Consider the following 144,179-nt stretch of genomic DNA (forward strand, 5'->3'; position numbering starts at 1 on the left):
AAGTGCCACTTCTTGTTTGGAGTAGAGGTAAAAGATGGGAAAGTCATCCAAGATTATCATTAGTAGGGCAGGGATAGCAGAATTGCAATGCCCAGAATCAGCAGCAGCACACTTCTCTTTGGTTCATGCTTCTGAGGCATTGAATGCTGTATTTCCACCAACTGATTCAGAGGAAGATTCTTGTCTGAAATTCACTGAATCAGAAGATATTAAAGAGCTTGTAGTTAAAGAGAATTTGGGAAGTTTAGTCAATAGCATCCAATTTAGTGATAGGGGATAGAGATGATATAATAAAATAAAATAAAATAAAACTGAAAATGTTGAGATCAACCCCCAACAGAGCAGGTGGTATAAGTAGAGAGAGTGAGCAATGCCCCTGACAGTTTTCATCAGGGTCTACCCTATATCTCAACTCCCAGTGCCAACATCAGCCTCCAAGGGATTGTGGAATAAATCCCTAATCTGAAGGCAGAGTGAGAGAGGACCTGCATTTTGCTCAGTGTATTTTCTGCAGGAAGGATATTAATTGAGGGAAGCAAATGGGGCATCTCACAAATGATGGCATGCAGCATCACCTGCAGAAGCAGCACACATTAACATTGCCATTATGGGAGAGTGGAAGTACAAGCCTGTGGTCCTCTTCTGGCCCTCCAAGTAAAAGCCAGAGGAAAGGGGTTAAAAAGAGGAAAACGTTTCTCCAAGATGAACCTACAGTCCCTTCCAGAAGTCTGGTGGCAAGCCACCAGTTCCCAGCCATATGTCTGAAGTGACAACCTATCATAGAGGAAATTGGGTGGTGTTCCATAACACTGTCCCAGTCAAGAGGCAGGCATCATCTAAAATAGTAACAAGGAATATTGCTGAAATGATTTCCCTTGATGACTAGCCCCTATAGGTAGTGGAGAACATGGGTTGTAAGCATCTGCTACGTATGTTATATACCTGTTAGAAAGTGCTCTCCAGAATTTTATTTTATTTAGTAGGAAAGTCATCCCCACCCTATCCAGCTGGTGCCATAGTCATATTCAGGCACAGCTGGCTAAGGATAAAGGGAGTAGCATGCATTTTACCAATGACATCTGGACCAGCATGAATGCTTTTCACTCTTATCTGTCTCTGATGGCACGCTGGTGGGACCTGACTGAAGCAGGTGCTGGCAGCAGCTCTAGTGGTGACAGGTAGGCTTTGCTGCACATCCAGTTGATGCATAGCCTCCATACCTCATGTAATATTCTATTAGCCATAAGAAAGATGCTGGACAGGAGAGGTAGGAGAGGCAGGCATATTTAGGTAGTTTTCTTTGTGACAGACTGAGATGCAAATATGGTAAAGGAAATAGCCGATAAGAACAGAGAAGTTTAGAGAGATGGATTGTCTATAGAACAGCTGTATCTCAGGTATTTATGTGGATGAGAATTCTCCCCACCTCTAGGAGACCCATGACCACCTGAAATTCTTACATTTATCTGTAGGGTGAGATATCCTTGGGACCCTATATAGCGAGGGACACTAAAGAGAAGTTTTGGAAATCTGAGTCTGAACATAGATTATAAAGGAATAAATGTATATAGTACCAAATAATTACAATGGAAGATATACAACTGCAAAGTTTTATTTTGGATCCCCTATCTAGATTGTCCAGTCTGTTTTTTTCTGGTACCTACACCTATCCAGCATTCACTTAATGATACAGCACCCACTGCAAGAACCACCCACTACACCTTGGGACCTCCAAATTTGGAGAATCGACTTCCCTGGTTGCTGGACTATGCAAGAATTTAGACCCAGTATTGAGAATGACCCCTGCATTCTCAGCATTGTGTTTGAAGAAGAACTCCATAACAAATAAATAGCTATGTTCACATTGTGATTCCTGTCATGTTTCTATGAATTAGTAAATTCTGCTGCATACCTTGTCACTGTCTGTGGTATCATAACCATGGACCCTTTTCAGGGCCAGCACTGAAGGTGCAAAATGTGATGAATAAGGCTAATTTGTTTCATTCTGGGGGAAGAGGGGGAGCCAAACTGAATCTAGCTGTCCCGAATGAAATGATCCTGACATTTTGTTTTAAACTAATGCATCGGGCATAGATCTAGGCTTGAAGCTGAAACCTCACCTAGGGCATAGGCTGAGGATCAAACAGAATCTGTGCTTGGACGCAATACTAGCACTTTGGCCTAGGGCCCAAGCTGGGGCCTCACCTGGGTCCTAGGAAGATGCCCAAAGCAGGGGCATCACGGAGGCATGGGCTGACTCCAGGGTCTCAACCAACATCCCTGAAAATTTATTTAAAAAAAACTTTACTTGATCCATCAGATATAGATGAAGACCAGGTCCCGATGCCTGGGCCTTGAACCAGACCCAAGCCAGATGTTGTGACCCATCCAAAGACTAGGTCCTGATGCCTGGGCCTCGGCCTAGACCAGAGTCTGGACCAGGCCCGATGCTGTGATCTGACCCAGAGGCTACGTTCCAGCACTGGGGCCTCAGCCTGAACCCAAGCCCAATGACGTGACTTGAACCGGAGACTTGGTCCCAATACCAGGGCCTAGGGCCTGGCTCAGGCCTGACACCAGGGCCTCCCCAGGAGGCCAGGTCCCGTTGCCTGGGCCTTAGCTCAATGTCAGGCCTAGGACTCAGAGCCCAAACCTGAGAGGCATCCACTTCTTTCTTCGCTTCTTCAGTGCCAAATGATGGTGATCACTGGGATCATGCTCGAGTTAATTGACTATGGTGCATTCACCCCAGCGGATGGTGCCATTTTGATGTATGGCATTGTACAGAATTGCTGTGCATTAAATTGGTGCCATCCGCTGGGTGAATGCGCCAGAGTTAATTAATTCTTTTGTGACCCCAGCAGATGCCATCATTTGGCATTGAAGAACCAAAGAAAGAAGAGGAACCAAAGAGGAGCTCCCAGGCTTTGGCTCCAAGGCCTGGGCCTGACCCTGGGCTGAGGCTCGAGCATTGGACCTGGTTCTGGGCCTCGGCCCTGGTGTCAAGACCCGGCCTCCGAGTCAGTCATGGTGTTGGGCCTGGGTCCGGGCCAAGGCCCCACCCTCAAGCCTGGCATGGGTCCAGGCCTAAGCCCCAGCACTGAGACCCATCCTTCAGGTTGGTTCATAGCATTGGGCCTGAGCTCAGGATCTGGCCTAGGCCAAGACCCCAGCGTTAGGACTAAGCTTCAGGCTTGGGTCATGGCATCGGGCCTTAGTCCGGGCTCCGGTCTATGCCAAGGCATCAGCCTTGCATAGGCTGAGGCCACAGTGACCTATTGTGGCCTCGGCCTATGCAAGGCCGAGGCTTTGGCCTAGTCCTTAATGGTGGATCTCCTCTAGACCAGGTAAGTGGAGGCCAGGGGGGAATCCTGGCCCTGGCATTTTTCTGGGATAGTGGGTGGGAGGTTTCACTTTCATTTTTTTGGCCATTTTGGAGGATTTTTTTATTGCTTGGATTTTTTTTTTTTCACACGAATGAATCAAATCAAGCAATCGATGAACCAAAATTGTGGGGAAAAACCTCCCGAAAATGAACCAAATTAAAAAAATATTTTTTTTCACCTGCACATGCCTAGAGTATTTTGAACACTGTTGATGACTATTCAGCTGATCACTTCATATACAACACAGCTCTCATTTAACATTATTCCAGTGAGTTGTAATACATTTAATTATTTGTGGAAAAGTTAAAGGTGTATTGTATTATATTGTATTGCTGCTTTCATGTTGCCTTTCTTCTCAAACTCCATTACAGATACTAGAGATGTGAATCGTGTCCTCGATCGTCTTAACGATCGATTTCGGCTGGGAGGGGGAGGGAATCGTATCGTTGCCGTTTGGGTGTTTAGAGTATCGTGAAAATCGTTAAAATCGTGAACCGGCACACTAAAACCCCCTAAAACCCACCCCGACCCTTTAAATTAAATCCCCCACCCTCCCGAACCCCCCCCCCCAAATGCCTTAAATTACCTGGGGGTCCAGCGGCGGTCCATAGCTAAATCGGGGGAAGGGGGAGGGCAGGAAAACCGGCACACTAAAACACCCTAAAACCCACCCCCGACCCTTTAAATTAAATCCCCCACCCAAATGCCTTAAATTACCTGGGGGTCCAGCGGCGGTCCGTAGCTAAATCGGGGGAAGGGGGAGGGCAGGAAAACCGGCACACTAAAACACCCTAAAACCCACCCCGACCCTTTAAATTAAATCCCCCACCCTCCCAAATGCCTTAAATTACCTGGGGGTCGAGCGGCGGTCCGGAACGGCCTCCTGCAATTGAATCGTGTTGTCTTCAGCCGGCGCCATTCTGCGCTGCCATTTTGCAAAATGGCGGCGCAAAATGGCGGCGGCCATAGACCAACACGATTCGACTGCAGGAGGTCGTTCTGGACCCCCGCTGGACTTTTGGCAAGTCTTGTGGGGGTCAGGAGGCCCCCCCAAACTGGCCAAAAGTCCCTGGGGGTCCAGCGGGGGTCCGGGAGCGATCTCCTGCCGTGAATCGTTTTCCGTACGGAAAATGGCGCCGGCAGGAGATCGACTGCAGGAGGTTGTTCAGCGGAGGTTCCGGACCTCTCAGGCTTTTGTCCCTCTCAGTGTCTGAGGAGGCAGAGTTCACAGTCCACAGGTAAGAAAAGCCTTTGACAATGCCTCTGAGCTGAAACCAGAGCCCAGGGTAATACATTCTTATTTATATTTATTTATTTATAATTTTTATATACCGACATTCTTACATTAAAATGCAAATCATACCGGTTTACATAAAACAGAAAAAGCAGGAAAAAATATTTCCATAGTCAAATACAGAGAACATTTATAATAAAATTGTTAACAAAGGCATAAGGTAGGAACTTGAAAAAAGGTTACTTAACAGAAAACATTCATTCTTGAGTGAGTCGTGGTGCATAATCACTAGCGAAGGGCTATCTCTGTACTGCCTGAGGTAATTTTAATGGCCAAATTCATGGAATCTTGAATATGAAGTTTCGTAGTGCTGCAACCCTAACACAGAGGCTGATTCTGATTGAAATTCAGGTCCCATGAATCCAGAGGAAATTGTCATGAGAAATAAATACGTAAGAAGTAAATATATATTTGCAATTTTAAAAAAGTTCAGTTAAAGCCACGTCAGCTAATAAAGAAAATATTCAAATATTTGTAATTCTGTTGTTAGCAATATGGATACAAATATAGGTTGTGTGGATAGCTAGTTTACAATGCATTCCATATTAGAGTATCCTTTTGCGTGCAATTTGCATATCTCTCTTGTTTCTACTTTTCTGTCAGCATTAATACTTTGTAGTGTCATATATTACTGGATGTGGGATGTTTATGATATTCTACTTGTCATGATATTCTTTCAGTCAATGGATTTTGTGCCATTTTGGCAGCAAATCTTATTACCTTGGCCAGTAACATAAGCTGCAGCTGTAAATAGTTTCAGTAAGCCACACCCAAATGGGAACATCTGCAGTTTGGATTTGTAATTCACTTCTTGATAACATTAAAAAGCTTCCAAAACACTCTAAGAGACATTATAGAACATTTAAACATTATAATGAAAGCAACACAACCCAAAACAATTTGGGGTGCCAAAAGTTTAGTGAATATTTTATATATCTTTTTTGTCAATCAATAGTGCATGGAGCACTTACTATAAAATGGAAGTAGTGCAAAACTAATTTATCTCTACTGTATTTTAATCACATCAACTTCTCATATTTCTCTTTCACAATTTTTAAAGGGCCTGATAAATCCAGTTAAATATTAAGAAAATCTATCCAATACTGTATTACAATTTTAAATAATTTGGACCTATTTATTAAAGGGTGGTAATGCAGGTTAAATAGTTGCATTGATGGTAACACGTATGCTTGTGTTTCCATTAATGCAAATAAAAGAATAGAATCTGAATATTGCAAAATATTTTTAAGTTGCTGTATCACAAGAGTTGGTCTGGGCTTGAATAATTGCCAGTTGTTTGCTTGGTGTTAGTTGACATGGGGATGTTGTTTTCATGATTTTTTCAGTGTGATTTTTGCATGCATTGATTGTAAAGTGATTTATACGGCTCTTTTTAGAGTTGGGAAAGCAGTAAATAAGAAATTGTACATATTTAAAAAAGAAATAAATATTAAACTGGTTTACAGCAAATTGCGTTAAGCCAGATGATTTGCAGTAACCCAAAAATGAAAGCACATCCGTACTATTCTCTTAAGGCATAATTTTAAATCCCCTGCACACGGGGAAAACGGGGGGTTACGCGCGTGGCCAGGCCTTGCACACACTGTGTGCATTTTAGAAGAAGCCCGGTTGTGCGCGTAACCCCTGTTATGCACACAGGAACTAGGCCTCTTCCAAGGGGCGGTCCTAACGGCGGGGAGGGGCGGTCCAGGGGGCAGGGCAGGGCGGAGCTGGAGGCCACCAGTACAGTGGCCATTTGCCGCTGAGCCAGCGTGCGCAACTTACACCAGCTCAGGAGCTGACGAAAGTTCTGAAATAAAGAAAAGAACCAAAGGTAGGGCCTTCAAAGGGGTCAAGGAAGAGAGGGGAAGAGGGAGGGAGGGTAGGTAGGGGGGTTGGAAAGTTCCCTCCCAGTCCGCTCCTTAACTGGAATGGACTGGGTGGGAACTGGGGGAGGCCCGATCTCATCGCTGCACGTAAACAAGGCAAATCTCCCCCCATGTGCGTGCCGGGAAGCACACACACATGGAAGCGCGCGCATATTTTTTAAAAATCTACCCTTTAGTTTATGTTTGGGCTGGTGAAACATGGGCGAATGTGGGTTTTGGACTTTTAATGATGACATTAGAGAATCCATTATCAATAGGAAGGGGAATTTTCAGGGATTACAGGTATGGTGTAAAATGTATGTTTTCCAGCAGCTAAGAAGCTGACTTAGGAAGAAGGACTAAAATGCATAATATATGATAAATCATTCACCATCACTGATTCCACCATGACTCCTGTCCTCTTCCTATGTAAATTTCTAAAACTTGGCTAATTCTGGTAAGGTTTATAGATTATTTTAGGAAAAGTACATTTCAGAAAACTCTCACAGCAGTGACTGCCATCACCAAAAAAGGGGATACATTTCCTATAATATATAAGGGTCATATTTAATACATTGGTATCATCAAGGTCCAGTGGGCATCCAACTACAGGTCTGTTTTCCATGATTTCTACAATGAATATTTGCATAACTCAGTTTTAGACTCAGTTCATACAAATATATCTCATGTATATTCATTGTAGATATCCCAAAATCTAGATCTGATGGGGAGGCCTGTAGACTCTTAAAGCTAGATGTCTAATAGGGGGATTCATCATTCTGCATGTTTACAACGGAAAGATGAACCACAAAGGAAAAAGGGGTAGGGGGTGATAGTGTGCAGCTGGCCACATCATGGTGCTACGTTTTGTGATGCGGTGCACATTATTGTCCCATAGCGCCACCGTAAAAAGTGGTGTTATTTCCGTTGCTACTGCTGGCGCTACTGCCGGCGATCCCGGAAAAAACATTACCCTAACCCCTCCCCTTTCCCTCATTTAAATTTTACCGCCATGATGCGATAGTTATCACGTGCAGTAGGGCTTATCACGTGCGATAATGCTCTAATGCACACAATAATCCCACATTGCATTTTGATAAATGACCCTATAAGATACTTAGATGCACAACTGAAGCTGTTTGAAAGTGTGTTAGTTGTTTTACTTAAGCAAATAACTGTTTGAATCAGGGGCAGATTGGTCTATCAGGGGATCGAGCATCCCCCGTTGGGCTGATACAGTTGGTCACGTGATATTTGGCGCCAGCCAGTGTTGCCAACCTCGCTTATTTCCCACGAGTTTGGGCTTTTTTTCTAGCGATTCGCTTTTTTTTATTTTTCAGTTCGCGGGTTGCTTATTATTGGGCGTTTTTTGCTGTCAATCGTGTTTTTTTGGGCTTGGTGGGTGGGACTTGAGCCCAGCTGACCCTGTGATTGCTGCTCCCGATGAGGTCTGTCCATGAGGAGCATGTGGGTAGACAGGTACTGACTGCAAGCAACAGTGTCTGGTGATCCTGGAAAGTTTTATGCAGCACGGCAGGCTTGAATACTGAGGGGAGTGAAGCACTTAACTGGCAACAATCAAAAAGAAGAGGTACATGAGTATGTGGGGGCCAGACATGTGCTGGGGGAGGGAGAGAATGAGTGTGTGGGGACCAGACATGCTGGGGGGGGGGGAGAGAATGAGTGTGTGGGGGTGTTGCCTGCGCGTGCAAGTTATAAAATTGGGCGTATATATATGCCCGCACGCTGTTTTGAAAATCTACCCCTCAGTGAATACTACGATCTCAAAATAAAGGACTATTGACAGTTCCGACAATACAGAGTACACATCTGATGCAAATAAGAGGTCGTGTGTTTTCCATAGCGGGCCCAAAGTTTTGGAATTCTCTCCCTGAGATGTTATGTTTGATACCAAATAGAAAGAGAATTAAATGTGAGCTAAAAACATGGCTATTCAAAAATGCATATAACTTAACTTAAAAACATCAGAATGCAGAGAACTACAATAACAAGAAGGACAAGAGATATTAATTGAAGCTTGTGGAATAAATTATAGAGAAAATGTAAGACTCTTAAGACAACATACTGACTATTCTATGAAAATTGTTATATTATAATTCATGTACAACTCATCTGATGTCTTAGATCTTTAGTTAATATGTATTAGGGATGTGAATCGTTTTTCAACGATTAAAATTATCGTCCGATAATGTTTATATCGTCTTAAATCGTTATAGAACACGATACAATAGAAATTCTAACGATTTATCGTTAAAAATCGTTAAATCGTGTTAGTGCGCACTAACTCGAGTTAGTGCGCACTAACGGGGAGTTAGTGCGCACTAACTCGATTTAGTGCGCACTAACTGAAAATGATACAAATAAACACTTTCCAGGTCACTGAAGGTCAGTTAGGAATGAATATGTGTTCCTATTGGCTGGCTGCCCTCTTATCTATTGATATTACCAAGGTTACCACTGAGGTGATGGTTGGGGGGATGGGAAATGGAACTGGAAACTAACGAACACCAACAGAAAATGAAACAAAGTGTTCACACTTCCCAGGTCAGTAAAGGTCACTTAGGAATGAATATGTATGTATGTATTCCTATTGGCTGGCTGTGCTCTTATCTATTGATGTTACCAATATGGTTGGGGGGATGTGAAATGGAAACAGTTGGAAGCTTGACAAAAAAAGTAATGTAATGATCAGCACTCACGTGACTAGAACTTGTTTGTTTATTATTTTTGTTAGCAGGCACCTGAAATGCTAGTGCATGTTGAATTTGCCAATCACTCTGCATTTTAGAAAGGTGGTCCTGGCTGGAACTGTACACAGTTCAAATATATGTAATTGATTGTTGGTAAGTGTATTTTTTAAGTAGCCACACTGGCACCAGTATGTTTACTTTTCCTCCTACTTAACTCACTAGCTCAGCTTTGTAAGAAGGGCTTCTCTGCTTGTGTGTTGTTTTTGTTTGGTGTGAGGAGAGCAGAAACATCAGATCTTTATTCAATCTACTACAGTCATCTCTTACAGTGCCCTATCCCTATTAATACCAGGAGTGTTGTGATCTTCCTGCACACAGTGCCCTAACCCTGATACCAGTCTGAGACAGCTCCCTCCCTGCATTACTAGTGAGAGGCTGGCTTCACAGACAGGGGGGAGCTGCCTGACCCTCACTCCTGACTTCCCCCATGTCCCAGCTAGTGAGTGGTGTGTGGGTGAGGGGGGGGGGGGGAGGATGGTGAAGTCTGAGACAGCTCCCTCCCTGCATTACTAGTGAGAGGCTGGCTTCACAGACAGGGGGGAGCTGCCTGACCCTCACTCCTGACTTCCCCCATGTCCCAGCTAGTGAATGGTGTGTGGGTGAGGGGGGGGGGGGGGAGGATGGTGAAGTCTGAGACAGCTCCCTCCCTGCATTACTAGTGAGAGGCTGGCTTCGCAGACAGGGGGGAGCTGCCTGACCCTCACTCCTGACTTCCCCCATGTCCCAGCTAGTGAATGGTGTGTGGGTGAGGGGGGGGGGGGAGGATGGTGAAGTCTGAGACAGCTCCCTCCCTGCATTACTAGTGAGAGGCTGGCTTCACAGACAGGGGGGAGCTGCCTGACCCTCACTCCTGACTTCCCCCATGTCCCAGCTAGTGAATGGTGTGTGGGTGAGGGGGGGGGGGGGAGGATGGTGAAGTCTGAGACAGCTCCCTCCCTGCATTACTAGTGAGAGGCTGGCTTCACAGACAGGGGGGAGCTGCCTGACCCTCACTCCTGACTTCCCCCATGTCCCAGCTAGTGAATGGTGTGTGGGTGAGGGGGGGGGGGGGGAGGATGGTGAAGTCTGAGACAGCTCCCTCCCTGCATTACTAGTGAGAGGCTGGCTTCACAGACAGGGGGGAGCTGCCTGACCCTCACTCCTGACTTCCCCCATGTCCCAGCTAGTGAATGGTGTGTGGGTGAGGGGGGGGGGGGAGGATGGTGAAGTCTGAGACAGCTCCCTCCCTGCATTACTAGTGAGAGGCTGGCTTCACAGACAGGGGGGAGCTGCCTGTCCCTCACTCCTGACTTCCCCCATGTCCCAGCTAGTGAATGGTGTGGGGGTGAGGGGGGGGGGGGTGGATGGTGAAGTCTGAGACAGCTCCCTCCCTGCATTACTAGTGAGAGGCTGGCTTCACAGACAGGGGGGAGCTGCCTGACCCTCACTCCTGACTTCCCCCATGTCCCAGCTAGTGAATGGTGTGTGGGTAAGGGGGGGGGGAGGATGGTGAAGTCTGAGACAGCTCCCTCCCTGCATTACTAGTGAGAGGCTGGCTTCACAGACAGGGGGGAGCTGCCTGACCCTCACTCCTCCGGGGTATTGTGATCTTCCTGCACACAGTGCCCTATCCCTGATACCAGGGGTGTTGTGATCTTCCTGCATGCAGTGCCCTATCCCTATTAATACCAGGAGTGTTGTGATCTTCCTGCATGCAGTGCCCTATCCCTATTAATACCAGGAGTGTTGTGATCTTCCTGCACGCAGTGCCCTATCCCTGATATCGGGATGTGTGCAAGAAGATCACAACACCCCCGGTATCAGGAATAGGGCACTGTGTGCAGGAAGATCACAACACCCCCAGTATCAGGAATAGGGCACTGTGTGCAGGAAGATCACAACACCCCTGGTATTAGGGATAGGGCACTGTGTGCAGGAAGATCACAACACTCCTGGTATTAATAGGGATAGGGCACTGTGTGCAGGAAGATCACAATACCCCTGGTATCAGGGTTAGGGCACAAGTTCTAGTCACATTGACTGATCACATTACTTGTTTTGTCAAGCTACCAACTGTTTCCATTTCCCATCCCCCATATACTGTCAGTAGGAAACTTGGTAACATGAATAAATAAGAGGGCAGCCAATAGGAATACATATTCATTCCTAAACTGACCTTAACTGACCTGAAAAGTGTCAAATTGTATCATTTTCAGTTAGTGCGCACTAACTCCCAGTTAGTGCGCACTAACTCCCGTTAGTGCGCACTAACTCGAGTTAGTGCGCACTAATCGGAAAAAACGATTTTTAACGATTTTTTAACTAAAAAATCGTGCCTAAGACGATTTTCTTGTCCTGCCACACGATTTCTATCTTTAAGACGATATGGAAAACGATTCACATCCCTAATATGTATTAGAACATCTCATTAGATTTATATTAATTCCTGTTTATGAATACTACATCCGTAAACTATCATTATTTGTTGATTTACAGAATGAATGTTACTTTTGTAAACCGTTGTGGTCTTTATATGAACTACAGTATATAAAATGTCTAAATAAATAAAATAAATAAGGAGGATTGCAGCTCAATTTGTTCACCCTTGGTCTAAGGTGTGCTGTAGTTAGTTGTTTAGGAAAATATGAAATCTGTTGGAGATTTTTTTGTCTCAATTCTGCCAGGCTCCAGGTCACATGATATACCTCTTAAGGATCAACGGTGTGGTTTTAGGAGCTGTTGAAGCATGTGCTGAACAGAAAGTACACGAGTGAGTCACAGATATCCTGTGGGCCAGTTTTGAAAAATATCCCCATGGCTGCTATTTTCCTGTAATCTGCCCCTGGTTTGAATGCATATTTTAGATATGTAATTTCTATATAGGCTTTAAAAAATGTAGCCCCTTTATGGTAGAGAAACAGAAAATGCTATGGGGGAAAACCGAAATGATACAAGTATTGGAGAAGCAACGGATCAGCACAGCTAGATGGGTATACTTAAGAAAAAATTAGATTAAGACTGGACCTAGCTGAATTATATAACATTTTGAAGGAATGGTGTATCATGTTTATCCATTTGTGAGATTTAGTGAACTATAATACAGTAGGTGACAACTGCAATGACTGAAAGTTGGTTAATTTTATTCCATTCTGCTTTTATGAACTCTATCCTATTTTGCAATTTTCATCTGTTACTTTCTGTCCTGGTTTCATACAGTATGACAACTACTTGTGGGCACCACTACTTGATGCACTTATAGATTGGTTCTCAGTTTTTCATCAGTGTTTCATTCCAGATATTTATACAGATTTTTAGTAGACATATTCATCCTGGAGAAAGCTTGAATCTTTGTGGATTCTGATAACTATTAAAGGACCAACTAAAAAGGTAATACAATATTTGAACTTAGACACCTCACAGCTTTTTCTTCAGTTGTGATAGGAGGCCTGTGAGGTCTTACAAACCCCCTCATATATTTAGATTTCTATTAGATTCTGCCTGCCAAAGTGAATTTAATATCATTATAGTATGGACTCAGAGGCTTATTAATGAAAACTGCAATATGATTGACTGATTTTTGACTGTGATCACATACTTGTGTTGGAGTGACATGATGTAACATCACAAAATCATATAAAATGAAAAATAGAAAATAAAAGAAAACATCACTAGTAGAAGAATAATATTTTGACATTCTGGCTTATGCATTGCTTGGACATTGAACATTTCTTGAATGAATGAATTAATTATACGATCTTCAGCCTGGTGCTTCCAAATGCATTCAATATAACAGGTAGAAGAATTTCTTTAATGTATGAATGCCATCTTATTCATACTAAGTGTTAGGAACCCTGGCCGCGGCGCCCCGCAACTGGGCATCATGGCCGCCGGCTGCGGCGGGCTGCGGTCAGAGTCAGGTTGGCGGTCATGACACACCAGATACTCACCGGGAGCGCTGGAGGCTCCCGTGGCGCAGGAAGGTCCGGTTCGGGTGTTCGCGGGGGCTGCTGCAGTCCCGCATGGCCGCCTGGTGCTCGACGGTCTAACTCCTCCCCCTCAGCTCTCTAGGAGCCGTGCGAGCGGCTGAAGCTAGATTTAAAGGAGCCATGACCGGATATGGTCATGGCTCACCCTGGGACTCCACCTCCTGGCTCCTGCATTTAAGGCAAGGTCTGAGAGCCAGACCTTGCCTTGGTATTGAGGTCTTTGCTTGGTTCCTGTGTTCCTGGTATCCTGGTTCTTCGTCCCGCTTCTGCTCTGCCCTCCTTGCTGGATTGATTCTTCTGGACCCCGACCTTTGGACTGGCTTTGGACCGCTCTTTGGACTCCGACCTCTGGTTTGGCTTTGGACCGCTCTTTGGACTCCGACCTCTGGTTTGGCTTTGGACCGCTCTCTGGACACCGACCCCTGGACTGGCTTTGGACCACTCTCTGGTTACCGACCCCTGGACTGGCTTTTGGATTTTCTTCAACTTCTCTATAGAGACTACCTACGACCTGCTGGAGGCGCCAGCCATCTGGAACCCACGACCTGCAGGAGGCGCCTGCTTCCAGACCATCTTCAGCCTTCAGGGAGTCGCCTAAGTCCCAGCGGCCGTGTCCCTACGGGCTCCTCCTGGGGGGATCATGTGCTTCCAGGGTGAAGTCAGCTCTACGTCTTCAACAGGCTTCGTCATCTGACGATAGAGACCAACGAGGGTTTTCCTCCTTCGCAGCAGCACAGACTCTACTTCAGAACAAGGGTCCACGCTCCAGGTCCTAACAGAATACCAAGGCCATGGACCTGGCAGAGGCCTCAGCCCGGCAGGCTATTCCCGGATTAGCCCAGAAGGTTATGGAGCAACATTGTATTTTAGAATCCATGGCAGCATCCTTAGAAAGACTTAACGCCCGTATGGATTCTATGGCTGCAGCTCAGGCTGTTCCGCCACCTGTACCTCCGGTGGTACAGAGGACTGTGATTCCTCTACCAACTCCTCCACGCTATGCTGGAGATTCTCAATCGTGTCAAGGATTTCTCGACCAGTGCAGTATGCACTTCCATCTTCAAGCTTCCCTGTTCCCAGATGATCTCACCAAAACGACATATATCCTGAAATTATTGGAGGGTAAGGCTCTTGCCTGGGCTTCTCCATTCTGGCGACGGTCAGATCCAGTCTTACAAGATTTACCTAAATTCTTAGAACTATTTCAAACCATGTTCGACGATCCAGGGAGACAAGTAGTTGCTGGCTCCAAACATCTACAACTTCGGCAGGGAGGGAGACCGCTGGTAGATTATACCATCAAATTCAGGACCCTGGCATCCGAACTCCATTGGGAGGAGAACTGTCTCCGGTCCATATTTTTAGAGGGCCTGTCACCCAGAATAAAAGACGAAATGGCAGCCCGAGAGTTACCTCAATCTTTGGACTCTATCGTAGATTTAGTAACTCGAATCGATCGACGGCTACAGGAGAGAGCACGGGAAGGATCAAGTACGAGGAGGCACATAACAGGTGCCGCTTCCTCTCATCTGGTTCCGGTATTCCAAACCGCCCCTAAGCCTGAAGGAGTTACTGAATAACCCATGCAGTTGGGTCGGGGCCCACTTTCTCCAGAAGAAAGACTAACACGCCACAAAGCAGGTCTTTGCCTCTACTGTGGAGAGGCGGGTCATCTTATTGCCCTTTGTCCAACACGTCCGGAAAACTCCAAAGCCTAGGCTCCATTGGGGGAGTAACCCTAGGCATCACCTTTCCGGCTCCCCCACTAACTCTGCATGTTACCCTGGGGTTTGAAGAACATCGATTCTCCACACTAGCTTTAGTAGATTCTGGAGCTGGTGGAAACTTTATTCTACAGGATGTGGTAAAGCAATTACACATTCCCACGTGCTTATGTCCGAAGCCGTTGATTATCTCTTCTATTCATGGAGATCCCCTGCTGGGGAGGATAACTCATCACACCGTTCCGATGGAATGTCACATTTCTCTGAACCACTCTGAAAGCATCTCTTTCTATGTCATTCAGAGAGCTATCCACCCTATAGTCCTTGGCATTCCATGGTTACAGCAACACAACCCACAGTTTGACTGGACATCTTTGAAACTAATCAGCTAGGGATCAAATTGTCAAGGGACTTGTATCTCCGGATCCAACCCATCTTGTAGCTTCATCTGTACTTCACGGCTGGAGGATCTGCCTTCACAGTACCAGCAATTTTCAGACGTCTTCTCCAAAAAAGCCGCGGACATTTTGCCTCCATATCATGAGTACGATTGTAGCATCAATCTGATTCCTGGCACCACCCCGCCTCAGGGAAGGGTTTATCCATTGTCCGCCCTGGAGACCCGTGCTATGTCGGAATATATTCGGGACAACCTACAGAAAGGTTTCATCAGGTGCTCTAAGTCTCCAGCTGGGGCTGGTTTCTTTTTTGTTGGGAAAAAAGATGGGACTCTGCGTCCATGCATTGACTTCCGTGGGCTTAATGCCATTACTATCAAGGACCGGTATCCGATCCTTGATAGTAGTCAAAGGATAGTAGTCAAACGGTCAAAGAGTTCCACTGTTGGAAACAGGATGCTGGGCTTGATGGACCCTTGGTCTGACCCAGTATGGCATGTTCTTATGTTCTTATGTTCTAATGAATTGAACATTTAATTTTATAATGCATTTCATATAACCATTGCTATTAAGAAAATGCTTAAAGAATAGATCATTTAATACTATTGCAATGATATAACTGTGTTGAAATGATAAAAACTAGCACAAGAAATTCAAATGACAGATATTATTAAACATTCATCTTTAATTTTTAACCTGTAAGCTTGTACTTTTACTTACCACCATATTCTCCCTGTTTCTCTCCATTAATTCAGGGTTTAGTTTTTTGCCTTGCCTTGCCTAGCAACACCAATTTGTAGTTACAAGGCTACTGAAAGTTTTCCATTGGTGCTTAGCTTTGATCTAATGCAGTAGTTGCCAAACCTCTCTTATTGACCTCACAGCTGGTCTGGTTTTCATGCTATTTACAATGAATATGTACGAGGCATATTTGCATACATTTGAGACTACATATATACAAATTTATCATATGCATATTTATTGTGAATATCCTGAAAACCTATCTTACTGTGAGGTCAATAGGACAGGTTTGAGAACCACTGAGCTAATCTCCATTGGCAGCTCAGTAGTTGAAATCCACTACCTCTTTATTACTAATACTATGGTTTTTCCAAGTAAAGAATCTAGAAAAAGCACCTACAATACCCTAGTCCTACAGAAATCAAAATGCAAAGCAATATTTTTAATTAGAAACAAAATGTCCATGCATCCTCTCAAGGGCTATGATCAGCAAACATTTCCGGGGTTTTTTTTTTCCCTTTTGTACCTGCTGTAGATGTGGACAGCCAGTACAAAACTAAAACAATTAATTAGTTGCCCTGTTTTGTTATAGCAGCCTTACATTGCTTTAACTGACTGTATACCATGTGGAGGATTTTTTTTCCAAAGAAACATTTATAAAAGTGAAATCAGACTTGAACATATGAAAATATCAACACTAAATAGGGTCAGCACATATCTCCAACATAAAGGGGATTCACTTGCCCAGAAAGGCCAAATTGATTGATCATATTAAACAACCCTGTCCTTTCCAAAACCTAAATTTTCCCTATACAGGAGTTACTTGCTGCCTAGAATGGTTGAATTAGAGCCCAAGTCTTTATTCTTTTTTTTGGGTGGGGGAGAGAGGGGGGTGGCTTGAATATATTTGTCATAGACATAAAAGCCTCAATTGTACAAACTTCCTGAGCTGAGTAAATGTTCAAACATCTGGAGATAGTCAGCCTGCAGCCTTTTTCCCCCTGTTGAAGAAAAGATGTTTGGCTGTTCTAGGAATAGTTTGCTCTGTTCCATGGAGATTTACTCCTTAGCATGATTTTTTTTGCACACCTTGGAATTTCACCGAATTGAGGCCAAAATGTGAAAGCCCTTCATTTGGCTCTAGGTTTGCTGCAATTTGAATTAGTGGAATCTGATCACTTTAAGAAGTGTTTCTGGCTTCAGTCATTTTCATCCACTATATTCCACTTTCCTTTTTTTCTTCTATAATTTAGTTTATTACATTTGTTTTTCTGACATGGCCCCAACTGCTTAACATTCTAATCCAGTTGTTGCACTGTCTCCAATGCCAGATCACCAATTTTGTGAGTACAATTGCAAACCATGATGCATGTGAGGACTAGAGGATGGACGTGACATGCAAATCAACTTATGATTAGGTATTTCATATGTTCCTAGATTTTTCCTCCTATATTTATTTTTATTAAACCAGTGAAGCCAATACCAACATTTTTCTACATTTTTTTTTAAAGTTTGTGCACATACTTGAACTGGAGAAATAGGTGTGACTGCCTTTGGGTGGGCTGCTGGAGCATTCCCACTCAGCCACTTTAATATGGTCTTCTCAAATGAAAGCAGCTTACATTAAATTGCTTTTTGTTTATACAAGTCCAGAAGTAGTTGAAACTATGGCATTACAAAATAAAATAGGTTTGGGTGACCGAGTTAATAATCTGGATGAAATCCATCTTTATACCTCAGAGGGTTTATGAAAGTCCGCCAAAAGCTGATTAGCAGTACAGAGCAGAATAAATTCAGATTGAGCCAGTTTTGGCCCCTACAGTGACACAGATAAAGGGACTTATTTGATAAATACTTTTTTCCATAGGCACAGCATGAGGAAAAGTTATTTTTGCAGAATGGCCCAAACCCATTATTAAGCTTGAAAAGGCACAAGAGGACCAACGTTAAAGTCTATATTGCATTATAGTTGATTCAACTATCATGAGACTTTTCTAGAAACAGAAATTAAATCTGTCCCTTTTTTTCGATGTGAAGAAATCTGAAAGTCAATATAGAGAAAATAATGACACCATTGCAAGCAAGACCTTTGCAATATATGATATAATATTATTCAGAACATTATATATGATTCTATAATTACAGGTTTGGTTCATCATCATCATCATTATCATCATCATTATCATCATTGTTTATTTATTTCATGCTCTTCCAATGAATGAGTTCAAAGTGTGTTACATAAAAGAGGCCAAAGAGTCCAATAAGTAAAACCAAGGTCAGGGAAATTAGAAAGCACACAGCACAGGAACATCATGCTTTCCTGCTCTGCGGCCATCAGTGCCCCCCTATGGCCCTGTGCCTGGGGGCATTGCCTCCCCTTGGTATGTCATTGCACCTACCTGCACTCTGTTCCAGTTTTTCCAGTTCACTTTTACCTCCACACTGCTCCAGTCTGTTCTTCTGTTCCAGTTCACTTTTACTTCCATGCAGCTCCAGTCTGTTCCTGAATTCCAGTTCATTCTTATCTCCACACAGCTTCAGTCTGTACCTGTGTTCCATTTCCCTCTTACCTACACACAGCTCCAGTCTGTTCCTGAGGTCCAGCCTGCCTGTTTCAGTGCTCCAGCTGTCATGCCATCCTCTACCATTCTCCGCCAGCACCGGAGCCTCAACATGAGGAAGAGTTCTCTAGGTAAGTTTTTTATTTGAGAGCTAGAATTAGAGGATTGTTAAATTAATTACTTAATTAACTAAGCTGAACCATTTATAGACCACTTAGACTGTGTTCAAAATGGTTTACATAGATACAAGCATAAAACAAAACACTAAAACATAAAACCAAATATATCTGATCACCACATTTCAATAAAGATTCAGATTGCATTAAGCTCCCAGATGTTCAAAAGCCAATTGGAACAAATGTGTTTTTGTTTCTTAAACAACTTAGGCCTGGATTCACCATTCTATCGCAGAATGGTGAATCCAGTGAAAATGGGGGGGGGGGGGGGGGGGGGGCGGGCCTGCGAAAGCCGGCAGCCATCACACCACCGCAGTGTTATCGCTGCCAGCTTTTGCACCCAATAGCGCCACCATGAAAGGTGGCGCTATTAGGCGCGCTACTGGCAAAGATAACATGGCTTAACTTATCGCCGCCAGCGAAGACATCACGGAGTCCGCCCCGACTCCTCCCCTCGCAGCCCCGACTCCGCCCCTAGCAAGCTATCACACGCGAAAAGGGACTATTTGCTTCTTGCATCAGTAAGAATCCAATGTAATTCATGAAGAACTGGAGTAATAGGCTGTCAAATACTTATTACACCTGTTAGAATGTGGGCGGCTGAGTTTGGTGTGATTTGCAATACCTGCAAGGTGAACATTGGTAGTCCAAGATAAAGAGAATTACATTAGTCCATCCCTGTAAACATAAGTGGATGAAGAACTATCCAAATATCCAAAGCTGGAAGTAATGATCTGAGGTTGCCAAGCAACTTACATTTAGAAAGGTGGCTTTTGCAATTGCATTAACTTGCAGTGACATACTTAGCCTGTAGTCTAAAATGAAACCAAGTTAACTAGGGATAGGATTGGAATTCCACAATCCTCAAACTTTAATTTGAGGGGTTTATCACTGAAGATAAATCTTTCCAGCATCATGATCTCAGTCTAAGCAATGTTCTTTAAAAAAAAAATCTGTTATGAGACAACCATGCCTTAACAGTAAAAAGACAAAATTAAATAAATTCACAAGTATCAGTCCAGGTAGACATTACAGAGAAAACAAACTGAGTATCGTCTGCATAAAGTCGTTAATGTACACCAAAAGAAGAAAATAAATGGCAGAGAGGGTGGCAGAAAGGGCCGACTTGCTGAACCCCAGTTGTGATTGTATACCAAGCGGATGTATTGGTTGGATGCAATACGGACTTGCTGTTGTCATGAGAGATAAGATGTAAACCAATCTAATACCTGGCCAGTATCATTTTGCTTTTGAGATTACTTTGTGGCAGGGTGTCTAATGTCTTTTGTAGTTATTTCGATCCACTTGGGATTTTCATTTTTCCAAGCTGTGCTCCAGTCTTCTTCCAATTTTCTTTACATCCTTCAGTTCTGAAGGTGAAGCAGGGTGTGGGATTGGGGATCTTTATAGCTGTGACCTTCATGGAGGCAAGCCCATCCAGGGATTTCTTGAGGTCAGAGTTCAACAGGTCCACTAAGGCAGAGGTAGCGCTTACTAATCAGTAGTAGTTTTAATAGTATTATCTGCTGCACCAGTATGTATGAGTATTTGGAGTTTATTAAATAAATCAACAACCAGGTCAATCCTTTCTACTGTGTATTGAGTATTGCTGAAACATTTAACAGAGATTAAAGATATAAAAATTCACCAGATGGGTAAAAAAAATGTTAAAACAAAGCCAAGGAATGCAATATTTTGAACAGCAGCCTATAAATCCAATGTTTTGTACAACAAATCAGTATAACAAAGATAGTGACTTTCATCTAAGAGATTTGAATTATCATTACTATTATTTGTAATCGATTTTGCTTTTTCTTGTGTGTGTATATATATATATATATATATATATATATATCTGTGATTGTAACACATTTTGGGATACTTATGTATGAAAGGTAATCTATAAAATTTTATTGTATGCTATTCTTCTGCCCTTGGATTTGACAGCCAGCTGCTGAGGAATATTTATGAAGATGATGTTACATAAGGAGAAAGTTTTTTCACAGACAGAATCATAAATATTATAAGAAGCACTAGGCTTTGATAGTCAGTTCTTGACTCAGAGGGAGAATTGTTTTAATGGGACAAAATCCAAGGAACTGATTTCTAAGCTATAAGTTCATAGCAGATGCAATGATAGTTTAGAGAGATGCAGTCCATACCCTGTATTACAGAAACTTTTCTCAGCAAGTGTGAAAGTATTATAGTTTAAAAAAAAATGGAAAATGTATACAGTGTTGCATGCTCATAAGCAATAGATAACTACAATTAAACAAACAATACACATTGAAACAGAATATGTTACTAAATAAGTACTGTTAGGTCCAGCTACTCTAACCAATTTTAGGGATGTGTATTTGTTTTATAACAACATAAATTGGGTATCTTGGACCATCCATCTCACTCTGCAACTATCTTCCCACATATAGTTGTTGCAACAGGAGGTAGACCCTTGGCCTAGTGCAGGATTGGTAGGCTCCCTGGTCAGACAAAGAGAGCGCCTGCCACCAGGAGGCAGAGCACAAGAGGAGACAGAGGCTAGCTGGAGCTTCACCACTAGCAACCCGAAGTACCCCCAGGTTGAGCCCTTGGGTACCCATTCCGCCTGGTCTTAGGTGGGCCTTGCAGGGTCTCCTTGATATGAAGTTCAGGGTTGTGACCACCATGATGAAGGGTGTGTGGTCGATATTCAGGTCAGAAGTCCAGGATGCCTGAGAAGGCCAAAAGAGAGTCTCTGAATGTATGGCAAGAATCAAGGCCAGATTCAAGGAAACGAGGTCAGCCAATGAGAAGGTCAGGGCTAGTAATCAGTCCATGGATAGTCAGCCAAAGCAGAGATCAGGTTCCAGGAAGCAGTCAGACGTGGTCGAGTTCAGGCGGAAGGTCAGAGTAGTCAGAGTTCCAGGCAAAGGGTCAGGTCAGGCAGCGATCAGAGTAGTTGGAGTTCCAGGCAAAGGTCGAAAACCAAGCACAAGTTCGTAGAGAGCAGCAGACAGACGAGCCAGGGAAGCAACATAGCCCAAGGAAGGGAGAAGTTGCTAAGGCGACTCCTGAGTGCCAGGAGTCACCTTATATACTGATCTGGGGCTGACGTCATGTAGGAGAGCTGGCAGTCCTTTTGCACCATGGGCCCTTTAAGAGGAGGGCAGGAGCACGTTCCTAAGGCCCTGCCCCGGGAGAATTGATGGCGGCATCTCTGCTGCAGAGGAAAGGCCTGCAGAGGAAGAGCCAGCCGGAGGCGCCTGGAGGCCCTCCGAAACACTTCCCCCGTCCTGCCCCGGAGCAGGGCTAGCTCCGGGACGGCACGGGGGAAGAGGTAAGATGGGCTGGTCGCGGGTCCTGTGACTGGCCGTTGCAACAATAGTTAACCAATATTACCAAAAATACTGACAAGTTTTTGTAAGTCAATGAGTGTAGCTTTATTAACATGATGTTACCAAGGAAATGCAATACAACGGTATTGCATACTCCCGCCAGACTGTTCCAATAGGCTATCTGCCATGAAACAAGAAGATATCCCAACCCCGGGTCTCCCTAGCTGTAGGCAAAAATGGCTCCTCGTCATACTCAGGGTACATGGGGACAACGTGCCCTTGCCTGGAATGTCTGCACTCATTCGATCCTCGATTATAACATTGTTACCACCCAGACAGTTCTTATTGATTCAGCAAAGATCTACTGCTTGGGTACACCTGTCTTAGTTGTACCAAAAATGACAAAGCATAACAAAAGGAGAAAAAACAAACAATGTAATATCAACTTGTGTGCCTAAATGCCATGGAATATCTAGGGAAAGATCAATACGTAACTTTCCCCAGATATTTTTGCCACTCATCGGCACTCTGAATATTGACTTCTATTGTATTTAACTGGACATTTCCTGCAAAATATCAGATAAATATTGTTGGAACATTTTGCTGTGTTCAGTAGTACTGTCCCTTGAAAGCAACTGGTGTAACAGATTCCTTACTCAGAGGCTTCAGAGAATTGTGGTTTGTGGTGCAAGATGGATTCTTCTGATCTTTTCCACAATACGTTTTTGGATACAAAGATTTCATTTACAATACAGTTCCAGAGGCCAAACCTCACTGTATTATGCACCCACAGTTTCCTTCTTCAAATTATCTTTTCTCCTAGAAACAACAATCACGCCTATCACAGTCCCACTTTGTCTAATTACAAAAATGGTACATTTCAATGCAGGCACAGAAATAAACTATAGACTGAGCCTTTACTAAAGAAACCCTCTCATCTTCATTTACACTAGGAAACACCTGTTGAAAAGCACCTTGCCTTATAAACACTGCTGCCCTTCATTTGTGAATGGTTCTAACTTGTACGGCTACGACATTTTAGGAAGATTTTTTTTTTATTAATGGAAAAAGATTCTAGCCATTTTCTCTTCAAAGGCCACACATACTGTCAGACCAAAGACTGCCTAACCTCTACTTGTCATGATTTTTCCCAACCCATTGTTTCCTGCTTCCTTTCACATACAGTAATTATGACTTCCACAACCTCTCTGTCTCATCTTGCCAATGAGGATTTTAGAATCCCTGCCACAAAAGAACAGAAGAAACCAAGAAAGGTTTAATAGTGTTGGTTCCCAGCACTTCAAAGTAAATAATAATAATGATAGCATTTCTTGTACTATATTTTCATTTAAATTTCATTTGCATTCAGTGTTTAGTTCTTTTTTAACCTCCTATAGTATTATTTTTTCATTATAGTACTTAGCACATTAGATTCCTATTCTGATCCATTGCTCCATGAATAATGTTCTTCTCTTACTTCTGTACTAGTCTATTGATAACAGAGTTGTACAACTTGCTTTTACGCCTCTCTTTTCCATGAGTGTGTATAAAAGTCAATTACCAAACCTTCACAGGCTATTCCAAAATCTCTGTAGCTAAAGTAACTATCTTCTAGTCTCCATTTTTCTCTCTCTTTGTATTGCTTAGATAAACTTTTATACACTAAAGGAGTCAATATTCAAAACTGGGCGGTTAAATAACTTAGGGGGTTATTTTCCAAATCACATTATGGACTTTTCGCATGCGAAAAATGCCTTAAAGCATGCAAAAAGCACCATAACGCATGGTGCGATGGTAATTTTTAAAAGAGGAGGAGTTGAGGGCGGGATTTTGGGAAAAGTGGGCTGGCTTTGCAAAGCCATTGAAGGAGAGCTGAGAGAGAGAGAGAGAGAGAGAGAGAGAGAGAGAGAAGGAGACTATCTATAAGGCCGTTCTAGTAGTTAACTATATTAGAGATGAGCTTCATTTTTCTGGGTCGGGTTTTAGTTCAGGCGCTTCATGGGAAAACTTGATTTCCCACGGATCACTTTTCGGCAAAAACAAAGCTGGAACCCGAACCCGAAACCAGAAAAACGAATAAAAACAAAATCCAAATCGGAAAAAAAACCACCCCAACCCTTCAAATTTACTGTATTACAAACCCCCCCCCCCCCCCCCTCCCCACACCTTTCTGATCCCTCCCCAAGGCTTACTAAATGTCCTGGTGGTCCAGCGGGGTCCCGCGAGTGATCTCTCCCTCCGGACCGTTGGGCTGTTGGGCCAGCTACGAATCAAAATGGCGCCGATGGCCCTTTCCCCTTAGAATGTCACAGGGGCTACCGGTGCCATTGGTCAGCCCCTGTCACATGGTAGGAGCAATGGATGGCCGGCGCCATCTTGTGCTCCTACCATGTGACAGGGGCTGACCAATGGTACCGGTAGCCCCTGTGACATACAGGCCGATTCAGTAAAGTTTGTGGGAGAGCGGACAAATGCCCGCTCTCCCGGCGCACGCACCGGCCACTCGCCGGTGCGAGCAATTCAGTATTTAAGTTAGGTGGTGCGGTTGAAACAGGCAACTAGCGCATCCCTAGCGGTTTGACAGCCGACGCTCATTTTTGCCGGCGTCGGTTCTTGAGCCCGCTGACAGCCACGGGCTCGGAAACCGGACACTGGCAAAATTGAGCATCTGGTTTTCAGCCGACAGCTGCCGGCCCATTTTAAATTTTTTTTTTTTTAACTTTTTTTACTCTTCGGGACCTCCAACTTAATATTGCCATGATATTAAGTCGGAGGGTGCACAGAAAAGCAATTTTTACTGCTTTTCTGTGTACTTTCCCAGTACCGGCAGAAACTAGCGCCTACCTTTGAGTGGGCACTAATTTCTTAAAGTAAAATGTGCGGCTTGGCTGCACATTTTACTTACTGTATCGCGCGGGCATACCTAATAGGGCCATCAACATGCATTTGCATGTTGAGGGCGCTATTAGGTAGAGATGTGAATCGTGTGAATCGTGTGATCGATCGTCTTAACGATCGATTTCGGCTGGGAGGGGGAGGGAATCAGATCGTCGCAGTTTGGGTATTTTAAATATCGTGTAAATCGTGTAAATCGTGTAAATCGAAAACCGGCACACTAAAACATCCCTAAAACCCACCCCGACCCTTTAAAATAAATCCCCCACCCTCCCGAACCCCCCCAAAATGCCTTAAATTACCTGGGGTCCAGAGGAAGGGTCCCGCTGTGATCTTTTACTCTTGGACCTCCGGTGCATTGTAGAAATGGTGCCGGCGCTACCTTTGCCTTGTCATATGACAGGTCAAAGGTAGCGCCGGTGCCATTTTGTTTTTTGTCCCCCGACGTCAGGAGCATAGGAGATCGCTCCCGGACCCCCGCTGGACCCCCAGGGACTTTTGGCCAGCTTGGGGGGGCCTCCTGACCCCCACAAGACTTGCCAAAAGTCCAGCAGGGGTCCGGGAACGACTTCCTGCACGCGAATCGTTTTTCCGGCGCCATTTTCCGTACGGAAAAACGATTCGCGGTAGGAGATCGCTCCCGGACCCCCGCTGGACCCCCAGGGACTTTTGGCCAGCTTGGGGAGGCCTCCTGACCCCCACAAGACTTGCCAAAAGTCCAGCGGGGGTCCGGAACGACCTCCTGCAGTCGAATCGTGTTGCCGTACGGCCGGCGCCATTTTGGGAATGTGGCCAAATATTTTTAAAAATTGCTGTTTAACCAGATAATTTGTGAATTATCCAGCTAAATGGCTTTGAATATTGACCCCCTAGGTTTTCAGCTGAAAATTCTCCTAATTTGAAGGTCCTATAATCTAATACCCTAAATTTAGACCTGTGTATATTTAATACCATAAATTCAGGACCCTAAATTAGGAGCCAATTGCTGAAAATCAACATGAGCCCCTAAGTCCTTCCTAACTCCATTCTGTAGCTGCCCACTTTTTAGGGATCTACATTTAGGTGCCTTGTGAAAATAGACTTCTAAATTTTGGAACTCACCATAAACTAATTTTGAAAGGAGCTTATTTAGGTGCCCAGCTTCCTGAAAGGCCTATTTATATAAACATATTAATATGTGCTGTTAAAAAGACAGCTGGCTGATGACATTTTAATTTGAGCAACATCTGATCCATAGACTAGGGGACACTCTGGCCCCACTAGGCATCAGGGACGATTTAACCCAGAAGGTGTCAGAGTCGAGTGGGAGAGGTAGTTGCTATGGAGGGGTCAAGATGCTGTTGGAATGATGAAGGCCAGGCTAGGTCTTTGATGTTAAAAGGGGCAGGGTGGGAATGGGGAAGTGACAGTCGCTATGCAACTTATATGTAACCACGTCTTGGGATAGTAGCTAGCTTTGTAATTCTTGGAGCTGGATCCACTCTTATTAGCTCTTTCCCCAGTGCTTAGGTTCTTTACTGGTGGGGGGATGGATACCTCCTTCAAGACCCTGAATGGCAGTGTTGATATCACATTGCAGCTCTTTTCCCTAGGAGAGGGATAAATCCTTTACCCAACATGAGTACACTGTCAATAACATAACAGAAGACGTGGATTTTTGAGTGTCCAAAAAGTAAACTTCACTGAAGGTGAATCAGATAAGTAAATGACACAGTTCAAATAGTTCTTAACACCACAGATTGATCTTTGCTGTTCACAGTCCTTCTTCTAACTGTACAAGGATCTCTTACTACCAGGGCAGGGGAAACCACTCAACCTCCTGTGCATGAACAAATGAGGTACCCAAGTGAACAACATATCCCTGTGTGGGCAGGAAAACCCCCTCCAATGCTAGTAAAAATGGTAAAACAGTCTATGCACAGAGAATCCCAATTTCCTTTTCCCCCAGGGATGAAGACTGCAAGTGGGGGGGGGGGGGGTCCTCAGGACTAGTTTAATATTGTTCTTGCAGTTCTCCAAATGTCTTTCTCGAATCCTTAGATGGGAAGCCAGGGCAGGAAGGGGGAGGGGGGGGGGGCAGCAAAACTCTTCCTCCCAGTTTGTTCAACCAAAATTATTTTCCCAAAAACTAAGTCCAAAACACCAGACGTTCTCTGTATCAAGCCATCACAATACTTCTGTCCTCCAGGAGGTTGCAGAGGGGCAGATCTTCCCTATCCTGGGCCCCCCCCCCCCCCCCAGGGAAAGGTCTCTCCATGACCTCTCTCCAGGCAACACCCAGGGGTCTCACAGGCTTTTAACAAAGGAAAAACTTGAAAATTCCCAAAACAACCCAGAAGCCCATCCAGCAGCCAAGGTGTGGACAGCAGAGGTAGCTCTGGTGAGCTTCTATCCTTGAACTGCAGACTGGATGTCACAGACCCAGGAACAGGCCCAAAACTTAACTGAGATAAAACTACTGACTCCGCCTAACTCCAAAAACCAAAGCTGTACCTCTCTGTCCCTAGCTAAAAAAGTTAAATAACAGCACTACTGGTAATGAACCCCCAGGGGTTATTACATGAATAACTATTTTTCTACTTTAACCACTGCAGACCAACTCCAGAGGCAGCAGGAGGGGAGGGGATGGGATCTTGAAACACACCTGGAGGTCAAGATGGGGGGATGCTTATGGCCATAATAGCCCTTTAAATTTCAGCCTGGGAGCATCGGTACGTGTGTTAGCATTCCGCTCCTCCTGCTGAAAGTTAGTTATAACCCCTGAGTTGTAGCTAACTTTCAGAAAAATAATGCGGCTTGCCTTTTTTCAGGAAAGCCATGTTATTTTATTTACTTTGAATTAGCTATTAATTTGCTGCTTAGTGCTTAGTATATATTTGCAAAACGTATGCATGCAAAGCAGCTCTTTACCATATCCATGTTATTAAAAATAAAAATAAGATAGGAAAACTACCGCATTATATAGCTATGATAGATGTTTATCATAAAATAAGCAGCCTTTAACATGCAATCAACAATGTTTTGCATGAAATAAATGTCTATCACAGTTTAATAATTATATCCCTAAGTTAAGTGCCTTAACCCTTTGAATATCTGACCCTTATTAATCTTAAAGCATAGGGTTTTTTAAACGTTAGTCTTAAATTTGGTGCAAAACGTTTTCAATGCGTATGTAAAATATTGATAGGATTTTTTTTTCGGTGGGGCGGATATCCCCAAATGCTTACCAAATACTTAAATCTAATCAATATACTCTTCTATATTTCAAGATTTATATTCTAGTATCCCTGTCTCAAACACATGGAAACATTCCTCATGATGTACCTTACATAATATTTGAATGGTTCCCTAATTACCTGTATCTAGAAAATGTTATATATCCCAGTGAAGATGTATTTCCTGGAAAATGATATGTTACTATTTTAAGTTCTAATAACTGTTATGGTTAACATCAGATAAGCAACAAAGGGAAGCAGAAACATTTTTAATATTATGTTTTTGCTTTAAGCAGATGGGGGCGGGGGATGGTACAGCAAACAAGAGATATATGAGACATTGGGTATATAAGATTACCGTGGTTAGACAAACTGGGCCCAAAGGACTCTCAAGTCAGTTGGAAGGATCAGCAGAAAAAAAAAACTACAAGAAAGAAACAAGGACGCAAATTTTTATGGACCTTGAAAGCAGGTCACTGGAGAATTTCTATTGAATAAGACCCCCCAGGCAACATATCAAACTTGGCTTCCTTAAACCTCATCCTGAGCAAACAATACCCAGAAGATATGTGGGGATCACAATACATGTAATTTGTTGACTATAGAAGAGCATTCAAATTATTCAAAGCATATGATGCTAGTCTACAGATTATACAATGCAAACTGACATTGTAGATAAAAAGTGTTGACGCTGTAAGTGCAGTAGAGGTATGCTATGGCTAATTTACCCATCACTTTACTCATCTTGACCAGGAAAAGCTAATGCTCCAGGGTACATGCAGGATCCTGAGGAACCATACATGGTTTAAAGACTAAACAACCCTGCAAACACTTATGTTCTCTTTCTCTTTCTCTGTTTGAGCCTTAGTGTGTGTTCCAGCTTTAGAAAGATGTCTGTTGGCACTAGTAAACTATTTCATACTATATTCATAAATCCAAGTGCATAGTTGACCATTGAAAAAGTAATTAAATTAAAAAGGATTTCATTTTGCTTAGAGTGTTTCTCATGCTGCATGATTTCCAGGACTACTCCTACTGCATCTTTCCAAAGAATGCAAACTTTGTGAAAAATGAAACCATAGAACATGCACAGGGACTGCTGGTTTTCTATCATGTGCAATACTGACCCATATGAAATGTTGTGCAAACTAGCCAAAAAAAGGAGTCCAAAAAAGAAGTGAAAAAATATTTAAAAATGTTACAATTTTAATGTTCACAATATATGTGATAACTTGGAAAATTATCAATCACACACCGTGATCCACAATTGGACATTTAATAAGACTCCTTCATAGAAATGGGCTAATCGTATTTCTACAAGCTTTGAATGTGACAAGGGGCGGCTCAAGGCTGCTGCCTGAGGCAGGAAATGAAATGCTGCCCCTCCCCCAACACCCAAAAGGCATACACTCAACAACAGTGCGCAGCTGCAGCTACCCCACACGCACACACACGCACACACACCCTTCAGTCAGAATAAGCACAGTGTTTTGCCTTCAAGCAGGGCAACTCAGGATGAATCTTGGGGGTGGTGGTCAAGGAAATTTCACTCAAAGGATAGGTCTAGGGCAAATGGTACTCTAGGCAAAAGCAGGTGATGGCACCGGCACCTTCCCCTCCCCCAACTGATCCCTGCAACTCAGGATCAAAGGGTAAGGAAGTCAGATTGGGGGGGGGGGGAAGGTAATGAAGTCAAATGTGGGGGGAGAGAGAAGGATGAACAGCCCCTACCTCAAACTGACATGGATTAGCAGCGGTGGACACACTTTCTCTCAACCCACATTCCTCAGCAGTCTCCCAATTCCCTGAACCCCACCACTCCAGTGCTGGCCTCAGAAATATAGAAATGTACATTTTCTAGATATACAAATTCTGCATTACAGATTAAAGACATTTTTTTCATATTCTATCATTCATGTATTCCTGGATCACACATCACCAGTGGAACTGAGCGAAAAAAATCTCCAACACAAATTTTACATTTTGTGTAAATAACCAAGAAATAGAGCACACCCATTGACTATGTATACCTTGGCCTGACATTAAGGGGTAGATTTTCAAAGGGTTATGCGCGTAACTTATGCGTAGCCCTGAAAACCTGCTCCTGTGCACGGAGCCTATTTTGCATAGGCTCGGTGACGCACACAAGCCCCGGGATGTGCGTATGTCTCAGGGCTTTGAAAAAGGGGTGGAAAGGGGACCGGGGGCAGGGCGCCGGTCCGGGGGCGGTCCAAGGGCGGTCCTGAGTCCTCCGGCACAGTGGCTGTGCTGTGGCATGGCACGCTGGCAGCCGGCTGGCGCACGCAAGTTATGCCTGCCAGAGGAGTAACTCCTGAAATAAAGGTGGTGGTGGTGGGGGGGGGTTTAGGTAGGGCTGGGGGGTGGGTTAGATAGGGGAAGGGAGGGGAAGGTGGAGGGTGTGGAAGGAAAGTTCCCTCTGAGGCTGCTCCGATTTCGGAGCGCCCTTGGAGGGAACGGGGAAAGCCATCGGGGCTCCCCAGGGCTCGGCGTGCGCTAGGTGCACAAGTGTGCACCCCCTTGCGCGCGCCGACCCCGGATTTTATAACATGTGCAAGGCAGCGCACATGTTATAAAATCGGGTGTACATTTGTGCGCGCCGGGTAGCATGCACAAATGTACCCCGCACGCGCTCGTTTAAAAATCTGCCCCTAATTGTATCTGGCAATTTGGCTATAAAACATTACAAAAATAATCCTAAGGACCCTATATGCAATAAATAAAGTCCTGACCAGTTCTAGATACCTAGCAAATCTATTTTTTATATTGTTTGAAAGTACTGCATCAACAATTTTAGAAAATGGATACAAGACCTTATTCAGATGATATTTACACAAAATATACAACAGATATGGAGACAAATACAGAATAAAGAGACCATACAGCATAAGTAGAAATGTGCAGACAAAAAGTGAACTGGAAAGTGGAAACCACTACAAGCCAGACAATGATGCAGTGCAGCATTACCATTCTTCATAAAACATCAAGCAATAAAATCAAGAAATAAGTCATGACTCATAATAGCAAAACCATACTAATAAAAAGAATAAATATGTCAAAACATCTGATAAGAATATCCAATAATTTAAAAATATTATAAATTTCCCAAAACACAAATAAAATATTTCTAAACGGCAGAAACATGAAAACACATGGAATAATTACCGTATTTTCTAGTGTATAAGTCATACTGGTGTATAGGTCGCACCCTAGCCTAAACAGGACTTTTGCCAGCAAAATCGCACTGGTGGATCAGATGCACCTCTCCATCCCCTGTTTGACTGACACAGTGATAGCAACTGATGGCGCGCTGGTGGATCATGCATACGAGCTGTGTGGTTGCAGGGCATATGTGCACATGTGCACAGTCTGTGGCGGACGAACTGGAGAGAGAGAGAGAGGGAGGCACGTGGAGGTGGGGCATACGTGCAGATGCGCACAGTGGGGTAGATTTTAAAAATTTGCGCGATCGCGTACTTTTGTTCGCGTACCAGGCGCGAACAAAAGTACGCTGGATTTTATAAGATACGCGCGTAGCCGCGCGTATCTTATAAAATCCGGGGTCGGCGCGCGCTGCCTGTTCCCTCCGAGGCCGCTCCGAAATCGGAGCGGCCTCGGAGGGAACTTTCCTTCGCCCTCCCCCGCACCTTCCCTTCCCTTCCCCTACCTAACCCCCCCCCCCCCCCCGGCCCTATCTAACCCCCCCTACCTTTGTCGGCAAAGTTACGCCTGCTGAAAGCAGGCGTAACTTTGCACGCGCCGGCCGGCCGGCAGCCCCGCTCCATGTTCCGGTCCCGGGGGCTGGTCCTGAGGTCGCAGCCACGCCCCCGAAACACCCAAGGGCCGAAACCACGCCTGCGTCGCCTCCCCCGAAACGCTGCATCACGCACGACACGCCCCCAAAATGCTGCGTGGCTCCGGGCACGCCCCTGACACGCCCCTTTTACAAAGCCCCGGGACTTACGCGCGTCCCGGGGCTCTGTGCGCGCCGGCGGCCTATGCAAAATAGGCGTGCCGGCGCGCGAGGGCCCTGTGCGCGTAAATCCGGCCAGATTTACGCGCGCAGGGCATTTAAAATCTGCCCCAGTGTGTGGTGGATAAATTGGGGAGAGAGAAAAAGAGAGAGAGAAAAATGTAGCAGATATAGCGCACCAGTATATAAGTCGTACCTATGTATGTGTGCGTGGAAGCCTGTGGGGGTAGGTGTGCATGTGTGTGACACATAGGCTCTCACACACACACATGCACAGGCTAGGACCGTGATGGTGAACGCCAGTCCTCAAGTACCATAAACAGGCCAGGTTTTCCGGTTATTCACAATGGATATGCATGAGATAGATGTGCATACAATGGAGATAATACATGCAGATCTTTCTCATGCATATTCATTGTAGATATCCTGAAAACCTGTATCATTTATGGCACTCGAGGACTGGAGTTCGCCATCACTAGCACTAGTACATATATACACACTTATATGTTCATTCTCATATATATACTTAATGGCTCTCACTCTCTCGCACACACACTCATAAGCACTTTCATATACTCATTCTAACACACACAGTTTCTCGCTTTCTTGTGCACACACACACACACACACACACACACACACTCTCACTCTCATTCTCATTCTCAGGGCCTGCCCTTCTCTTTGGGCAGAGACGGGATAGGTCTACTGCGGTCCCTCTGGGGCTTTCTTCAGGCCACAAATGGAGTGGTGAGGCTGGTGGCGCCCAGAGTGACTGCTCAATGCATCCTACCAACATTGCTCAGTTACCAGTCACTATCATTCTTTACCCCCAGACCATTCTCTCTCTCTCACACACACATCACTGTCAACCCCTCACTCTATACCAGTCTCTCTTTCACCAGTCCTTGTCACCCCTTCCCCAGACCAGTCTCTCTGTCTCTACTTCACCAGTCATTGTCACACCCCCATATTAGTCTCTCTCTCTCTCACCAGACCCTATCACCTCTTCCCCAGACCAGTCTCTCTTTCTCTCTTTAGTCACTGTCACCCTCTGTCCCCAGACTAGTTTCTCTTTTTCTCTGTCTCTTTAGTCTCTGTTACCCTCTCTTCCCAGACCAGTCTCTTTCTCTGTCTTTTTAGTTTGTCACCCTCCCTCCCCAGACCAGTCTCTCTCTGTATCTTGTCACTGTCACCCCTTCCCCCAGACCAGACTCTCTCTTCAGTCACTCTCTCCCATCCAGACCAGTCTCTCTCTCTCTCTCTCTCTCTCTCTCTACAGGAGGGGTAGAAGCCATTGCAGTTAGCCAGCAGGAGTTTATCAACTCAATGCTGCTACTAAAGAATAAGCCTTCCCCCCACCCCCACCCCTGCCAGACCACTGTCTCTCTCTCTCTCACACTCTCTTTCTCGCTCTCTCCAGGTGCTGGGAAAAGACTTCATATTCAGGAGATTCTAACAGGAGTATCACTGCAGGCAGCTCTGCTACTGAAGAGCAGGACCCGCAGAATGCCTTCCACAGGTCTCCTGCTCTGCTCCCCACCTCAGACTCTGTAGTATGTGTGTGCATGCTGCCTCAAAATCAGCTCTGCTGAAGGCAGCTGTATTGTTCCACCACGGTCCCTGCCTGATGCCTCCCTGTCTCACTGCAATCCTGGACCTCGGCACATTCCTTCTTTTTTTTTATTACAGTAGAGTGAATTCCTGTTTGGCTGCCTCTCCTCCTGTGGGCCGCCAAGAGACAAAGCAGCAGAGGTGGGCAAGGAATCCAACCAAGGATCAGCCTTGCTTGCTGGAGGCTGCTTTTTTATTTAACTTAATTTTTATTTTCGATGATCCTGATCTGCAGAGGCAGACAGAAGGCAGCGTCACAGTGGGAACCAAACAGGCCACAAAACAAAAAGCAGCTCCGCACAAGCCGTGCTGCAGCCAATGTGGACCTTGCTCATCCAGGCACCAAAGCACAAGGGACAGAGGTGGCAGAAAATTGTTAGCCTGCATGACGCTGGCGTCGTGGTGATAATGTAGGATGCTGCATTTTTTTTCCCCAAGTGTTCTGCAGTTTGCAGAATGTGAGGCAGTGAGGCAGATACCGCAGGGGCATTTAGAGTGGGGCATTTATGCTGCCTCAAAATTCTGCTGCCTGAGGCGGCTGCCTGACCCTGCCTCATTATAGAACCACTCCTAAATGTAACCAACAGTTAATAGCCCTCAAATGTAATCATTGGTCCCATAATGTAAGACATTCCTTAACTGTCCTATTTTAAAATTTTTATTTTTTTTTTTGCAATTTAAAGTTTTATTGAAAGATGAAACAGAAACAATAAGCAATAGTACAAACAACATCATCCTTTAATGAATATAGGAGCAATGAGCCCCTTTTCCTCCCTCCCAGACCACCCTCCCCCCACCCCTAACTACAATAATCAATAACCATGGAGCAGGCTTGATTATAATATTAATAAGTAATGACATTCAGTGTCCAACAAGGCGAAAAGCCTGAAAGTGACCAAAAGCAAAATATAGCACAGTGTTAAGCCCCATACCCAAAATGAAAACATAACAAAGGGAAATAACAGTCCCCAACCACTTTACTCTACATTAACTAAAACAAAGGCAATCCCCAATGACCATATCGAGGGACCTCAGAGGCTTTCCAGCAGGTATAGAAGGACCAAATCACATAAAAAACTTAGTAACAGTGTGTGATTTATAAGCAGCAATTTTACTAAGTAAATATGCTCTCTCCAATTGATTAAGCACCTCTGACAAAGGAGGCACAGAGGAAAACCGTCAATGGGAAGCCACCGCTCCTCTTGCAGCAAGGAAAATTTGATGTATCAACAGCTGCATATAGGTATTCTCTTTCACAGGAAGGAGGTTCAGTAAAATGGATTTCACACATGGCTCCAAATGTAACCCCGTCAAAGATGCCACAAAGGCATAGTGTTGCGTTCGTGGACCCTTGGCTCGAGGTGGTGCTGGCGCCACCCGTGGGGGAAACCTCCACAGATCCCCACCATCGGGTGGCGAGGCTGAAAGGGAAGCAGAGGCAAGCTGGAGCTTCGCCACTCCCAGCCCACGTTCCCCACAGGTTGAGCCCTTGGGTACCGGGGCCGGATGGTCTTAGGTGGGCCTCTACATGGGTGATCCCAGGGAGTTGACGAAGGAGTACGGTGGCAACCAGGAGAGAGAGGCCCGAGGCCGAAGCCAAGAGCGGTATCAGATCCAGTCCAGTGGGCCAGGCGAGAGGCTGAGAGCGAGGCCAGGCCCGGTCCAAGAGGTCAGGGAGACGAGGCGTAGTCAGATCCAGTCCAGAGGTCAGAGACAGGCAGCAGAATGCATGGTCAAGTCTGATCCAGAGGTCAGAGGCCGGCAGCAGAATGCGTGGTCAAGTCCAGTCCAAAGGTCAGAGGCAGATAGCAGAAATAGGAGCACAGGAACTGGAGCAGCAACTCAGGAACTCGAGCAAACGAGAGCGAGGAGACCCGTTGCCAAGGCAAGCTCTGATTGTCAGAGCTTGTCTTATATACCCAGGGCTGGCAACATCATCACTAGGGGCCGCGGGAACCTTTCCCGCCACGGCCCCTTTAAATTCAGACCAGCGATGCACGCGTGCCTAGGAGCAGGGGCCAAGCAAGGCAGCTGCGACAGCAAGGGCAGCATAGCGTTGTTCCTTCACTGTGGCTGGGAGGCGGCCCATGGGGAGGTCGAGGTAGCAGCACCCCTCCGCCATGGAGGGAGAGGCAAGGAGCAGTCCAGAGCCAAGCTGGGGAGCCAGGAAGTAACAGGACTGCAGCGGTGGCCGGCAGGTGCAGCTGGAACAAAAAGGGCTGCGGCCCGGGCCCGGTGATAGGAGGTAGGAACAGGCTTCTTGAGACAGGGAATTGTAACACATGGACATTGTGTGAGAATTTTACAATAAGAGAACATTCCCACCAAATGTGGTAAAAAGCTCCCACCTCCCACACTTTCTCCAACAAGCAGGATCAGCCTATGGATACATCAAGCATATACGCTCAAGTATCAAATACCATTTGAACAGAAGTTTATATGAGTTTTCCAAAATGCTAAAAGAGATGGAACTTTTAGCTGCTCTGTGAAAGATTATATCCCAGTCTCCCTCTGATACCAGGCCTACATCCTTCTCCCAAGCCTGGATATGAGACGGCTTACCTACCAAATCAGTGTTAAAGATTTTGCCCTTCATCTTGTACGCCTGCGAGCAATACACCTCAAAAAGAGTTCTACCAAGGGAATGATTGTTAGCTATAGCGGGAGTATTCAGAAAGTGATGTAATTGTGCATATTGTAGGAACAGCTTGTTATCCAGAAAGTATTTATCTTTAAAAGCTTCCCAGTGATCACCCTCCCAGACCTAGCCACAAATTAAGATCCCTCTGTCCATCCAGCACTGAGAGAACATCAAGCCCAGGGTAAAGTCATGGTTGTTGTATAGTAAAGTACTGTAGAAATAATTCCTACGGTCAATATGAGGGATCTTGCACTATGACCACACCTTCAACCTTGTCAATATGCTAAGCGGATGTTCCCAGAAAGGATGTCATTTATGAGAAGGTTGCCAAATTAAGGCATGCAAAGGCATCCCACCCACTGGACTTTGCTCAATGGTTAATCATGACTTCTGTGCACCCTGACAATGCCAATCCAGAATAGCCTGGAGATTAGCAGCAGCATTGTACCACACTAAGGCCTGGATTTATCAAAACGCAGTAAGTATCGCATGCGATAGCAAAAGGGGCATGGTTTATGCAAATATTCATTTTTATCACAATTTGTGCTAATTACCTATGTGAAGAGCTAAGTTAGTGCAAATTGTGATAGGAGCCAGCCCTGTTGTATTTCTGAGAGAGAGAGAGAGAGAGAGAGAGAGAGAGAGAGAGAGAGAGAGAGAGAGTGCACCTGGCCATGATGTCACCTCCCTAGATAGGTATTTATATCTCTATGGGAGGCACACCTAGTAACTCGAGGTTAGGCTTAGGTATTAGTGTAGGGGGTTAGGGGCCCCTTTGACATTCAGTGTTAGATGTACGAACAGGTCTCTTGTGAACATTTGATGACCCTCGGAGTAAGGAAACTCACTCCAAGATGAGATTTGTACAATGTTCTCTCCACCTAGCTTGATGGACTCTCTACCTGGATAACATCAAGCTAGGTGAAGAGAACATTGTACAAATCTCATCTTGGAGTGAGTTTCCTTACTCCGAGGGTCATCAAATATTCACAAGAGACCACTGTTCTGTTCGTAAGTCTAACATTGAATGTCAAAGGGGCCCCTAACCCCCTACACTGATACCTAAACCTCACCTCAAGTTACTAGGTGGGCCTACTATAGGGATACAAATACCTATCTAGGGAGGTGACATCATGGCCAGATGCGTGCTCTCTCTCTCTCTCTCTCTCTCCCCCCCCCCCCTCCCCCCCCCTAGTTGGTTGCTTTGGGAGCTTCAAATGCATCTAAATAGGCCTTGCAGGACACATCACACAAGGCAATAAAACCTTACCACCCACAATTCAAAAAGGTGTTGTTAAAATCAGCATTAAGTCTGTGCAATAGCTCTTCACAGACAGGCAAATCCAGCCCACTTCCCACCCCTAACATTTGCATCACACCATACAATATGGTGCTATTGCATGCATTAACAGGGCTTTTCACATGCACTAAGCCCTTAAAGCATGCAAAAAAGCCTTAGCACATTTTGATAAATGACCCCCTAAGTTAGGTACCTTCTGCCACTGTTTCAACATCAAAGTAGAGATGTTTTTGAGGTGTATTGCTCGCAGGCGTACAAAGTAGAGATGTTTCAACATCAACTGGTGGGGAATGGTTTCAACATCAACTGGTGGGGAATGCGATCAACATCAAAGTAGAGATGAAAATTGGGAACAATAAATAAATATAGGCAAAATATTCATTGTTAAAGATGCTATTCACAGAAGCCTCGATAAACTAAGCCTATCCCAATCTTCAAGATCTTTAGATATTGCTCGTATCAGGGGAACATAGTTATATTAGAATAAATCATGTAAATGCTGTCCCAAATATATTCCTAAGTACTTGAACAGATGATTGGCCCATTTAAAGGGGAAGGCCTTAGACAGGACTGAAATATCTGAGCTAGGTACCAAGACATTAAGGACTTTCAACTTCTCAAGATTAATTTTAAACCCAGAAACCTGGCTAAATTTATGCAATTCAGCCATAATTTCTTGAAGAGATTCCTGTGGTCTAGGTACAGTAAACATAAAATCATCAGCAAACAACAAAAGTTTATACATTTGCCCCCCAATCCCAACGCCATGAATGGTGGCATTCCCACAAATCTTAATTGCTAGAGGTTCTAAAGGGATAGAGGGCAACCCTGACGCATACCTCTGTTGACAAAAAAAGGTTTGGAATTACCACAGTTCACTTTAACGCAGGCTCGGGGACAATCACAGAGCTTGCGTAACCAACCTATAAAACATTGGCCAAAGTGCATTCTGTCCAAAACCTTAAACAAAAACTCCCAGTGAACCAGATCGAATGCTTTCTCAGCATCGATCAATAGTAAGATTGTCAACACTGCTTCCTTAGAAGCATACCATAAAATATTTATAATTTTGCGGACATTGTCCGAAGCCGTACATTGAGGTATAAAACCAGCTTGGTCCTGGTGAATCAAAGTATGAATAAAGACATTCAACTGGTTCATCAGAACGTTTGCCAATATTTTAAGATCCACATTTATTAGAGAAATTGGTCTATATGACCCACAATGCGAGGGATCTCTCCCCGGCTTTGCCAGAACTTTAATTCTCACCATATTGATGCCAACTGAGAGGAAATACCCCTATCTTAAACAATTAAATATATTCGTCAGAGTACTACTTTATAGGGAGCTAGAAATTTGTAAAATTTGGGAGTAAAGCCATCTAGGCCCCGGGGATTTGTTAACTTTCAAATCCCAGATAACCTGTAAGATTTCCACCATTTGAATTTCTCCATTCAACAGAGTGTTGCTCATTAGTAAGGCAAAGTAAATTCAAATCCCATAAGTTATCATCAATATCTGCCCCCGTGATACTAGAATCACCTACATACAAATCACTATAAAATTGAGAAAATTGACCCCTTATACCAGTGGCCGATGTCAATAATTGGCCCCCTGAATCTCTCACCTTGGCAAACCCTATTTTTCAATTTATGGGCCAGAAATTTCCCAGCTTTGTCACCCCATTCAAAATATGTCTGGTTGGTCATATTTAACTGGTGGGGAATGCGATCAGCATCTAAAGCCTGCAATTCACCCTAAGGGCTTGAAGCTGAAGATAGTGGGAACATTTTAAGATACGCTGGTGCAATTGGGCAAGTTCAGGAATTTTAGTCAGCAGAAAGTTGCGTTGTTGAGCCCTCTCCTTTTTCAAAAAAGACACCTGAAACTAAATGTCCCCATAAGACCACCTTGAGACACTCCCATACAACAATGGGAGATGTATCTCCCACATCATTGTGCATTAAATAATCCTTAATCACACCCTGTAAAGTAGAGCAATAAGAATCATTTGCCAAAATGGAATCATTTAATCTCCAAAAATGACGCTCCTTGTCAAAATCTGTAAGAGATAATTTCAACCACACTGGAGCATGATCGGACCTCAAAATAACCCCTATATCTGTGTGGAAAACCTGATTTAACAAAAGCTTATCCACCCAAAAGTGATCAATCCATGAGTAGACATTGTGTGCAGCAGAGAAAAAGGTATAGTGTCTAGATTTAGGGTATCTATGTCTCCACAGATCAACCAAATCTCAACTGAGCGTAAATTGTTTAAATTTATTCCTGGACTGTTGCATCCGTCAGTCTCAGACAACTTCGACCCTTGTGCCTCACCTTTTTCTCTGCTCTCCCCGCTAGCCTTGGGAAGATGGCTGCTGCCACATCTGCAAGCCATGTCGTCCGGCGTCCCCGGAACGGCTATGGCAAAGTCTCACGCCATGTTTCTCCTAAGGTCCTCCTAGGGTGCACGCGCATGTGCCACCTACGTCTTTATCCGCATCATGGCGGGAATCTCGGTGGCGTCCCCCTCGAGTGACGTCACGCCATCCGGGTATTTAACCTACGCTTGTTTGCTAGCTCATTGAGTTAGCAAGGATCGTGATACGGATCAGTTGGATTGGACTTGTCCGGTCCAAGCTACTCTGCCGCTTCCTTGCTGCCACTGGAAGCCCTCTTTGCCCTTTGGGGTATACTCTAACCTGGGTACCTGCTCCTTGGGCGCCCTCTGCTTTCTTTCAGGTGCCTCATCGTGATCAGGTACTCGCTCGAGGGCCTGCTCTCCCTGCCTGGGTGCCTGTTATTATCTACTTCTGCCTGGTGGAATCATCAACCTTACAGCTATCATCTAGTGAGTAATCTAATTCTCAGTTTGTCTCATCTACAGCTCTGTCGTGCTGGGAAACCTATACCTGGATATTCCTATATCATCTTGGTGAGACAGGTTCCCTCTGCCGAGAGTCCCTGGACTGCTACTTCTGGATCAACTCACTACTGCCACCTCTGGTAGTATACATCAGCTGTACAATAAAAGACAAAACTCTGTGTTTGTGCATCCTGAGTCTAGCCTAGTACTGTGGCTCCCCACGGGGCTCCTCCTCGAGGGCGTGGTCATCTCCCACAGTACCCAAGAATTCACTCAAACACCTCGAAACCATAACATGGACAATTTAGAGATTTGACCACCTCCTGAAGAGGTATCCAACTGTAGGACTGGGGCCAGATTGAAATCCCCTCCTAAAATTAGTGGCCATGATCCGTGTTGGGAGCATATATATTCAGTAATTTAATGGTTTCACCCCCAACTTCTATACTTGCCTTGAGGATTGTTTAATATGCCATAGGAATTGACATGAAAAAAGTATACCCCTATTCTCAAAAACCTTCACTGGCTCCCCATCTCTTCCCGCATCTTGTTCAAAGCCTTCACCATTACTCACAAAGCTATATGCAACCACAACTCCTCCTGGCTTAATGAACCCCTCCAACCCACACAATCGTCACGCCCGACCAGAACAATTCATAAATGTACTCTCCTAGTTCCCTCTCTCAAGAAAGCCCGCCTCTCGACCACCAGGAATCGTGCCTTCTCCATTGCCGGCCCTAAGCTCTGGAATGACCTACCGCCCAACCTTCGTATGGAACCCTGCCCCTTCAAATTTAGAAAACAGTTAAAAACATGGCTCTTTCATCAAGCCTTCCCAGATTAACATTCTGACCCCCTTCACCTCCACAGACCCCCGGTAACCCCCTTTTCCCCCCTGTATAATTGCATATGTGTATAACAGTATAATCACTTAATTGTATAATTGCCTCCTCCTCCTACCGATTCCTGGCTCCATTTGTATATTATGTATATTATATATAGTATATTATGTGTTCCTACACATTTAATTAACCTTGTTACTGTTCCTCTCGCCTTCTCTCCTTTTCTATCTTAGTTTGGGGTCCCCCCTCCGACCCCTCTTTCTTAGTTCTCCCTCACCCCCCCCCTGTTATTTGTATTTTCTACCTTTTTGTTATTATGTAAACCGATATGATGTGTATTTTAATGTCGGTATAGAAAAGCTGTTAAATAAATCAATATACCAATCCCAGTATATTTGTGATCCTGAGAAGCTACCACAAAAAATCTTCAGGGAAAGGAGGAGGAGGCCATTAAATACTCATACCTCTTTTTTAAGTGAGTCTCCTTGATAAAAGCAATAGAGACCCTCTGGGCAAGCAATTCTTAATATAATAACTTCCTCTGCATAAATCCCACAAAAAGCCAGGAATAACTTGAACTACAATTCCAATATAGTAAGCCTTCCATATCATAATTGCCAGCACTCAATCTATGAAAAAGCCACACTGCAAATATTACATCAGGCCCTAAAAACCAATACACCTTCTATTAGGGAAAACAGATTAAAGCCAGGTTATTGTAAATCCGTACACTACATATTAACAGAATACCTGAAGTCTCAGTCACACAAGCAGAACACAGATAGACTCTCATCAAATACAGAATAAAGAGATCATAAAATATAAAATGAAACATGCAGACAAAAACAACTGGAAATCACAAGAAGCCAAATTCTTTCAGCAATGGAAACACAATCAAGAAATATAAAACATTAAACGTATCAATAAAAAGAATGTCAAATCTGCTGATAAATTCAGCCAATTAAAAACACGTATAAAAATGTTTAAAATATTACCAAATACTAATAAAATATTTCAAAACAGCAGATACATCACATCCAATAATTACAACTAACAAAGATAAAAAAAAATCTCCCATTTTCCATAGCTGGGAACTTTAGATTTCCAGTCCTCCTGAGATTGTCATAGATTGGAGGAGGGTGCACAAATTTTAACTGTCTTACACACATATATACAGGTACTCTATCTCTCTCACACACACACACACACACACACACACACGGGCAGGCACTCTCTCTCATAGACACATACATACACATATACACACACAAAAACCCTCTCATAGATACACATACACACCCACCTACCCTCTCATATATACACATACACACACACACACACAACCCCTCTCAGATATATACACACACATACACCCACCACCCTCTCACACACACACACATACACACATCCCAACCACCTCTCATACATACATACTACCCCATCACCCTTTCATACACATACACACACACCACCCACTCATATACACCCCCACACCCACCCACCCATACCTACACATACCCTTACCCACCTACCCTTTCATATACACATATAGGCTCTCACCCCCTCCAGCACACATACAAGCAGTCACTCATCTACCCAGGCAGGCAGTCACCCACTCACGGACACACAGGCAGTCACCCACACCACACTCATAGGGTCTAGGCCTTTTTCAACCGCCAATAGGATGGGGTCCACTGTCAGCCACTGTGTCCTCCTCCTCCTCTCTTAGGTAACCAGTTGTGGGGAGGGAGGCAGCAGGAGTCGCGTTTATCCCGACATCATCTCCTGCTGCTACGGAGCCAGTCTAGCTGCGAGACTGGCCCCATGGCAGCCAGGAGATGACATCTGGATAAATGCGACTCCTGCTGCCTGGGGTTAGGGACATGTGTTGCCACTGAGTGGATCAGGCAGGGGTTTAATTTATCCCTGCCTGATCCGATGTTTGACTGGAGGCAGGGTGAGGTGGCGGTTGTGATAGAGGTGTTTTGGAGGGCACTTTTTGCCGCTTCAAAATTCTGCCACATGAGGCTGCACCTCACCCTGCCTCACAATAGAACTGCCCCTGCTCTCCTTTGCCTTACCCCTGCCTTGGCCCTCGGTGATTTCACCTGCACCGGGCCATGGGGGTGGGGGGGGGGGCACCATTTCATCCATCTCAGGCAGCAGATTGCCTTGAGCCACTCTTGGCTGCAGGTGTAGCTTCGACTGGAATCTTGGACGTTGTGAAGATGGCTGGCATGGCCTCAGGAGTTGTCTGTTGCAGAGGGTAAAGAGCCCATTCTGTGAACTCAGCCACCAACATGTATTTGCATGACCATAGCTATGTATTTTTCATCCCTCAGAGGTGACTATCATAGCCTAATGATCTAGATGAGCAGCTAATTACTTGCTGAATTCAAAATGAATTTTAGTTTTGCATGGAGCTACGGACACAAGAAAAGAATCCACAATAACTATTTTGTAAAGGATCCATACTTTCTAAGCCTCTGGTTTGGGTTGGTCAAAACTGTCAGAGAGTATCTGGGCTTGGTAATCAGGGCCACCCTAGAGGAAAGGTGTTTGCTTGGAGAGACAAGGCCGGTGGAGTCCAGAGGCTGGAGAGGAACCAGGAGAGAAGCATGAGGAAGGAACTCTGGAACCGGATACTAGGGGTGTGAATCGTGTGATCGATCGTCTTAACGATCGAGTTTGGCTGGGGGGGAGGGAAATCTGATCGTCGTGTTTTTTTTTTTGTTTTTTTTTTTAAATCGTTAAAAATTGTAAATCGGGGGAAGGCGGGAAAACCGGCACACCAAAAAAACCCTAAAACCCACCCTGAACCTTTAAAACAAATCCCCCACCCTCCCGAACCCCCCCAAAATGTTTTAAATTACCTGGGGTCCTGTGCGTCGGAGACACACATTATTCTTTTTGCACTGGGAGTGAATGCCTAATAGCCTCATTCACATGCATTTACATGTGAAGAGCGCTATTGCATTCACTCCATGTTAGACGCACATTAAATAGGCGCTAATCCCCTTATTGCATTAGGGGATTGATTAGCTCCCATTTTACCCGCGTCCAACTGCACGTTAACAGTGCGCTGGGCTCAGCACACCATATTGCATTGGCCCCTAAGAAAGGAAGGTTAATCAAGCAGGAAAACGATTACAAGGCAAGAATTCAGGCAAGGAAGTCAGGAGTAACATGAATAGCACTTCCGCAGGGCAGACACTGAGAGGGGTGTTAGAGCAGCAAATGTGTGTCAGGCTAGAGCCTTCAACAGAATAAAAATGCTAAAACTTCCTGGAGAGTCAGCAGCCTCCAGAGCTCTGTGGTAGGTCTATGGGTTGGAATCCCCAAGAACCCAGGTCCAAACCCTGTCAACCCTAACAAATTAATATTTTGATGTACTATTCTCGATTTCTTATAAACCAATCAATTACTAAGCTTAGATAAGTTTCCCATTATGGTCATTTTTTATCCTGGCTACAAATCATCCCACTGACCATCCCACATGCTACTATTCTTACGGGGTCATTCACCAAGCTGAAATAATGTGATAGCATTCAGTAAACAGCACATTAAAATGCATTAGTGTATCGATAATGTGCTGAATGTGAATTTCCTCATGTCATTTTCAAGGCTGCAAACCTGACACAATATGGATATTGCAATGAGCTGCTTTGCATTCAAATACATTATTCGATTAAAGTTAACTATACCTCAGAAGGTATAGTAAACTTCCTCTGGGAGCATGGGAGGGGGGGGGGCAATATTCATATTGTATAGACCCCTTGGAGTGTCCACTAGATGCCCCTAGTCCTAGACCTTGGGTAGTCAGTTGCAGAGGGACAAACCATTCATTACAGCATCTCTCCTAGAGTTTGTCTGTAATTGGACAACCCATAGGCACAAGAGAGGATAGTTCAGGAGAGAGTAGGGCAGATGTAGTTTGCTTTCAGAAGGGAAGGTTGTGATTTATGTGTGCTCTCAGAGTTAGGCCCCCAGTTTGACACAGGAAAAGAGAGGCACATACCTTGCCAGTACCTGTAACAGGACTGAAAGGAAGACAGGAGGGACTATACACCTTTTTGACCAACAAAAGAGGAGTTTGCAGCATCCAGTGTGAGAAGAGACCCCGATTCAAGTTTTGCAAGTTTGTATTTTTTCATCTTGGGGAAAAGTAGATTTTTTCTGACCCCATCCTTTTCCCATGAGCTGGAAACTTTAGTATCTGTTTCAATATAGGCCTTTCCCCTGGGAGGCCTGCTTTTGTCTTTTGAAGGGAGAAACATTAGGAGACCCCCAACTAGACCTTCCACCCCAGTACACAGGACACTGCCAGGTGAAGTTTGGGATTCAACATGGACCTCAGGTACTGTGGAAAGGGATCTGGTCACTATTAGGTTTCCGCAGCCACCTTGGGATAATTATCTTTTCCTACCATGGAGGATAAACAGGTTCCAAGCTCTGCCTGGAGGGACATATCCACAGAGGTAGAGAGCAGTCTAATTCTGGCTCATGTAAATCTGGGAACACTAGAAGTATATGGACACTGTATGTTTTGCATCTATTGATTCTTTTGAGAAGAGTTACAGTAAATTTGAAGTTGAACACCTATCCAGTGAGTCCTGCCTGGTTTGTCATTGTACCTGTCCCAAAGAGCTATGGTAACCCACATACATGCAAGAATACTACTGCCTTGGAAAAGAAGATTAACCTTGATATCTCAGAAAGGACCCACACCTTGGGGGCACAAGAAAGAGGAATGAGAAGTGTGTCTGACACTGGCTGGCAGTGTAGTTGTCACATTACTTGGCAACTCATTCAAGAGCCTGATTGGCTGACAAGATACTTTAATACCAGACCAAGACTCCAAGATATAATTATGAGAGATTTATCCAGAATTGGAGGTGGATAGCAACCGATTGTATTGATGGAAGAAAGAACACAGTAGCATGGGATCTTCTTAGTGTTTGGGTACTTGCCAGGTTCTTATGGCCTGGATTGGCCACTGTAGGAAACAGGATGCTGGGCTTGATGGACCCTTGGTCTGACCCAGCATGGCAATTTCTTATGAAGACAGCCCCATATATAAATTATTTTATGGCCCTTCAAGATATGTTCCATCAGAAAGAAAGTGTTACAGTATGTTTTAGTAAAAGTGTATACTTCTAATAGCACAAAACACTTTCTTTACCTATTTTATAATTGTTCACACATACATTTCAGATGCATAAAGATATATATATATAAATATAGCATGTACATCTAATAACACTGATTTATATGCAGAAGCAGGTATTTTATAAAGTATGCTCATATACCATTCTGAAAATACTTACTTGCCTCATACTTGGTCTCATCAGTTAGCAGATACCTTCATCAGTACATCCAATTCTTCTCAAGTTCACCGAGACACTGTAGAACGTCACCTTGAACCCTTCTACTTCATCCAGACCTCCCACCTAAAAACTGTACACATAAGTCCAATTTCAATTGTAGAAATCTTTTAGCAGGTGTAAAAATGTTCAGAAAAGTTGGGTAATCTATGTGTGTATACCTCTTACAAAAGAGCAACTTGAATGCAAATTTCTGAACCCAACTCCAGAATGCCCCTAGACTGCCCCTTTTCCCTGGGTAAAATGTATACACTGTATTGAAAGTACATGCATGCTTTCAAGATTTATAAAATAGCATATATACTCATATATGCTACTGATGTGCATATATGCTATTTTTACATGTGAAATCTCTTTGAAATGTTTTCCTTAATGGCAACTTTAAGCCAATGGAATGGATTTTGCAATGCATTTCCAACTCCGATAAAGGGAAGAGATGAGATTATGTTGAGATGCAAAAATTCCCCTATCACCATTAGCATTTTAAAATATGCACAAATGAGAACAGTGATGTTTCTGAATACCAATGCCCTGGGCTGACCATTGGCTCTGAGATAGTTCTCTATGCTGCAATGTGGAAAGGTCCAAGTTTGATTCCCTGCTTAGGTCTTTTGATTCCAGGGTTGGCCAAGGCTGAGAATGCTGTAGAGGTGGAATTCACAGTCCCAGAGGAGACGGAGTGGGAGTCATTCTCATCACTCAGAAATGACATTCAATGGCCGGAGATAGGGCTCATGATTTCAGTGTTCTGGAAGGAGCCCTGTTGCATGGCCCTTGGTTGAGACTGCTACTGACGTTCTGGACTAAAGTAAGTTGAGAGATGATGTAAAATAGAATAAAAATGTCAACAGGTAGTTGGAAATGAAAGCTCACGGCATTTGTTAGGATCCTTATTTATTTATATGCTGCCTATTCACAGCTCTAGGAGGCTCACAAAGGTTTATATTCATAAAAAAAACAAAACAGTACATCATAAAAGCGCAGTCATATAACATAGTTAATCTTTCATGTCATGGAGTCATAAAGGTCTGCCCCTATCCTTTCTGCATACTGTTTTCTGAAGACATTCTTATATATCAAGATGGAAGAGATTTGTCCTGAGCATCTTTTTAAATGTCATAGTACATTCAGCCATATGCAACTCAGTCAGCAACAAGTTCCATAAAATGGGCCTGGCAACAAAGAATAGTCTCTCTCTGATGTAGCCTCACAGGTACTCATAGGTAGGAGCTTGATGTTGAGGCAGTGATAGGAGCCCCAGTTTGCTGAAACTGGAAGCTGGAATTGCAACTAGAACTCAGAACAGGAGCTGGAGTCTGAAACTTGAGCATGAAGCTGAAGCTGGACTGGAGCTGTGACTTGCAGCTGGAACTTGGAATAGGGGGTCGCCCGTATGACATAGTGAGGGCAAAGGTAGCGCCGGCGCCATTTTGAAGATTGGCAATACGGCCCGCGTGCAGGAGGTCGCTCCCGGACCCCCGCTGGACTTTTGGCAAGTCTTGTGGGGGTCAGGAGGCCCCCCCAAGTTGGCCAAAAGTCCCTGGGGGTCCAGCGGGGGTCCGGGGGCGATCTCCCGCACGCGTGACGTCGGGAGCCAGGAAACAAAATGGCGCTGGCGCTACCTTTGCCCTGTCACATGATAAGGGCAAAGGGCCACCGGCGCCATTTCTCAACGCAGCGGTGGCCAGAGAGCGGGAGGAGATCGCGTCGGGACCCCCCCCCCACTGGACCCCAGGTAATTTAAAACATTTTGGGGGGGGGGGGGTTCAGGAGGGTGGGGGATTTGTTTTAAAGGTTCGGGTGGGTTTTAGGGTTTTTTTGGTGTGCCGGTTTTCCCGCGCCCTATTTAACGATACAATACAAATGCCCCTGACGATAAATCGGGGGCATTTGTATTGTATCGCGTATCTAACGATTTTGGACGATTTTAAAATTATCTGACAATAATTTTAATTGTTCAAAAACGATTCACATCCCTACTATCTGGTTGAATTTGTTGAAGTTTGAAACTTGTGAGAAATAGTGCCATCCATCAAGACCTCAGCCCCAGCTGCTATATACATTTGTGCAGCTTTCGGAAACTTTTATAATTCAATTATCTTAAAATGTTTAATAAACTATGAAAAATAAAAATAAAGTTTTGTTTCATTTCATTTAAGTTTCGCTACTCAAAGAATTCCCATAGTGAAATCTTACTGTCACTCGCCTCATACTTGGATTAAAAGAGCAGAATGTACTAGTTTGGAGCTCCTAAAGATTACCATTAGAGAATTTAATCTCAATCGGGAATGGAAGCCTTTGGAGAAAGTGTCAATCTAGGAAGGGAAAGGGAAAGCAATTTATACAAATATTGCTGACTTGGGAAATGTCACTACAATCACATAAATGTAAGAATCATATATTGACAAAGTTCTTGCCATGATCCCCAGCTTCTTCCTATACAGATATACATATACGTGTTACGCTCCTGCCCGCAAGAGCGTGGGCAGGCTCTTACCTTGTTACAGCCACAGCCAGTCGGGCTGCTTCTTTCTCCCTGAATCAGCTGGGGCCGTTCCCACAGCTGTTGCCATGCGGTCTGCTCCTCGGCTGCTGTCTCTGCCTTTCCCCGACGTGCTGCTGCGATCCCGGGACCTTCAGCGAGCAGGCCGTCTCTCCCAGTGCCTGTTTCAGTCCGGGTCCTTGCCTGGCTGGGAAGCTGTCCCTGCCAGTGCCTGCAGCCTGCTTCAGCTCTCTGCTCTGCCTGCTGTCTTCACGGCATGGAGCCGTTCCTGCAGTCAGCCCTTCCCCCGCTTCCTCTGCAGCCAGCCTTACCTCTCTCTGCTTCCTCCTGCTTCTGTCCTTGCAGCTGGGAGCTGCTCCAGTGACCTGCCTTCACCCAGCTCCAGTCCAGGGCTGCTCCGCGGCTTCCTTGGGCCCTCCACGTGGCTGAGGACGCCACCAGCTTCCAGCTCTTCTCTCCAGCTTCCTAGGGCGCGGGCGCGCGCCTCTCTGCTCCTCTGCTGACCCCTTCCTGGGCGTTGTCCACCTCAGCCCTACTAAAGGGCTGGTCACTCCTGAGATCCTTCGCTCCAGGAAGTCGTCCGTGTTCCAGCACTTCTGCAAGGTCCGGTGTTTCGTGTTACCTGTCGGAGCTCCTCGTCCAGTCCTGATGTCTGCCTGCCGTTCCAGTCCCAAGGTCTGTCTCTTGATCCATTCCTGATGTTCCTGCTGTTCCTGATGTCCATGTTCCAGCCCTGAGGTGTGTCTCCTGTTCCAGTATCTGTGTTCCAGTCCTGATGTTCCTGCTGTTCCAGATATCCTTGTTCCTGATCCTGATGCTTTAACCTGCCTTGTGCTGCCAGGAGAGCAGCGTATCCTTGCCTTGTGCTGCCAGGAGAGCAGCGTATCCTTGCCTAGTGCTGCCAGGAGTGCAGCGAACCTGCTTCCTCTTTCCTGTGCTCTCCCGCTCTCTGCGTGGTCCGCGACCAGCCTTCCAGGGCTGAGTAGGGCGCGCATGAGGCAGGGTGGTCCGCGACTCAGTCCCGCGGATGGTCTGAGTAGGGCGCCCTGAGGGACGGTGCCCATGTCTTCCTTCAGCCCTCGTTCCTGATTCCTCCTCTGTGCATCCAGTCCTGAGTCCATGCCTGTGCCTGTCCACGTCTATGCATCCTACACCTCATTCCTGAGTCCACGTCTTTGCCTGAGTCCATGTCTAAGGATCCTGCATCTATGCCTGAGTCCACATCTATGGATCCTGCACCTCGTTCCTGAGTCCACGTCTATGCCTGAGTCTACGTCGTTCCTGAGTCTCGTCTGAATCCATGTTCCAGTCTTCGCTGCCCTGGCCTCCATCTGGCCTGCCGCTTCGTGCCGTACCCTGCAGCAGGTCCGAAAGGGCTGGGAACGGTCGGAGGACTGTTCACAAGACCAACATTGTGTTGTTAGGTCTTCCGAAGCGTGCAGGTCCGGAGGAGGGCCTGTCTTCCATGTCACTCCAGCCCTGCTCCCGTCCAGCCCATGCTTGGGCATGCCACGCCTCCTGCGGCACCTCTTCAGAGCCCTCTGGGGTCGAGCCGTGGCCCAAGGACACACATCACCCAGGAGTGGGATCGCTCTCCTAGCGCTCCACAACAATACGTTTCTAAAATTGTCTTATTATACTGAAGTTTTTTAGACTGCCCAATTTAGTTAAAAGTTAATTTCCTAGCGCTCTTGCACCAAATGATAGTCCTAGTCTTTTAGGGATCCCATTTCCTTGGCGCTATAAGAAGAACATTCGCAATACATTTGCAAAATAAAATATACCTGCCTGTAAGTACACAATGAAATACATGCACATATATTGGACATGTGGAACAGAAATACAAAAAGGCAGAATTAACACAAGTTTAAAAACTGGGGGAGGCCTAGGCACTGTGCTTCCTTCAAGTAACCATAAGCTGTGGGATCTTGAAATTTAAAGGAGACTGATTTTTTTGTGGTCAGATCTCATCAATTACAGTATTTCTAAGCCAAGCAAACTCCTGAATGCTGAAAGTAACCTTTGTGCCTTTTTGCACGTTTCTTCCCTTTCTCTTCAAACATAATGTTTCGGGTCTAGTTCAATCAGATTACTTCATTCTTTGACAATCTGGAGGAAACATATTTGTGTGTACACCCTGGAGAACATTATTTACTGAAGTCTAGGCTCCACAACAAGGAAGGTTCTTAATAAGGTGCCCAAATTCCTATAATAAAAAAAATGAAACAATAAACACATAGAAATATGAGGAAGAAATTACACCCATTAAATACATCTAGACTGATGAATGATATGATGGCTGCCTATTCAAGCTGGAAATTTTACACATGATTGAAGCTTTATTTAGTCTAATGAAATGTGCTTCCTGAATATTGCATCTGAGTAACAGCATGACCCTAAGCACAAAAGAAAGTATTATGTGATCAGACTGAGATCATTCCCATTTAGTAATTGTGATACAATTTTAAGATTTTTTTTTTAAATTATCAGTGTATACATGCAATAGTGTCTCTTGCCTTTTGATTGCATATAACCTTTACCGGTCCTGACATTCCACCTACAGTATTTTAATTGAAGGTTAACAGCTAAAGGTTTGTCTTTATTGCTATGCTTTCTTTTTTTTTAATGAACCAGGACTGGGTGAAGGGGGTCGACTAGGGAACAGAGCATACATACCAAAATGGAGCATTCTGTACAAGCTTTATTGGATGGAAGTAAGAGGAGATAAGCCTCTATTCTGCAACTATCCTGAGACTAGCCTAAATGCCTGTCATTTGACAAATAAACTTCAGTCATTATCCACCTATTTTTAATTATAATTGTTTGCGGGACTGGGCTGACAAGGGCACAGAGGGATAGAAGACTGCCCAAGGGGCTTTAATTGTCATGGGCATGGAAGAATAGAGGCTGGGCAGCTGACAGACAAGGCCAAGGCATGGTCCAGAATAGCGAGGCAGAGATGTGTCAGGCAGGCAAGGTCGAGGCAGGCAGAGTCCATACAAAAACAGGAGACAAATAAAGATCAGGGCAAGCAGCAGTCAGGTCAGGAACCAGGCCAGGTCTCAATCTAAAGTTAGAATCAGGAAAAGCAATACACAGAGGAATGAAGAAACAGAACCTGTTGTTCAGGCACTTGCCCAGAGCAGTGGGCTTCCTTTTATGTTAGAGCAGTGCTGATGTCATCAGTCTACATCACAGGAAATCCTGGGCACTGGTCCTATAAAGCTAGTGAGTTGCTATGGGCCCTTACATGGAGCAGCAGGATGAAGTAGAGGAGTGGGATGCCATACAAGTTCCAGCAGGCCACAGGACACTACACCGGACCCAGAACCATGAGATACAGGACACCGACCACAGTGCAGCGTCCTGTGCTTGGCAGCATGTAACATTTATAACAGCCTTGCTCCCTTTAGGTGGAGGCTGGCAAAGGGCTATTATAACCACTCCTCAGGCAGCTTCTGCTTGAGTTTGGAGTGGCACTGGAGAGTAGTCACCAGCCTCTTTGCACCCAGGCAAGCACCATTTTCTAAATAAAACAAACTTGATTAATAAAAAATATAAATTTTACAAAGTATTCATTACATTGTAATTAAGATAAAGGACAGTTCAACTACACTCTAATCATTAAGGGAGCAATAATCAAATGTTTATATGTTGGTTAACTCATATTTATCCAGTTACAAATAAAGTTTTATTGTTGATTCCCCCCCCCCCCCCCAAATACAGGGAAAAGTAGATAAACTGTTTCATAGCATGCACACTTTTAACCAAACAAAAGAGTCAGAGTTCAGTCAATGGAGTGAAAATATGCATACATATTTCATTTTCAAATCTTCACATGTACTTTCAAGCATATACTTTGTGTCTGCTTCTATATATAGGTGCAAAGTACCTGGGTACAAATATATCCACACTGTACCTTTTGGCTGCATTTTTAAATTTGGAAGATCCCCATGAGAATTCATCATTGCCTTATAACAGATCAATTTTAAAAGTGCTGCTTGTGCAAAAACGGCCACATATGTGTATATGTTGGCTGCACAGGATGAGCGTGTATTTTAAAAGCCGCAAATTATGAGAGTATATACATGTGCTCGTGCAACAGTATGCATGTACGTAAGGGGTGTATTAGGGACACTGAAGGGGTGTGGTCTGGGCATGACTATACATACGCACATAATGACATATTTTCAAGCAGACCTACATGTTGACATGCGCACACTTACACATGCTAAATTGCTACTGGGGGTTTATGTGCACGGTGCCCGAGAGACTTTTGATTAACCTCTTGTTGTTTGCCAGGCCATCTTCTCGCGACAAGTGACAGCAGGAACTGCCAGTGTGTGTGTGTGTGTGTGTGTGTTGGGGGGGGGGGGGGGGTAGGACCTCCAATGCTGACTGTGATCCATTGGGAGTGGGTTAGAGGGGAGTAGCAGTCACATATTGAGGTATTTGAGACATAAGAACATGCCATACTGGGTCAGACCAAGGATCCATCAAGCCCAGCATCCTGTTTCCAACAATGGCCAATCTAGGCCATAAGAACCTGGCAAGTACCCAAAAACTATCAGGGATAGGGCACTGCGTGCAGGAAGATCACAACACTCCCGGTATCAGGGATAGGGCACTGCGTGCAGGAAGATCACAACACTCCCGGTATCAGGGATAGGGCACTGCGTGCAGGAAGATCACAACACTCCCGGTATCAGGGATAGGGCACTGCGTGCAGGAAGATCACAACCCTCCCGGTATCAGGGATAGAGCACTGCGTGCAGGAAGATCACAACACCCCCGGTATCAGGGATAGGGCACTGCGTGCAGGAAGATCACAACACTCCCGGTATCAGGGATAGGGCACTGCGTGCAGGAAGATCACAACACCCCCGGTAACCAGGATAGGGCACTGTGTGCAGGAAGATCACAACACTCCCGGTATCAGGGATAGGGCACTGCGTGCCGGAAGATCACAACACCCCCGGTATCAGGGATAGGGCACTGCGTGTGCACTAACCGAAAAACCGATTTTTTTACAAAAAAAAACCACGCCGATAAGATTTCCCCCCCCCCCCTCCCAACTGAAATCGATCGTTAAAATGATTGGGCACACGATTCACATCCCTACTTGGAACCCACATTCTCCACTATCTGCAAGGGCTGGTCATCAAGGGCAATCATTTCCCCTATGCTCCTGGTTACTATATTTGAGGCTGCATGCCTCCTACCCCGGGATAGCGTTACCGCACTCCACCCCATTTCCTCCATGGTGGGTTGTTGCTTCTGATGCATGGCAGGGGGCTGCTGGCCTGCCACCTGACTGCTGGAAGGGGCTGAGGGTGTGGTATGACTCTGCTCCTTTTCAACCACTTTATGCTGCCTGGAAAAAGGGGTCCCCTGACTGGTACTGCCAGTCCCCAAATGTCAGAACTGTTGGGTGTTGTTTCTGCATATGATGCATCCTTCCAGAATTTATTTATTTATTTATTTATTTAACACTTTTTCTATACCGACCTTCATGGTAGGGACCATATCAGGTCGGTTTACATCAAAAGGGGGAACTGTAACAAAAACCGTAGGTAACAGGAAGAACAAAGTTACATTCAACAAGGGAGGTAAACTTGGAAGCAAAGACTGCTGGAAAGAAAAGTCTAAGGAACGTAGTGCTTAGGATAATAATAACAGCTGTTAGAGAGTCAGGGTAGTCTCTTATTCCGAGATTGGAGATAGTAAGGGGATCCATTGTTCATGATGAATTTTCAGTCGTCTAATGAGTGTCTGGAGGATCTGAGAAGGCCTGGCGGAAAAACCAGGTCTTGAGTTTTTTTCTAAATGTTAAGAGGCAGGGTTCCAGTCTGAGGTCGGATGGGATGTTGAATTGGTTAGATGGCCCACTTGCTTGCCTCTGCTAATATCCCTGGCACAGTAATTACACTGAGAAAAACGTGGGTCCTCCCTCACTTTAAAGTGGCTCCACATCACAGATTTCTTTCGTGATCCCTTCTCTATAGCCTTTGGTGTGGATACTGGCACTGGAGTTGAAGTAGTGGGTGGACCCTGAGAAGCAATGCCAGGGACATCAGTCACACTCTCTTCTGTGCTGACTGCTCTTCCTCCTCATCATCACCAGTTTCCTCTCTCTCCTCCAGCACTGAAGTGGAGGCTAAGACGGAACTAACTCCTACTAAACCTTCTTCAGCTATTTCTTCCATTTCTGATGAAGGGAATCCCATACAAGATGATTCTTCATCAGACTCATAAGCAAACAGTGACTGCACTACATCATCAGCGCTAACTAGAGAAGTATGCTGTCACACTGCTGCTTTTTAGTTTTGCTCTTTTGCTTTCTCCACTACCCCAACTGCCTTGAATGGCTCAGACTCCCCTTCCCTCACCTCCAAAACAACAGGGTCAGAAACAGGTGGTGGAAAACTACACACACACAGACACACAGTGCAGTGTCTTTCTGTAAACTACAACTGAGACTGTTCTATGTGCATAAAAACTGAAACTCCAGTTAAAACACTGGAAACCTCAACCTGACTACTCCTGCTGTGAGTCTGCAAGCCAAATTTCTACAGTACTCCTCTCTGTGCACTCACTGTGATGCTGCTTGTAGTTGTACAATGCCCAGACAGCCACTGCAACTCTCCTACTATCTTCCACTCACACCACCCAAACCCTGCCTGCAACCTACCCCAGGGTTGGTTGCAAAATGCCACTGCTGGCAGCTTGTCACTCCTTTTCTCTCACTGGGTGAGACAGAGAGACAGTTTGAATGCACTGAAAAAAAAGTCTGGCTGCCTGGCACAGCAGCAAAAAAGGACAAAACATTTTTTCAGCAATTGAATAGCTCAGATTTGAGACACTCTGAGAGAGCTCAATCCAGCAAACAACCTTCTCAGATAGAACCTAAGAAGAAAGTGCACTGTGGTACACTTTCTCAAGGTAGAAAAAACACCAGGATCAGTATCACAAAGTCCATAGAGCAGCGATTGCTGAATTAGAAAAATGCTTCGCTCTGATATGTTGGCATTCTTGTCTCCTTGCCAACCTGTCCGACCCACTCTATGACAGGGCTGTGAGGTCAATTATGACTCACAGGAAATGGCTGGTTGCTAGGGATACTCCCACATGACTTTCTCCTATTGCAAAAGGCTGATAAGAAAGCACTGTGAACCAAACGAATGAAACTAATATGATATGTTTCATTCGTGCGGGGTTGTCATTCGTTTTGCGGTCCCACAAATGAAATGAATAGGGACCTATTTGTTGTGGACGTCACATTTGTTGTAAACAAATACAAAACCTTAATTAATACATATAGAAGTGGTGTGATGGCACCTGCACCTAAAGTATAACTGAAAAGGTAGCCTCCATGAAGGGCCATGATACCCCAGGTCACTAGTAGCATAACTGTGCAGTGCAACCAGTGGGAATGGCCTTGTAGAGTACCAAGAACCCTGCAACTATAATAAGCTACTATTGCTTATTAATTACCGTCATAGCAGTTTATGGATTTATCCTCTAGGAACTTATCCAAACCTTTTTTAAACCCAGTTACACTAACTGCTGTAACCACATCCTCTGGCAATGAATTCCAGAGCTTAACTATGTGCTGAGTGAAAAAGAAATTTCCTCTATTTGTTTTAAATGAGCTACTTGCTAACTTCATGGAGTGCCCCCTAGGCCTTCTATTATCTGAGAGAATAAATAACCAATTTACATTAACAGATTCAATTCCTTTCACGATTTTGTAAACTTCTATCATACCCCCCCCCCCCCCCCCCTCAGTTGTCTCTTCTCCAAACTGAACAGCCCTAAATTCTTTAGCCCTTCCTCATAGGGCAGCTTTTCTTGCCCCTTATCATTTTGGGTGACCAGAGTTGCTCACAGCATTCAAGATTCAGTCTCACATGGAGCAATATAGAGGCACTGATATCCTCCTTTTTATTTTCCATTCCCTTCTTAATAATTCCTAAAATTCTGTTTGCTTTTTTGATCGCCACAGCACACTGGTCCGACGATTTCAATGTATTATCCACTATGATGCCTAAATCTCTTTCCTGGGTGGTAACTCCTAACCTTGTGTAACTACAGCAAGGGTTATTTTTACCTATATGCATTCCTTTGCACTTGTCCATGTTAAACTTCATCTGCCATTTGGAAGACCAATCTTACAGTCTCGCAAGGTCCTCCCTGCAATTCATCACAATCCGCTTGAGTGTTAACTACTCTGTTTAATTTTGTGTCATCCGCAAATTTGCTCACTTCACTCATAGTACCCCTTTCTAGATCATTTATAAATATATTAAAAAGCACTGGTCCAAGTATAGATCCCTGATGCACTCCACTGTTTAACTTTTTCCACTGTGAAAACTGACCATTTAATCCTACTCTCTGTTTCCTGTCTTTTAACCAACTTGCAATCCAGAAAAGGACATCTCCTTCTATCCCATGGCTTTTTAGTTTTCTTAGAAGCCTCTCATGCAGGACTCTGTCGAATGCCTTCTGAAAATGCAAATACACCACATCTACCAGTTCACCTATGTCTACATGTTTATTCACCCCTTCAGGAGATTTGTGAGGCAAGACTTCTCTTGATTAAATTCATGATGGCTGTGTCTCATCAAACCATGTCTATCAAAATGTTTTGTGATTTTATTCTTTATAACAGTTTCCACGATTTTTCCCTATACTGAAGTCAGGCTCACCAGTCTAGTTTCTTGGATCACCCCTGGATCCCTTTTTAAATATAGAGGTTACATTGGCCATCTTCCAATCTTCAGGTACTTTGGATGATTTTAATGATAGGTTACAAATTTTTACTAATAGGTCTGAAATTTCATTTTTTAGTTCTTTCAGAACTCTGGGGTGTATACCATCTGGTCCAGGTGATTTACTACTCTTCAGTTTGTCAATCAGGCCTACCATATCTTCCAGGTTCACCGTTATTTTGTCCAATTGATCTGAATCATCACCCATGAAAACCTTCTCCGGAACAGGTATCTCTCCAATATCCTCTTCAGTAAACACTGAAGCAAAGAAATTGTTTAATCTTTCTATGATGGCCTTAACTTCTCTAAGTGCCCCTTTAACCCCTTGATCATCCGATGGTTCAATAAACTCCCTTGCAGGCTTTCTACTTCGGACATATTTTTAAAAGATTTATTGCAAGTTTTTTCCTCTTTGGCTAACTTCTTTTCAAATTTTCTCTTAGCTTGTCTTATCAATGTCTTACATGTAACATCTATCAAATGTTTAGGTAATTGCCAGGTACTTGTGACTTGGATTGGCCACTCTTGGAAACAGGATACTGATGGACCCTTGGTCTGACCCAGTATAGAATATCTTATGTTCTTAATCTATGCCTTCTAAATGCCATCTAAATGATTTCCTATCCTACAAGTCAGTGCTTCTCAAGCCAGTCATTGGGGCACATCAAGACAGGCAGGTTTTCAGGATATCCTCCAGGAACATGCATGATATAGATTTACAGAGAATGGCAGCAGTGCATGCCAGACTGTCTCATGCATATTCATAGTGGGTATCATGAATACATGACTGCCTATATGTCCCCTGAAGACTGGCTTGAGAGGTATTGCTATAGATATCAGCATGAAAAAAATTGTCTTATTCCTGAGAAAGTAAGTAGCATCTCTTCCTTACAGTATTAATATGCTTATGCCTATAAGACTTCAGTCATTTCATGTAAATCAGGCCTACTATGTTTGTTACCTTGTATGACTTAGTCAATAAATGAACATCCATGCTAGTAATGTCAGGTTCATCAATTATAGTATCCATAGTGCCTATTTAATATCGCATTATATGGTGGCCACCTGGCACCCCCAAGCATAACCATACCTAGACACCTCCCCAGTGCCCCCCATATGCAGTAGCTTACCTAATCATATTACCCACATTTTACTTATCCCTCGTTGGTAGGATGCCCACTGATTGAAGTCCTGCTGCAACTTCCTCCAAGCCTTATACATCAGGCACAGGTTCCTCCTTCGGCCTGGCACTGGGAAGAGCTTTTTCTCCTTTGCCACCACCAGGGACATCAAATGGATGAAGTCCCTGCAGGTGAAATTTGGTTGCTGGGCTCATGCTGACATGTTCATGCTACACACCCATGATCAGGAAGTCCCAACCTTGCATTTGTGTGTGCATGTGTGCAGATCTACACCTATCTGTGTAGTATGCGCCTGGATCTGCGCGCATATATGCACATATATTTTGATGAAAATTTAAACATATTTCCCATCGGGTGTGCGTACTTGTGTGCACGATACAAAATACTTTTGGTTTGGTGCACGTGCCCACATACACTCGTTTATTGGCGCACACATGCTCCTTTTAAAATTAACTGGTTAGTTAACAAAATTAAGAGACAGAAGACAGAGAGATGCTTCAAGAAATCTAACAACTCCCACATCTTAAGATGGTGCCTAGTGGTCAAAAAGGCTAAGGCTACACTATCTCAGTCTCTCATATGGCATGGGGGTACAAAATCCAACCCACTATTTACTAAAACTCTTTGAACCTCCTCAGCTAGTTGGACTGCACCAAAAAGGAGTGTACTATCTGGCCAGGTCAGAGATGGCTTCTTTTGAGCAACGGATAAGGATAAGTTGGCATTGGGGTGTCTGGAGGTGGAGATCAGGAGGTTCATGAGCTGTGGAGGCTTCTCATCCTTCTTGCTTCTGGAGCCAGTGGCCTCTCTGGGACTATGCAGCCCTCCATTGAGGCAGTGCTGGGGGCCAGGGCTGATCCAACTGTGATGGTGCATAGGAGGGAGTCACAGCATGTGATTTCCTGATGAGCATTTATTCTTTAGTGGGGATGAGAGGGGCCCTTCCTATTGCCTGCGCTGGCATGTCTCCCACTGGTGAGAGCTTGACCTTGTGGTATCTTAGGGCAGCTCATAGCTGGCAGCATTCCTTTACAACTTTAGGCGATGCTGCGATTTTTAGGCTTGCTTTAGGGTGAGAAGGAAGGGATCCCCCTGCTGTGGGAAACCTCTAGTACACCTGTTCAAAAAATAAAAAAGCAGCTCATTACCTGAAAAGATCTGTCAAGGGCACACAGGAAGGACTGGTGCAATAGTGGGAGACCTACTAGAGCAAGTGGCCATGCAGGTGCCTGATTGCATAGTGATGAACTAAATCTTCATGGGTGCATATGCAACATTTTACGTTTGCAGGCATAAGTTTGGATGCCTGGCCAGTAACTGTTTTGTTAAAAAAAAAAGCAAAAAAAAAAGCAGAACCACCAGGCCTTCAGGCACTGGTGGATGGAACAGAACCAATGGAACATTGAAGTCATCAGGCCCAGGTTCTTGTTGTAAGGCATACAACTGTGCCGCATTGGAACAGGTAATATTTTTTAAAAAAACAACATTGGAGATGCTGTCAGTCATGCTATGGTTTTTTTCTGGGGTGCCGGCAAATTTTCAATGGGTCGGGCCCATGAGGGCCTAGCTGTAGCCAGCTATTGCAGCACTGCTTTCTATGGGTGCCGAATAGGGCTGCCTGGTGGACAGCCAAGGCATTTCGGTTTCCTATGATGACCTGGTTCAGAGGTGGCCCTTCAACTTTTCACCATTTCCCCAGGAAACCTGAATACGTTCAACCTCAGGGCAGCGCAGGAGAGAAAAGCTCTAGTGCAAGGATGCAAATTGGTAGATGGAAGGAGTAGGCCCTACAGCTACAGGATATCAGGAAAGTGTTGCTGGCTCCTATTGGCCACTTGCCCCATGATGTAGCAGAGCTTTATCTATGGGGAAGAAATGGCGGGTATTTTGCGTGCAGGCTCCTTCTTTTCTCATGATTTTCTGCAGGCATGTGGGAGCCAGGTGCCAGTAGCATGGTTCATTGATGCTGGATGAAGTAATCATTGGTCAGTCTTCCTTTCCCCCCCCCCCCCCCCTTTCTTTCACTGTCCTGGGGCATTTGGAGCCTTGGATTGTGGACAGTCCTGGAAGGGCAATGCCTGTGCTCGTGGCCATAGATGTTCAGGAAAGATGAGGGGGAGGTGGACTTGCTAATAGTTGCAGCAGCATATGCTGGGTTTCATGGCTACCTCCCTGGTGCAGGCACATGGAGCACATAAGAATGGAAGAGAAGTTATGGATCTATATTGGGATTTCACCGAACTCCTGATTGTTTTCTTTGGCTTCTACATATCTCATCTAGTGCTGTAGCTCTCTCTTTTCTCAGGACAATGGACGAAGCTGAGTCATGGTGCACTAGAGTCAATAGACACATGGGAGGATAGACACAGGGGAGGGATAGCCAGCATCCATGGCAGTGGAATACAGCAATCCACAAGTTGTGTCTCTGATAACAGCTGTATATATCATAATGCTTCTCTGTTCTCCCTATATTTCTACTTGTTTCTTAATTCTATGTTTCTGTACAGGTGACTGGGTTTTTCAGAGAGGTTCAGGTGTTTGGTCTTTTCCAGGAAGTAGGAGACCGTATTCCCTGCCTTAAACACTGTATGCCCTCTGGGCCCATCTGGCTATATCACAATGCTCAGAAAGGCATGCAGGTAGACAGGAAGCCAAAGGCCTCAAGTGACTCATCTGAGGTTTTTTTCTTCTATATTGCCCTATTGGGTTTTGATAGTCATATTTGGTAGTCACAGTAAGTTGGCATCTCTAGCAGCATTCTCCATGCTATATCCATAAGCACACAGCTGCTCCTCTCAGTTACACCTGTGAGATCGAGGGCAAAGAGCGACATGGCCTGATGCTTATTGCTATGGCACATGTAACTGCAGCTGTTCCATTCACATCCCTTCCTCTTCCATGTTCCATGTGTACTCTCAAACATTTCTGCTGATTAATGACTCATAGGCTGGGAGTTTCTCCAGCATTCTCAATGCTGTATCTCAAGGGATATGTCATTGTGTACTCTTTAATGGTGGTCCGGAGTATCTCATTCCAGAAATAGTTGCTAATTTTAGTCCATATCAGTCATTGTGGATTAGCATAGGTACCTGACTTGTGTTGCTATGGCTGGTCAAAGGGGGATTTGCATGTCACTCTGCTATTCTGAAAACACACTACACATTTATGCAGGTCAGTGGTGAATATGTTCTCTGCCCCTCTGACAACACATGCACCACCAGTGTATGGGCGCAGGGCCATCTTGTTGCTAGTAGTTACCAGCGACTTTATTCCACATATCACTTTTGCATCCAGGGACCTGCTTTCTACAGTGATGTTCATGTTGCTTTGCCATTACAATAGCATATGCATTTCTATCCCACTGGGTCATAACAGTAATCTTAGATCTGCTGTCATCCATTTTGTTCGGTAAATTATTTTGCATTGTGGTATCAGTTCCTATATGCACAAGTTTTCTTATGTGTTTGAAGTCTGGAGGACTGGCAGCTGCCCCTTGCCCTCCTCTTAGAGATATCCTATGATATGGTATCATATACGTATCTTTCCTTTTAGATATATGAAACTGTTTCCAGCTTTTCTTGGGAACATCTGCCACTCTCACAGACTACTAAATTTTTCAATGATTCAATTTTCATTTGGTGTCTCTAAAAAACATTATTGGAATATGCCCAAAGAAGTCTAGAAGTATTGAATTTCAGAAGATTTTGCTATCTTATTTATATACCGTACATGGATTTGGTGGCTCTAATTATAGTGCAGGTTTTGTGTTGCTTGTCACTTGGCATGTACATGGCATTGTCTTGGCATTTGGTGGATATCTTATACTGCATGACGGTTTATTGTATATATGCATCTGTACTCTGGAATACCAGTGCAATTTGGGCATGTAGTGGCTGGATATAGGCAAAAGATAATTCTTTATAGGTTGTCATTATGCACTATTGGGCTTTCAGACTTTCATGTTGGAAGAGGACATTGAACCCCTTTGCTTTGCAGGCAGTTTTTCTCACTGATGGCTGGCAGCATTTGAGCATGACACATTCTCTCACCCATCACGGAAATGCATTACAATTTTGACATTCTTCGGAACTTTTCTTTACCAGTCTTTCTTTATTGATTTCCTTTCTGTATAGCACAAGGTAATCAATGTTATTCAGCATTCTGATCAGTCCAATGTTACCATGTATCCTATTCTGCACACGTACATCAGCATTTCATGCATGTCGTTTTCTTTCTTTTCCTCAATATGTCATTTATGGAATCGGCTTCTGTACATGCTGTGACTTGTCTCTGGCCATAATGCTTATGTCAACAGATCTACCGTCAGCAGGTGCATACTTGGGGGCATGATACAATTCACTGTTGACTGCTGATTAGTAAGTTATTTATTACATTTGGGTCTCCAGGCACCCATTCTATGGCTGTTCACAGTTCAGCTTCACTCATCTTGTGATAAGATTGCTGCATACCTTGAGCCTTCATGCTTGCCCCATTTGAAGATGTCAAATTTTTTTCAGATGTGGCTAGCAGAAAACTCTAGCTTGTCTGTTGATTCATAGACAACATGATATATATTCTTGCTTTGAGCACATAACACACCTTTTATTGAATATTCTGTGGGGGCTTCCAGTAGTAGTAGGCCTTACAAGGAGTATTATCTGACGCAATATTGTAACGCTTGTTGGATGAGTGGACAGAGATGTGGTTGGCGCTGCCTAGTAGGGATGTGAATCGTTTTTGAACGATTAAAATTATCGTCAGATAATTTTAAAATCGTTCTAAATCATTAGAATGCACGATACAATACAAATGCCCCCGATTTATCATCAGGGGCATTTGTATTGTATCGTTAAATAGGGCACGGGAATTATTTGGGGGAGGGCGGGAAAACCGGCACACCAAAACAACCCCTAAACCCACCCCGACCCTTTAAAACCAATTTCTTACCCTCCCCCACCCTCCCGAACCCCCCCAAAATGTTAAGTTACCTGGTGGTCCAGTGGGGGGGGGGGGGCCGGCGCGATCTCCCGCTCTCGGGCCATCGGCGCCATTTTGGCTGCCACTAATTAAAATGGCGCCGATGGCCCGATAAAAAAAACAACCCACCCAACCCTTTAAATCGACCCCCCTTAGCCTCCCCCATCCTCCCGACCCTTTTTTTTTAGGGAGGCCCGCGCCGCTAAAAAAACAAACCCACCCGACCCTTTAAATCGACCCCCCCAAAACCTTTTAAAATTACCTGGTGGTCCAGGGGGGCCTTGGGGGGCCTCAGGGAGAGATCCACAGGGGCCTCAGGGTGAGAGGAGAGATCCAGGGGGGCCTCGGGGAAAGATTTCCCGTTCCCAGGCATCAGCTGTTCTAAAAAAAAAATGGCGCCGATGCCCCTTTGCCCTTACCATGTGACAGGGTATCCGTGCCATTGGCCGGCCCCTGTCACATGGTAGGAGCACTGGATAGCCTGCGCCAGATGGCCAGATGGCGCCGGCCATCCAGTGGCCAGATGACCAGATGGCGCCGGCCATCCAGTGCTCCATTCAGTGCGCCATCTGGCCAGATGGCCAGATGGTGCCGGCCATCCAGTGCTCCTACCATGTGACAGGGGCCGGCCAATGGCACGGATACCCTGTCACATGGTAAGGGCAAAGGGGCATCGGCGCCATTTTTGTTTTGTTCAAATAATTATTGCTCATTGGATGAAACTAAGATTGCTGAGTTTTCAAGCCCCTGAGGCAGCGGCTGTTAAGCCGCGAAACTCAGCCTGAGTCGGGTACTATACGAACACGTCTTTGTTTGAATATGTACATCAGTAAAATGATGTGAGCTCTCGGACATGTGTTTTGGAACATTTATCTGTTTCCAGTTCACAAGGGAGGTTCTGGCCTGGCTGGTACCTTTTTATAAAGTATTAGAATTTTATGCCTGCTTAACCAGTTTTATTATCTTATGCCTCCCATCAGAATGTTACAGCTTTCATGCAGTATATGAGCTGGGCATGCAGTTATCAAGTGCAAAGAAAGGAACCAGTTTGAATGGAATCATGTGGAAAAGCACTGCAAACTCATAAACAAGAAGGCCAAAAGCTTGCTAGATTGCATCTCCTGTCCAATGAAACTGCTGTCCTGGAGAGGTGAAATGCTTGATCCTGGTGAGGAAGGAAAGGAGGCCTATACTACAACAGCAGTTCTTACTGGCAGGAGGTGCACTGAGTGATTGTCTCAGAGGATCTCCTCCTCTTGGCTTTCTGTTTAGCTAAGAGGCTTCGGTTGTATGGAGCATGCCACTGTCTGTAGTGAGGTGTTTACAAAAAGGAGAAACAGGTGGATCAAAAATAAATAAATAAAGAAATCTTGGTTGATGAGGCAAATGATCAAAATCATGGCAATCTATGGAAAAGATATTAATAAAGCTTCAAAAGTTTAGGAATACAGATTGAAGCATTGTTACATTTTTACTTTACAAATTGACATTTTTCCAAGATGAAGTTCAAGTTTTGAATGTTTACAAATACAATACAGGAACGAGAATCCCATGTTGGGACAAGTAATATACATTATTATCCCCATTATTCAGCTTGTTAATAGCGTGCTCTATATTACTTTTGTGAATTAATATTGTTAAATACATTGTTTAATAAGTCTTCCATTATAGTTTCCCCGAATACTGATTTGTAAACATGATGCAGAAAGAGTAAGATTGAACTATGGTTGCAAGTAACTCCAATTGTTCAGGACTGGTTCATCCAATCCTGGTTTACCTTGGTGGATGCATGGACTTATAGTTCTAAGAAAAGGACTACAAGTCCATGTAGCGAGGGGGTAAAATCATGAGTGGATCAGTCCATCCTGAAAAAAAAAATGGAGTCTGATGGTAAATCCTTGGCTGAAGGAGTCTACCATTACACTGTGTAGATCAGCTCAGTCAAAGTAGCATTAAATGAACCTCCAGGCTGTGATGAATAAAAACAGAGTAATCTTACTATATTCTGTTCCAGCTGCCAACTTTACAAGCTTGACCACTTGTAGGATATTACTCATGTCATTTATGTGTTTTTACTCGACCCCTCAGTAACACTTTCTCCTTTGTCAGTACCAGATCCAGTGTAGCCTCCTTTAGAGTGGGCTCGGCCACAAGTTGCTTGAGAGATGCCTCTTGGTGGGCATCCAGAAATTTCTCACTCCTCATTAATAGGGAGACTCTGATACACATTGAGGGTAATTTTCAAGCATCCTGCTTAACTTATGCAGTAAATACAGGCAAAAGTTACACCAAATCTATCCCATACAAGTTACACCTGCTATTGAGTTCACACAAAGTTTTATTGAAAATTTAGGGACATCAAGTTGAATTTTACAACCGCACAAGTCCAAACCCTGCCTCAATTCCACCCCTAGCAATGCCTCTGCTCAGACCTGGTAAACTTATAGACAGACATGACATATGGGTAACTCATAACTACTAGCTGAGATGGTTCATTCCTGCACTCCCTTGTAGGGGTTGCTGATGATTTGATTCTTTTGTTCTGTTCTGAGCATGCTTCAGTTTTTGGAGAATCATTCTGAAGAGAACTCATGGTCTGAAAGGATGTTCAGTATATAGCTCTAGTGGACTAAGCTCCCTGTGGAGCATTTGTAAGCTCCAGTGAACATTATGCCTACAATCTTATCTGAATTTTTTCACATTATTGCTGCTTGCAATGAACCTTTCTTCAGTGAGTAACTTTATAGTGAATAGCTCCATATTACATTTTATCACACTGTTATGCACTGATTGTTCAGGATTTGGAAACAACTACCTCTTGCTGGCAAGATATTTCATGTGTGATCATATGAAAATAAACAAGGTGGTTGAATTCAAAAGAAGTATACCTGTGAACTACATAAGAACATAAGAAGTTGCCATACTGAATCAGACCAAGAGTCCATCAAGCCCAGCCTCCTGTCTCCATGGCCAATTCAGGATACAAGTACCTGGCTGGTAAGTACCCAAATATTAAATAGATCCCATGCTACTAATGCTGGTAATAAGCAGTGGGTATTCATCAAGTCAACTTGATTAATAGCAGTTTATAGACTTCTCCTTCAGGAACTTGTTCAAACCAGCTATGCTAAGTGACTTAATCATATCCTCTGGTAATGAATGCCAGAGCTTAATTGTGCATTGAGTGAAGAACAGTGGAACTGGTGAGAGGGAGTACAGCTGGGGCCTACCTCCTCAGAGACTGCAAACTGTATGGAAGCTAGGGTGATGCAAGTTATATATGTGTATACGTTTACCTATATATTAGATGGCTAATTTTGTAAAAGGCCACTTCTTCATGTAAAACACTGTCTTACTTGATTAATTCCCTTTGAAAATTACCTCTATTAGGTAGATTGAGGTAACTTGCAAAGAGGTCCTACTTTTTGCATGCCATCCTGGTGTTGTCTCTTATTGTGTCTGAATAGTTGTTGTGGATGGGCAGATTAGACTGGTCGCATGGTCTTGTTCTGCTGTCAAGTTTCTCTATTTCTAATTTTCTAATTCATCTCCTTTCCCTGAGCTGGAGGTCATATAAGTTGAAAAACTATTTCCACCAACATGTAAGTTTCTGCCATCAACCTGCAGGAGGCTGAGTTTCCAAGAAGACCACAGTATAGTGCAAACATCTGTTATCACACCAGCAGCTATCAGTACGTTTGCCTCAACTGGTTTGGTTGATTCTCCTACTCTGTGGTTCCTACTTCTTTTTGGAGGCCATCTTGCTTGAGGGCAATTCCTGTTCTGTTATACATACATACTGAGACTTTACCTGCTTTATTTGCCAGAGCTTAATCCTATATTTTGCTAGCATGTGCCTGTACATTACTAGTTTCCCTGTGGTGATCTGCTACTCTGCTGGATTCGTGGACCCTTGAGCCGACTAAGACAGATGATGACGCACTGTGGGATGGCCCCCAGTGGAGGTTGAAGCTGGGAGGAGGCACAGGCAGGAGACCAGGAGGATCTTCACCACTGGAGACCTGAGGTCCCCCCAGGAGGAGACCGTGAGGACCCGGGCCTCTTGGAATTACGAGCGGTCTCCTGTGGGCAGGTGTCGGAGGAGGAGAGGATAGCTGGGGCCAGGAGGCCAATCGGATCTTCACCACTGGAAGCCTGTGGTCCCCCCGAGAGGAGCTTGTGAGGACCCGAGCCGCTTGGACTTAGGCGAGACCTCCTGGACGAAAGCTGAAGTCAGGAACCAGAGGACGAAAGCTGAAGTCAGAAGCCAGTGGACGAATGCCGAAGTCAGAAGTCAGAAACCAGGAACAGCAACTCTCAATTCTAAGAAGAGTGAAACTCGTTGCAAGGCAAGGAGTGGAGCCAGTGCAGGGTTTAAATACCCTGGGAACGTCTGACGTCACCTCAGGGCAGTGCTTCACTCTTCCATGCTGGCCCCTTTAAATGTAGAGCCCCTGCACACGCGCGTGCCCAGGAGGCGGGGCCAGCCACAGAGCATCGGCAGCATCTCCCTCGAGGAGGGAGCACCATGGGCAGGAGCCAGGTAGGTCCATAGAGGCCGAAAAAGATGCCGCAGTGGCCCGGACCATCCCCGAGGTAGGTATAGGGACCGGGGCATGGCCCAGGACCGCAACAACTCTCTAGATCTCAACTTGTTATGGTGTCTACTTTCAGCCCTGTCTCTCAAGAGTACTATACTTGTGAGTGTGATTGGGTGGATTTGTCTTTATAGCTACATACTTTGTGTATGTGCCCTGTGAAACCAAACTCCTGATGGCCTCCAGCATATGAGGGTAAATCAATCTGGAAGGTGAATGTTACAAGCAGAAGACCATGCCCTTCTCATTCTTGTACCATGCCCTTCTCATTCTGATCTGTGGCTTTCTTTGTTCCAGTCTTGGACTCCAGCCCACTCACCATCTTGTAGTACCCTCAATCGAGAAGAATCTTTTTATCAAGCTCTGGCCACTATGAATATACCAGGTTGCTATTTGGTCTCTGCAATACCCTGGCTATCTTCCAAGCTTTTGTTAATGATATTTTCCATGACCACCTTTCTCAATATGTAGTGAGTGGTATGTCTCAATTATATTCTGCTTTTCTCTCCTCCTACAGTCAGCATGTTCAGGAGGTCTTTCCAGATTTCATTAGCACCATATCTTTACTAAGATTAAGAAACATGTTTTTGAGAAAAACCTAATCTGTTCTCTGGGTTAAATAATCTCTGACAAAGGCACTGAGATGGATCCTGGCAAGGTAGTAGCTGTATTTGATTGGTAGATTCTTCTGGAACTTAAGACTCTTCAGCATTTCTTAAGTTTCACTAATGTTCATATGTGATTTAGTCAGAACTTTTCCAGACTGGTGGTGTCACTAATGGCAATGATATGAAAGGGGACTCCTAGGAATACCTAGAATTTTAAGGCATGGGAAGCCTTTGAGACATTGAAACAACTTTACTTTTGCTTCTAAGTCATATGAACCTGATTTGTTCTAGCCATTTATTTTGGAGGTGGATGCACTGAAATTTAGAGCCAGGGCAATTTTGTCGCAAAGATTGGATCCCAATTCTAGTTCCACCTGTGTGGTTACTTCTTCTTGAAATTCTTAATCTCCAAGTGCAATTATGATGTAGGGACCCAGAAACTTTTCTTGCCATAAAATGGGCTTTGGAAGAGTGGAGACATTTGTTAGAGGGTGCTGTTTTTTCAGTTATGATCCTCACTGATCAAAAGAATCTACTTTACATTGATGCTCCCAGACGGTTTGAACCCCTTTCTGTGCGACGTCTGTGCGCACCTCCTAATCTTCTGTATGACAACCCAACCATTGAGCTGGAACTCCAGCATGAAAGTATAAGTAACCTCCATGTTATATTATCTAGATATACATAGACTGATCTGAGCTAAAATCTACTTCCAAAAGTGATCTCCTCTAATACTATTCTCTCCCTTATCACCCTGACAAACTTCTACTAACCAGCATCAGTCAATTGGGGAGGAGGAATAGCCTAGTGGTTAGAGCAGTAGACTATAAACCAGGAGACTAGGGTTCAAGTCCTGCTGTCACTCCTTGTGACCTTGGGCAAGTCACTTTACCCTCCATTGCCTCAGGTACAAAAACTTAGATTGTAAGCCCTCTGGGATAGAGACATACCTACAGTACCTGAATGTAAACCAGTGTGATATTTCAATTGAGATCAAATGTCAGTATATAAAAATAATAAATAAAATAAACTCTCCCTCCCACAGAAAAATTGTAGAAAGAAGAGAAGGTAAAACAAACCCTTCTCTAAGCAAACACAGATACCTAGCTCCTTTGGAAGTGAGGTAGTATAGCCCACTATATATTTCAAAAAATATTTTGGGGTTGGAGAAACCCTTACCCACTCAGATAGTCTTGTATGCATAATCAGTTAAAACAGGTTGTCCCATAGGGTGAAGATAGCTGGCTATATTTAGTGGTGTAGTTGTGCCACTCAATATATGGACTAAGTTAGCTGGATAAGTTTATCCAGCTACATAGCCAAGCCCCACTGCGGCTGAATAAGGACCTCTCTATAGCCTTCTAAGTACCTTGTTATGTAAATAAGATTGTGGACAATGTCCCAGAGGAAGAGTATTCCTGTATCAGAAAAATGGTATTTGCTTGTCAAGCATCTGTCTTGAAAATACCAGAATGGAAAAAATATTTCAGTCTATGTATAATTACACATCATATTTTACCATGTTTCATACATCTTTTAAATATAATTATAGAGACCATTAATATAACTGTCATTAACAGGGCAAATTATTTATGATACTTATCCCTAATCCATTTTGCCAAGTTCTCATGGGAGTTTGCAAATGTATTTTCTAGAGTACTTCAGCTAGGTCTACATTAAATCTTGTGAGTGAATGGTTTAGTGGACCCTTGGTCCGACCTGTGAGAGACTGAGGAGAGGTGTACTATAGTCTCTGGAGAGTGGCAGGTCAGGAGGCAGATACCAGGCAGGAGCTGGAGGTGAGGTTCATCCTGGAAGCCGGTACTCCCCCGGGAGAAGCCCGTAGAAGCCCGGCCGCTGGGACTTAGGTGATTCACCCTGGAAGCTGGTACTCCCCCGGGAGAAGCCCGTAGGAGCCCGGCCGCTGGGACTTAGGTGATTCACCCTGGAAGCCGGTACTCCCCCGGGAGGAGCCCGTAGGAGCCCGGCCGCTGGGACTTAGGAGATCACGGAAGCTGGAGCTGGAGCAGGCAGGCAGAGATCAGGAGACAGGCAGGAACTGAATCAGGCTAGGACTGAAGCAAGCAGGAACTGAAGCAGAACTGGCTACTGGAACCATACAGGAACTGAAGCAGAACTGACTACTGGAACCAGACAGGAACTGAAGCTGGACTGGCTACTGGAGCTGAAGCAGGACTGGCTACTGGAACCAGACAGGAGCTGAAGCAGGACTGGCTACTGGAACCAGACAGGAACTGAAGCAGGACTGGCTCTGGAACCAAGCTGGAATTGAAGCAGAACAGGTTACTGCAAGCAAGTCAGACAGAAGCAAGACTTGGGCACGGAGCGAAGCAAGTCTCAGGCAGGAACGGAGTTGCTAACGCAATAGCACACTCCGGGGCACGGAGCAACACAGGTCCGCAAGGAACCCCGTTGCAAGGCAAAGTCCTGGGCTCCGCGGCGGCCTTACATAGGCCGCGGCGTCTGACGTCATAGATAGGGCGGAGCTTCCAGTGGCGGGAAACGCCTTCATAAGCGCGGATTGTGCGTGAGCGCGCCTAGGGAGAAGACAACCAGGCAGGGCTTCTCGGCGGCGTCCCCTCCCTGGGGATGCTGCGAAACAGGGCGCAGACCCTCGGAGACGGGCCAGGGCCAAGAAGGTAAGGGCCTAGTCGCGGCTGCCGCGACTGGGACCACAACATTAAATGCTCTAATTCCCATCTAGAGATAGGGATTCATTTCATTTTTCATTTCATTTTAATATAAATTGTTGATTGCCTATCACAAAATAGGTCTAGGCGATTCACAGTAAAAACATACACAATATACTTTGATAACATATATTACAAATAATAGACAAACCATTAAACTTCATCAAGACAATGATAATAAAGACATTTGCCAAAGAACAATGATATTATTCATATTCATTAACCAAATGAATCCATCATTAAATATTTAGAGCAAATCATAAACATATTGAAGGAAAGAGACTATCTTCTGTACGCATCTCATTGATTATTTAAAACACACTATAAGCATGTTGGAGCAGGAAATCTTTTAGTAAGCATCTGAATTTTTTCAAGTTATCTTGTATTCGCAGCTGGAATGGAAGGAGATTCCACAAAGCTGGACTCCCTCATATTAATGCACATTATGCTAGTTGCTGTCATTGTGCTGCAGATCAGTTAGATAATGATGAAAAGCACATAAGAAGCATGGTGTAAGAGGTCTAGAACATAGAACATGACCACACAGATAGTACTGCACCGGATTTTAAGTCTTTTTACCAGATCCCATGGCAGATATGTGGTACTGCTTAGAAAGGAGTCAGGGTAAAGTAAATTGCAATGTGCATGTGATCTTTTTTAGGATTCTGAGGACAAAACATCAAACCCTTGTAATGAACTGATTGTGTCCATCTGTAGCTTGACAGTATATGTCACGTCATTACACAGCATATGTGTAATGCCTCCACATGCAGCCCATGATGGCAGTGTTCCCCAGCTCTGCTTTGTTTCCAAAATAGGCCTTTAAAGACAGGTGGGAGCAGAGTAAGGGAACCTGCACAGGTTGTTGCCTATGCCTTCATCCCATCTTGTGCTGCTCTTCATCACCTCCATTTTATGCCATTCTTCCTCACACCCCCACAGTATTTTGCTTTTCAGAACAGGGCAAAACTAATGACCCTTTCCCCCCAGTACACACACATATATAACCACCACTGCTCAATAAAGGGTGCTGCTCCTTTTCATCACACCACATTGCCTCCTTCTTACCCTTGGTCATTAAGGATCATCTATCATGCTATTCCTCCTTGTCTTATCACAATGCCTCCTAACCCCTGTGCCATTTCTCCTCATCTCAGCATATCTATTCATCACCACCCATACTGCCCTTCTAAACCACCTATGCTGCTCCTCCTCCTCATACCACCACAGCATCTCCTCCTCAGTCTCATGCTGCATCCTCATACCTGACCTTCTCATCACTACCATATTGCTCTTTCTCACCCTTGGCTGTTTCTATTCACGCTATCAAAGTGCTTCCTCTTGTCCACTTCCCACCACTCCTTCTACACCAAAGCATGGTGTAGAAGGAAGGTTGGGAATGGAGGAAAGACCTGTGCTTCTTGCCAATCATCTTCTTAAACCACACTTCCTCTTCCCCACTTCTTACCTTCTATTCCATCTGCCTTCAGTTTGCTCCATGAAATGGGGCAGGGAAGGTAGGAGACAGTAGAGAAAGTACCCTTTTAGGTCATTGCCATCTCCTCCAGATCTTTCCTGTGGTGCTTTTCTTTACCACCTTCCTCTACCACTTTGCCTCTTCCAAAGGCCTCTCCTGCAGGATACCTGTTTTGCCCGTCAGTCATAGATGGCTGCAACCTCTCATGCTCACCTCTTTTTTCCCTGCACCATCAATCATTGGGAGAATGGCGGCCTCCGCCAACCAAAGCCGACCTCCCCGGCGTCCCCGGGATGGCGTGGGCACTGCCGACTGCCATCTTACTTCTGGTATCACCTAGGCGCATGCGCAGGGCCTCCTTATGTATTCGTCATGGCGGGAACCTCGGGGGTATCCCTTCCCAATAACATCAGCCCGCTAGTGTACTTAAACTGACTGGACCATTACTAAGACAAGTTAGCAAGGAGTTGTCTCTTGTTAAATCCGCTCTAACTTGGATCTTCTGTTCCAGATTCTCCTCATGGTACCCGCTTCACGGGAGCTCTTCCGCGTCTTGGCTAACCGCTCCTCGGAGGGCCTTTCTGCCTTGGACTTTCCTGACCCGCTCCTCGGGTATCTCTGCTGGAACTTCCTTGTGTGAGTACCTTCTTCATCTCTTTCAACATTGCTGAAGTCTCCATGTGTACCCTGTGCCTCGGGCCAATACCATTCTTCAGCATCTCGATTCTACTCATCCTGTACCTCAGGGTATTGCTCCATCTAAGCAAGAGCTACGGTTTGGTTCCTGCATCATAGACCTCTGCCTCCTTGGCACCTACAGTACAGTTTCCTCGGCATATCCCACACTGTGGGCCACTACCGGATCTACACTCAGGGGTATCTCCATCAGCGTGCAGGAATCTCCTGGTGAACCCCACGCTGCAGTCCACTACTGGATCTTCTTATCTACAATACCATCTTGACTACTTTATCTGCTCAAGAACTGTGTTTGTTGCACTACCCGCTCCTCAGGTTATGCTTTATCTTTTCTCCCTAATAAAGTCTCACAGCTGTGTCCTACATCGCTGAGACCTCGCCTACTGATGATGAGGCCCACGGGGCTCCGGAGGACACATCTCTCATCTTGGTCCGGGGTTCACAACTTCCATCAAAACCATAACACCATTCATTTTTCTACACCTCCTCCTATCTTATAGTCCTCCATCTTTCTCACTGGCACCATTCACTATGCCCTTCCTCACTTCAGGCCACTGTTTCTTCTTTTTTGAAACTTCAACATACATGTAATTACAGTTTCCTAACTCCTGAATAACATTCTTGATTACCTCCTTATAAATTTATAAAGCTTTTTTTCTTATAGCAAGAATGATAATTTCTAATTTTTTAAACCTTTTCTTTATTGAAGAATATCAATATAATTCACAGTTAAAAAAAAAGTTACAACACAAAATGAAATGAGCTCATAAGTACAAGACAAAGAATAGACATTTAGGACATGCTTTACAAAGCAATTTATGCATATAAAACAAAAGGCCAGTGTGTATAAATATACATGCATAACCTAGTTTTGTGTGTGCACTGGGAAGAGGCATTCCGAGGGATGGAACTGGGACAGAGTTGTGACTTACATACATTATGATTTTAAAAAGTAAGAGGTCGATTTTAAAATGAGTGCTTGTGTAACCATACATGCACATATCTGCATGCAAGTGAGGATACACAGTAATTTTTAATTGTGCATGCAGTTGTGCACATGTTTTAAAATGCATAAGTATGCGCTTAATTTGAAAAGGTTAATCGTGCACAGCTAGCACACGTGTCTTCCACAGGACATTGTCGGCTTTTATATGTATATGCCAGTGAATTTTAAAAACATTCTCTTGCAAGGCACATTACCAGTTTTGCAATTAGTCTTCCAGTTTGTCCAGTTACAGCTGTGCTCATAAGTTTACATACCCCTGGCAGAACTTATAAGAGATGTAGCATTTTAAGAAAACATGAATGATCAGACAAAACATGTCTGTTAGTTTAATCTGAAACATTAATAATATCTAATGCATCACAGAATAGCACATTCATTAAACAAACCATAGCAATAAAGGAAATAAAATGATCCAGTTCAAAAGCTTACCTTGAATGTATGAGCTGATAATATGGGAGGCTAAGCAGGTCTTGTGCCTGCTTGGCCAATGTAATATGGTGCCAGGCTCTCGAGGCAGCTGGTCCTGGGTTTAAGGGAAGTGGAAAGGGGGGAGGGGAAAGAATGACAAGAGGGAATTAGGAAAGGGAGGGAGCAGTGCCCCCTATGAATGTTAGGATAGGTGAGGGGGGGAGGGGAAGTGAGGGGAGGAGTCTGTGAGCAGGGGACAGTTCATTCGTCCCCTGCTGTGGCTTGAATTTAAAAGTAGTGTGCTCATTGGCTGGGGGAGGGGGGGATGTTTGTAAACAGATGAAGGCCTGAAGGTGGTGGGGGGGGGGGGGTATTGAGCAGCAATGGTACGAATGCTCATTCGTGCCTTTTCTGCTGCTGTGGCCGCTTTCCTCCCGCCCACCCTTCTGTTCATTGCTTGTAAACTGGTTGTTCTAGTCACAGCGGGGGCGAAGGCGGGTTGCCCGAGTCTTTAGGGTGAAATATTATTTCTACAAGTTGACTTCGGCAAGTTATAATTTATGCAGACAGCTGGGTGCAGTTGTCAAGTATGGGACTCCTTGTTGGGAGGTGGCGGGGGGTCATTCTGGCTTGGGCTCCTTGCTGGGAGGTGGAGGGGCCCGGGATAATGAGTTCAACGGATGGAGGAACTTGATGGCCGGTTGGCTAGTAGTGATCATCTTGCTGGGAGGTGGCGGATGGTCAGTTGAGTGCCTAGATCGGACACGGGGGGTTTAGGCACCTATGTTGTACAATAAAGCTGCGGCCTGTTGGATTTCAATACTGTGTTTGTGTATTTTCTGAGGGAATGGGGTGGGGGGCAGATTGGGGACGGGATTGTTGTTATTGTAAAAGGTCGAGGCAGAAGGAGTGTAAGTCTTGGCTGCCCATATTATATACTCAAGTAGACACACAGGTTGAGATGGCAATGAAGGGTAGATATCCACACCTGTGCCTTGTTAGATTGTAATTAGTTGCAGGTGGGTTCTGCAATTCATTGACGGATAGTCTTTATTGCAGTGTGTGATTTGGTAGTGTTTTAGATTGTAATAAGTGTCTGTGTATAATAGTCAATGAGTTTCTTAGCCCTTGTGCATTTTATCCAGGGCTGCACTGACTTTGGTGGTTACTGAAACATGGGGAATGCAAAAGAACTGTCAAAGGATCTGTGAGCAAAAGTAGTTCAACTTTAGAAATCAGGAAAAGGATATAAAAAGATATCCAAAGATTTGAAAATGCCAATCAGTACTATTCAAACTCTGATTAAGAAGTGGAAAATTATGGGTTTGAGTAATACCAATACAATCCAACAAGTATGCAGGAGGTAAGTCAGCACTCCAAAAATTATCCACACAACAAGAGGGAGATGCAGAGCAAATACACAGTCCAAAAAATTAATGATTATTAGAATTGTTCTTCTTTTATTGTTTCAATATTTTAAAAGCGGCTCATCCAAAGCTCATCACAGTATAAACAGTAATAATAATCATTAATTTTTTGGACTGTGTATTTTCTCTGCATCTCCCTCTTGTTGTGTGTTTGATTAATACCAAGCCATACTAAGAAAGATTTCAGACACAACTGCCAGGAAAATATGTTGGGATGTAAAGAAAAACCCACAAGCAACTTCTACTGAAATACAGGCTTCTTTGAAACAGTGGTATGGATGGTTCAGCATGCACAATAAGGAGATACTTGAACAAAAATGGGCTGCATGGTAGAGCTGCCAGAAAAAAAGCCATTGCTGCACCAATGCCACAAAACCGCCTGCTGAGAATATGTCAAACAGCACCTAGATAAGCCTTAAAATGTCTGGAACAAAATAATTTAGAGTGATGAGACCAAAATTGAACTTTATGGTCACAACTATAAACGCTATGTTTGGAGAGGAGTTAACACCATTCCTATCATGAAGCATGGAGGTGGATCGCTGCTATTGTGGAGGGGTGTAAGCATTAGCAGCCAGAGAATTTAGTCAAAATTGATGACAGGATGAAAGTAGCATCTTATCAGAAAATATTAGAGGAAACTTTGCAATCATCAGCTAGGAAGCTGCACATTGGGTGCATTTGGACTTTCTAACATGACATTGATGGTTTATGGTTTATTAGGGGTTTTTTGACCGTCACATAAGTAAAAACATCAAAACGGTGTACAAAATTCAAACAGAGGAAATACAATGGATAGCAATAAAAGAACATAACAGCTAAAATTACAAAGCAGAATAATTAAAATACAGCTGTTAAAATAGTCAAAAGCATAAGAATCATAACAAATAAAACAGTAAAATGGTAATAAACAATCAGCTAAAAGAAAATGGAAGCACAAGATACATAAATAAGATAAAAACAAAATAAAGTCTGCTACTGGTTACCCATTTTCAGTGTAAACGCATGTAAAAAGCCATGTTTTTAAATCAGCTTTAAATTTCTTAGTGATCCGAAATATAAGGCCAAGTCGATCCTTCAGCAGCTGCAGCTGAAGAACGTGAAGGTTCTGCAGTGCCACCACGGTCTCCTGACCTCAACATCGAGCCACTTTGGGAAGAACTCAAACATGCAGTTCATGCTAATCAACAGCTTTTTGCCAAGAGGATCTGGAGGCTTTTTTCCAAGAGGAATAAGCAGCTTAACCACATAAGAAAATAAGGGCCTCATTCACAACTGTCAAAAAACACTGCAAGCCGTCATTGATGCAAAAGGGTGCAATACATGATATTAAGAACTAAGGGTAAGTAAACTTTTGAACAGGACTTTTTATTATTTCCTTTATTGCTATGGTTTGTTTAAGGATTGTGCTATTTTATTATGTTATCTGCAAGTCAATGGCAACAACTTTCTATAGGGAAGGTCCAAAGAAACAAACCAGAAACCTATCCAATATTGCAAGTAGCGACCACACAAAGAAAAAGATTGGTAAACACCAAGGAATTTATTAATATTTCGTAAAAAGCCCGACTCAGGCCGAGTTTCACTCATTTGAGCTGCTTCAGGGGCTACATAGACACAAATGAAACAAAATATGCAAATGTATAAACATATAAACACATATATAACCATGCATAACATTATAAAAGATTAAAAAATCAAAACTTTTACAAACAGTACTGGATAAGACTAAACAATAAAGGAAAACACATAAATGTTACCCATCAAATTAATAGTTATGGTCAGATGAAAGGTACAGAATTAATTCAAACTTAGCCTATGATTGAACTATGGTCATATATTACAAAAGAACACTTGTATACCAAAACAGGGGTTGGTAAGAGTATAGAATCGATTAATAGGAGAGTCAGCTGAATCACATCTCTGAAGCAGCGGACCGCGAAAAGCACGCCTCGGACCACTGACTCCGACATCAATTTAAGGGAAGTTATATGTTCTACATTTTAAGTAAAAAATTTAAAAAACAAAAAAGTATAAACACTGGACTTCCTGGACCGATGATTAAAGAAGACCCATCAAAGTGCATAAACACAAGTATTAACTTGAAAGCACAGTGGGTGGTATGATTGTTCCTAATTCAATATAGATATCTTTACATTAAGTTACTTGGCAAAGATATTGTTATATTGAGCAAAAAATATTACAGCATTTTCACTGTAAATAAATTGCACTTAAGGAAACAGCCAAAGTCTGCCTCCTTATTTCTTCTGGCTGTTTCCCAAGCTGCTATTGCCCAAGTTACCACATATGGTGGTAGAAGTGGGATCCTCTTACCTAAGCAGGAAACAGAGGCAGAGACCCACAGCCACAGCAGAAAAAAAAACAACCCTACAGATTGTTTTTTCTCTTTTTTCCTAGGGCCTCCCAGATGAAATTACAACAAGCCAAGGGGGCTAGCCTCACTTGAACATGCAGGGTTCAAGTAGTGAGTAAGGACTGGACAGGCCAGCAGGGTTTTTTAGATTTTTGTTCTCTCTCCTTTCCTCAGAGAGGTACACCATTTGGAGGCATTTAGCCTAAAGACAGAGAAATGGCGCCGGGTCCAAAACCATGAGGGACCTTTAATCTGTTTAGTCACCTCTAGCAGTATTTGGCGATGCGTAGAGCACCGGATTAAAAAAGTCGACTAAAAGTCTCGTTCCTCATGCAGGGAGCACTGGACTAGGAGAGTCAGCTGAATCACTCTGTGAAGCAGCGGACTGTGAAACGCGCGCATCGGACCACTGACTCCGACATCAATTTAAGGAACGTTATATCTTCTACATTTTAAGTAAAAAATTTGAAAAACAAAAAAGTGTAAACACTGGACTTCCTGGACCAATGATTAAAGAAGACCCATCAAAGTGCATAAACACAAGTATTAACTTGAAAGCACAGTGGGTGGTATGATGGTCCCTAATTCAATAGAGATATCTTTACATTAAGTTACTTGGCAAAGATATTGTTATATTGAGCAAAAAATATTACCTTATTTATAACTAAAAGTGCACGACACCACGTCACTAATTTATGTTTATACAAATCATGGGTTTACATACAAAGAGATATTCTATATATTTGGTAATTGAAATCTCCCATTATTATTGCACTGCCAAATTGGTTAGCTTCCCTGATTTCTCTAAGCATTTCATCATCTGGCTGACCATTTTGTCCAGGTGTTATTCTCTGAACAAGTCCTGATAAGTTTAGATTTCACTGAGTCTTTCACAGTGCAGACCGATGCCTTAGAATTAAGCTTGGGAACAGTCTTAGTCCAAGTCAAGGATGGCCAAGAACATCCTGTGGCATACATTAGTTGGAAGCTGGCGTTACTCAACAGTGAAGAAGGAAGCCTTGGCAATCAAGTGGGCCTTAGAAGCCATGTGCAGTTCACATTTGTAACAGATCACCAATCACTTCTATGGATAAATAGAAATAAGGAGTCCAATGTGAGGGTGATGAAATGGCTCCAGGCCCTACAGCTCTTCAACTATAAAATATGACATAGGGCAGGCAGGGAAAACACCAGGGCAGATTTCCTGTCCAGAGAGGTTCCCTAGTACAGAGTCAGACTGAGCTGATGGGGAGGGTATGTGAGTGAGTCTATAGGAAACTCAGACTATCTTAAGGGACCAGGAACAGATATCTTGCCCCTGTCATCCAGAATATATGAACTTAGGTCCTAGAAGTCTTAGAGAGACCCCGGTGAGCAGGCAGGAACCCAGCCTAGGCAAAGATCTGCTATGTCTGATGTCTGTGTGCTACCTGAACTTTAAGATACCCTGCATCATTTGTTTGATTTTGCTTTTCACTGTAAATAAATTGCACCCAAGGAAACAGCCAGAGTCTGTCTTCACATTCCTTCTGGCTGTTTCCCAAGCCGCTATCGCCCAAGTTACCACTAGGAGGAAATTCATTTCTGTTTCTGTTTCTCAAGTGTTGCATTGCATGTGGAATCTGACTTCTCAAGGTTTTCATTTCAGTTTTTGTTTATGCATTTTTAATTTCTGGTTCCTTATTCTGCATTTGGAAAGGATTTGTCCAGATTCTGCTCATATGTTCGAGGTGAGGACATTTTTTGATTTAGTAGTGTTTATTTTCTGTGTAGGGATCTGTAGCAGTCCAGCTTGTTCTATTTTTCCAATATTCTAGGAATCTAGGACTTGGTGGGTTTTTTTGCAGTGCTGCCTTTTCATAGGAAGAGTTGTTCTTTATGTGTAAGTTTAACTGGCTAACTTTTCAGTCTGGACACTGACTGAATATGTACCCTGGAATGTCTATTTGGCAGAATTTTGTATTGCATCATGATATGCCTGGCAGTGGAGGACGATTGTGATGCTGTTAATAAGATGAAACCAGGATTTGATTTTTTTTTTTTTTGTTTTGTATGGAGAGTTTAAGTGAAAAAGTCCTAATTCTGTGCTGCATCCACTATATGGGAAATTTCTGTGAATGCAGGATATGTTTACAGAACATGAGCTGCAGGGTTAATATTGGGGTTCTGTCCCAAGCTATTAAATACTGCACAGAAGATCCTTGGGTTTTTTTTTTTATAGTGCCTTTTATAGCCAATTTAAAGACAGGGGCCATGCTATGGAAATGTCACTTTGGCTTTTCTCCATCCATACCAGTTTTACCTCCGATGCACCCCACATACTTCTATTTAGAGATGCCACTGCTCAATGGAAGTGGGAGACAAAGAGATTGTTACTTGATCTCAGCAGCCTGTTGGATGGTGATGCAGAAATCATTGGCAACTGTTGTCACATTGTCCATATACCACTGCTATCAATCAGACTATTCATTCACTGCCTATGTCATGTTGTCTATGACCTCAATAACAATTTTATCTGATTGTTTTGTGTCTGATTATTTTGCAAATACATATCCTTTTTGCAAAGATTTCAAGATTTTGATAAACTGTGTTCCATGTGTTGTTGTCCCAGTGCTACTAGAAGGCCAGTAAGTCAAAGTGACGATGTGACTTTAATAGTCATTGCAGGAAGATCCTTCTTAAGTATCAGTTGAGTTAATTCTAGGGAGTTAGGGTGATGCCTACTCCTTAGAACTAACTCAAATATTTCTACTCAGTCCAGAGCTGGCAGTGCAATTGTGGGCCTTGGTGGTATTGTTTCAGGACCCTAAAACTCTTCCTCTGATTCCTAGGGTAGCTGTATGCAACCTCCTCTGCAAGTGTGGTTCTGCTTCTGTCTGGTGTTGTGCACCTGCTCTGGACTTGAATAGCACCTGTTAAAGCAAGATGAATCAGGTAAGATTAAGTGTTGCAGCATATGCATCCTGCTTATTTGACTGACACATGCCACACACCTCCTTTTAAAGTTGCCTCCTTCCTTAGGAAAATATTCTAAGGTCCCAGCAAGCACAATGATCATCCAAAGCTAACCATCTCATTTAGAGATGAATGCAGGTGAAGAATTTGAAACTTGTGTAGGGATTGTAAGTTACTGGCCTATAAGCTACCCACAATTCATCTACAATTATTGCATGCTAGCTACATCACTCACATTGCTTACCAAGAGGGGCTCGGCCATGAAGAACCGGCCTGAAGCAGCCATTTAGACATTCACTCAACTTAAGGTAGCCTTCCTTGAAGCCACGTGGCTACAGCATCCTAATCCATTGAAGCTCTTCATTGTCAAGGTAGATACCTCTGCCACTGGGATAGGGGTCATCTTCTCAACACAACGATAAGGGAACGCTTATTCCATGTTTCTTTTTTTCAAAGTTTATTCCAATAGAAAGAAATTACACAATCAGCGATAGCTTCTGGCCATTAAGCTTGCCCTGGAGGAATGGAATCATTTGTTAAAGGGAGACGCTTATCCAGTCACCATTTACATTAACCACAAAAACCTGCAATATTTGCAACAGGCACAATGCAACCTTTACCTTGACCCTTGGATGCATTGTTCCAAAGTGTCTTCGGGGAAAAACTTCTACTCTGGGCACATGACTCTCATCTTGTTGGTCACCCGGGTACTAAGAAAATTCTGGACTTGCTCTCTTGCAATTATTGGTAGCTCTAGGTGAGACATGACTTGCAATGCTACATAGAATCTTGCCTCAACTTTGTGGCCAATAAGCCTTTTCATGCCCATCAATGGGAGCAATTGCAACTCTTACCAATTCTTGAGAAACCATGGCCACATCTCACCATGGACTGCACTGTTATTTGGATGATAGTGGACCAATTTTCAATGATGCCTCATTTTATCCCTCTCTCTCAACTCCCTTTGGCCCATGAGTTATAACACCTCTACTTTCGGAATGTATTCTGCCTTCACGGCCTGCCTGAACATGTCCTTTCGAATCATGAAACACAGTTCACTGCCAAATTCATGAGAAACCTCTGCTGGAAGTTAAAGTTTTCTCTGGACTTCTTATCAGCTTACCACCCATAAACCAATGACAAACCAAAAGGACCAATCATATTCTCAAGAGTTTTTTTTAGAATCTATATAAATGAACAACAGGACAATTGAGTGTCTCTCTTACCCTGGGCAGAATTCTGCCAAAAGAACCACACTGGAGAAGTTGCTGACTCTTTTCCTTTTTAAAATCGTGTTTGGAAGACATCCTCACACTCTTTTGCCTGTTCCTTTGGCTGTGCCTTGTTGACATGGACCAGATGTTTGGAGAGCTCTGGCAGCGGACTTGACAGCTCCTTGTCTTGGCGGCCAAAAAGTATAAAAAACAGGCTGACAAAAAACTCCGCCCTGCACCACATTTTGAAAGAGGTGGCAAGATATGGCTGAGCACCTGCAACCTACTTTTCAAGATCCTGTCTGCGAAATTCTTACCTAGATTTATTGGACACTTTCCAATCATTTGGCAAGTGGGCCCTGTCAGCTATAACTCAAATTGCCTTCTGCGGTCAAAGTCCATAACATATTCCATGTATATTTTCGCAAATGCATGCTCTTGTCTTGGCCATCCTGCTCCATTCTGAACCTACCCATATTGCCACTGAAGAAGACCCTGAATATGTAGTGGAATCCATCCTCAACTCCAAGCTTATTAAAGGCAAGTTGCATTATCTTATTTCGTGGATGGGATTTGTCCCAGAAGAAAATTGCATCCAAAGTCCAGACCTTGTCTCACCCGAGAGTTCCATCGCCCCTTTCCCCACAAGCCTAAACCCAGTAACACCCCTTACCTCCACTCTCCTGGCATAGCTTCCTGCAGCATGCTGTATCCTTGGGCCTGGTTGAAACTACCTGCACTTCCTGTAGCCCTTTATAGACCATGCAGCTAGCATTTCATGTTGGCGCTGATTATGATGTCATCCCAGTTCTGGTATATAAGGAAGCTCAGTTCCACTACATAGTACCTCAGAAACAGGTCCTCCTGCTTTGTCTGCAGTGCTTGTTGCTTCTCTTCATTGTGCTTGCCTATTTCCTGTCTGTTCTTCTTCCTCCTGCTGTGGTTCATGTCCAGCTCCTTATCATCCTGCCTCATCCAGTTCCTAGTCTCCTTGCCTTGGCTCTTGCGCTGCCTCTTGTCCTTTTTGTTCTGTCCCCTGCCTTGCTCTTCTTCTTGTTGGTCTAATCCTGCCCGCTGTCTGTCTATTTCAGTCCATGTCCTGTGTGCCCTGGTCCTTGTCTCTGACTGATTCTTCATACTGGCTCCAGTCTGGTTCTGACTACACTTGATCTCCACCTGTCCTGACTACTGCCTGAATTTCGACATTGCCTGTCTGCCACCTGCTCTGACCTCAGCCTGCTCCTTGGCCTTGTCTGTTCTCTGTGGGACCAAGACAGGGAACAGGCCTTGTCTGTTCACCTAAGTTCCTGCTGGCCCTTAAATCCAAAAGGCTCAACCAGCAGAGGAAAGGGCTGGTAAAGGTGAAATTCAGACCTTGTTCCAGTTCCTTTGAGTCTGCCTGCTGTCAGTGGGGGCCCCCCTGGGTCACCAGTTAGGCAATGTCGACTAACAAGGGCATTGCTGGTTGGTACTATTGGGACTGCTTGCTTTTCTGCCATCTTTTCCCATATATCTCTTCTGACCCTTCTCAAGTATAACAAAAAAAAAAGGTAGGGATTAGGGGGTGGGGAGGAGAGGCGAGGAGAGGGGAAGAGGGAGGAAGTTTAGATAGGGAAGGAGGGAACTGGGGAAGGCCCGAATGCGTCACCGCGTGGAAATTGTGAAAGTCCTCCCCTTGCGCGCGCCTCCTACACATACACACGCGGATTATAAAATCCAGCACGCATGTGCGCACGGCCCACAGATTTTGTAATATGCTGGCACTGGCACGTGCATATTATAAAATCAGAGCGTCCATGTGTGCATGCCGGGAAGCACGTGCACATTATAAAATCTACCCCTAATGCGATTGAGCCAATGCGATTTGATAATGAACTGTTTTTGTGAATTAAAAACCTCTTTATATGGACAATGGCAGTAGGAAGGAGAGAGGGAGGGAGGGAGGGAGAAGAATATGGATCAGGACTTCTCAAACCTGGGAACCTTAATAATAGCCATTCAGGTTTTCAGGATATCCACAATGAATACGCATGAGATAAATTTCATGGATTGGACCCAGTGTATGCAAGTTGGTCTTATGCATATTCATTGTGGATATCTTGAAAATCCAACTGGCTGCAGGGTCCTCAGGACAAATCTGGGAAACCCAAAGTGAGACCCGTGAAAGCCCAGTGGGCAGGCACAAATGTGCAGACAGGATGGATCAAGTGGTGCTGAATAGATAGGTAGGTGGCTAAGTGGATACATAAAGAGAAAGACAGAAAGAAAATACTCTGGATTTATAGTGTTAGGAAACATATGAGAAAGTTCCTTCTGGTTTGTTTTTTCTCACCACCTTAATAATTGAGCCTCACCACAGACATATATGTCTGGGAAGCAAGGCTTGCTGGCCTATGTTGTGCCTTAGAGCAGCAACTGAATCACAGCTGGAGAACTCAGAAAACATCAGAAAGTAGCTGCACATAACATTTTGCAAACCACTTGACAGACTCAGATGCTGTTGAGTCCTGGCTATGTGTTAACAGCTCAATAGAAGGGAACCAGCAGTGGCCTCTCATAAAATGGAATGCTTCCATTTAGACATTGAGATCCCGACATTTATTATAGATGGAATTCATTTCACTGGCTGTGTATGACATAAAGAATATTAGACATGATCAATCTAAATCTGCCATTATTAGTACAAATAACATTTTCATTAATAAATCTAACAGATTGTTAAATTATTTTTTATTTTGTGTATACTAGCCCCTCCTTCAGACACACTCCCCACCAAAGAAAGAATTGAGGTTTTCCTCTTCTGATTATTTACAGTTGTTTTCTGAAAAACATAACATAGAAATGTAAAACATTCTGGATTTCTTAAAACATTCATCTGCTGAGTCATGCACTACTGATAATGCTGTTGTGTGTTCTACTTTCAATTACTTTTCTGAATATGCTTATGAAATTTTTCACTACTAATCTCAGTTCAAACATGGATGAGGTATGATGTAACATAATAATATGCCATACTGGGTCAGATCAAGGGTCCATCAAGCCCAGCATTCTGTCTCCAACAGTGGCCAATCCAGGCCATAAGAACCTGGCAAGTACCCAAAAACTAAGTCTATTCCATGTTACTGTTGCTAGTAATAGCAGTGGCTGTCAACTTAATTAATAGCAGATAATGAACTTCTCCTCCAAGAACTTATCCAATCCTTTTTTAAACACAGCTATACTAACTGCACTAATCACATCCTCTGGCAACAAATTCCAGAGTTTAATTGTGCGTTGAGTGAAAAAGAACTTCTTCCGATTAGTTTTAAATGTGCCACATGCTAACTTCATGGAGTGCCCCCTAGTCTTTCTATTATCTGAAAGAGTAAATAACTGATTCACATCTACCCATTCTAGACCTCTCATGATTTTAAACACCTCTATCATATCCCCCCTCAGCCGTCTCTTCTCCAAGCTGAAAAGTCCTAAGCTCTTTAGTCTTTCCTCATAGGGGAGCTGTTCCATTCCCCTTATCATTTTGGTTGCCCTTCTCTGTACCTTCTCCATCGCAATTATATCTTTTTTGAGATGCAGTGACCAGAATTGTACACAGTATTCAAGCTGCGGTCTCACCATGGAGCGATACAGAGGCATTATGACATTTTCCGTTTAATTCACCATTCCCTTTCTAAGAATTCCCAACATTCTGTTTGCTTTTTTGACTGCCGCAGCACACTGAACCGACGATTTCAATGTGTTATCCACTATGACGCTTAGATCTCTTTCTTGGGTTGTAGCACCTAATATGGAACCTAACATTATGTAACTACAGCATGGGTTATTTTTCCCTATATGCATCACCTTGCACTTATCCATATTAAATTTCATCTGCCAAATGACTTTTTATTATTAACTTTAAAATGGTTCCATTTGAAAAATTTAAGCTGTGTCTTTATGGTTCTTATTAAACATTTATAGCATGCCTGTTACTGCACATGGAGTCTGTTAGGTGCTTTTGGACCAGAAGGTTGGAAATGACATCGCATACAGCAAAACTCTATTGGATACCAGTTCGTGTGATGAAATTGGTCTTTTGTTTCTGAATATGACTGCTCCCATGGATCCACTGGGGTTTTGCAGAAGAGCTGTTGAAAGAATTTCAGTGATATCAACTTTAAAGTAGAAAAAAATTAATAAAATGTGAATATTACTACATACCAATTGGGGTGTTTGAATGTTAAACTGGTCTCATTATGCAATGTCTATTTATTTTATTGATTTTGCATTTATTTTTTAAATGTTTTTTTTAAATATTTTGTTCATATATTTTCACTGATAGCTCAAGGTGAGTTACATTCAGGTACAGTAAGTATTTCCCTGTCCCTGTTCCCTGCATCTGAAGCCAAAATTGAAGCGGTTCTGGAAATTGTCACTGCAATTGTTGGGGAATAATCAGTCCTCTGGAGTGACAACAGGAATTTGTCTTTGCCCTGTGCTTTGCAGCAGCCCTGGGCTATGATGTTTTGCTGATAATCATAATCCTTGTCATGCTCTAGGGGGCTTAAATAATTGATAAGCTGTTTTCAAAATAATTGGAAAACTTACAGGAACACTATTTACACTGACAGCTCATTATCTCATTCTCTTCCTGTCTTTCTCTGCAGCCTGCCTAGTTATCAGATTTGAGGGGGATCAGAGGACTTTATTTAGTTTTTGTTTTGTGACCCAGTTGCCTTCCTGTGTATAAAAATACACACAAATATCTTTCATGATTAGCCAGAAAAGTTGATATCTTTTAAAGCACATAACTGGAAGCCACTGAGGCAAGTAACAGACTACTGAAATGACTGAGGCTGGAGGTTTAATACTTGTTGTTTGATAACTCCCTGAAAAACTAGGTGTATATAATATTACCAGCATTGCCACATGGATGTTTGACAGTGGCTTCCTGCTTGCTGGTTTTGTTTAAGAATAACTTTCTATCACTTGTCATAATTGTAACTAATTACCACCCCCATTGCTTTTCCAGTTCAGTACAAGGAGGTTACTGTACGTGTGGGGAGCCAAACTTTTCATGCGGGCTAGGTGAGCTGTGCCTCCGGGTCTCTTAGCACTGGCTGAACATCACTGACCCGATGGAGTTCAAGATAAAAGCCTGTAATTAGATTTTTTTTTAACTCACTATTTATACTTCCATAAATATGCAAGCAACATGCTAGAAACTGATGTAAGGGCTAAGTCACAAAAACAACAATAATAAGCAAAGGTCTTACAAACAGCATCTATAAATTAACTCTAAAAAATAATCCACTAATTATGGAGCCAAATAAGGACTGCTGAGGGCCATCAACATTAAGGAAAAAACCAAGAACAACAAAGCTTACAACTGGGAAATGCCAATTCAAAATTAACATTATATTATAATTCTGGAGTAAATGTAGGCAAACCAATAGTTTTACTATCCACCTGGATCAAAAAATACATATCTGTTATTATTCAGAGTAATTGCACATTTTGTAGGATATCGTAATGCGAACTTCCTCCCAGACTAAAAACAGCTTCACAGAAGGATAAAAAATCCTTCCTTCTCAGTTGTGTTTACCTATATGCGTCAGGAAAACTCCTGGCCTATTGTCTTAAGAACAGAGCCTTCTTATTATAAAAATAAAGACGAAGAATACATTTTTTTAACAACCTGAGACCCACAAGTGATTATCAAGGTGGCCCGTTCTGATAGTGTTTCTCTTGATTGTTCCCAAAGACTAGTTAAGTTAAAACTAGAAGGAGAAGCAGGTACAAGACCAGGAACAGGATTTTATTTCTATACAAGAGAAATATGATATATATTAGATAAAGTAGGGAGAGAGTTCTCTGAAATGCCCAGAATCTCTTTAATACACCTCTAATTAATGAAGAGTAAGAATAATTTAACAAACTGGGCTTGATTCACTAAAGGTTTGTCCCATAGACACAAAATGGGAGAAAAGCCTTAATGAATCTGGCCCAAAGATTCAAGGAACGAGACTCGTTCTCAAGAATTTCAGTTTTCCCATCAATAACCCTACTATCTTTCATTATTTCAACTTGAGAATTTTGAAACGATAAATCATGAGCATCTAAGGCTTTAATACTAACCTCTTATCTGCAAAAGTCATTTGATTTTGTAATATTTGAGTCTGCATAATCTATATATTAGAGGAAATAGTCCCAATTTGATAACAAAGAACATAAAATATGCCATGCTGGGTCAGACCAAGGGTCCATCAAGCCCAGTATCCTGTTTCCAACAGTGCATAATCCAGGATACAAATACCTGGCAAGTACCTAAACATTAAATAGATCCTATTCTACTAATGTCGACAACAAGCACTGCCGATTCCCAATTGATTATTAGCAGTTAATAGACTTCTTCTCCAGGAACTTATCCAAACCTTTTTTAAACCCAGCCACACTAACTGTCTTAACCACATTCTCTGACAATAAACTCCAGAACTTAATTGTGCGTAGAGTAAAAAATAATTTTCTCTGATGTGTTTAAATGTGTTACTTGCTAAATTTATGGAGTGCGCCATGGTCCTTGTATTATCTAAAAGAGTAAATAACCATTTCACATTTTTCCATTCAAGTCCTTTCATGATTTTATAGACCTCTATCATATCCCTCCTCTGCCGTCTCTTCTCCAAGCTGAAGATCCCTAACCTCTTTAGCCTTTTCTTATAGGGAAGCCATTCCATGCCCTTTATCATTTTAGTCGCCCTTCGCTGTACTTTCTCCAGTGTAACTATATCTTTTCTGAGATGCGGCAACTAGAATTGAACACAGTATACTAAGTGCAGTCTAACTGTGGAGCGATACAGAGGCATTTTGACATCCTCCGTTTTATTTTCCATTCCTAATAATTCCTAACATTCTGTTTGCTTTTTTGTCTGCCACAGCACACTGAGCCATTGATTTTAATGTAATAACAACTATGATGCCCAGATCTTTTTCCTGGGTGGTGACTTCTAATATGGAACCTGACAAAAAAACCATGAAAGGAAGCTTATATTCTCTCTGGATCCAACAGCAGCTTATAGTGTTACAACCTTCTCCATAACATCTTTAATTTTTTGTTTGCGAGCAAATTACAACTTTTTCAAATGTTCTCAAGTAAGGTGAAGTGGATAAACAATAATAGAGTCCTCTGGGTCAGATCTGGCCAAAGTTTTTTCTCATAGACAAAGAATAGGAGGAACTCCCTTGATCAATCCAGGCATTCGGGCACACAGCAGGCCAGTGTATTGCAAAAGAGCTAAAAAAAATTATGGTCTGTGTGTGTGAAATTGCAATTCGCTGCGGGTAAGAGCAAATGAAGGAGAAATGACTTATTGATGAATAATTTTCTATTTCACAACATTAAGCAAGGTAATAGATGATGTATAATTACGCAATGAGACAATGCATGACTCATAAAAGTTAAGAAGTGCCACAAGTATTGTGAAAACAACTCATTAGTTAAAAAAGTCTGAAAAAGTAGCGAAACATGAAAGACAGGACCAAAGAAAACATCAACTTGATTCCTTTGTTCATTGAAAGGGAAAATGCTCTATCTATAGGAACCATGATTATAGGCACCTCAACTAGCAAATGGCTCTTCCTGCATCTCCTCCCTCAACCCTCAGCCACCCCTTAGTCTTTAAAAGGCAAAGAACTCAGATCCACTATTGTAGCCTGTTTCCAATGTCAATTTGTCCATGTTTGTTTTCAATCTTTGTTGACTGGATTATAAGGGCCATGGAGTAGGCACTGTCTCTTCTTTGTGTCTGTACAGTGCTGCATCTATTTGTAGCACTATATTAATGTTTAAAAGTAGCAGTAGATATGGTAGTGGGATCCAGAGTTCATTGGATTAGATCCTAAGGAAAAAATCCTGCTTATTTTAGCATAATTTATATTATTATTTGTCATTTTTACTTGTCTATCTAGCTATTCAGGCTTGCAAAACCTCTTCTGTGATTATTCTGAGATTTTAACCATAACGGACTACTGGAGAAAAAGGAGAGGGACGCTTAAAGGATTAGGATTATTTTATTCAAAGTACTTGTTTCCTCTTACCTATTTGTTCATAAACTGAAAGCACTGTTTCAGCATGCAGAGAGGAAGCCTGGGTACATGGAACTCAAGTTGTAGTGATCGGTGTTTTTGTTTTATAATTATATCAATATTTTATTTCATAATCTATAATACAGTGTAATGGAGCAATATTATACATATATGCCAGTGAGCATGTTTAAACTGCTAAGGGTTCATTCTTAAGTAAAATCAGGTAGATTTTTATTCGGCCATGCACATAAATTCTGGCCTTTATGGACATGGCCAAGCCTTGCGTGCTGAGCCAATTTTCAACAAGGCCCGGCCATGCACGTAAAGGCCGGTATGCGCACAAGTGCCGGCCTTCCTGCAAGGGGTGAGCCTGGGGGCATGTTCTGGGCGGGGAGGGGGCAGGGCAGGCTGGGACAGCACCATTGTTTGCTGTCCTGGAGCCTCGCGCACCGGCCAGCTGGCAGCGCGTGCAACTTACTTCAGGTCAGGCCCTGAAGTAAGTACTGAAACAAAAAAAATAAAAGGAGTAGGTAGGGTTTAGGGGGTGGAGAGGAGAGGAGAGGGGAAGAAAGGGGTAGGTAGTGGGGTAGGCAAGTTCCTTCTCAGTCCGCTCCTTAATTGGAGCAGACTGGGAGAGAACTGGGAAAGGCCGGGATGCGTTGCCATGCATAAATTACATAAGTCCCCTTTCCTTTGCGCGTGCCACACGCACATGGAATATAAAATCTGGCGTGTATGTGCGCGCAGCCCCCCAGATGGTCGCTGCATGAGCAGGCAGGATGAGAGGCTCCTTTCCTATGATACTTGAAAATTATCTTTCCTTAAAACAACATGACGCATACAAAATGCAAGGCTAAGGTGAGGGAAGCTACTACTTCCTCACCTGTTCCTGAATGTTTTCAGCCGAAGATAGAGTCCTTTTTTGCTGCCCCAGCAGAGAAAACGTCAGTGGAGGGGGCTGCTACAGCTTTCGGCACAGAGCGGGAGTCAGCGCTGTTAGCCGAAGAAATCACATTGAGTCCCGGCGCACCGAGTACCCCCTCTCCCCCTTTATCTCCCAATGCAGAGGATAATGTGGCGAGTCCACAAGGAGAGACTTTGCCATTCTTGGTGGATACTAAATCTGTGAGTGTTGCAGCGACGCTGGTGGGGACTGGGCCTATGGCTGGGCCTGCTCTCGGAGTTTCATCTCGAGAAAGTGCTGCAACGGAAGAAATGATCATCAAAGGGATTTCGATGGGGAGTGCAACAGGAGAGGGAGATGCAGCCTATAAAACCCAGTTGGAAGTACTGACCCTAATGGTGAAACCGAAGGTAATTACAATGGATTCTTTATGGTACGCTTTAAAGGGCCTTGAATCTGCTATTTTCAACTTAACAAAAATTACTGTTGAATCTAATCAAAGATTCTTGAATATTGAAAACATGATTAATCTTCAAAATACAAAATTGGAACACCTGGAATCTTGTGTTGAAAAGGTTTTATTCAGTGCGGAAAGAGATGCTGCGAGTGGAAGCTTTGAATATTAAAAAGCTTGAGAACATTGAAAATCAGGGGAAATATGTGAATTTACGGGCTCTTAATTTCCCATATATGAAAGGAATCTCTGTGTACGATATGTTTACGACTTACCTCTTGCACGTGTTGAAAATACCATCTGAAGCTCTACCAGTTTTATCCAGAGTATACTATTTATATTTACCAACGAAAGAAGATTTAAATAAAGATCAAGCTCCAGAGGTGACTTTAAATTTGACAGAAGTTTTGGAACTTTCCTTAGAATCTGAAATATCTAAATGAATGACGCTATTTGTTTCTTTTACCCTTTCTGTAGATAGGGATTTGGTTTTCAGGATGTTTATGCGAAATCGTTCGAAAATATTTCATGGAGATAACATTTGGATTTACCCAGATATATCAAAGATTACTCAGGAAAGGAGAAAGAAATTTCTAAATATGAGACCCGAAGTAGTAGCCAGAGGGGCCAGATTTAACTTAATATATCCTTGTAAATGCTTGGTTAATTATCAGAATTATAAATATGTATTTTTTTAACTATCTCAGTTACATAGGTTTCTAGATATGCATACCCGAGACTCTTGATTTGTGATCGGTGATTAAGGAATATCTGCTAGGCCTCACTTAGCGTTCTAATTTAAATGATAATTCTTTCTTTCCTGTAAGACCGCTCTATATTACCTCCCCTAATATTTCTTGGAATTTTCAGATAAAAAAGTATTGTATGTATTATTATTCATCTCCTATGTTATGATACTATTTCGATTTATCTGTACTTTACAATCAGTGTTTGCTGTTGTAAATTTGAATAAGATAAATAAAGAATTAAAAAAATAAAATAAAATCCGGTGTGCATGTGTGCGCGGCCCCCAGATTTTATAATGGCACGCGCATGTTATAAAATCGGCGCATCCATGTGTGCGCACCAGAAAGCACGCACACATGGATGCACGCGTGCTTCTTTTAAAATCTACCCCAATGAATATAGCTCTTTAATATTTTATTCTTAAAAGCTCTTGACTCTGGAAAGACTAAGGGTATGTTATCGTCAGTAAGCTTGCTTGGATAAAATATAAAAAAAATATGCTAATGGGATGCACGATAAAGTAAATGACAATACATGTATCTTCAAGAAGGAACCAAAAGTGAAGGAATAATCTTGTAAATCATGCAGTTAGAATGTACTACTGTGATTAAAAGATCTCTGTCCCTTGCAGACAGAGGTATTATACTACAGCAGGCAGATTGGACAAGAGTATAAGGAAATTAGCATGTATGGAAATTCTGGGTAATTCAATTGCACTACATTGTGTTTTTCCTGCTCTAGTCTAATAGTACAAGCTGGATAGCACTTGCCAACTCTTGTTAGCAGATGATTCCTAATGGCTGCAGCAATTACAATGCCTACAAAAACATAGAAAACCATTGTACATCCTATGAGTAAGGCATTGTTTCACTAATCACCCTTTTGGGTGGCGTAGACAATGTTTGGATTGTGAAGCAAAACAACTATCATTTTAATGAGCGAGCCTAGTTCATTTGAGTTTTCTAACAAAGTTTTTCTGAACTATCTTTTTGCCTTTTTCTCTTCATACTCTGCCAGTTTCATGATTAAACAGGAAAAAAATATTTTTCTTGTGTTTTTGCTCTAAATAACTTAAAAAGTCCAGGTTTTAGAAAATGTGAAGCAATGCTTTGAAAAGAAAGCTATCAATAAATGGCAGGAAAATGCAACCCTAGGTCATACCTTGACAAATAAGTGTGTGGTTGCATATTTTGCTTATGCATCAGGCAGAAATTGAATATTATGCAACCAAGCTTCCCTTGACTGATATCCATTCTTCATGCAGTGAATACATTGAGAAAAATATGAGTCTTTCCTCACGTTGAAGTGCCTCCAGAACAGGGATATCTATCTTCTATGTTCCCTTCTCTACACCCTTGGGGGGGCTGATGCTGGCATTGGAGATGAGTTAGAGAGTAGGCCCTAAAGAACAATGCCAGGGGCATCGCTCACACTCTCTATCTGTGCTGCCTGCTCTTCCTCAGCATCCTCAGTATCATTTATCTCCCCCATCATGAAATGGATATTGAGGCTACTGTTTATTCCTCTCAAATTTTCTTCAGCTGGTAGCTCTTCAATTTCTTATTCAGGGGATCTCGTATAAGATTCTTCCTCAGAATCAGCTGATGCATATGTTGCCTTCATTGTCTCAGCAGCAATAACTAAAGAAGAGCATGTTGCTGGCCAGCTATCATGCAGATTATTCTGCTATTCCTGCTGCCCTGCTACAGTGTGCCTTGGATGGTGGTGGCACATCCTCTCCAAATTTCAGTTTCTTCTGCCTGAGCTGCTTTCCTCTCCATTTTGGACATGAAAAAGTCCCTCTTCAATTTAGGTGTGTGATTGCCTTTTTTATTGTGCCCCTACAAAGACTGCCAACCCTGCCAATATTCTCTCGCCTTCTTTTGCTCCTGACAGGATGGAATTTGTTCAAGTTGGGGCACTACCTACTGGGGATTTGGATTTTACAAAGAATTTTTTTTAATTACTGTACTGTAGCTATACCCCCACTCACAGTACCAATCTGCAAGTGAGTAGAGAACAGTCTTTCATGCACACACGCACACACATACTCAGTACAGTGTATGTGTGCTGTGCTGTGTGCAGTGCTGATGTTGCGCTGTGGATGGGAGAGAGCACCAGGGGGCGCTCTCCAGCGTGGGACGAGATGTGTGCCCTTGCGGTGAAACATCCTTACCGTGAGCCTCGACCGGACCTGCATGCTTCCTTGAGACCACCGACGATGCAATGGTGGTCTCTGAATGGTCCTCCGACTGTTCCAAGCCCTCTCGGACTGCCGCTAGGGAGCGAAGGGAAGCAGCAGGCCAGACAGAGGACAAGGCAGATGAAGACATCAGGCGTGGCAAGGCAGACAAAGACTCAAGGCATGGCAAGGTACGGACAGGCAAGGCAGGGCATGGCAAGGCATGACAAGACAGGCATGGCAAGACAAGGTATGACAAGGCAAGACTAAAACCAATGGTTAAAAGTCCAGAACCTCCAGGCAGACAATGTCCATTATGGCACCCTACTCAGCCCAGCCGGGCAGAGTCACAGACCACACGAGAAGGTATCAGAACTACGGAAATCCAAGGACAGGAATGGGCAGGCAACCTGGTCCCTCAGGTGCCCTACACAGTCCAGCCGGACTGGTCATGGACCACACTGCAGGACAGGACCTGTCCAGAGAAGGACACATCAGGCAAGAACATCAAGGCAAGGCAGACATCAAGGCAGACTGATGAGGGAAGAGATGACTCCTCAGCGCCATCTGATGGAAAAGCTCACCAGCGCCCTACACACCCCAGCCAGGGTGGTCATGGACCACTGGGTCACAATGTGCCATACCAGCCCAGCCGGGCTGGTCACGGACCATGAGGGACGGGTCAGGCGGAGCTGAAGACATCTGGAACAGATGGACATCTAGACATCAGGAACGGATGGACAACCGGACATCAGAAACATCAAGGAAATGCGGAGAGCGGAAAATGGAACAACGATGAAGACATGGGATCCCACACAGAACAGAGTGCCTAGGAGGAGAAGCAGACATGGAGTCCTCAGGAGGACTTACTCCTTCCGAAGGAAAAGCTGGAATGAAGATTGAAGCTTTTTATACTGGAGAAGAGGCGGATCCAATGATGACATCAGTAAAGCACCACTCCCTCGCTATACCTTTAAATACTGAAGAGAAAGCTGGCCTCGCCCCCTAGGAGGAAGCAGGAAGCAGTACAGGACCCTGGACAGCGGCCTTGCTGCACGGGAGACTGCAGAGCTGAAAATGTAGGCTCAACCCAGGCCTAGGGCTGTCAGCTGCTCCCAAGCCGCAGGGAGAGCACCGGAGGCAGTTTCAGGATGCAGGCAAGATGGGGGATGATGGCCCTCTTCCACGGAGAACCCGCTGTAAGGATAGCGGCCTCCGGGGCACATGAGGGCATTGTTGGCAGCCTCCTGGCTGCTTGAGCTATACCCGGATGGCTCCTTGCCGCCGGGTAGTGCAGGGAGGTGGTCAGCGATCCCCTGAGCACAGGGGATGCTCAGCTGCGGCTCCTGCTGCATGAGAAACCTGCCGTGCCAGCAAGATAACATCGGGGGTCGGGCCGGGCTGGCCGAAGAAAGGTGAGAGCCTGCTCGTGGCCCTGCCGCGAGTAGGATCACAACAGTACCCCCCCTTTAAAGGGGGTCCTCTCCCATCCTCGGGAGATCAGAGAGCCAGGAACATCGATGATGCAGGCACCTCCTGCAGGTTGTGAAAGAAAGGAAATCCTAGAGAGAAGAAATCCCCCCCCAAACTTTCTTCATGAGACCAAAAGGAAAGTCCAAGATGAGACCCAGGACAAGGAAATCCCACTGGGCCCATGGCTTTCACAATCTGTTGTGCTGTGGATGGGAGAGAGCACCAGGGGGTGCTCTCCTGCGTGGGATGAGTTGTGTGCCCTTGCGTTGAAACGTCCTTACCATGAGCCTCGACCGGAGCTGCATGCTTCCTTGAGATCACCAAAGCAATGATGGTCTCTGAATGGTCCTCCGACCGTTCCAAGCCCTTTAGGACTGCCACTAGGGAGCGGCGGGAAGCAGCAGGCCAGTCAGAGGACAAGGCAGATGAAGACATCAAGCGTGACAAGGCAGTCAAAGACATCAGACGTAACAAGGCAGTCGAAGACATCGGATATTGTAGGGCAGACGAAGACATCGGACATTGCAGGGCAGACAATTACTCAAGGCATGGTAAGGTACAGACAGGCAAGGCAGGGCAGGGCAAGGCATGGCAAGACAAGGCATGAAAAGGCAAGACTAAAACCAATGGTTAAAAGTCCAGAACCTCCAGGCAGACAATGTCCATTCTGGCGCCCTACTCAGCCCAGCCAGGCAGAGTCATGGACCACACGAGAGGGCATCAGAGCCATGGAAATCCAAGGACAGGAACGGGCAGGCAACCCGGTCCCTCAGGCACCCTACACAGTCCAGCTAGACTGGTCGCGGAGCACACTGCAGGAAAGGACCTGTCCAGGGAAGGACACATCAGGCAAGAACATCAAGGCAAGGCAGACATCAGGGTTACGGACATCAAAGCAGACTGATGAAGGAAGAGATAACTCCTTGGCGCCGTCTGATGGAAAAGCCCACCAGCGCCCTAAACACCCCAGCCGGGGTGGTCGCGGACCACTGGGCCACAACACGCCCTACCAGCCCAGCTGGGCTGGTCACGGACCACGAGGGACGGGTCAGGCGGAGCTGAAGACATCTGGAACAGACAGACATCTAGACATCAGGAACGGATGGACAACTGAACATCAGGAACAGGTGGACAATTGGACATCAGGAACATCAAGGAAATGCAGAGACCGGAACATGGCACAACGACGAAGACATGAGATCCCACACAGAACACAGTGCCTAGGAGGCAAAGCAGCCGAGGAGTCCTCAGGAGGACTTACTCCTTGCGAAGGTAAAGCTGGAATGAAGATTGAAACTTTTTATACTGGAGAAGAGGCGGATCCAATGATGACATCAGTGAAGCACCACTCCCTCGCTATACCTTTAAATACTGAAGAGAGAGCCGGCCTCGCCCCCTAGGAGGAAGCAGGAGGCAGTACAGGACCCTGGACAGCTGCTCTGCTGCACGGGAGACTGCAGAGCTGAAAAGGTAGGCTTCAACCCAGGCCTAGGGCTGTCAGCTGCTCCCAAGCCGCAGGGAGAGCACTGGAGGTGGTTTCAAGATGCAGGCAAGACCGGGGATGTTGGCCCTCTTCCCTGGAGGGCCCACTGTAAGGATAGCGGCCTCTGGGTAGCTTGAGCTACACAAGGACGGCTCCTTGCCGCCGGGTAGAGCAGGGAGGTGGTCAGCGATCCCCTGAGCACAGGGGATGCTCAGCTACGGCTCCTGCCACATGAGAAACTTGTCGGTGGCTTCCAGCCACGGGTGTGGCTCCTGCCGCACCGGCACTATGGCGGCCTCCTGCTGCTGCAGGAAAGCCTGGCACGGCTCCTGCCGTGCCAGCAATAAAACATCGGTGGTCGGGCCGGGCTGCGAGCAGGATCGCAACAGCCGAACACTAATGCTGACAGATTCCACAAACAAAATAGCTTTTAAACACCAACCAAAAAGGCTGGCAGCCTGGTAACACTCTTCTCTTGAGTTTCTGCGTGCATAGTGCTCATCTCACTGGTATGTTGTAGGGATATGCAAAACACATTTTTTTGTGTTGTTTTTTCTGTCATTTTGATTGGGAAATTTTATGTTTTCCTTAGTTTTGTTTCCTCTTTTTTTTCTTGGGTTTCTTTTCTTGGCTTTGGAAAATAGTGTGTGCTATTTCCTGATGCCAAAAATAAATTAGGGACAAAAGGGAGAAGGGAAAGGAGGAGGTATAGGGAGGTGAGGGGTAATATTTGTGAGACAAAAGGCCAGGATTTGGCTCTGGGGGGAGGAGGAGGAACTGGGCCACCACTGAAAAGGTTGGGTTTTTTTTTTTCTGTTTTTACATTTCTGCTCCTTCTGGGTGCAGTAGGTAGTGAGTGAAACAGGGAATCCCACGACCGCAGTATTTTCTTCTCAATGGACATAGGGAGTCTGGGGATGCTCAGAGTCTTTAAAAGATGGAGGCCCTGGATGTAAGGATGCTATCACACAGTGCTGTCATGCCACAATATTTTACACGCTGGTATACTGCAGGATTTACAAATCTGTGAGACAGCACTGCAGTTTAGTGAATCCAGGGGAAAATTCCAGAGCTTAGCAAATGACCCTCTTTATCTGTTCTAGCATTTTATATATGCCGCAGAATGCACAAAGCACCCATGTAACATTTTATGTATGTAGCCTGGGATGTACTGAAGGTTTGGTTAATAGTTTTCAAGTTTTGATTACATAACTTTTTTTTTTCTGTGGTTGTTTTTTCCCTTCTTGAAGTTGCATAAAATGTAGGCCTTGGCAGAAAATGTTGAGGCCCATTTTAAAAATGTTTGTCTAGCTGTTTGGGACTTAGCAGGACAAATTATGGGATTTAAAAATCCCACCGTGCTGACTACATCTGATTTATTTCAGAAAATGTTTAGACAGATAAAACTTATTCAGATAAATTAGAAGCATTCTGGGTGTGTTCCAGGGCTGTGCTAAGTTAACCGGATAACTTAGCTGGATAATGCTGATAATCAGCATTATTTGTTTAAATTTAGTCATGCCGAAAGGCTTCCCTAAAGTTAGTAAGATAAAGTTACTTGGTCAGCTGAGTATATTCAGTGGCGTAGCTTTGCTGCCGAATATCTGGTTTAAGGTAACAGGATTAAATTCATCTGGTTAACTTATCTGAATAGCCCACAGCTGAATATGGGCCTTGTTCTGTTTTAACCTCCATGTTGATGACCCCTTTGACTCTTTTGCCTTAAAAGGTTCTTGTCTTAATCTCTTCATTCAACAACAGTGCCTTGACCTAGTCCTTTCATCCAACTGCCCTCTTGCAGCCTTCTTAATTTCTGTCCTTCCCCTCTCTGACCATCATCTGATAACTTTCAAAATTAACCATTCTCCCTTGTATTCTCATCCAATCACCACCAACACATTTAGGAATATTTAGGCTATTGACCCCTGTGTCCTCTTTTCTACACCCTTGTCGGAGACTGAGATAATTTCTTCTCATAACATTATATTCTCTTCTGCTTTGGGCACTCTTGATCCGCCGCTCCCCCTTCCTGTAACACATGCCAAACACCAGCCTTGGCTTACCTACAGAGTTTGTTTCCTATTTCCACAATTAGAGGTGATAGTTTTGGAAGGGAGGGCTTTGGATTGGATACATTCTTTTCTTACCAACACATTGGAGGTTGGTTTGAATTTTTGTGATCCTTGGCCTCTCCCCCAGGGCTATTGGAAAGCTCAACTTGCTGATTTCAGAAATTGTTAACTGGATGGTGTCTTAATCATTTCAAGCTTAATAAAAATAAGAACAATTCTGTGAGTGAATGCTCTCCCCTTTCTTAAGCAATTTGGTAAAATTCATATGGGAATGCTATGATTACTCTTTCTAAGGATTTAAAGAGCCTGGGTGTCTTCATTTATTCTAAGGGATACAAAAAAGAGAGATGCCAAGGGTCCTCATAAAGGTTTATTAATAAAACAATACTCCGAAAATGCCCGAATCCAGGCCTGAGTTTCGCCCAGTGGGGGGCTACTTCAGAGGCTGTTAAAAGCAAATTATATCAATTCACAAGATGCACTGGGCGAAACTCAGGCCTAGAGTTGGGAATTTACGGAGTATTGTTTTATTAATAAACCTTTTTGAGGACCCTCAGCATCTCTCTTTTTTGCATACCTCACGGCTTTGTTAGACTGACTTCCTTCTTGTTTTTTGGGCCCTTTCATTTATTCTAAATCAGGGATGGCCAACTACGATCATGGAGAGCCACAAACAGGCCTGGTTTTCATGATATCTACAATAATTATGCATGAGATATAACTGCATACAATGGAGGCAATGCATGCAATGCATGCAAATCTATCTTTCTTTTTCACTCAATGCACAATAAAGCTCTGGAATTTGTTGCCAGAGGATGTGGTTAGTGCAGTTAGTGTAGCTGGGTTCAAAAAATGTTTGGATAAGTTCTTGGAGGAGAAGTCCATTAACGGCTATTAATCAAGTTTACTTAGGGAATAGCCACTGCTTTAATTGCATCAGTAGCATGGGATCATCTTAGTGTTTGGGTAATTGCCAGGTTCTTGTGGCCCAGTTTGGCCTCTGTTGGAAACAGGATGCTGGGCTTGATGGACCCTTGGTCTGACCCAGCATGGCAGTTTCTTATGTTCTTATGCATATTCATTGTGGATATCCTGAAAACGTGGCCTGTTTGTGAATCTTAAGAACCAGACTTGGTCATCTCTGTTCTAAACTTTCATTTGAAAGGCAGGTAGGAGGAATATCCAAAAAACCTTTTTTTAGATTACACCTAGTGAAGTCACTTCAACCACTGCAATGTTCACAATAATTTAAAACTGTATTACTGTATCACACTTAGATTACTGAAATCAATTTATTTGGGTTTCCTAAAACATGTTGTTACATTTACCAGTCATGGCTGTGCATTACTCCACCCAACACCTCTGGCTCCATTGCGTGGCCCACGCACTGCTTGACGTTGACATCTGCAATGAGCCCCAGGGAATGCCACCACACTGCTTTCAGGCTTGCTTCCCATAGGCACACTTGCGCTCAATAAATGGCCTCCTAAAGGGCCCGTGGCAGGAAAAGCCCCAGTGGTGCCCTCTGATGTCATCACTGGATCTCCCTAATTAAGCGGGCCAAGAATGGCTCTGCAATGCCTCAGCAATGGGTCTCCTACTGCATGTAGGGCATGTTGCTCCTGCAAAACTGATTGCCCTACATTTCTGTGCCTTGTCTTCTCTAGGGATGTGAATCGTGTCCTCGATCGTCTTAACGATCGATTTCGGCTGGGAGGGGGAGGGAATCGTATTGTTGCCGTTTGGGGGGGTAAAATATCGTGAAAAATCGTGAAAAATCGTGAAAAATCAAAAAATCTAAAAATCGCAAAACCGGCACATTAAAACCCCCTAAAACCCACCCCGACCCTTTAAATTAAATCCCCCACCCTCCCGAACCCCCCCCAAATGAGTTAAATAACCTGCGGGTCCAGCGGCGGTCCGGAACGGCAGCGGTCCGGAACGGGCTCCTGCTCCTGAATCTTGTTGTCTTCAGCCGGCGCCATTTTCAAAAATGGCGCCGAAAAATGGCGGCGGCCATAGACGAACACGATTGGACGGCAGGAGGTCCTTCCGGACCCCCGCTGGACTTTTGGCAAGTCTCGTGGGGGTCAGGAGGCCCCCCACAAGCTGGCCAAAAGTTCCTGGAGGTCCAGCGGGGGTCAGGGAGCGATTTCCCGCCGCGAATCGTTTTCGTACGGAAAATGGCGCCGGCCATACATGTATGGCCGGCGCCATTTTCCGTACGGAAAATGGCGCCGGCAGGAGATCGACTGCAGGAGGTCGTTCAGCGAGGGTTCCGGCGCCTCGCTGAACAACCTCCTGCAGTCGATCTCCTGCCGGCGCCATTTTCCGTACGAAAACGATTCGCGGCGGGAAATCGCTCCCTGACCCCCGCTGGACCTCCAGGAACTTTTGGCCAGCTTGTGGGGGGCCTCCTGACCCCCACGAGACTTGCCAAAAGTCCAGCGGGGGTCCGGAAGGACCTCCTGCCGTCCAATCGTGTTCGTCTATGGCCGCCGCCATTTTTCGGCGCCATTTTGGAAAATGGCGCCGGCTGAAGACAACAAGATTCAGGAGCAGGAGCCCGTTCCGGACCGCTGCCGTTCCGGACCGCCGCTGGACCCGCAGGTTATTTAACTCATTTGGGGGGGGTTCGGGAGGGTGGGGGATTTAATTTAAAGGGTCGGGGGTGGGTTTTAGGGGGTTTTAGTGTGCCGGCTCATGATTCTAACGATTTATAACGATAAATCGTTAGAATCTCTATTGTATTGTGTTCCATAACGGTTTAAGACGATATTAAAATTATCGGACGATAATTTTAATCGTCCTAAAACGATTCACATCCCTAGTCTTCTCCAGCCTTCCCTAGTCCATCCTTGCCTCATCCAGCCTTATCCTTTTCTCCTTGGTTCATCAGTACCTTTGTATGTCTTCATCCACTCTGGCCTGATATCCTAGTATTGACCTCTTGCTTGGATCTGACCATGTTTTCCTGCCACCTGAATCTAATCTCTTGCTTGGATTTTACCACTTTTGCCTCCTGCCTGCCCCAACTCTTGGCCTGTTTCCATATCTTTAGTTTCTGCCTGTCCTGACCCTGGCATATCCTTGGACTCTCACTCTCTCCTCTGCCCTAGAGACACACCTAAGTCCTGCTGGCTGCCAGAACCCAAGGACTCAATCTGCGGGAGAGGTGGCTGGTATAAGTGAAGTTCCAGACAGTCCTGCTACAGGGCACATTCACCAGCTGCTGGTGTAGGCCTCTTAGGTTTACCTATGAGGCTGCTCCAACTACACTGAAACTCAAAAGGCTCGTGTCCATGCCAATCATTACAGTTTACTGAGGCTATGAGCTCAGCAGCCTTGTCCCAGGCCTCCACCATTGCCGGGTTAGCCAGCCAGTTAAAACAGCAGCAAGACCAATTGAATCCTATGGCTGGTTATCTTCAGGGCATGGATGTCCGTCCAGCTCCTCCTGTTCCTGTTCCTGTTCTGGCACCTCTGGTATGGCCTGTTACCCCCATGCCTCAACTGCCTCCACCTCCAAGGTATGATGGAGATCCAGGTAAATATAGAAGTTTCTTGAATGAATGCTGGATACAATTTGAACTTTAGGCACTCTTGTTTCCATCAGATCAGGTCAAAGTGACTTACATTTTGTCTTTGTTGGGTGGTTCTGCTATGGCTTGGGATTCACCCCTTTGGGAGAGAGACAACTTATTCCTGCAAGATTTGAATCACTTCCTGTGTGAATTTCATCTGATTTTCAATATGCCTGGGTGCACAACTTCCATTGCGTTCAAACTTCTACAAATCAGACAGGGATCCTGGTCCATGGAGGGGTATTCAGTATACTTCTGTACCCTAGCCTCCAATTCCAGTGGGGCAATGATAGTCTAATCACAATCTTCAGACAAGGGCTCTCCAAATGCATTAAGGACAACCTGGCTACTTGGGATCTGCCTGATACGTTGAAGAGCTTAATCAGCGTATCTATACATTTGGACCTGAGGTTCCAAGAAATAGTGCAGGAGAGGGGTTTGGTTCATCACTTTATCCACCTCGCACCGAATTTCCAGTGACCACTGGCTTCCCACTCACCTCCAGAGTAGGGACCGACACCGGTGGAGGCTATGCAAGTCAATCGCCTCAAGCTGTCTGCAGAGAAGAAACAGAGATGCCATAATCTCATCCTGTGCCTACTGCCTATATTGTGCTATACCCAGGCACTTCATTAACCATTCAGGAGGGAATCAGTGGTGGAGAGACTAGCCTACCAGGGTAATTTTTGGAGATTTGGGGGAATCTACCTAGGTTTTGCTTTAATGGAAAGGGAGAACAGCTCTTGGGGATGGGAAGTTTTAATTAAAGGGGGGGTCTTATATTGGACCAAGAGGTTTGGAGAGGGTGCAAGGTATTGCTGTGTGATTTTGTAAAACATTTTCTGCAGGAACACCTCAAATGGCAGCCCCAGGATGCATGGAGGTTGGGTTTAGTAAGACCCAAGGTGGATTTTTTTACACTTTTGGGGAGGTTCGTGTCAGGCCGCATGGCCCTTTATTTGTAGCACAGAAGCATTAGGACCTGCATTAGAATCCCAGTGCTCCTGTGCTACAATAATGACTTCTGAAAAAGTGCAGCTAAAATAACATATTACAGCTAGGCTGGTTGACCCCTTGCCCGAGGTGGAGTTGATGCTACCTGTGGAGAAAACCCCCACAGGTCCCCACTGTCAGAAGGCGAGGCCGGGCTGGAGCAGAGAACCCGCTGGAGCTTCACCACTACCGGCCCTCGTTCCTCACAGGTTGAGCCCTTGGGTAGGGGCCTGCTGGACTTTCGTGGGGTTTCTGAGTCGTGATTCCAGGTGACAGTCAGGGCAGGTGTCAGAACTTGTGGTCATGATTCCAGGCGAAAGTCAGGGCAGCTGGCAGAACTCGTAGTCGTGAGGCGAAGCGAGAGCTGGAATCCGGAAGGTAGACAAACAGCATTTAAGAGAAGGAGCAATCCTCTGTGGAGGAACCAGAAACAGGAACCAGAGCAGAAGCCAAGGCAAGGTCTGAGAGCCAGACCTTGCCTTAAGTAGGAAAAGGTTGGGCAGGGCAAGGAGGAGGAGCCGCGGCAATATCTTGTCGTGGTCCCTTTAAATCTAGAGCAGGAACATGCGCGCGGGCCTAGGGAGACCCAGAGGAGACGGGGCCCGCGTAGCGGATGGCAGCACATTGTAGAGGCCTGGGCGAACGGCCTTATCAGTGCAGTTGGGGAGAAGAGCGCGAGGATGTGCCCCAAGAGCTCTGGCCGCCGCTGCAGGCAACCCGGAGCAGGAGAAGGTCATGCCGCCCTGGTAGGAGGGAGCAACCAGGCACGGGGGACTGTGGCCGGTGGCCCTAACAGTACCCGCCTTTAGGCCTCCCCCTAGAAGGTCTGGACTTACTGGGATGGTCAGTATGGAACCATTTAATAAGATCCTTGTCGAGAATATTAGTGGAGTGTTCCCAAGAGTTTTCCTCAGGGCTGAAACCCTTCCATGCTAGGAGGTATTCCCATTTGCGACCCCGTTTCCTAACGTCCAAGACCTCTCAGGCTTGATATGTGGTCTCATCTTTGGTGGATAACTATGGGATTTCAGGAATATTTTGAGAAGGCCAGGAGAGGACCAGGGGTTTTAGCAGGGAGACATGAAAGGAATTATGTATCTTCAAGGAGGTAGGCAAGCGGAGTTGATAAGTCACAGGGCCAAGCTGCCGGAGTACATTGAAGGGGCCAATATAATGTGGCGCCAGGCACATGGATGGTACTCTTAGATGGATGTGCTGAGTGCTAAGCCATACCCTCTCTCCCTGTCAAAACTGGGAAGCCGGTCTTCGATGAAGGTCCGCAAATGTTTTGGCTAACTGAGCCGCCTCCCGAAGCATCTGCTGAGGGTGAATCCATAGTCCCTTGAGTTTTGCTGCTGTCAATTGCACTGCAGGAGATGGGACAGACAGTGGCAAAGGCAGGGGAGGGATGGGTTGTTCCCCATGAAAAATTTGAAAGGAGGAAGCCCCAGTGGCCGTACAGAAATGATAGTTGTGTGAAAATTCAGCCCAGGGAAGGAGACAGGCCCAGTCATTCTAGCGAGTGCTGACATACGATCTTAGAAATTGCTTCAAGGTGCAATTAGTTCTTTCAGCCTGGCTTGCAGATGGTAGGCAGTAGTGAAGTCTAAGGAGATACGGAATTTTTTGCAGAGATTCTTCCAGTATTTGGCAGTAAATTGGGAGCCTTGATCAGAGGTGATATGCTGTGGCAAGCCATGGAGATGGAAAATGTGTTGTAAAAATAACTAGACCAGTTGAGGAGCAGATGGAAGACAGGGTCGTGAAGTGCACCATTTTAGAAAAGCAGTCGACCACCACCCAGATACCCGTGTTGCCCTCAGAGGCAGGAAGGTCCACTATAAAATCCATGGAGATGTGGGTCCAGGGTTCCGTGGGAGCAAGTAATGGTTGCAGTAGGCCCCAGGGTTTCCCCACTGGTGTTTTTTGTTGGGCACAGGTGGGGCAAGAGTCAACTTAAGCACAGATATCTTTGCTCATCTCTGGCCACCAGTAAAATTGTTGGAGGAGGTTCTGAGTCCTTGCCCATCAGGATGACCGGTGACAAGGAAGTCATGTGCCCAGGCTAGTACCTTGCTGCAGAGTCTCTTAGGGACTACTGTCTTGTCTGGAGGGATGGTCTGGGTGACTGAAAGGATGACGCAGGCTGGGTCTAGAATAGTTTGAATATATTCTTCATGATCCTCAGAGGAGAAGTAACGGGATAGAGCATCTAATCGTATGTTCTTACTGGCGGATCGGTAGCGGAGTTCAAAATTGAACTGTGTGAAAAAGAGAGCCCACCAGGCTTGGCGGGGGTTCAATCCTTGAGCTCGTTGCAGGTGTACAAGATTCTTATGGTCCGTGTACATAGAAATACAGTGTTGGGCCCCCTCCAGCCACTGGCACCATTCTTCAAATGCAAGTTTGATGGCTAGCAGCTCCTTGTCTCCAATGGGATAGTTTCGCTCTGCCAAGGAGAATTTCTTTGAAAAGAATGAACAGGGCTGTAGTGTCCATCCCGAATCGTGTTGGCTAAGAACAGCTCCTACCCCCTTTGTGGAGACATTCACTTCCACAGAGAACGGAAGTCAAGGGTACGGATGCCTGAGGCATGGTTTCTGCAGGAAGGATCTTTTGAGAGATTGGAAGGCCTCATCCGCCTCGGCTGGCCATGTCTTAACATTAGACCCTTTGCAGGTTAGAGATGTGAGGGGAGCGGACAGTTTGGAGAAGTCTCGGATGAAGCTGCGATAATAATTTGCAAAACCGAGGAAGCATTGAAGAGCAGCCCAGTGGATTGGGCCCAGTGGGTTGGGGCCATTTTTTAATACACCTTAACTTAGCCGGATCCATCTGGAAGCCTCGACTGGAAATAATGTACCCAAGGAAGGGTAGGGACTCCTTTTCAAAAATGCATTTCTCCAGCTTTGCATACAGATGATTCTCCCTCAGGCATTGGAGGACCAGAGAGACATGTTGGCGATAGGCATGCACGTTGCTGGAATAAACTAGAATATCATCGAGAAAGATGACCACACACTCATAAAGGAGGTCCCGGAACACATCATTCATTAGATTCTGAAAGACTGCGGGTGCACTGGTAAGGCCAAACAGCATAACTAGATAAGATATTCATAATGGCCATCTCGTGTGTTAAAGGCCGTCTTCCATTCATCGCTGTGTTGTATCCGAATCAGGTTATAGGCCCCTCGGAGATCCAGTTTAGAAAAAACCCTAGCCCCTTGAAGGCGGTTGAAGAGTTCGGATATCAGCGGAAGAGGATACCGATCCTTGATGGTGATGGCATTCAGTCCACGGAAGTCGATACAAGGGCGTAGGGCCCCATCCTTTTTGCCGTCAAAAAAAAACCCAGCCCCTTCTGGAGAGGTGGACCGTCTGATAAATCCCTTCTGGAGGTTCTCTTGGATATAATCCGACATGGTGTGGGTCTCCGGGATAGATAGCGGGTAGACCCTCCAGCGAGGAGGTGTAGAGCCGGGAATCAAATTGATGGTACAGTTGAAGTCTCAGTGCGGTGGCAAGGTGTCAGCTGCTCTCTTCGAAAAACATCGGCAAATTGGCTGTACTACGGAGGCAGTCCCTCCAAAAGCGAGGTGTTGAAGCAGTAAGGTGAGCGGGAATTCCTTTTCAGACAAGTTTTTTGGCAAGTGGATCCCCATCGGGTTAGCCGGAGAGAAGCCCAGTCGAATTGAGGGTTATGCTGCTGGAGCCAAGGTATACCAAGGACAACTGAGTTGATGGCCTTCAGGATTACATAAAGGGCAAGATGTTACGAGTGGCTGGGATCAATGCAGCACTCCAGCAGGACCGTAATATGCATGATTCTACCCAGAAGGGGATCTCCGTGGATGGAAGAGAGAGACAAGGGTCTGGAGCACGGACGAGTAGGGATGAGCAGTTGTTCCACTGTGTTCTGCATGATAAAGTTCCCTCCAGACCCAGACTCCACCAAAGCTAGTGTGGAGAATTTTCGTTCTCCCAGAGAGAGGGTCACGGGCAGTGTGTGCGGGGGAACTGGAGAGGTCAAGCCTAGGATCATTCCTCCAGTGGAGCCTAGACCCTGGAGCTTTACCGGTCGAATGGGACAAAGGGCGATGGGGTGACCTGATCTCCCACAGTAGAAACAGAGACCTGCTCTGCGGCGCCTCTGCCGTTCCTCAAGGGATAAGGATCCCCATCTAAGTTGCATGGACTATTCAATCACCCCCTCTGGGGTGGGTGTAATCCGTGATACGGGAGAAGACTGTCGTCGTAGGCTAGAAGCTGTAGTACGTCTTCTTTGGCCTTGCAGTTCAAGAGCCCTTTCTTGCACACAGTGGTCCACTCTGCTCGCTAACTTGATGAGGGAATCCAGAGAAGGAGGAAGTTCCTGTGCCACCAACTCATCTTTGATCTTCGTGGATAACCCATCTAAAAAAACTGACCAGAGGCAGTTCTCCTCCCAGTGGAATTCTGTAGCCAGAATCCTGAATTCAATGGTGTAGTCCAAAAGGGAGCATTCTCCCTGGCGGATGTGCAGGAGTCTGGTACCTGCAGCCGTCAGCCTCCCAGGATCTTCAAACACTGACAGAAACAGCTCCAAGAAATGGGAAAGATCCTGCAATACCAGGTCGGCAAGTTCCCATATGGGAGACGCTCAGGCCAGGGCTTTGCCCTCCAGCAGGGATAAGATGTATGTAATCTTGTTTACGCTGTCCGGAAATAGTGAGGACTGGAGATGGAAGTGTTATGTTGGGGACCGCTAGGAGAACGATCCCAACTTGAGGGGAATGTGTGCCTTTGGGCCTCAGCATGACCCCAGATGAATCCAAGACAGCACTGAGGGTTGGCGAGGCATGTCCCAGCATGGGCGAAGACAAAGTCTGACCCTCTGCCGGACCTGCATGCTTCTGGAAGCCAACAACACTATGTTGGTAAGTGAACAGTCCTCCGACCGTTCCCAGCCCTTTCGGACCTGCCGCTAAGTATCGGCAAGAAGCAGCAGGCCAGACTAAGGATGAGGGCAGATGGAGGCCTTGTGACACAGAAGACTAAAGATGAGACAAAAGACTCTGGAAGTGTATGAGGATCTTGGAAGACTCTCGACGAGACGAGGAACTTGGAAGACTCTTGGACAAGATGAGGAGCTGGGAAGGTTCAGACATTGGCACTGTCTCTCAGGGCACCCTACACAGTCCACCCTGCTGGAGCGCAGGAAGACGAGACTTCCAGGAGCAAGTAACTCCAATGCAAGGCAAGGCTGAAGTGCGGGAGAAGCCCTTATATAGGGCTGAGACAGAAAACAGTCCTTAGGTGGGGCCCAGGGCATATCCGGCCTTGGGTCCTTTAAATCTGGTAAGGTGGCGCTGCCGCACGCCTAGAACAGGAAACAGGAAGCTGGCAGGACCATGGTCAGCGGCTCTGTACAGATGTCATTGACAGAGAAGCAGGGCTGGGCTGAGGAGCAGGCCCCGACGTCGGCAGCGGCTCCTGCCGCTGCAGGAGGGAATGAAGGCAGCTCCAGCTGCCAGGAAAGCCCGGGGACTGTGGCCTCTGGCCACGACGATGAAGCTGACGTCGGCAGCGGCCCCAGCCGCATGGAGACACAGTGGCAGGCCCGCCATGCTGGGGAAGTACTCCAAAGTCTGTGGCTCCTGCCGTGGTGAAGAGGACAAGCTGACTGCGGCTCCTGCTGTGAAGAACTTTGGCGGCTCCATGCCGCATTGGAGAAGGCAGCACAGGCGGTGAGAGCCCTGCTCGCGGGGAGTAGCTCCACGGGCAGGATTCATATCAGTACCCCCTCCTCAAAGACCCCCTCCTCAGGCCTCATATCAACAGCTAGAGGGAACAAGGTATCAGTCCATACCAAACAGAGGGAGATCAAGGGTCCAAAAAATGGAAGCTGGTAATTCCAGGGACTGAAATGAAACAAGAACAAGAAACTGCAGAAACACAAGAAGGACAAGAAAGGCAAAAAAGCCACACAAGAAGGCACAAGGCAAAAAAGCCACACAAGAAGTCAAAAAGGTAAAAAATAGCACAAACGAGCAAAAGGCAAAAAAGAGCACAAACGAGCAAAAAGGCAAAAAACAGCGCCGAAGAGCCAAAAAGGCAAAAAAGTGCCAAAGAACCAAAAAGGCAAAAAACAGCACAAACAAGGGGAAAAACAGCACAAAGAAGCAAAACAGCACCAAGGAACATAAACGAGAAACAAAACAGCACAGACAAGGGAAAACAGCCCAGACAAGCGAAAAACAGCACAGACAAGCGAAAAACAGCACAAAACGAGACAGGTAAACAGCACAAAAACACACAAGAACTACAAGAAACCACAAGAAACTTCAGGAAAGACCTGGGAGGGACCCAGGGTGGGACCAACCAGAACCAACAAACCAGGTGGGGTGCAGGCGCCTCCTGCAGGTCATGGAATCCAGACAGCTGGCACCTCCAGCAGGTCATGAGAAAAATCCCAAACCAAAAAAAATTTGTTCTTGGACAAGATGAGTTGCTGGGTAGGTTCGGACATTGGCACTGTCTCTCAGGGTGCCCTACACAGTCCACCCGCAGGACTGGTCATGGACCACCCTGTCCCACTGCGTGTCCTACACAACCTGGAGAGGCTGGTCACGGACCACACGGAGAGTGGGACAAGCGCAGGAAGGGAATCTAGCTGAGACGAAACTTCAATGAGAACAGGAACTGATGGGACGGATTTACCCCAACAAGATGTCATCTGGAGAACCAAAGAAGCTGGAGCGATCTCCTGCACTCGGGCTACTTAGTAAAGCTTGTGGACAAAGCTTGTGGATATCCTTCCCTTCCTCTGAATTGTGTACCCCATTGCCACTAGAAAGTGGGCTTCTGGGCTTGGAGCTGGTGCTCCAGACACACAACCAACTTCTGCAGCTAATTGCTTCAGGCCAGAATCAGGAGGAAGCTGTCTCCCTCTACCAGCAATGGTTGGGCACCCTCATGACCTACATCTGGAGGTTCCAGGACTAAAAGGGAAGGAAGTCTCACAGGGGAAGGGATAAGAAGGTGAGCCTGTCGTTGCTGAGGCCTGAAGCCACCAGTTGGGAGGGTAGTCTAGCAGCTGTGCTGCTGCATGGTATGGTGGTGTTGGCTGCTGGCTACATGCAGCTAGCACTGCTGTTGCTCCAGCAGGAAGGGCTGGGTACTCAGATTCCTCCTTCTCTTCAGAGCTGGTGATGTCTGAGAACAGAGACAAAAGTATGTGGCAATTCATCAGCTGATGTGCCCTGGGGTGTGAGGTGCTGCATCATACAAACTGTTAGAGTGCATTCCATTTATGGAAGAGATGGAAGCAATGGGATGTGATCCTCTCTGTGAGATACCCATTGGCTATAGGGATCGCAAGCACATTTGAAGTTTCCCTGAGAAATGTTGGCTTCTGTACAGTAATTCTTTATGGCATGATGCCTACCCAGTGATAAGGGCTCTGAGCTAGCCCCAGTGACTGGGTGGTATGTGTTAGAGTATGCCTTGGATTTCAGCCCTTCAATGGCCATGAGGAAAATTCCATGAACTGCCAGGTACTTGTGACTTGGATTGGCCACTGTTGGAAACAGGATACTGGGCTTGATGGACCCTTGGTGTGACCCAGTATGGCAACTTCTTATGTTCTTATGATGCTGCCACAAGGTAATAATGCTGCTAGAAGGCAAAGGGTTCTTTTTGGAAGGGAGGCATAGACATTTCTTGGTAAGAAGTAGGTTCTAATACACTGCTTACTTCTATAGGTAGGTTCTAGAAGTAGGTTCTAATACACTGCTTACTTCTACAGTTGGGCTGTGTGTGCATTAAAAGTAGTGTTTCTTGACACAATAGACCATGAGTCAGGGGTTGTGGTCATCATTCCGCTGTACGGGTGAGTAGACAGAAGAAGCTTTATGTATATGAGAAATTCTTCCAACTATTAGCTGAGACAGGGTATTATTGAGTGGCAGGGCAACAGTGGAGCCTGTGAAGGAAGCAGGAAATAAACAGACTATGTTGCCATATCCCTGATAGGCATTTAGGGAACTTACTGCTGGCGTCCTCCTAACTGGCAAACACATGGTCCAAACAATCCCCCTTCTTGTGGTACAGTTCTCAGGCCTTCTTCTTGAGTTTCTCAATCATAGAGGAGAAATAGAAATAAAATGCTCTTTGTTACATGTTGCTGGTTCTGTGATCTCCTCAATGATATTTTTACATTCATTCCAGTAATCATTTGACCCACTGTGATTACCCCTCTCATGATGGTTTGGGGTGTTTGTGCCATGATTCATACTGCATTGCCCCTCTCATGATGCCTTGGGGTGAAATGCCACAGTTCATACTGTTTTGCACTTTTTGTGATGCTGTTACCCCTTCTGCTGATGCCTGTTTCATAAAACTTGGATGGAAAATCCCAATGTGAGAATCAAAAATAGGATGTATTGCATCCTCCATAGCCTTTAATGGAAAGACAATAAAAAATGACATAACATGAAAAGACAAAAAATAACAAATGAAAAAAATAACACTAAAGATTTTTCTATGTACACCCTTGTGTATATTGTGCCTTTTGCCTTGAATCTGTTGTTAGATTGAAAAAAAACTGATGATAGGGCTTTTTTGGGGGTTGTCCCAAGGATATGGAGTGCCTTACCCAGGGATATTTAATGCCTTAAAAATTACCTCCAGTTCACAGAAATGGCAAAGTCTCCTCTATATCATGCCACCTTTAATCTTTGAGTTCTACTTTGGTTTTTAATTTCTAATTTGTTAGATTTATTTTCTTGCTGCCTGTAAGTATTAGCTTTAATTTTAAGTTATTTCTAGTACTTTTATGGTTGGTATGCCAGTAATATTATTGAATATTATTGAAACACTTACATTGGATTTATCATAAGAACATAAGAACATAACATATGCCATACTGGGTCAGACCAAGGGTCCATCAAGCCCAGCATCCTGTTTCCAACAGTGGCCAATCCAGGTTACAAGTACCTGGCAAGTACCCAAACATTAAATAGATCTCATGCTACTAATGCCGGTAATAAGCAGTGGCTATTTCCTAAGTCAAATTGACTAATAGCAGTTTGTGGACTTCTCATCCAAGAACTTGTTCAAACCTTTTTTAAACCTAGATAAGCTAATTGCCTTAATCACATCCTCTGAAAATGAAATCCAGAGCTTAATTATGCATTCAGTGAAAAAAAATGTTCTTTGATCTGTTTTAAATGTGTTCCTTGCTAACTTTATGGCTTCCTCCCTAGTCCTTCTATTTTATGAAAGAGTAAATAACCGATTCACAATTATCTGGTCTAGACATCTCATGATTTTGTAGACCTTTTATCATATCTCCCCACAGCTGTCTCTTCTTCAAACTGTAGAGTCCTAACCTCTTTAGCCTTTCCTCATAGGGGAGCCATTCCATCCTCTTTATCATTTTAGTCTAGTTTAGTTCTAAACTCTATATAACATGAGATTGAAGCTTATTTGGCTCCCAGTTTGGGATGATTGTGTTTTATTTCATGATGCTTTTTACTTTGTTTTGTCTATTGTGATTTAATTATGTAGCATTGTATATTATAATTGCATGTATTTTTTATTTTTTTTTGCTGTTAGCTGCTGTGGATTTTGGAATAGAATATAAAAAATAAATGAATAAGTTCTCCTAATTCATAATTATGTGTCCTAATCATTGGATTACCCTACATCTTATCCTAAATATTCTGACAGAATTCTGAACCTCACAGAGCAAATTCTTAAGACTCGATGGTCTTAGCTACCTCAAGTTTTTACTTAATACTTTCTGATTTTGTGAAAGATGTGGGATCTGATCAATAATTGCTCACTGCAACAGCCTGAGTTTGACTGCTTTTCTGGTAAAATGTTATCATATTAAAGTTATAAAAGTCCAAGAAACTTTTTATTACATCATCAACTGACTCAGAGACTGTTCGTATATTCCTATCATAAGCAAATATATTTTATTTGACAAAAAGTTCAACGTTCATTATTGCAGTTGTTAGGCTACATCTTAAGCCTAATTATGGCCTTAGCAGTGCCTCTGACATAAATAGCATTTATATTAAACATCTCTAATAAAAACATGAGTGATATATTGAGCTTTATAGTTAGCTCTACTTGTTAGCAAGAATGAATTCACTACTGCATGAAAAGAGATATAGCAGCTCCCCAAATGATTCTTGAATTTTCATCTCGTTTGCATGCAGTATACATTCAGTGTGACACAAAGAGGAATGACACACCCAGAAAATATCACTTTGAAAGTTTAGCTCACAGCTCAGTCAGCCATTCACCTGGGTGGAGATTTCTGACTAATAAGTTAAAGATTTCCGAGTCGTATAGTTAAAACATTACCTATTACTTTTCATTAAAGTCCAGGGCTTTAATAAAGAATTATATTTTTCCAAATATTTCGTAATGGAGTTGAGCTTAGAGTTCAAGGATATTATAATAGAAACTTCACCAGCGGTATAGTACAAATATATAATGTCTCTATGATAAATTATCAAAACAGACTGTGCAGAGAGGAAGGAGAGGGGCAGAGCTAGAAATTTCAGTTTTGGGAAGGGGTTGGGGACTAAGTGCCCAAGCAATTTTGGGTAAGCAAATGGAAAAGGGGGTTTCAAGGTAAAGTCTTGCATGCCTCTCATTCTATCTTGTGTCTCTCTCCTCATCCTTCTATTTATCTTTTTTATGTTCTCTCTCCTCTCCCTCCATACTCCTTTTTCTCATAAATTTTTTCAGCTCTCCCTTCCATTGCTCTCACTTTTCCAACTTCTCTCTTTCACTCACTTACTCTTCTAAATCTTTTCCCCTCTCTTATTTCTCCTTGTTTCTCTTCCTCCCATGTCTTTTCAACTCTTGTTTTTCAGTTTAGGCCTTATCTAGCTCACTTTCCCTGCAGTTCCCTCCCTTATCCCTGCTCCCTATGAACTCTTTCAACCTCTGGCACTTTCCTATCAGAAGCTGGCTCTATTTGCTCTTTTTTTTGCTGCCAGAGTGACACAGAGGAAGGAGAGGCAAAGATAGACTCTTTATAGGAGATTCCTGGACCCCCTCCAAATTTTCAGGACACCTTTCCTACTCTAAGCTGTTGCAACATAGGGAGAGAGAGAAAGTGTGTTTAAGCTTCTGGATCCCCTGCTCCACCTCCTTTTATCCCCTCTGGTACACTGTTCTTTTAAATTAGGAGATGTGCCAAGAAGGAGGAGGAGAGATATAATTGAAGAGTTTGGCAATGTGCGTACATGCCCATGCATTATTTCCACTGTGCCTGTTACACAGACAAGGTGTGCTACTCTTCCTGCTGCTTCAGACTTGGGGGTCTGCTTATATTTGTTACTACCAAACAAAGGCTGCTTCTCTTACTACCACTACCACTGCCTCAGATCCATCTCCAGCTCCTACCAGGGCCGGCCCATTGCTGGGACCAAGTGGAGAGTTGAGAGAGATAAAACTGGGGAAAGAGAATATTTAAGGGACTGGAAAAGACTGAGGTGGGATGAAGGATTTGAAACAGTTAGGGTGAAGGATTTGGAAGAATATAGGGACGGAGGATGAAGGAGTCTGGAGCAAAGGGTAACTGGACAAAGGACAAATTTAAAAGGGGCAGTTGGGTGTGGAGCTAAAGTGAGGTACAGTCAGACGCATGAGAATCCGGGGAGGATACAGAACTGGATGGAACTTGGATAGATACAGTTGGAGAAGACATTAAGGAGAGATGACAGGGAAGCTGAAGGTAAAAATAGGGAAAAAATAATAGAAATGAAGGGAAGTGGAAGGGGAGCTATGAGTAAAGTGGAAGGGAGAGGGAAGCTGAGAGAGACAGGTGGATGGGGAAGTTTGGGGAAAAATAGAATTAGGGGGATGTGGCAGGTGAGAGATTGAGAGTGATGGAGAGGGTGATATGGAGGGTGAAAAACTGGGAAGGGGGAGATGAAGGGATGAGTGGTGGAAATGGGGAAAATGGTATATGCGCGATATAGGGCTGAAATGAGATGGGTAAAATGGAAGGAGGTATAAAAGGAAAGCTAAAATGAAGAGTCAGGAAACCAAACCATAAGATTAGCAACATAAAATAGGAGATATTAAAGACAATATGATAAAAAGGAAACAAAGGTGGAAAAGTTATTTAAATTTTGATAGATTATCTGACTTTAGAAAGTTTTAAGTCATACATTGTATGTATCCCTTTTTAAAACTGTGCTTAAACTGTGTGTATTGTAACCTGCCCTCCTCTAATGTTGTTAGTATATCTAAAAATCCTTAAATGTTATTTTTGTACATTTTTTTCAGGGGGGAGGGGAGTTTCTCCCTGATTTTGTTCACCCTTGCCCAAATGTGGGTGGTCTAGGAATAAGAGGAGGTTCAGCATGACACCATATTTGCGGCTGGTCTCGAAGGAGGCATTAGGAGAAAGAGGAGGAGGTTGAAGTAGAGAGCGAGAGTGAAGTTGTCCCATCTTGATTCACCATCTCTAACACAATCTGCCTGTTGTGCAAGAACTGGTTAGCACAAGGGAAGACAACACAGACTGAGACATCCTGTCCTTAATCTGCTGGAGAAGAGAGCAGATAGTGAGGGCTGAGAAGTGGGAAGACTATTGCCAAGGGGTGAAGGGAGGCAAAAGAAGGGGAGTAAAGGTGTGTGAGAGAGAGAGAGAGTGAGGCAGGGAGATACTAACAGCTAAGAGAAATGTGCAGAGATAAGAGACTGTACAGAAATAAGGGAAGCACATTTATATTATGGAAAAAAGAATGAAACAAATGGATAGATACAATGAATAGGTTAGAAGGCACAGGGATGGGTAAAGAGAAGAATAAATTGGGGTAAAGGAGAAATGGAATTGAGGGCAAAACATATTTGGAGGGATTCAGAAGCAGAGATGCATAGAATTAGTACACACACACACACACACACACACACACACACACACACACATACACATACTTTGGGCCTGATTCACTAAGGCTTTTCTCCCATTATGGAAAAAGATTTTGATGAATCAGGCCCTTAGGGTGTGTATAACTTTGCAAGCATGAAAGAGGAGTGTAGGATAATCAGGTCAGGAAAACATTCCTATTTGTAATTTATGAAGTTGGCAAGATATGTTAGTATGCAATCCCAATCAACTGTATTAAAATTGTCCTAGCTCTTCCTCTTACTAAATTAAATAGACATTTTTCTAAAACTAGAGTTTAAACTTCTTTGAGGCTAGGTAGCAACATATTCCCTCACACCAGCATGTGAATTGCAATGTCTAAATAATGTAAACTATCCCTGTTTTAGTTAGCCAGCAGGCTGGAAGGTCTGCATAATGGGTGGAAAGTATGCAATATATTTTGGTATAAATCTGTCATTGATGGTCTCATACAATAAAATGGAGAAAGGGTGAGTGGGATAGTGAAGAGCAAATTAGATAAAGGGGAGGGGAGTGAAAGGGGCAGGGAATATGGAAGTGAGAATAGAAGGAATGAGAGAGGGAAAGGCGATGAAATGGCAGAGCGATTTAGAAGGAAGAATGATGAGATGGGGATGGTACAGAAATAAAAATGTGAAGATAGCTAGAAAGGTGACAAAGATGGGACAGAATGAGCAATATTATCTGAAAGATCCCCTGGATGCTTACTAAAAAATGTGAGAGGTTAGTTTACTGGTTTTGCTGGCTCACCCATCATTTGAGGATCCAGCACCATAACATAAAAGCCTAACATCATGTCTGAGAGGAAACACTTTGTTTTCTCTTCTCATAATCAGCTGCAAATGAGGGGTAGGGCATGTCCCCTAGGGATATACAGGAGACTTCTCTGCTTTTGTTTCCAGTCTGCAGCCAATAAGAAACCAAAAGTATACATGAAGAATTTAAATTGTGTGAACTGTATAGGGTTGCGAACTAGCTCCAGATTTTCAGAACAGGTTGATTCAGTCCTGGTTATATCCCACTGCAAGGAACTTGTAGTCTTGCTTTTCTGTAAACATGCCTAGGTAAATCAGAACTACAATTCCCTGCATGCAATGGGGAAAAACCAGGACTGGATCAATCTGTCCTGAAAATCCAGAGCCAATTAGCAACCCTAATTGTTATGTTTAAGGAAGAATGTGAACCCCTGGGCTGAGATGAGCAGTGTCTCCACCCACAGGGAGGAGCCCTGTGAGCCTCACCGTCAGCAGGTGTTGTCTCAGTGGCATGGCACACAGCTAGAGAAGGAGACTTTATTATATAGGGAAGGAAAGTAATGTCCACAGTATTAGCAATATGGAAGTACAGTCCTGGGCAATGGGAATTACCCAGAATGAGACACAGTGGAGAAGATCCGGTAGTGGCCCTTGGAGCGGGGTACGCTGTAGATCTCCTCTGGTGAAAGTAGGCACCTCTGGATACAGATCCGGTAGTGACCCGCGGAGTGGGGTACGCCGAGGAAGTCTGTACAGTAGATATTGGTAGCGATGCCAAACCCGGAAGTGGTTCTGTGCAGATGGTGAGCAGGAATACTGTAGAGCAGGAAGGATGAAAGGCTCTCACTGAAGAAAGGCGGTAGTGGCCCGAGGATCGGGGTGCGCCACATAGGGTCCTCAGTGTAGTACAGAAATGAAGATGTCTGTAGAGGTACTCACAATAGATGGTTCTTGGAGCAGGGTAGGATCTGAGAAGCAGATCCAGCAGCAGACTGGCAGGAAGGCCCTCCGAGGAGCAGATAGCCAGGAACGCAAGGGAGCCCCCGAGGAGCGGGGACTCAGAGCGTCCAATTGCCAAAGCTGAAACAGGATGTTCTAGAATGAGCAGAGTACAGAAAGATGGAACTCTTTGCTAACTCGAGGAAGGCAAGGGCTGGTTCAATTAAATACGCAAGTGGGTTGACGTCATCGGGTGGGGACGCCCCTGAGGTTCCCGCCATGACGTATTCAAATAAGGCCCTTGCGCGCGTGCTCGCGCCTAGGTAACTCCGGGTCCAAGATGGCGGCTGGCAGCGCCCACACTGTCCCAGGAACACTGGAGAGGTCAGCGTGAACTGGCAGACACCGCCATTCTTCCTAGCTTGATGGAGCGGGGAAAAAAGAGGTGAGCATGAGAGGTCGCAGCCGTCTGCGACCGACAGGCGTAACACTAATGGGAAGCAGACACAAAATAAATTAAAGAGTTAATCCAAGAAATGGGAAGCCATTTTTCTCCCCAAAACAATGTGCAACCCTGTCTCTGGGAAAGGAAGAAATATAAATTTGACTTGATTTTATTGTAATAAGACTCAGTGTCACAATATTTTAGAACAAATATTGGCAATACTACAATAACTTCTATTCACTTGTTATGTAATATAGTTCATTGATAAATAATTGCACTCCCAAAAGATACATAGAATTCCCAACTAAGAAAATGCTACCTTGAAATTCAATTGAAAATAGCAAGGGGTGAATGAAGCATCAGATGAGATCTTGTTATCCTGAAGATTGACAAATAGTACCGCACAAACTACACATACTTAAAATAGGCACTAACATAAGTCCTCAGTACACAACAAGACCTGCTTTATTTAGTCTGTACTTGCTGTTTCAGGTCAGTTAACTGAGATATTTCATAGATATCCTCCTTCTTTTTGACTTTCCTTAGTGAACCATTTCATCTAGTCATGGATGTATTTGCTGAATCAAAGATGCAATGCTTGCCTAGATCAGCTTTCAATTTCAATAAATCCATATCAGATCTATCATGCTGACGACTCTGCTGCTAGACTTCACCACAACATGAGTCATTGTTACGAATGTTTTTACAGGTACCTGCCTGTTAATACAGCTGCCCCACAAGTAGATGCTCCTTTATTTCTAGAATTATCTGCTAGGTACTTTCACATTATGTGGTAAGTACAGAACAGAATGAAAGAGTCGTTAAAATATTGTGCAGACCTTTTTTGTACTTTCTTAATACATCTTTTATGCATGTTTTGTTACACACCATTAATTTTTTTTAATATAATAAATCAAGGATATGTTTAGCAACCCAAGCAAATGTTATAAGGGCAATAACATACAATATACTGTTTGTGCCATGTTGGCTGTTATGCTGGAATTAGTCATATGAAGGCTTTGGCACAATCAATACAGCATTCATATACAGACAGACAGATAGGGCAAGGTTCAGACAGTCTGCTGGCAGAAAATATCAAAAGAAAGGAAAGGCCTTGCAGAATGTTTCTTGGGATAATGAACCTGAGACGTACTTGGTTATGAATCAACATGTCTTTTGTTGGGCTGATTTTATTGCTAACAGTAAGGTGATAATATTTAAGAACTTTATAAGGGCCAAACCACTACTAGCAAGGACATGGACTTGAGGCCAGTTAATGAATCATGAACCTTACAGAAATAAGGCAATTCATTGTTAGTTCTCTTGTTTTACATTTTCTTGGAAATAGAAACTCTGTGCTTATACTGAATAAGAATGTTGTGTTTTTGTATGGATGTGAACCCTGGGCTGAGGTGAGAGGTGTCTCCACCCACAGGGAGGAGCCCTGTGGGTGGAGACACTCACTGTCAGCAGGTGCGGTCTCAGTAGTGCAGGACCCAGCTGTTAGGCAGAGACTTTATTAGAAAGAAAGGCAGAGCCCGCAGAGCGGGAGATATAAAAAACATAGTTCTGAGCAATGGGGTATACCCAGGGTGATGTCACTGAAGCGAAGGTCCGGTAGTGGCCCGCAGTGCGGAGTACACCAGGAGTAAGAACATAAGAACATAAGAAATTGTCATGCTGGGTCAGCTCAAGGGTCCATCAAGCCCAGCATCCTGTTTCCAACAGAGGCCAAACCAGGCCACAAGAACCTGGCAATTACCCAAACACTAAGAAGATTCCATGCTACTAATGCAAATAATAGTAGTGGCTATTCCCTAAGTAAACTTGATTAATAGCCGTTAATGGACTTCTCCTCCAAGAACTTATCCAAACCTTTTTTGAACCCAGCTACACTAACTGCACTAACCACATCCTCTGGCAACACATTACAGAGCTTTATTGTGCATTGAGTGAAAAATAATTTTCTCCGATTAGTCTTAAATGTGCAACTTGCTAATTCATGGAATGCCCCCTAGTCCTTCTATTATTCGAGAGTGTAAATAACTGAGTCACATCTACTCATTCAATACCTCTCATGATCTTAAAGACCTCTTTCATATCCCCCCTCAGCCATCTCTTCTCCAAGCTGAACAACCCTAACCTCTTCAGCCTTTCCTCATAGGGGAGCTGTTCCATCCACTTTATCATTTTGGTTGCCCTTCTTTGTACCTTCTCCATCGCAACTATATCTTTTTTGAGATGCAGCGCCCAGAATTGTACACAGTATTCAAGGTGCGGTCTCACCATGGAGCGATATAGAGGCATTATGACATTTTCTGTTCTATTAACCATTCCCTTCCTAATAATTCGTAACATTCTGTTTGTTTTTTTTGACTGCTGCAGCACACTGAGCCGATGAGTAGAGGTTACCTCAGAAGTGCAGATCCGGTAGTGGTCCGCAGAGCGGGGTATGCCAGGAAATCCTTGTAGATGATCAGAGATACCTCAGAATGTAGATCCGAGGATGTCTGTACTGTAGATGGTGCTAGTGAGGTAGTCAAAGGTGCAGGAACCTGGAAGTGGAATACGTAGATGGAACAGCATTACCCTGCAACACAGGGTATCCAGGAACCACTGCAATTGAAGAAGGGACGGTAGTAGCCTGGGACCGGGGTACACCATAGAGAGGCTTCAGTAAGCTGGTATCGTTGAAGTCTGAGGAAAGTACTCACAAGAGGTAGTTCCAGGACGGTGTCCCAAGAAGCAGGACAGGTAGCAGTCCAAGGCAGGAAGGCCCTCCGAGGAACGGATAGCCAGAAACACAAAAGGGCCTCCCAGGATCGGGCACCCAGAGCGTCCACATGCCAAGATAGAATCTGGAACTGAAGTTCAAGAACTGAGTGGATTCAGCAACAAGGGAACTCCTTGCTAACTCGTAGTAGCAGAGGGCCGGTCAGCTTAAGTACAGCAGCGAGTTGACGTCATCGGAAGCGGACGCCCCCGAGGTTCCCGCCATGAAGTGTACAAAGGAAGCCCTTGTGCACGCGCACCTTAGGTGATTCCGGATTTAAGATGGTGGTCAGCAGCACCTACGTCATCCCAAGGATGCCGAGGAGGTCGGCGTTGGATTGTGGAGGCTGCCATTCTTCCTAGGATTGATGGTGCAGGAAAAAAAAGAGGTGAGCATGAGAGGTCGCAGCTATCTGCAACCGACGGGCGTATCAGTACTCCCAGGATTTTTAGTTTCCTAGGATGTGATATATGAAACTGTCTGATCAAATCCTTGTCATGGATGTTGCTTGCAGGCTCCCAACTATTATCCTCAGGTCTAAATCCTTCCCAGGATATGAGGTACTCCCATCGTCTTCCATGTTTTCTTACATCAAGGATGTCTTCTACCTGATAGGTAATATCCTCTTCTGCAGAGAGAAGTTGAGGTTGAGGTGTCTTCCTTGAGAACTCTGACAAGATGAGTGGTTTTAGAAGGGAGATGTGGAAGGTGTTGTGTATTCGAAGAGAGGCTGGTAACTGCAGGCTGTACGTGACTGGACCCAGGTGACGGAGTATTGCAAAAGGCCCTATGTATCTGGGCGCAAATCGAACAGAAGGCAGTTTTAGGCAGATGAAGTGGGTACTGAGCCATACCTTGTCACAGAGTTGTAACTGCTGCTCTCTGATGGGCATCATGGAACTTCTTAGCTTGTTGCCCAGCTTTCTGGAGAAGTTCTTTAGTGTGTTCCCAAATTTGATGAACTTCTTGCGTGAAGCCTGGGCTGCAGGAGATGATACTGACAAAGGCATCGGTAGAGGTTGACGTCCGTAGATGAGTTGAAAAAGCGACGATCCTGTCGAAGCTGATTGATGGGAATTCAATGTGAATCTGGCCCAGGGAAGCAATTCGGACCAGTCGCTTTGCCTGGAATTGACATAAGCCCAGAGAAATTGTTTTAGAGTACAGTTTGTCCTCTCTGTCTGTCCATTGGCTTGGGGATGGTAAACTAATGTAAGATCCAAGAATATGTCAAATCTTTTGCAGAGAGATCTCCAGAATTTCGCTGTAAATTGTACTCCTCGGTCTGAGAGGATGTGCTTAGGCATGCCATGAAGATGGAAGATGTGACGGATGAATAACTTCACTAATTCTGGAGCTGATGGTAATCCGGGTAATGCCACAAAATGAGCCATTTTAGAAAAGTGGTTTACAGTCACCCAGATGGTGTTTTTGCCATCGGACATGGGTAAATTGACAATAAAGTCCATGGCTATGTGTGTCCATGGTTTGCTGGGAGCAGGCAGAGGCTGAAGAAGTCCCCAGGAATGACTGGCCGGTGGTTTCTGTCTCACGCAGGTAGAACATGACTCCGCATAGGCTCGTACATCCTCCTTCATAGAAGGCCACCAATAATATCTTTGCAGGGCTGTCAATGTTCTGGATTGTTCAGGATGACCTGCTAGCAGAGAGTCATGGGCCCATCTGAGGATCATTTTCCTGAGTGTCCGGGGGACTACTGTCTTCTCAGTTGGAATCGTGTGAGTAGCTGAAAGAAGTACCCTAGTAAGGTTGATGATATGGCACGGAGTATCAGGGACATCCTCTGGTGAAAAGGAATGGGAGAGTGCATCCATGCAGGTGTTCTTGTCCACTGGGCGATACTTCAAGAGGAAATCAAATCGGTTGAAAAATAAGGACCAGCGGGCTTGCCTGTGGTTCAAGTGTTGCGCATGATGTAGGTATTCGAGATTTTTGTGGTGTAAACTGTTATCTGAATTTGTGCACTTTCAAGCCATGGGCACCATTCCTCAAACGCCAGTTTGATTGCAAGAAACTCCTTGTCCCCTATCCCATATTTTCGCTCGGCAGGAGAGAAGCGCCAAGAGAAAAAGGAACAGGGATGAAGAGTGTGTGTGTGTCGTTATGTTGACTAAGGACAGCACCAACTCCGACGTCCAAAGCATCCACCTCTACGATGAAAGGTCATCGGGGAACTGGGTGGCGCAGACATGGCTCTTGAAGAAACGCCTTTTTGAGTTCCTGGAAGGCAATCACAGATTCTGGAGACCACTGAGAGAGATTGGCTCTCTTTCGCTTCATGGCTGTAAGAGACGCAGTTAAGATGGAATAGTGATGAATGAACGATCTGTAGTAGTTGGTGAATCCGAGGAATCTCCTCAGAGCTTTAAGACCAGTAGATTGGGGCCAGTCTCGAATGTTTTTGTTTTTTTGCGGATCCATCTGGAACCCCTGGCTGGATACCATGTAGCTTAAAAAAGGAACAGACTCTTGATTAAATGAGCATTTCTCTAATTTGGCATATAGGTGGTTATCTCTTAGTCTCTGAAGAATATTAGTGACGTGTACTTGATGGCTCTGGAGGTTTTGAGAAAAAACCAGTATGTCTTCTAGATATACTACTACACAGCTGTACAGCATGTCCCTGAAGATCTCATTCATCATGTTTTGAAATACAGGCCGGGGCGTTGCAAAGGCCAAAGGGCAGGACTAAATATTCAAAATGGCCATCGTGGGTATTGAATGCTGTTTTCCATTCATCACCCTGGCGTATTTGGACCAAATTATAGGCCCCTCTGAGGTCCAGCTTTGTGAAAATTTTGGCTCCTTAAAGCCTATCGAAGAGTTCAGAGATCAATGGCAATGGATAGTAGTCCTTCATGGTGATCTCATTTAAGCTGTGGTAATCTATACGTGGGCGAAGGGATCCATCCTTCTTACCCACAAAAAAGAATCCGGCTCTGGCAGGTGACTTAGAAGGCCGAATGAAGCCCTTTGCCAAGTTCTCTTGAGTATAGGCCGACATAGCCTCGGTCTCAGACAGAGAAAGTGGGTACACCCTTCCTCTGGGAGGCTCGGAATTAGGCACTAGGTTTATGGTGCTGTCAAAGGATCGGTGAGGTGGTAGGGTATCTGATACCTTTTTAGAGAATATATCTTGATATGAAGAGTACTGCTGATGTAGGCCCGGAAAGGAGGCGATGGTGGTCAGGCAAGGCATAGAAGTTACCGTCTCCAAGCATTTTCCATAGCAAGCTTTCCCCCATTGGGACAATTCTAGAGTATTCCAGTCAAACTGGGATGAGTGTATCTATAGCCATGGTAGTCTGAGTACCATCGGATGTATTACCTTATCCAGGACTAGGAAAGAAATGGTCTCTGAGTGTAGTGACCCAGTGCGGAGACAAATGGGTTGAGTAGAAAAAGAAACCTCACCAGGTAGTGGCTCACCAACCATCAAAGGTTTGTTTCCTTGTTGGAGATGCAGGAGTGCAGATCCGGTGACAGTCTTGCGAGCAGGGTCGTCAAAAACAGAATGAAAGAGAGCAAGAAATCCTGTCAAATCACTGAGGATTGGATCATTACGCTCCCAAAGCGGCGAAGCCCAGGCCAGGGCTTTTCCATCCAAAAGAGACAGTATATATGTAGTTTTGGACTCCACGTCTGGGAAGTAAGTAGGTTGTAGTAAAAAGTGCATACAGCACAGATTCACAGACCAACCTGAGGGCTCAACCTAAGGAGAAAGGGGCTGGTATAAATGAAGCTCCTGATCAGTCTCTTCCTCGTACAGTTCCGCCAGCTGTCAGTGGGGACCTACAGGACCATCCCTGTAGGTTGAGCCAACCACACCATAGCAACAAGGGTCCATGAATCTTAAAGACCTGGCTTTGATTCCCAAGCCTGGCCTTTGCTTCTCAGCTGCTATGTAGATATAGTATATGACATGTCTATATGGATGGATTTAGGATTTTGTCACCCTTAGGCACTTTTGGTTCTGTTACCCTCTCCTCCCCCATAAGAACTTCTACTCCTTGTTGTCTGACCTAGGGTACTGCCCCCATAGTTTCCTGTGGCAGCTTGGGGTAAATTCTGTGACAATCATTCTGAAGCACATTGACAAATATTTCCATCTTTTTTTTTACATTATAAAAATAGTTTTACAGATTTGCTTGGGTCTGTACAATTTATTTTATATTTATTGTATGAGGAAAAGGGATCTCACATATCTGCACAGGGAGAAGACCTCTTGAATTAGAAAATAAGGAGAAGATAGAAGGACCAGGAATATGGTGAAGAGGATTCTGAATGGGGAAGGAGAGTGAGAGTGAGAGAACGAGATAGGGAGGAAGAAGATCAGGAATCTGTGATGGAAGAAGAGGGGAGTGATGGAGGGATGTTCTGGGATTGAAGAAGGAAAGAAGAGAATAGAGATGGTAGAGGTTGGTTTCAGGATTTGGAAAGAAGGGAGATGTGGTTGTACGATCTCGGTATCTGGGTGATAGAACCTGAGATCAAGGGTGAGAGCATCTGCATTGTGGTGGTGGTTGGGGGGGGGGGGGGGCATAGAAGAGGAAGAGGAGGCAGGAATCCAGAGGCGTACCTCCCCTGCACCTACCCCCTCATTCTCCTTGTAAAAATGTTGGCAGTCACAGAAAGTCACACTAATACAAAGCCCAGAGAAGAAATGATGTAACAAACTATTGTGAACTAGCCTATGAGGCAAAAGCTTCTCTGCCTGAAGATAGGATGCTAAAAGAGTTTTCTTTGCTCCTTCCCTGTGAGGTACTGCAAGCAAATTAAGAATGAAACCAAGAGCCAAGGACTGTGATGTAAAATTTCTAAAATCTTCCAAACTTTCCAAATTTTCCCTGTACTAATAAAAAATAGTATTATTCAGATACGTATTTCCCAAAAATGAGATAGAGAAAATCAAATTTTGCCACTTCCCATCTCAGAGAAACAGAAGCAATAGCAGTCTTACTCTCCCAGCCCCAGGCAGTCTTGCTCCCTCTCCTTCTCCCCTACCAATCCCCAGGATCCTGTTCCCTAGCCTCCTCTCCCCTCCTAGATCTCCCAGCCAGACTTGTATGCAGTGCAATAATGCAAAAACAGAAACATTATTATTCCACATAAAACAAAATCAAGAAATATAAATCAGTCATAATAGTAAACCATACAAATAAATACAGTATTTCAAAACAAATGTCAGAGCATCTAATAAATACAAATAAGGATAAAATAAAATTGTTTAAACATTTCCAAAAAATCAATATAGTATTTCAATACAATAAAACTACTGGTAATAAGGATAAAAATTTTCCCCCTCTCCATACCTGGGAACTTTTGATTTTCAGTCACCCTGAGATTTTCGTGAAATAATGGAGAAGAGTTGGGGAAGCAGTGGAGGAGGAAATGCATAAACTTTCTCCTTTCTCTGTCATACACACACACAACCCTTCTGCCATCTCTTCTTACTCCCACTTCCTCACTCCCCCTTGCCCTTTAGTCTCCCCTCACTTACTCCTCTTCCCTCCAAGTCACTCAGCCCCTCACTCCCACTCACCTTCCCTTCCCTCGGTCACTTACCCCTCCCTTCTATCTCAATCACTGGCCCCCCTTCCCTTTCAGACACTTACCACCCCCACCCCTTACCTTTCAGTCACTCATCCACCTCCACTTCTGCCGCTGGATGGAGTGAAATCCCACAGTGGTGGCAGGCAGGGCCATTGCTAGCATTTTTGCTGCTCTGTGTGAACAATTACTGTGCTGCTCCCTCCTGGTTCCCTTTTTTTTTTTTTTTTTTTAAACACAGAATGTTGTTTTTCCCAGTAACCAAAACACAGTAGAAAAAAGTCAGTCTCAGACTCTGCTGCAGGTCCCCTTCCCCACCGAAAACAGCCCTGCTCCCTCCGAAAATCTAAATTTTTAAAATTGACACCCCACTTCAACCTCAGTGTCAAAACTGGGCAGGAGTCATCCACTAACTAGTATGTAAAAATGGTGCAGGAGGCTGGCCTTGTAACTGGCACCATTTTATTGTACAGAATTGCATGCATTGATATGGTGCCACCTGGTAAACCCATATGGTATTAGGCCTATTGTAATACATGTTGGGTGAGGTTTGGTCCTCAGAAAATCTTGAGCAAACTAAATGACAATAATGATATAGTACATTTTCCATACTAAAACAGTACTAACTAACAGCCCTCAAACAGGAACAATCCTATCTATGAAAAGACAGCACTGCAAATATTACACCAGGCCTTAAAACACCAACACATGTTCTATGGGAAAAACAGAACAAACCAGGCTGCTATAAATCCCTACTAGAAGCAACAAGCTAGCAAAATATCCCACCTCCGTTAAACATACAGAATACAGCCTCACCCTCACCAAATACAGAATAAAGAGAACATAAAGAATAAATAGAAACATATAGACAGAAACTGCAACAGCTCAGACTCTGTATGTAATGTAACAATGGAGAAACAAATATCACCAGTCCTCATAAATCATCAAACAATAAAATCAAGGAATATAAATCAATCTTATTAGTAAAACCATACTAATAAATAGAATATTTTCAACAAGCTAAAGAATAGAATAACATCCAATAATTAAGAGATCAAAGAAATTTAAAAAGTTTTCCAGGCAGCATTAAAATATTTCAAAATGGCAGATACAGACACCTAATAATTAAAACAAGGATGGAAAATTCACCGCCCTCTGTACCAGAAAACTTCATTTCCAGTCACACTGAGCATGTCGTGGATTAGTGGGGCAGCACAAACTTTCTTACACATACAGAGGTAGACTCACATTCACACATACACACATTTCAGACAGGTTCCCATTCACATACCCACCCCAGTGAAGTTCCCATTGATGTTGCACTGGTAGTGGACCCTTGGGTCGAGGTGGGCTTGACGCTACCCGCCGGGAACTGGAGGAGTCCGTGGAAGAGCAGGGAGAGCCAGAGGAACCCGCAGAGGGATGGAGAGAGGCTGAGGAGGCAGCGGGGGTGCTGATGACCTATATGCAAGTAAGTTTATCTGCAGTGAGCAAAGGCATTCCCAGCTGTGTACAAATGAAAAGGTGTACTTGTGTGCAGGATAATTCTGGTCATTTTCAAGGGGAAAGTGCACAGTTCTTTCATTTAGGCAATTCATGCAAAGTATGCGCATATTTGATTAGAAATGTATACACTTTGTAACAATATCACCTCCACTGATGGTAATTTTCAAACATTCCATAAAACGTAGGCTGCAAATTTGTGCCAAAGATACATCTCTTTTCAAAGCTCACTTTAAAAAATGATTGGACCAAATCTACCCCACACATTATACCTTCCATTTCGTATGCACAATTTTTTTCTATAAATGTATGCGCACACAGTCAAATTTTACAAAGGGGGTGTGCGTAAATCCAAACCCCTCCCTGACTGTGCTCCCAGGAGTACCCTTTGCTCATGCAAACATGACTCGCCATGAGGGTGATTTTATACAGCTGTCATTTTCAAAGCAAACCAATGGGTGAAAGCTCGCTTTGAACATGAGCAGGATTGCGCGCACCTCCACATGGTATAGGCACACAGATGTACGCTTGCCAGAGAGCAGGGGGAAATGTGCATGTAAATATTTCATATGCGTACTTCTGAAAATTGAAAGTACCTGTGTAACTGACTTCCCTACCTCAACTCCGCCCCCAGAAATGATTCTTTGCAGTACATGTAAAATTGGACGAGAAATCAAATTTGCATGCCCTTTTATGCATGTAACCCCTGGGGTAATTTTTAAAAAGCTGATTTATCCATGTAAAACCTTTAGAAAGTTACGGCCTAGGTGCACAGGTTTATCTGCATATGGGGCAGGCAGTTTGGTAAAAGGCCTCCTCAGCACATAAAATGATGTTTTACCCACAGAAGACCTTTTGAAAATCACCCCTTCTTGTCTAAAAATTGTGGTTGGGAATATATACAATGCAATGATTTCTGAAGCTAGCAAATTTCCTGCTAAGCATCTACAAGATTTTAGCAAGGCAAAACGAGAATTTTTAACTCTCTTATGGAGGTTTGTCGCTATTTGGAGCAGGCAGAGGAGGCAGGCCCGGTGAGGAAGCAGCAGCTGGCCTCCTCTCAGCATGATACTTGAACTGTGACTGACTCTTTGATTGTCTCTTCTTGCTGCCATCTGGCTATATTTTTACTGTTTCTAGTTGCCCGGGGGTCTGGGTGGCTTATGGGGCAGTTGAGGCCCGTTTTCGGGTTTACAAATGTTGCGGGATTCCTGTGGTGGTTTAGATTGAGTGGGGGAGGGTGGGGGTTCATCCTCATTGTTGTTGTGTTGTGGGCTTCCTCCATTTGTGTCAAGTTGCGTTTTGGGACTGATGGGTACTTTTTGCAAGGGGAGTTGAGTTTGTAGGTTTCTGGGGGCCCTGTCAGGGTCGGGCCCTCCATGATCTAAATGTATTCCATTGCGGGATGTGTGAAACTATTGTGACCTTTACTGTTTCGATCCGCAGCCGCGTGGTTAGCGGGATCAGCATACTTCTACTCCTAGTGATTGCTCTGCCTTTTTTTCTTTTGACTCCCACACTTATAATATCTTTGTGGGGGGCTGTGCAGTCAGCTGGATTTTTTCATGCTGGCAGGAGTTTTGCTTGGGGACAGCCGGGAGCACTCATTAAGCGAATTGCGGTGGTTTTTTGTGGCTTATGAAGAGGTTTTCCTTGTATTTTTATTTTTTATTTGGCTGTTTTGGGCAACTGAGAGTTGCGCTGTTCCTGATCTGGCGGTGATGGTGGGTCACATGGCAGTTCCTCTGTCAGTTTCCTTAAATTTTGAAATGTATGCTAGGCGAGGACCTGTTGATTCTTTTTTTTTTAATTTATATTTTATTAAGTTTTACACAATTTACAGAACATAAGTTCAAGATATCAGATAACAGAAATAAGTAACCCTTCATTACACATTATTATTTAAAATATAGTATTACTTCTGTATCTGAAATAGGGAGTCCAATGTATGCATGAGCAATTATTTAAAAGAAAACTAACATCATTATTTTTTAACCTATATTCTCGTCCAATACATGATTCCTGAATGGTTAATTAATTCTATGCCCGGGCTTGAGGCAATATTCAGGAATGTGAGTCGAGATAAACATGCAGCTGGGCTGGATCTTGAAACACATACCTAGCGTCCTGAAAAATCAAAACACACTTTGAAGGATATCTTAATATAAATTTTGCTCCCCTACTTATGACTTCTGGTCGCATTTGTAGGAAACTCCTTCTTCTCTCCTGGGTAGCCTTTGTTACATCAGGGTATATCCATAGCCTATAGCCATGAAATTGAAGATCTTGATTTCTTAACTAACTTCTCAATATAGTATCTCTATCAGAGATAAAGACAAAAGATACAGAGTTTCCCTAGTTGTTATCACTGTTTCCAGAGTCATTTCAAGGAGTGCAGACACATCCATTGACTCATCTTTCTTTTGGAAATGTGGTAATAATTGTTCTTTTTTCTTTTCCTTGGCGGTAGGCAGGTAATATATCCTAGATAAAACCGGTATCGCCTCTTCAGGAAGTTTTAAAATATCCTTTATGTAACTTCTAAATAAGTCCCTTGGTGATAAACCTTTAAGCCTCGGGAAATTCAATATGCAAAGATTAAGGCATTTTAGCTCATTCTCCATTTTCTCAATTCGGGCATTGTTTATAATCTCAGATTTTAACAAATTATTTTGTACATCTCTTATTCCTTCAACACTTTGATCATTCTCTGTTATTCGTTTTTCCAATGCATTGATTTTAATCTCAAAATTCTTAGTATGTTGAAGGTTTTCTCTAAGCAGTCCAGACATATTTTTAATAGAGGAATCCATTGCTATAAACATACCCCAAATTGTAGGGAGTGGGCAGTGGAGTGCCTCAGGGATCTGTACTGGGACCCTTACTTTTCAATATATTTATAAATGATCTGGAAAGAAATACGACGAGTGAGGTAATCAAATTTGCAGATGATACAAAATTGTTCAGAGTACTTAAATCACAAGCAGATTGTGATAAATTGCAGGAAGACCTTGTGAAGCTGGAAAATTGGGCATCTAAATGGGAGATGAAATTTAATGTGGACAAGTGCAAGGTGATGCATATAGGGAAAAATAACCCATGCTATAGTTACACAATGTTAGGTTCCATATTAGGTGCTGCTATCCAAGAAAGAGATCTAGGCGTCATAGTGGATAACACATTGAAATCATTGGTTCAGTGTGCTGCGGCCATCAAAAAAGCATACAGAATGTTGGGAATTATTAGAAAGGGAATGGTGAATAAAACGGAAAATGTCATAATGCCTCTGTATTGCTCCATGGTGAGACCACACCTTGAATATTGTGTACAATTTTGGTCACCGCATCTCAAAAAAGATATAATTGCGATGGAGAAGGTACAGAGAAGGGCTACCAAAATGATAAAGGGAATGGAACAGCTCCCCTATGAGGAAAGACTAAAGAGGTTAGGATTTTCAGCTTGGAGAAGAGACGGCTGAGGGGGGATATGATAGAGGTATTTAAAATCATGAGAGGTCTAGAACGGGTACATGTGAATCGTTTTTTTACTCTTTCGGATAACAGAAAGACTAGGGGGCACTCCATGAAGTTAGCATGTGGCACATTTAAAACTAATCGGAGAAAGTTCTTTTTCACTCAACGCACAATTAAACTCTGGAATTTGTTGTCAGAGGATGTGGTTAGTGCAGTTAGTATAGCTGTGTTTAAAAAAGGATTGGATAAGTTCTTGGAGGAGAAGTCCATTACCTGCTATTAAGTTCATTTAGAGAATAGCCACTGCCATTAGCAATGGTAACATGGAATAGACTTAGTTTTTGGGTACTTGCCAGGTTCTTATGGCCTGGATTGGCCACTGTTGGAAACAGGATGCTGGGCTTGATGGACCCTTCGTCTGACCCAGTATGGCATGTTCTTATGTACTTCTGTTCTTCTGTTCTTATGATTCCTTTAGGTTTTACAAAAGGATATACACCAGCTACCTGAATCTCCGGCTCACTTTTTCCTGTTGCCCCAAGTTCTCCGTTCTTCCCGACCTCTTGATTGTCTAATGCCGCCTGACCCTTGGAGCCTCGATCTTCTCGGGTCTCCAAAAGTGATGCCTCCATGGCGTTCTTTCTCGGGGTCATTGTTCTTACGGGCGCCATTTTTTCTTCTAGCCACCCAGCTGTGGCTTCATCTGATGTACTAAAAATCCCAGACAGTGGGTCTGGAGCCTCCAGTGCACCGGGACTGAGGGATGTCTCCTCCACCTGGGTCCCCGGGGCCTGCTCCATGCCAGGAATCTCCGTGTTTCCTCAAGCCGGCAATATCCTTTCAGGACCCGCAAACAAGCACTCGATACTTGGCTGCCTAATATCCACAGGAGTTGAGGTAATGTTTGGCTTTAATTTAGCCTTTCGTTTGGTGTGCGGCATGAGTAGTAATTTTTTTTGTAGGTAGTTTTCCGAAGAAAGGCTTATTCAGAAAAGGAGCCAGGAGTGAGGTTGTATGTGACTCTTCTATTGGGCAGCCATCTTGGACTGGACCTGTTGATTCTTTGTGTTTACTATATATTCTGGGAGGTTATCCCTGTTCTCTCTCTTTTTTGAATGCTAGGAATTATTGCTAACATTTTTTTATATTCCTAGTGGGTCCTGGGTTTTGGGTGGTTTTCCATGAAGGGGGTTAAGCTGACGGAGTCGAGTGGTTCCAGAGTGGGTAGTTTCTGGATAGTTTGGTTTGTTTTGCTTCTTTGTCATAGTGTTTACGGGGGGGGAGGGGGTGATCAGGGTTGTGGGGTCAGGGTCATTTTGGGGCTCCGGATTTTTGTTGTAGATCATGGGGTCCTCCCCTTAGATCCCAATTCGTTTCCCATCTGAGGGGGTCATGGATCCAGGGGTTGGGGGATCCTGTTCCAGTTGAGGTTTCGTATGGTTGCCCTATTGATTTGGGTCTTCAGGGTTGTTGGGATAGACTTAGAGTTCTCCAGCATGTTTCAGTTTATGTTGGGGGGGGGGGGGGGGTGATAAAACTACATACAGGTTGCTGGTTAATTTTTCAATTGTATTTTTTGCATTTTCTTAGCTGGGGTGATTTCACTATTAATGGTTGCATTTCTTTTTCAATTGATTCTGATAGGACTGTTTTTCTTGGGCCTAATGCTTTATTTTTATTCCTTTGGGGCCTGTGCCATGACTAATAGTGTTACTTGCCTTTCTTTTAATGTTAGAGGTATTTCTTCTCCAAGCAAACGTAAGTGTATTTTAGACTTTTCCAGGCCTCTATTGTTTTTTTTGCAAGAGACACATTTGACCAGGAAGGAGCATGAAAAATTAAAGAGGGGCTGGATTGGTGCAGTATATCATTCCTCTCATAACTCTTGTAGTCATGGGACCTGTATTCTCATTGATAAAAACCTGCCCTCAGATATAGAGGGTCGTTATGTTATTTTGGAATGTACTTTATATTCTTCTACCTTCACTTTAGTGAATGTCTACGGCCCAAACACTGATCAGCTTAATTTTTATCGTCTACTCTTGGAAAAGGTAGCCTCATTTGGCTTTGATAAGTTATTAATTGGGGGTGACTGGAATCTTTGTCCTTCCCCTGATTTGGATAAAATGGACAGGACTACCAGGGGGGCCTCTGGTGGTGGTCTGGGTAATGATTTGATTCATATGTCCCACTTAGAGGATATCTAGTGGCAACAACACCAGTTAGTATGGGACTATACCTTTTTCTTGCCCAGACATGCCATGTATAGTCAAATTGACTACTTTTTATGTACCCCCAATTTTTTTTTTTTGTACTGGACAGTGACATATTGTCATGTACTATTTCAGATCATCATCCAGTTCAAGTCTGACTCCAATTTGTGCTACCAAAGCCTCGAGGATTTACCTGGAGACTTAATGCCTCTCTTCCTAAATTGATGGCTAAGGGGGTGGCTGAATTTAATGAGTTCAATCCTGCAGGCGATTATGACCCCGGTCTTCACTGGGCTTCCTTCAAGCATACTTGTGAGGCAAAATTATAGCTTATACGAGCCACCTCCAGAAACAGTGCCGGGTGAAGGTGGGTTAGCGTGTTGCTGTTATTACAAAGCTGAAGGCACAGCACACATTGGATTGTTCCCCCACGCTTATAAGTTGTTGGAGACTAGGAGAAGAAAATTGAAATCGTTGGAGATTGTAAAAATTGGGCGTGCTCTTAAATACTCTAGATTAAAATTCTATGAGCATGGTGACAAGCTGGGTACTATGCTGGCCATGCTGGTTAAATGAAGAACTGGCCAGTCTCATGTATTATCCTTATGTGATTCTCAAGAAAGGATCACGACTGACTGGCAGGAAATGGAGCGTTTGTTCATACAATATTTTTCCAATCTCTACTCTGCTCCTAACCCACCTTCTGATGAACACATTTAAGATTTTCTGCTTGGTCTTAATTTATCAAAATTACATGCGGAATTGATTGCAAAACTGGCAGCCCCTTTCTCGTTGCTTGAACTTTAGAGTGCAGTTAAACCTCTGCCTCATGGAAATGGGTCCAGATGGTTTTCCATTGGAATTTTATAAGGCATTTCTCCCAGTGGTTTCTCCTTTTCTTCTCTTATTGTTTCAGAGAGCTAGTGAATTGGATACTGCCCTGTATGATCTGGTGGATGCTATTACTTTAAATTTGTAAGAAGGGTAAAGATGCTGCTGACTGTGGGTTTTATAGACCCATCTCTTTGTTGAAGATTTTGGCTAAGGTACTGCAGATGCGGTTGGAGGTGGTCTTGCCCAGCCTGGTCCATAGGGATCAGGTGGGTTTTGTGAAAGGTAGGGTTTCTACTGCTAACACGAGGTGAATTTTCAATATCTTGCATATGTCCAAGAAGGAGGGCAGGCTGGTGATGGTTATCTTTCTAGATGCCGAAAAAGTCTTTGATGAGTTGGGGTGGCCGTTTCTGTTTCAGACTTTAGCAGGGGCTGATTTTCCTTTCTGGTTGCTTTCTTGGATTAGGGCTATGTATCATAGACCAAAGGCTAGAATATTTATTAATGGGTCATTATCTGCTTTTTTTTATATTGCGAGGGGTGCGAGGCAAGACTGTCCCCTATCCCCTTTACTTGTTGATTTAGCCATAGAACTGCTGGAGGCTGCTGTCTGGCAGCATGTGGGCATTCATGGTATTAAGCTCGGTGGTAGGGAGCAGAAGATTTCATTTTATGGAGATGATGTCTTAATTTATTTGTCATCACCCTTAATGTCGGGTCCCGCTTTGTTAAGTTTGCTCACCAAATATGGGGTTGTATCGGGTTATAAAATCAAACTGGATAAATCTGAAATTTTCCCTGTTGACCAGAAGTTGCCTATCCCGAGCTTTGACGTTGTACCAGATGGCTTTGTTTATCTGGGGGATTATTTTCCCAGAGACCTGCATTGTTTGTTTGCGAAAAATGTTGCCGGTCCTACTGGGGATATTAACAAAAAGCTGCAGCTTTGGGGTGAGATGCCCATCTCTTGGATGGGCAGAATTAATCTACTCAAGATGAACATTCTTCCCAGCTTGCTTTAACTTTTCCAACATGTTCCGTGTGAGATACCCCAGAGGGTTTTTTCTGATTTGCATGGTGTGATGGGTACATTTATCTGGAATTATAGGCCTGCCAGGATACAATTGTGTAAGGTTTAGCTGCATAAGCAGTTTGGTGGGCTGGTGCTTTCCAATTTATATCTGTATTACTGGGCCGCTCAGCTGGTATGTCTCCAAGCATGGATTAGTGGCTTGGATGAGTCATGGATTACTCTTGACGCATACAGGTAAGTGTTGCTGGATTGGCTACACTCTTGTTTTTGCCCCGGGATTCTCCTATATGTCGCAGGGTATGTAGAAACAGTCCTATTCTGGTGCATACTTTGCCATTTTTGGCATCAGGTGCACAGGTTTCTCAAGGTGGACGCCGAGGCTGTGTCGCCTATTTCTCCCGCCTATTGCAACTCGAGTGTGTCTAGTTGCACCTATTCACCTGTGTTTAAAGCGTGGGTTGGTTACATTGGTGCATCTGTGTGATGATGGGATGAGGATGGGTTGTCTTCTTTCCAAACTTTAGTGGATGACTTCAACATTGATCCTTTCTCCGGGGCTCAGTATCTGCAATTGCGTCAGGCCTTGACCAGATGCATTGATTTGGATAAGCCGTTAAAGTGTTTAAACGGTGTGACAGCTTTTCTGAGTTCTGTGGGTGTGCAACGTAAGGGAAAAGCTATTATTTGCTACAGCCTGTTGGAGGATAAGTATGGTAAGGAACCTCTTCCCACCCTCATTAAAGCTTGGAATGCGGATCTTATCCTGACATTGGGGAGTGGAGATTGGAAGAATATTTGGACTAGTGCCCACCATGTCTCTCTGTGTGAACAGAGGGTGGCCTTAATGGTCAGGCTGACCCATAGAACTTACTGGACCCCGCTCTTTTATTCCAAAATTTTTCCCGAGGCTAGTAGTTCCTGTTGGAGGGGTTGCGGAGAGGTGGGTCCCATTATACACATGTGGTGGCACTGCCCAAGTTTCCATTACTTTTGGTCTCAGGTTACTCAGGAGGTGGCTGATATCCTGGGGTTTACAGTGTTTATCGGACCCAGTCTAGGGTTGTTGGGTAGGTGGGTCCATTCCTCTATCCCTGTTAAGTGCAGACCTTTGGTTGGACGCTTGCTTCTAATGGCCCACTTTATGATTGCTAAGTTTTGGAAATTCAGCCCTTCCCTGACCTATTGGCATGCTCAGGTGCAAGACATCGCTGATGTTGAGAGAGTGCATTATGACCTGAAAAATGAACTTTTTAAGTTTGATCATATATGGTGTCCTTATATGAAATATAACAAGTCCCTAAAGTGAGTACTGTTTGCTTATTGCCAAGATATGATTTTCCCTGTATGCTGATGATGGTTTAAGATATGTTTTCTTCGCTTTTTCTTTTTTGTACTTTTCCTGCAACCTGTATGCCTAAAAAAATGGTTAAATAAAGATTGCTAAAAAAAAAAACTTGCTAGGAGCTTCAAATTACCAATGGAATCTTGAACCTGTTTTTGTGGAGGGATTAGTAAAGATAATAATGTTCATATACCTGGAAATGCAACCTATGATTTGGACCAAAACACAGCCCCCCCATGAATGCCTCCCCAAAATGCACTTGAAAGTACGTGTGTTATGGAGCTCTGCACATGTTATGATTCCAGCTGCCATGCAGCATTTGCTACACCAGGGGACCCTAGCGAGCTCCATTCAGGACTGTTTCTACCAGCATGTTCCTGGTCTCATACCTCAGTCTGTCTTACAGCCTCCAATCTACCAGGATACCTCTATGAGCACACTCTCCAGGCTGGCCAAGCTCCTCTTACCTGCCTACACCACACCCAGACTCCAGCTCTACTTAACCCTGTCTGTCCCTTGTCTCAGTGCTTCTGCATAGAGTCTCCATTGGCTCCTTGCCTAAGGCATCCTTGTCTTCTGGCCTCCTGAGGCCTTTCCTTGCTTTACCTCATGGCCTCCCAGCCTTCTGACTTCAGCTTTTCCTTTCCTTGTCTCGTGGTCTCTGGCCCTTTCAAACTCAGCATTGTCTTGAATTGCCTGGTGGCCTCTGGGCCTTCTGATTCCAATCCTGCCTTGCTTTGTCTCATGGCCTCTGGGCCTTCTGATCTCAGCTTTGTTTTGCCTTATCTTGTGGCCATTTGGCCTTCTAATTTCAGTCTTGCCTTGCCTTATGGCCTAGGGCTTTGGCTTATCTTGCTTTGTGACTTACCTAGGCCTTCGACTGTCTTGCCCCTCAGGCTTTCTTTACCTATACTGCCTTTGAGCTTTCATGTTCAATGTTCTGTGTTGTCCCTGTCTTGCCCTGTCTTGTCCTGTCCTAGTCCATCCCAGTCCCTACCTGAGTTTCAGTGTTCCTGAGTTTCACTCTTAACTGCACTCTGTTCCTGAGTTCCAGTCTTACCTGCACCCTTTTCCAGAGTTCCAGTCTTACCTGCACTCTGTTCCAGAATTCTACCCTTACCTGCACTCTGTTCCAGAGTTAAGAACATAAGAACATAAGAAAATGCCATACTGGGTCAGACCAAGGGTCCATCAAGCCCAGCATCCTGTTTCCAACAGTGGCCAATCCAGGCCACAAGAACCTGGCAAGTACCCAAAAACTAAGTCTATTCCATGTAACCATTGCTAATGGCAGTGGCTATTCTCTAAGTGAACTTAATAGCAGGTAATGGACTTCTCCTCCAAGAACTTATTCAATCCTTTTTTAAACACAGCTATACTAACTGCACAAACCACATTCTCTGGCAACAAATTCCAGAGTTTAATTGTGCGTTGAGTAAAAAAGAACTTTCTCCGATTAGTTTTAAATGTGCCCCATGCTAACTTCATGGCGTGCCCCCTAGTCTTTCTACTATCCGAAAGAGTAAATAACCGATTCACATCTACCCTTTCTAGACCTCTCATGATTTTAAACACCTCTATCATATCCCCCCTCAGTCGTCTCTTCTCCAAGCTGAAAAGTCCTAACCTCTTTAGTCTTTCCTCATAGGGGAGTTGTTCCATTCCCTTTATCATTTTGGTAGCCCTTCTCTGTACCTTCTCCATCGCAATTATATCTTTTTTGAGATGCGGCGACCAGAATTCTACTCTTACCTGTACTCCGTTCCAGAGTTCCACTCTTACCTGCACTCCATTCCAGAGTTCCAGTCTTACCTGCACACTGTTCCAGAATTCCACCCTTACCTGCACTTCATTCCAGAGTTCCACTCTTACCTATACTCTGTTCCAGAGTTCCAGTCTTACCTGTACACTGTTCCTGATTTCTCGTCTTACCTGCACTCTGTTCCACGGTTCTACCTTTACCTGCACTGTGTTCTAGAGTTCCACCCTTACCTGCACTCCGTTCCAGAGTTTCAGTCTTACCTGTGCTCTGTTCCAGAGTTTCAGTCTTACCTGTGCTCTGTTCCAGAGTTCCAATCTTACCTGTATACTGTTCCTGATTTCTAGTCTTACCTGCACTCTGTTCTACAGTTCTATCTTTACCTGTACTCTGTTCCACAGTTCCACCCTTAACTGCACTCCATTCCAGAGTTTCAGTCTTACCTGCGCTCTGTTCCAGAGTTCTATTCTTACCTGCAATACTGTTCCTGAGTTCCAGTCTTACCTGCACACTATTTCTGAGTTCCAGCCTTGCCTGCACCTGTTCCTGAAGTTCCAGTCTTATTTCCACACCAAGCACTGTTTCCAGCATTGCCTGCACACCACTCTGGCCCAAGCCTTGACTCCGGCCTTACCTGCACTCCGCTCCAGCCAAGCCCTGCTCCAGCCTCGCCCACGATCTTGCGCTACTCTGGAGGTGGTGTCCCCATTCTCTGCCTGAACCTGAGCCTGACCCTGAGCATGCTTTTAGCCTTTACAAAGACAGCAATTTTCAAAACGGCCAATTTAACTATTTACCCAATCATAAATGGTTTTGAAAATTGTCCTCTAAAAGAAGTGTAACAGATAATCTTGATAGGCTGTTAATCAGAATGAGATGGACACTTTATTTCAGCATAAAATGTAATCCCTATAATTACAACAGAACCACCTTTGTGGTCTTGTTAGTTCATGCACAATTTCTTTTTATTATTTTCATGTTGCTATAATAAAAGGTATCATGACCTATTAAGAATCTAATCTATATCATTCAGAATGATTTATATATATATTTGATATGGGCACTGTGACCTTCTTTCCCTTTCTTGTCCTAATGATACGTACAATAATAATAATAATGTTAAATATTAGAGGATATATTAATAGTACTTAGAAAAAAATCAATACAACCTTAAACTAAAAAGGGCTTGGAAATCGACACTAATGTCATTGAAGGTTGTTGTTCTCTGTCCATAAAGCTGATGGATTCACAGATCCCTCGGCAAAGCTGCTGGAACCCCCAGCGTGAAAGCTAGGGACAGAACTTGTAGGGTTCCTGGGAAAATCCTCCCTGTCACAAAAATAATGGGAGGGAAAGTCTCCTGAAAAAGGCTGGCACCTTCTTGACAGGCACATCCTTTCACACTGTGGCATAATGCAGCTCAGGATGCTTTGAAGGCATAAAAACGGTGGTGGTCCCAGCTTATCTTTCAGTGGTTGCTGATCTTTATCACAAAGCCATAACAAACTTAAACCAAATTAAAAGGAGGAGAAAAAAAGTCACATCCCCCTGCAAGCTCAGAAAAGATATCGAAGAAGCTTGACGTTCTTCTTTTTGATTTTCCACTTCTCCTTGGAAGATTAATCAATACAATTTTATCTGACAGATAAATTGCGCAGATAGAACGGTACCGAATCATTCCATACCTATTGACATGCCATTAAAAGTGGATGATAGGAGGGTAACTTGACAGAGAAGTAGACCAGGGAGAAAAGGGGGCTCATGCTTATTTTCACACATAACTTCAAAGAGCAGAAGGAGGAAGAAAATGGCAACATTATAAATTTACCTTCAAGCATGTCAGGATTCTGGTGCAGTTGGCAGTGGAGAAAGTGAGCTTGAAAGAAACTTCCTTGATACAGTAAAATTAAGGAAGCTAGGCACGCCAAACTAATTTCTAGCAAAATTATTTATTAAAGTTTAGAAAAATATTTTTATTCTATTAATGGAATTCTGAAGGTAATGTGGATAACTGAAATGTGTTTTTTTTCTAATAAATAATTGTGCTATACATTACTGTTTAGAGTTCCTAACTTCCTGTATTTTAATTTCCTATATAACTACCTTCCCCGAGCTCAGTGGTTCCTAGCTCTGTCCTCTTGACCCCACAACTAGTTAGGTTTTCAAGAGATCAAAAACGGATATTCATGGAACAGATCTAAATACATTGGAGAACCAGTATATGCAAATTTAATGCATGCATATTCATTGTGATTATTCTGAAAAACTGTGGGGGTCATGAAGACAGGCTTGGAAACACCTGTCCTACCACTTGAATGCAAAACTGAAATAAAACTACAGTGCTAATTCGCAATTTTTCTTTGATCACTCCTGGACTCTGAGAATCATGATTATGTTAAAGGAAAAAAATGTTCTTGATTGGAGGAAAGTGGGGCAAAATGTTATCTCAGAGCTGTGATTCTCGGCTTCCAGAAGACACAGAAACTTGACACAAATCAAACGTCAAACTAGCTGATAATAGACAGGAAGGATTAGTGTTGACATAGCAGATCTGACCTCTGCCAGCAGAAGAACTGTGCCAAAAAACAGCTATGTCTATTTGGAATCTCCTCAGGCACAGGAACAGCAGAAGCTGTAGGTAAAGCTATAGGAAACACGTTGGAATTAGGGAATTCTCGGGCCTAATTGGGCTGACAGCTCCATCTGCCTGGTGGACAGTGTTTATTTACTCTTTGTTGTGTGATGAGCAAGCAGAAAGCTATGCCTGCTTTAGCCCACGCTGATATAGGCCCGAACACTGTCTGGCTCCAGACACAGTAAATCAGGACAATGCAGTATAAAATCTTCCTGT

This window comes from Rhinatrema bivittatum, chromosome 3 (assembly GCF_901001135.1).
Source record: "Rhinatrema bivittatum chromosome 3, aRhiBiv1.1, whole genome shotgun sequence".
In the NCBI taxonomy this organism is placed as follows: Eukaryota; Metazoa; Chordata; class Amphibia; order Gymnophiona; family Rhinatrematidae; genus Rhinatrema; species Rhinatrema bivittatum.